General features: G+C 35.0%; 4 protein-coding genes and 2 pseudogenes across 4 annotated transcripts; 3 read left to right on the top strand and 3 right to left on the bottom strand.

Annotated features, from left to right (window-relative positions):
* Positions 1–12621: 12621 nt before the first annotated feature.
* Positions 12622–14667, bottom strand: LOC133301879 (protein TIC 214-like; annotated as a pseudogene).
* A 7273-nt stretch (positions 14668–21940) lies between these two features.
* On the top strand, positions 21941–36763 carry LOC133301869 (acetyl-coenzyme A carboxylase carboxyl transferase subunit beta, chloroplastic-like; annotated as a pseudogene).
* A 1710-nt stretch (positions 36764–38473) lies between these two features.
* Positions 38474–41456, bottom strand: LOC133301859 (photosystem II CP47 reaction center protein-like). Its single transcript, XM_061501571.1, has one exon. It carries the CDS (start codon positions 39902–39904, stop codon positions 38474–38476), a length of 1431 nt encoding a protein of 476 aa, XP_061357555.1. The 5' UTR covers positions 39905–41456.
* Positions 41457–50105: 8649 nt separating this feature from the next.
* Positions 50106–50483, top strand: LOC133301852 (serine/threonine-protein phosphatase 4 regulatory subunit 2-like). Its single transcript, XM_061501560.1, has one exon. The coding sequence runs from the start codon at positions 50106–50108 to the stop codon at positions 50481–50483; it is 378 nt and encodes a 125-aa protein (XP_061357544.1).
* Positions 50484–53469: 2986 nt separating this feature from the next.
* On the top strand, positions 53470–63424 carry LOC133301836 (ribose-phosphate pyrophosphokinase 1). Its single transcript, XM_061501541.1, has 9 exons — positions 53470–53609; positions 53786–53980; positions 55135–55383; positions 56231–56374; positions 57766–57933; positions 60876–60945; positions 62137–62218; positions 62576–62735; positions 63069–63424. The coding sequence occupies exons 1-9, from the start codon at positions 53517–53519 to the stop codon at positions 63105–63107; spliced, it is 1200 nt and encodes a 399-aa protein (XP_061357525.1). The 5' UTR covers positions 53470–53516; the 3' UTR covers positions 63108–63424.
* Positions 63425–67977: 4553 nt separating this feature from the next.
* LOC133301887 (putative ABC transporter C family member 15) lies at positions 67978–78418 on the bottom strand. The gene is made up of 12 exons (XM_061501600.1): positions 78306–78418; positions 78139–78222; positions 73150–75491; positions 72964–73050; positions 72059–72709; positions 71816–71980; positions 70946–71240; positions 70483–70697; positions 69986–70291; positions 69489–69552; positions 69162–69401; positions 67978–68578 (listed from the first exon to the last, which is right to left on the bottom strand). Exons 2-12 carry the CDS (start codon positions 78176–78178, stop codon positions 68439–68441), a joined length of 4545 nt encoding a protein of 1514 aa, XP_061357584.1. The 5' UTR covers positions 78179–78222; positions 78306–78418; the 3' UTR covers positions 67978–68438.
* Between the last annotated feature and the right edge of the window lie 46314 nt (positions 78419–124732).

Below are 124732 nucleotides of genomic sequence, written 5' to 3'. Positions count from 1 at the left end.
TGAAGAAAGTCTCTTTTGGTGCTTTTCATTCATCTCTTTCTTTGTCCATATATGTTTGGCACTTAAATATTTGGTTGCCATATTTGATTACCAATTGTAGAATTAACTCTCAAAGCTTTTCAAATCAAAGGTTAGCAACAAAAATTATATCATATTGTCAAATATATATATTGTCGAACATAAATGAAACACATATTCTCTTGAATCTTAAAATATATATTTAAGCATAGTCAAACCATGATTCAAGATTAGCAAGAAATATATGGCCATCATCAAAATATATTGGGACATTTTGAAGCAAGTAATGATCATATAAGTCATGTTATTATAGATGAGCAATTTTAAACATAATCACATGTCAATCCAAAAGATACAATTTCTTTTCAAAAATCAAGTAAGCATGTGATACATTTAAGCACATAACAAAGAAGTGAAATTATTTTTGTGCATGTACAACTTCAAGTAAAAACAAGGATATACTTTAAAGCTCAAGCTCAAAAAGATTATTATGCTATTGTAACAAATACATGTGCCTACTAGCATATATAATAACATTTATGGCATATTGCTAGAATAACACAATCAATGGAATATGTAAGCATAGAAACTAATTCTCAAAGAATTCCCTAATTATCAGTTATAGAGCATTTAGAGCACAAAGAGGGATAGAAGTCACCGTATTTGAATTCTTTCAATTTAGAATGTGACTCCTTGAGATTATCATGAATATCCTTATACTTTATCATGCTTTCATCCCTTCTTATATGTTGGATACTTTCATGCTTTCCAAGTCTCAAGTTGAATAAACTTATTTCACTTGAATACATTCTTGAGGTAGTTGTAATCCTATAATTCAAAGCACTTTTGGTATCCGCTTTTGGATCCATAGGGGTTAGTCATTGATCATCAATTCATTATGCTCTCATAAAAATCAATAATATCACACACAAACTGAGCATAATAAGTTAAATTATTAATTTAGCATTAAGCACAAAGTTAATAACATTTTCACAGTTTCCTTTTCATAAACCCGTAATCATGTAGTTAAAACTGGGAATTCATCAGTACTTCAAAAATTCTGAATTTTGGATATGTTATATTACACATCTCAAGCTTTCTAACAAGATATAGATCATGTCAATCGGAGTTCTGTAGCTCAAGATATGACCAGTTAAATTCACTGCATTAGAAATAGAGTATTTAACAAAACAGTCACAATCACGAATTTACTGGAACAATATACACATCCAAAAATTCTAAATATTTCCAGTATTAAACTTTATTGAGCTATCTTTGTAATTCCACTAGTTTCATGCTCAAAGGATTTGTATAGCTCAAGTTATGCTCATATTAAGTAAACTAGTCAAAAACAGAGTTTATGACAGAACAGCCACGTTCACGAGATTTCTGGGAGCATTACACTTGACTAAAAATTATGAAAATTTCCAGAATTAAATTTTATCAAGATAGATTTCAATTATCACTGGTTTCACTTAAAAATGATTTCTGTAACTCAAGATATGCGTAAAACAATTCAGCTATGTCAGAAATCAACATATTAGTGAACAACTATAAATATAATCATGTGCCAATAACAATTTTCAGCATTCAAACCAAGCACATATGATCATTACCTAAGGCCTAAAGGATATATACCTCATATTCATTGGATTCACATGTAAATAAGCATAAGAAGTAAAAATATTTGATACCTTGGCCTTTGTAATCAAGTGGAGACTTTTTCTTATCCATTGCTTCTATTTTTGGATTTTGATCCTTCTGGGTTCCATCTTGTGCATGTGAGAAGCTTTGCCTGGAGTTCCATTACTTCTTTGATTGATAATTCCATCATTGGACCTATGAAGCATTTTCCTTGATGATTCATTTTTCTCCTGACCTTTTTGTCCATTATTTTGAATAATTTTTTGCACACTGAAAATGCTAGGAGGACTTTTTGGTACCCATTTCATCTTGGGTCCTTGAGGGTTAGGAATAACATTTATAGAACTTTTGATAACCCAAATCAACTTATTTCTCATGTAAGAATTTCTTCTATAATAGCACAAATGAGAAATATGTCCTACTTTACCACAATAATTACATACAATGTGTTTGCAAGATAACTTGTCCTTTTCAAGCTCAACTTTCAAGTTTATGACTTTCTTGCTATTATCATTATCCAAGCTATTATTTCCACAATCATTTATAGGTTTTCCATGTACAAAACTATCATTATTATTTTCATTTTCAAACATGGAATATGAGCATGTAAGATTATCAATTATGGAGAGTTTGGATGATAATTCCTCAACTTTATTATCAACATCAATTCAATTTTTAAGAATGGTTGAGGGTTCACAATTCAAGGATATGTCCTCTTCTTGAAAATCATATATATTTTTCAAAGATTCAATTTAATTTTCAATGAAGCAAATACTTTGTATAGAAGCCAAATTTCTATTTTTCAAGTTCAACAAGCTATCATTCAAATCATCATATGCACATTGCAGATTATCATGTTTAGGGCTATAATCAAGGTTTGTATTATTTACCTCAACTTGAATGTCATCATTGTCACAAAGAGGTTTTGAGCTTCTTTGATCACTTTAAATATCTTCTTGAGTGCATTCATCATATTTTTCTTCTTTCAATGGATTTTGCTCTTCTTGCTCTCTATATGCATCTTTATGCACAAAATCATCATTGACAAGATAGATAGTAATAAGAGTATCCCATATATCTTTAGCATTCATGCAATGTTTAATCTTAGCATATGCATCATCATATACACTTTTTCTAAGCATTTGCATAGCCTCAAGATTGAAGACAAAACATCTTTTATTGAAATCATTCATGCATTCTTCTATTTTCAATGAAAAACCTTTATCTACAACATGCCACATATAAAGATGAATTGATTGCATAAAAACTTCCATTCTTTTTGCCCAATATTCAAAATCCTCACCATCAAAGAATGGTGGTTTATCACATTCAAAGCCGTGCATTTTTTGTTTGATTTAAAATTAAATTATATTGGAAGCCCCAACAAGGATCTTTAACTCTAGGTGGTTAAACCTCTAACTAAGCACTAAGCTCTGATACCACTTATGAGGAATGTGGCTTCCATACTCAAGAGGGGGGGTGAATTAAGTATTACAAGATTTTCGCAAAAGTCCCCTTCTAGTTTCTAAATAATCATTTCAAGCAAACTTTGATATGTGAAAAGCTAATTAATACATTCAAACAATCCATAATATATAATATATCATAATTATAGAACTTATTCTAGCATATACAAGATATCAAAAAAACAATTAAAGTGCTAGAAATAAAGAGTTTAGAGTTGAGAGAATTGCAAACACAATATATCCTGGTTCGGTCACCACCACTTGTGACCTACGTCTAGACTGAAGCCGCTCGATCAACTCTTTCACTAATGGTCAAGCTTCACGGGTGCTTGACAAACCTTTACAATCTTCCAAGACTTCGGGTTCTTGGATACCTTTCAATCTCCAAGTTTACGGGTACTTAGTAACCTTACAATTCACTCCAAATTTACTTAGGTATTTGGCCACCTCTCAAATAATGGGTCTCACAACCCTTTCAACTCAAGAATACAATGGGAAATTATTTCGAAATGAATGTACACTCTCAAAGTGTGGATATACAACTTGAAGCACTATGGGTATATGGATTTTCAAGATATGAACTCAAATATATTTGATCTTTGAAAGATATAAAAGAATATGCAAGTGATAGTGTAGAAGCTCTCAAATCATCCTTAAGATGTGTAGGAATGGTGATCCACGTTTTAGGGTCATAAGGAATGCATTTATAGTGTTTCCATTGAAAACTAGCCGTTTATAGCCGTTGGAAAACTTGTCGTTGGAAAACTAGTCGTTAGAAACTAGCTGTTGGAAACTAGCCGTTGGGAAACTAGCCGTTTATAGCCGTTGGGATCTCATTTGAAAAACTAGCCGTTTTATAGTTGTTTATAGCCGTTGGGATCACTTTTGAAAAACTAGCCGTTTTATAGCCGTTGAGATCTGTCGCAGTGGTAATTGATTCCCAACTTGACAGCAAAAATATTGTTTCGTATTTTGGCTATAATTTGAGTTATACTAGTCGGATTGATGTGATCTTGGTCTCATTGGAAAGATAGAAAAGAGATATACAAATTTTATGAAGAACACAAAATCCAAATCTATCATCTTGGATACGAAAAGTTGTATGGAAGGCAGCAGTGAATATAAGCAATAAATTCTAAGTTCAAATGTGTTCTAGCTTGCTTCCAACCACTTTTTGTGAAAGATCTTGACTTGATAAATATGTTTTGAATTTATAAAATATGTCAAGTATCTTTTCCATGGATTTGAAAAACATGTTTCAAAAACATCTTGATTATGCAATTTGAAAAACATGTTTAGTTTGAGAAAAAACTTTAAGCTCATGCAATGCAATCTATCATATACCCTCATAAAGGTATATTCTAAATATGATTTTAGACTTAGCTTCATGTCTTGTATCTTGGATCTTTTCTTGAACTTGATGCTTTGACTTGTTGGATATGACATTGCTTGACACTTTGTTGGTTTTGATCATTTTTCACCATGGTTATGATATTGAGCTTCTCTTAGATGTTGTCCATGGTTAGTTGTCTTCGATCTGGGTGTTGCTCTTCTAATTATTTCTTGTTGCTCTTGATCCAATGATCTTGCCACTTTGATATGACATTATTCTTCTTGTGTGGCTACATCATACATCTTCAATATCCACATATGGTTGATGCTTTTTGCTTTTGATCAAAGCTCTTCTCTTTTTTTTGTTGCCACTTTGTTATCATCAAAACATACCTTGTATCTACAGTTATTTGTCAGCACGGGTTTAGCTTACGATGTATTTGGAAGCCCCCGCCCAAACGAGTATTTTACAGAAAACCGACAAGGAATTCCATTAATAATTGGCCGTTTTGATGATAGATAGATAGGTCCTATCCCGTTTTTACAGTATGATGGTTGGTTGTTCACGGAATAGCGGTACCCACCGTTCCTTTTTTGGGATCAATATCAGAAATGCAGTTCATCCCACGATAAACCTAATAAAAATTATAGAGCTATGACACAATCAAACCCAAACGAACAAAATGTTGAATTAAATTGTACCAGTCTCTACTGGGGATTATTACTCATTTTTGTACTTGCTGTTTTATTTTCAAATTACTTCTTCAATTAATAGAAGATTAATAGAAGAAAGGGGAATAATAAATATATATTAGGAATTACCTTATCCCATTCGGAATTACCTTATTCCAAGGGGTTTTTCTTCATACTTCCTTCACCAAACATCATTGTGTGAGTGAGATAAAGCATTAAGAGTGGGTGGGAGACCTTGTTGCTGAGTTTGGGCTTCTGTTTTGAGGAGTCTCGTTGCTGAGTTTGGTGTTTGGGTTGAGAGTCACCATTGTGATGGCATTTTGAGCTTCAAAGAAGCTACCTTTGGAGAGAATGAACCATTGTGGTGTGCCATTTTCGTGCACCTTCAAAGTCAGAACCTTTGGAACTGATTGGTGAGCTCCAAGACCCATTGTACCTCTGTTTTGAGCTTGGGTAAGCTTCACCACCTTTGATCATGAGTTTTAGTTATGTAAAAGTTGAGTCTTGGCATGTCAATGATGAAAACAAGTAACCAACTTGAACATGAACCTAAAATGGTATAAAATGCATGCTTGGACGTAGTAATGGGTTAAAAACCCAATCTTGGAAGTGATATCTCGCGAAATGCAAAAACTGCATTCTGTTGCGAAATATCTGGATATGATATCCGAATATGGGGTCTTGAGATATACGAATATGGATATCCGGATATGGCCCCGACATATATCCGGATATTCTGGGTTTTCGAGAACAGTAACGGTACTGTTCATACAGAATGACATTTTGGGTTTGTGGACCCATGTTTGGTCAATGTGGACTTCTATAATAATTAATATAAGTCAGAATCTAAGGGATTAAGGGCTTAAGGCTTTGTGAGAAGCCTAAAGACATGAAACGTAAAGGAAAGGCGTTGTCTTTAAGTCTTATGCTTGTAGAGTATAAATATTGATATGATTGTTGGTCTAAAACAGATTGTGATCTTGCTGTTTGTTGACTTTGAGCTTGTGTGGACTCTTGGCTTGGATAGTTAGCTTGCAAGGTAAGCTTTCGTGTCATCGGTTTAGCCATTGTTACCATATCCCATGGGGGGATGATTTATATGCATGATGTGTTTTCATGTATTGTTTTATTGAAATGTTATTGAGCTGATAAGTGCAAATGTCTTATGATATGTATGTGGTGTTCGCCTAGACGGGATGTGATCCTGTGGGCAGGTACGGCATGGGCGCGTACTGTGTGGGTAATAGACGTATTCCTGCATTTCTCTAGCCAGTAGATTAGTTATAACACACATGACATGATTATCTGCTGCATTGCACTAGTTTTGGAACTTATACTGTTAAACTTCCTTTGGAACTTATATTGCACATGTAAGTGAGCTTGGGGTGGAAGATCATTGAGGACCCCTTGTCTTACTGAGATTTCTGTTTAAAGATCTCACCCCACGTTTGGGGCACCATTTCAGGTTCAGGTAATGCGGGGGTTGAGACCTCTAGCGGCAGGAGGCCGAAGCTTAGCTGATGTTTATGCTTTTATGATGATATGCTTGGATGTTGATCTCTCTTGCATTTATTATCGTGTTTTTGGATTTGAGACTGTTGTTGGGCCTTGTTGCCTTATTTGGTAAGTATGAGGGTTGTCCATCCCACATTGATTTCTGTTATGTTTGAGTTTATCATAATTGTATAATGTATCAGGATGTTGTCCGGACTGCGTGTTGTAGATCCGTGACTTAGATACTCACTTGTTTATATTATGAGGTTATTTAGTGTAGATAGCTGTTTACTTGCATTTACATACAGACAATGTTTTTAAAAGATTGATTGATCAACTTGGTAATATTAATGACGTCATAATTGAAAAGAAAAAGATATTCCGCAATTTTTAATTAAGCGTGGCTTAATACGATGGCATGATAACAAACCGGGTATACACGGGGTGTTACACTATGCCTTCGCCATAAGAAAATTAAGTAATAATAGCATGGCACTTCGAGTTTGATATAGAATTTTTAAACATTCGATTATCTATCGAAAGAGTAGTAGGAAAAAGGGGGTATTTACGATTTGCTCTGATCTATCAAGAGCCTATTTCGGTGTCACAAACTTTTTTGTTTCCAGTTTTCACACCGCAAAACTTTTAACAAGATTTATGTTATGAAAAAATATGAAAAAATAATAGTTTTTTTTATAACTATTTGAAAAAAAAGAAAGAAACTTTTAGATTGCTGAATAACAGACGAGACAAGATAAGAAAGCAACGGAAGATAAAAAAAACAACATATTTTTTTAAATCAACAACAATAGTATATTTAGATAATATATATATATATATATATATATATATATATATTGGATAAATATTTAGATAATATATTCCAACACATTAACCTCAATAATTACCCAAACAAAGAAGCAACCAATCTTCTTCTAATAGCATATTGCCAAAAATAACACTTTTTTTTCAATCAATAAAATTAAACCAAATTTGGTGTATATCATAACTGAAAGCAATAAACTAGAAAGTATAAATTTGCACAATGTATTGCTCACAATTGCACAACAGAGACGAGATCGATAAGAAACTTTGTTTCAAAGTTCAACTCCATCAAACCCCATCATGAAGGCGTGGTTCTTTTGCTTTCTTCTTCTTAGCATGGTTATGTTCAATCAAGGCGTATTTGGTGTTGACAATCCATATAAAGAAGTTCGTGAGAAAAATGTGCCACGTCCAACACCCCCGGTTAAACATGTCCCAGCTAACCCCTACACCCCTGGCTGCTCCAAAATAATGGGATGTCGTGGACGTTGAAGATGATGTCTAAAAAATGTATATGAATACTATTACCGGATGGTGCTATAGCATTCATCTTATATATCACAATAAAGTATTATGCTGATCGCATTACCAATTTCAATGTTAATTTATTTTCTTTCATGTGTACTATTAAGTTTATGTAATGTTTGGAGTATAGTTCTGACCTATATATCAATATTAATACAACGGAAATCATGCTCTCATGTCACATGAGAGCATGATTCTTTCCTACACAAATTCGTTTTCCGTAGCAACTAATTTCCTTTTTCTTTTATAATATAAAATGTGGGACCCACATTTAATTTGTCTCTACTTTTTTTATCTCATGCAATCCTACAACATAAGAAAATATGAACCCTTAATACAATGTTAATTTATTTACTTTCTTGTATTCTTACCGTCAGATAAACCTTTGTTCAGACCTGTGGCATGCCCTGGCATTGGAATGGGGTACCCAGCTCTTCTTGTCCTTAGCTTTTATATGCACATACACAAAAAAGTATTTTTCTGAATGAATTGAATGAAGGATTTGTCACTTTCAAAGATATGTCTGCTTGAAGGATGCTACAGAAGCTTAAACATAAAATTTGCAAAGTGGTAGAATGTTCAGGTAAATGTGGTATCGATAAAGTTATTTTAAATGAAACGGAAGCGGTTATGCTTATTACTGAAAATTTTTACAATTCTTACTATTAAATTAATTACTGTTGATTTCTTTCAATCTAAAATTTATAATTTATTAGGAATTAATATGTGTATCCAATAAATTATAAACGTTAGATTGACAAAAATCAACGGTGATTAATTTAGTAGTAAAATTTGTAACTTTTTAGTGGTAAATATAATATCTCCCTATTTTTTATATATTTGATGGCCTTTTATATTTTTTTTTTCTACTACACAAAATTAAAAGAGAAAAAATAAAACTATTTTGAAAAAAAGAGAATGTAAAAATTCAATAAATATGCATCAAAATATGATCGTTTCATTTAAAATATTGTGTTTTTAAAATAATAAATATCTTTCAAAAAATGGAAAAAAGAAGCTCAATGGTTTTTATGAGATCAGGGTTAAGATAATACCAAATACACGTTGTCCAAAATTTGGTTAGAAAAGATGATGACAAATAGTGAGAAAATTAAATTACAAAATAGCTGGTGAGAGAATTCAAGCACGATACAAATGATTAGAAAAGAGATTAATTCTGATCTACTATTCGTGCGAAACTATTTTACATTATTAGAATTTGACTCTGCTAGGAATCACGTACTCTTTAATGATACGTTAAGAAAGTGTTAAAAATTTATTTGTTAAAATATTTTTTTAATGTATTGAATATAATAAAAAAATTGTGAAATTATAATTTTGGATGGCCCGCGGGCTGGCCCTAACCGATAGGGCTTTTGTCCCGTGCAGACCTTGATTATTGAGGTTCATTTGGCCTTGTGGGCTTTTTGGCCCTACCCCACACGGGCTAGGGCCAAAAAGAGAAAAGAGGAAAGAAATTCTCGAGTACTTGACCCCCACCACTGATTTTGAAATTTTGTTGCTGTGTTAGAAGAAGGATAGCTATACTGATTCGGTATACTCGAAAGACACCCTTGGTACAAAATTGACGATCTAACAAGGATTATAATTATATTTCAGTAAATTTCTAGTTACTGATATCTCATCTTTTGTGGAATTGATCCACCCTTTGACTGTAAAAAAATGTGGAGCTCAACATGTCTGGAACCACAGGAGAACGTTCTTTTGGTTATATTATTACCAGTATTCTACAAGTTCAAAAAACTCAGAAAAGGCTACGAGATTGATATTAACTGCATTCAATATAAGTTCAAGACACATAAGGGCTCTAACCATATTTCGGCTTGTGATCAATCCACAGATACCGATAGAAAATAAATAAGCACTCAAAACAAGTACATGTTCGAGCATCATTGACCAACTCCTTATCAATTTTGATTCATTTCAATACGAATAACAATTCAATGTATTCAATTAACTAAATAATATAACAAGTCTGGAACAAAAGAATATATCAGCAATCAATCAAAAAAATGATTTTCTACACAAACGCCCTTTCACCCTCACATGGAATTTAACGGAAATAAATATGATAAATTCATATCAAATTGAATTTTTTATTTATATTGTTAGTTATAAAAATTTCTTACTGGCAAGCTACGACAATAGCACCTATCAAAGCTGATAATAGAATTATTCTAGTATTATAAGATTTGTGTATAATCGAAAGAAAGTCAATTATATTTTGATTTGTTTTATCAGTTCTTTCTGTATTTGATTCATTATTGTAAATGGATTTATTTAGAATTTCTTTTGTTGATTTAGAAAAAAGTTGTACATTGATGATTGTCTTTGTTTTAACATTCAGATCTTTTATTTTTTTTTCTGTCAATGAACAATTTGTCCAATGAATGGATTGAATTGGCATGGGTGATTCGTAAATAAGTGGATTATTCTTAGTGATTGTAGAATCTTTTTTGCTTTCAATCGATTCCTTTTTTTTTTTGAATTTAAGTATAAATAAGTAATTCAGGAGTTGTTTTCTTTTTTCATTTATAACTAGAATACTTTTGCAAATATTTTTTATCATCCATTTTGTTATTGCTTTTGAGACATTTAAAAATAATTTAGTTCTTTCATTTAAAACTAGAAAAAAATCATTTTTCAAATTTTTCGTCTTTCTTTTGAGTTCTTTTAAAATAGGATAAAAAAATGAAAGCCGATCTCGGGGATAACCAGAAAAAGGGCAATTCTACTTCCCCCCCCCAAATTGTTAAAAAACAAAAGTTTTTTTTTTTCATTGGATTTTTTTTTTCCTTTTCCGAGGATTCTAGATTGGATCGATGCCAAGGTTTAAGACGAAAAGGGAATAAGATCTTTATCTGAATACCATCTGTTAGCCATTTTTTTGGAAATTCTGTTTCGGATAATTGAACGCCATTATAGGTGCATTTAACATACATTTCTCTATTCCAATCCCGAAAATCTTCTGACCATTCGGGAAATTGAAATAAAAGTATACGAACGATATTTTTAGTTATTATTAATGAGGGTAATATAAGATATTTTCTAAGAATTGATTGGGTTATTAATAAAAAACCTCGTATTGCTTGAGCAAATAGAACGTCATCCCAGGCTTCTGCTATTTCTATACGTCTTTTTGCCTCTTTTTCTTTTTTTTGTATTTTACTCTCTCCCTTTTTATCACTTTCTTTTGTCTTTATCTCTGCCGTAGAATCTGGAATTTTTAATTCTGTCTTTTTCTGCATCCAATTTTTGAACAGAAAAAATATTTTTATTGACTCGTAAATAAAAAAATAAAAGAAGGGAGTTTTATCTATTTTGTCCAAAAAAAGGGGGGAATGCGGACTTTCTTGAAACAGTTTCCACGTGACTGTTTTACGTCTTTGAGCGCGTATAGATCCTGTTACTATGTCTCGTCGAAAATCCGGTTGTTGTGCATAACGTATTAAAGCCAATTCCCCTTTTTTATCGGTATTATGGGTATCCTTAATATCAGTATAAGTATCGTCATTTTTTGATTTTTTAGTTAAAATCACTACACGTTTGGCTTTTCTGGAACGAATTTGATAATTTTCTATTTTCCCTCCCAGTTGTTCCAACTCGTCAATTAATTTGTATGACCACCGAGGAACTTTTTTACCGATTTCATCTATTCCAAAACATTTTTTTTTTCTCTTAACGATTGTTTTATCATTCCTATCAATTCGAATTGTGTTGAATAAAAATTTTATTTTCGTTTTTCGTTTTTCGGAGTACATTTTTACTTGTTCTGAAAAAAAAAAAAGTGTTTCATAATTCAAGCTTGATACTGTTTTTTCGGAAAATTTACTGATTAACTTAAAAAAAAAAAAACAAATTTCAGTTAATAATGATTTTGTATCAAATATATCTATTTTTTCTTCAAATTCTGGATAATTACTATTAAAAAAACAATTATTATGATTAGGAATATAAAGAAATATACCCTGAATCTTATTTATCAAAATGTGATTTTTTGTATAAGTTTCATTTTTCATTGAGGTTGAAAAACTTTTTTTGATTCGTCCTCGAAAGGATCCCCTCAATAAAGGATCATATGTTTTAATTAAGTATTTTGTTTTGGTTTCATCATTACACAATCGGATTCTATTTTCAAATATATCCAGAGGAATAAATTCTGTATCCAGAACTTTTGTTGCCCTATTTAAAAATTCATTGCTGAGTTTTTTTTTTTTCTTCATTATTAGAGTTCCAATAATTAGAAAATGGATCATAAGATATTTTTTCCCCTGTAAAAAGAAAAATTCTTTTTTCCATCATTTTAAGAAAAGTAAACAAATTGGGTGGATATGTAAAAGATATTCTTTCTTTTCCATCGCTTTGATATATACTAAAAAAAATTTGTGAAATTTCACTTCTTATAACATTTTCAAATCGATCATTTTTTATATATCGCAATGGACGAATTCTTCGGTTAGAATCAAAAAGAGTTCTTACAAGATATTTTTGTAATCTGAAGATATTTTTTTCACGGTCTATTTTGTACAATTTCTTTTTTTTTTTCAAAAAAAGATAAGGAAAAAGATCATTTTCGGTGGATCCCTTTTGTTTTTTTTTTGTATCAAATTCCCCTCCCTTTTTTTGAAATTCTTTCAATTCCGTATCCGTAGTAAGAAAGGGCAGTGGTATTCTGCCGAAATAGTATAAGCAGGTAACAAAAAAAAAACAATAAAGGTTTGAGACATTAAATTTTGAAACTCTGACATAATGAATCTATTTGATTGCATGGGTAGATTTGATTTAATCGAATTGCTTTGCTGTATCCAGACTAATATAAATTCAATCCATTTCATCAAAATGATGTGACCTATTAACCATCCAACAAAACTACTTGTTAAAAATAACAATGTATTGTTACTTCGAAACATGTAAAGATTTATTAATCTTATTAATATTGAACTTGGTAAAAAAAGGGGGTTTAATAACTGAAAAAAAAAATTATTCAAGAAAATTCTTTGAATGCGAAAATTACGTATTGAGTTTGAATTCTTGTATCCATAATTCAAAAAGTTTTTGTGATTCTTTCCAAATAAATGAAATAAAAGATACGGTAGAGTTATAAAAGTTATTATATGAGGTCTACTCAATGCTAGATGCAAAGGCGTATAATAGATCGATATGAACATGATGAGCTGTCCCGTAATAAACCGCACACCTAGAGTAGGAACCATTCACATCATTAATTATATATTAATTAATCAAGTCATATTCACGACTTAATCATTTAATGATTCCACTTTTTATACTAATATGCCAATAATATGCCCATTACAAGTCTAGATCAATTATTTCTTATAATAAATTTCAAGCCACTTTAATCTTCAATTACTTACATAGCTTAGAATCACATGCAAGTCTCACTTAGGTAACTTAGATTATTTTCAACTCATCCAAGCCATATTTATGATTATTATAAGTTACTAAGGGTTCCCTTAAGCTCACTTAGCTTAAATATCACTTTTACGATTTTCCAAAACTGTACATTCTTCTATTTTCTAGTCACTGAGCGCAACTCACTTGTTATAAAATTCTCATCTTTTATTATGTTAATCTAGACTCAATTAAGTTTCCAACAAGGTATCACGTGCCTCATTTGGAGTTTCCTAGCTCCGGTTATCACCATTTGAAGTTGGACAAGCAAAGCTGTTTGCCAACTCCGAACAGGGCCCTAAATATCTTTTACCATTTCTGCAATTATGGAAAATCTACTAAACCAATTGCTCTTAATTTTTTATGCAGGCTACAAGACACCTTTAGCTTTAATTAGACATATTATGAGTCTAATTTGAATAAGCACAGAGGGAGAAACAATTCGTGAAAGTTGCAGCCAAGTACAGCCCTTGCATATGGCTTCCCTGGGCAGCCCTCACTAAAGCTTCACAATCTCTCTGACATATAGTCTGGCTAACTGCTCTGTGGATAAGGTCGTCTTGACTGGAATGAAATGGGCGGATTTAGTCAACCTATCAACCACAACCCATATAGAATCGAATCCAGCCTGGCTTCTCGGTAATCCGACAACAAAGTCCATGGATATACTCGTCCACTTCCATTCCAGAATATCTAATGGCTGTAACAAACCAGAAGGCTTCTGATGCTCAATTTTCACCTTCTGACAAATAAGGTACTTATTCACAAACTGGGCTATGTCTTTCTTCATCCTCGACCACCAAAAATTTCGTTTCAAATCTTGGTACATCTTAGTTGCACCTGGGTGGATGGTGTACTTACCCATATGGCCCTCTATTAACACTTCTTCCACCATTGGCCCCTTTGGAACAATTAATCGATCTTTGTAGTATTTCACATTAGAAGCATCGGTAAACATAAAATCTTGCCCTTTCATCATTTGAATCCCTTCATCAAGCACTTGGGCCGCTTTAACTCTCTCCTTTAATGAATTTCGGACTTCGACCGTAGTCATGAAATATGAAGTCTCAAACGGTGTCACAGAAATTCGCAAATCCCTGAACTCCTCAATCACATCATACTCTGCAATCATCATGCTAGCCACACCCGTGGTCTTTCTGCTCAAGGCATCAGCCACAAAATTCTCCTTTCTAAGGTGATACTGAAGGACAAACTCATAATCCTTCAGAAACTCCATCCATCTCCTTTGCCTCATATTAAGCTCTTTCTGATCAAACAGGTACTTCAAGCTTTTATGGTCACTAAAAACTGTGAAGGTAGAACCGTACAAGAAGTGTCTCTATATTTTCAAGGCAAAAACCACAGCCGCTTTCTCAAGATCATGAGTAGAGTAGTTCTCCTCATGTGGTCTCAACAGTCTAGAAGCATAGGCCACTGCTTTTCGCTCCTGCATCAACACGCACCATAATCCATACTTGGATGCATCACAATAGATCTCAAATCTCTTTTCCGAATCAGGAAGAATCAAAACCGGTGCGGTAGTTAACTTATCTTTCAGTTCTTGGAAACTCACATCACACCCAAGGGTCCATGCAAACGGAACCCCCTTTCGGGTCAACCTAGTCAATGACAAAGCGATTCTGGAGAATCCATTAATAAACCGCCTGTAGTATCCGGCTAAACCCAAAAAACTCTGAATTTCAGTAACACTCTTGGGGTCTCTCCCAATCCAGCCCAGCTTAAATCTTACTCGGATCCACATCCACTCCTATAAATGAGATGATGTGTCCAACAAACTGGATCTCATGTAACCAAAACTCACACTTGGATGGTTTGGCATATAACTGATGCTCCCTCAAAATCTGTAAGACTATCTTCAAATACTCCTTGTGCTCTTCTTTATTCTTAGAGTAGATCAGAATACCATCGATAAATACCACAACAAACTGATCTAAATATGGTTTTAATATTCGATTCATATAATTCTTGAACACGGCCAGGGCATTAGTATGCCCAAATGGGATGACTAATACTCATAGTGCCATATCTGGATCAGAAAGCCGTCTTCAGAATATCCTCTGCCTTTACCCGAATTTGGTGATATCCGGAACGAAGATCAATCTTCAAGAACACTGAAGCACCTCTGAGCTGATCCAACAAATCATCAATGCGTGGTAGAGGATACTTGTTCTTTACTGTTACCTTGTTTAACTGTCGATAATCAGTGCGCAATCTCATAGTCTCATCCTTCTTCTTCACAAAGATAACAGGTGCACCCCAAGGAGCTACACTCGGTCTGATAAAGTTCTTAAGGGACAATTCTTCTAATTGTTTCTTTAGCTCAGCAAGCTCTGCAGGTGACATTCGGTACGGAGCCAATGAGATAATCCCTACACCAGGTACTAAGTCAATAGAGAATTCAATCTCCCTCTCAGGTGGAAAATGGGGAATTTCTTCCGGAAATACGTCTTTAAACTCACATACAACCAGAATATTAGCAGTAGGTTCTTTGGGGTCTCCTACGAGTCCTCCTAGGATAATGTATCCTGCATATCCCTCATTTAGAACCTTATTTAATTTATGTGCCGTCAAGTACAAACTTTCCGGATTTTCTCCTTTTGCAGCAAAGAAAACCCTTCTGCTACAACAATCTAGCATCACACCATATCGGACCAGCCAATCCATACCCAATATAATGTGTAGATTCATTCCCTCAAGCACTATCAAATCCACCATAAACTATTCTTGCTCATATATGAATCTGACTTCTTTTCACTTCAAAGAAGTAGAAATAATGTCCCTGGTGGCAGTCTTCACTACCATGGGAGGCGTGAACTCATGAATAGGCAAATGTACCCCATTAGCAACAAATTCTGATATAAAGAAGTGGGTAGCTCCGGAATCAAACATGGCATCAAAAGCATATCCTCTGATAAGAATAGTACCTCTGATAAGGTTTGGAGAGCTCTCTGCCTCTTGCTGTGTCATTGCATATACCCTGGCACTAGTAGGTGCCATAGGCTCCTCTATGGCTCTCTGAGTAGGCACGGACTGAATAGGAATCGCTTGAATGGCTGCAACTTGCCCCGTCTTCTTGGGGCACTCTCTGGAATAGTGTCTTACCTGACCACAACTGAAGCAAACATTCTGCCCCAGTCGACAAACACCTGTATGTATCTTCTCACACTTGGCACAAGTAGGGATCTTCCCTGCACCAGACATGCCGCTTCCATTCCTCACGAAGGGAGTCTTCTTAAACTTGGTGTTCTGTTGTGCTTGCAAACCTTTGCCCTTACCCTTTCAGGGCGTAGTCCTCCCACTAAAGATCTTTCTCATTGCTTCCTTTCCCCTGGTAGGATAGTGCTTTTGAATATTCTGCCAATCAACTCCACAAAATCCCTGGTGCAATGACCAATCAGCTTATCCGCTATCATATCATTCAGACCTTTCTTGAATCGAAAGGCCTTGTCTTCTGGAGTGAGGGGAGCTCTACCATAACAAGAATATTTTGCCAAGTGGTTGAACTTGCTCAGATATTCATCCACAGCCATGCCTCCTTGCCGGAGGTCTTCAAACTCACTCTTCTTCCTTTACCTGGCTTCTTCAGGAAAGTACTTCTGCAAAAATGCCTCTCAAATAACGGCCAAGTAATAGCATAACCTTGGCACTCAAGTGGGTTTCTAACATTACTCCACCAGTCTGCTGCATCCCCCTGTAACATGTACACCGCATATAGAAGCTTCGTGTTGGCATCGCATTCCATAACCTAAAAATGTGCTCCATCTTTTGGAGCCACTCCAATACTGCTATGGGATCTCTTCCACCTTTGTAGTGAGGTGGGGAATGCTTCCTGAAAGAGTTCAGCATACGCTCTCTAGTCTCCCGGTCAAACCAGGGTTGCATAGCTGATCTATCAACCTCAATAACTGGCTGCCTCATTCGTCCCCCATGGACTGATGCCTCCGCCTCCTAATGGGCCTTTCCTGACCCTTCCTGTTCCAGCACAACAGGCTCAAGAATCTGTACGGGACCAGCAGCATGGGCATTCTGCTGCTGCACATGTGGTGTAACTGACGGTGCAGAAGGTGGTGAAGGTGGTGGAGGTCTTCCTCGTACCTCGGTCAACAGTAATCGGATTATCTCGGCATTGGCCAGCCTATTTTGCGCCATAAGGTCTTCACTTGCCTTTCTTAGCTGTTCTCTATCGCACTCGTTGGCCTCTTCGATCCTCCTCAGGTCAGCCTCCCTTGTCTCGTTCAAGGTCTGCTGAAGTGCCGCTATAGCAGTAGCAACGGGGTCCGGTGGTGTATTTTGAATTACTCGCCGTGGTCTTCCTCGAGGAGCCATGTTATCTACACACAACTGCACAAGGTCTGAGTTAGCTACGCTCAATCAAGTGATGAAATATGCATTATCATGATGCTCAAGAGATACTCAACACGTAATTCTAACACTTAAGCCATAAATCAGTGAACGTCCCGGTGAAACTGCTCTCATACCATAAATGTAACACCCCGTAGTACTCCGGTTGTTATTATTATGATATTTAGCGTACACAACAGAAGACTTTATTTTAAAAGAATAATAAATCATCTTACGAAAATATGAATAAACTTTTTCCAAAACATTTCATAAAAACCTTTCTAAAAATGTTCATGTGAGATACTACGAAAGCGTAAATCTAAATCATACATCTACTCATTAATCCCATTAGCCAGTATTAATGGCCATTGAGCATCCGGATATAACATCAAGTGTCATTCCTGATGGAGTCTCACTGACAGCATAACGATTGTATTTCGGATACTGGGAACATGGGTCCCACACATACAGTTGACCTGATAAATAAAATAATTTAAACAGACAGCTTGCTAGTCCACACAGATTGCAATCCCCTCAATGGGTCAATACAAACAAGAAGGCTCCATGCCAAAATTAACTGAATGCACACCTCAAGTCTATATCAATTCTAAATATAAAAACATCAGTAATTAATCCATGGCTCTAAGGATACAATCAAGAGCCTAAATAAATACATAAAATAATCTCCATATATAATTAAGAATGTTAACAAATCCACATGCCATCATAAAGTCTAAACATAGTCTAAAATAATCAGTTGCATCATCAACTACTCCAATGCGGGGGCCTTGCCCCTAGAAGCACCACCACTACTCTGGGTACCTAAAATGATGTCCCCAAATGGGGTAAGATAACAACATCTCAATAAGCTCAAGGTTCATAGAGGATCCTCTAATCCCCTGAGCTCACTTCCTGCATGACAAGACAGATATAAAGCATATAATACAGGCATACAACATAAATATAGCATCATCATATCATCCTTGTGTAACCCCAGGGTCAAAGCCATAGACGGTTACACATGTGTTACCCTAGGGTCAAAGTCATAGACGGTCAACACAAACTATGTATGCAATAGCTCCCAGAGTCAAGTCATAGGCAACCTACATACTATAGTCACTGGCCAGGATCCTCATAACATATATCATCAGTGCATCATCATAACATCAAGATTATATAACATCTATATGAATGTGAATGCATGCACATATACATCATACCATATACTTTCATACAATACAACCATAATGCCCACCATCATGGTGGGGCCACAAGAGAGAGGAGTCAACTAGAACTAGGATCTTACCTCAGGGAGCTTAGCGCAAGCTGACACTCCAATATAATACGTATGCTCCAACAAAATCTTCAAGTGCACAGTTCTCTAGGCACACCTAGAGTAGGAACCATTCACATCATTAATTACATATTAATTAATCAAGTCATATCCACGACTTAATCATTTAATGATTCCACTTTTCATACTCATATGCCAATAATATGCCCATTACAAGTCTAGACCAATTATTTCTTATAACATATTTCAAGCCACTTTTAATCTTCAATTACTTACATAGCTTAGAATCACATGCAAGGCTCACTTAGGTAACTTAGATCATTTTCAACTCATCCAAGCCATATTTATGATTATTATAAGTTACTAAGGGTTCCCTTAAGCCCACTTAGCCTAAATATCACTTTTACAGTTTTTCCAAAACTGTACATGCTTCTGTTTTCTAGTCACTGAGCGCAACTCCCTTGTTATAAAATTATCATATTTTAGTATGTTAATCTAGACTCAATTAAATTTCCAACAAGGTATCACATGCCTCATTTGAAGTTTTCTAGCTCCGGATATCACCATTTGAAGTTAGACAAGCAAAGATGTTTGCCAACTCCGAACAGGGCCCTAAACATTCTTTACCATTTCTGCGATTCTGAAACATCTACTAAACCAATTGCTTTCAAATTTTTAATCAGACAACTAGACACCTTTAGCTTTAATTTTACATATTACGAGCCTAATTTTAGTAAGCACAGAGGGAGAAACAATTTGTGGAAGTTACAGCCACGTACAGCCCCTGCACTTGGCCTCCCTGGGCAGTCCTCACTTAAATGAACATACAGAATGGAATAATTCTTCAATTGGTAACAAATTTGGACACCACATAGCTAACATCTCAACCTTCAATTTAATATAAGGCATAGACATATATGACCTCTATGGAGGGAGATATGCTCTTTCCAATTTCGCCAAAAAACTGATTATATAGCCCTAAATGTGGTTACTTAACAAACCTTAATTATTTTTCATCATAAATCCTAATTCACTTTAATTCTTGGATTTTTCTATTATTAAGTCACATTATGAAATCTCCTTAGTCCCATTATGTCATGATACTTAAATTTTACTAATTACTTAATTAGTGTACCTAAACCCTACTTTAGTCCAAATTTTAGAGTTAAATCCTTAATTACTTTTGTTAATTAATCCCCACCCTTAATTAATCCTCTAATTCATCATCTCCTTAATTTTAACACAACTAAACTCTTATATACTTTATGGGCAGATTTGGTGAGCTATTTTAATTAGGGTTTTTAGTCATTATTACTCATGATTAGTGAGTTTTACATAGAGTTAACCCACCTAGTTAATCTTTCTAATCATTTTTCCACCCTTAACAACTTAAACACATTTTTTTTGTCATCAAAACCCTATCCTTACATGATATGGCCGAAATGTTCATGGTCCATTTTAGGGTTCATAGTCTTCTTTTTACATGAACATCACTCAAAGGTCCAAAGGTGGCACCTTTAGTCATCCAATTTGTAACACCTCGTGTATACCCAGTTTGTTATCATGTCATCGTATTAAGCTTTGCTTAATTAAAAATGCGGAATAAATTTTTCTTTTCAATTATGACGTCATTATCAATTACCAAGTTGATTACCTAATCCTTTTAAAAACCTTGTTTGTATGTAATTGCAATTAAACAGCTATCTACACTGAATAACCTCATAATATAAATAAGTTAGTACCTAAATCACGAAACTACAACACGCAGTCTGGACCTAAATCACGGAACTACAACACGCAGTCTGGACCATAATCCTAATACATTAATACAACTCGAATCTAAAATAAGACATAATCAATCAATGTGGCATGGACAATCTCCATGCTCACCAAATAAAGCAACAAGGCCCAACAGAGTCTCAACAACAAATCATAATAGTAACATAAAGCATGTCAAAATCCAGCAAATCATCATAAAGGCATAATCTCAACTCAACTTCGGCCTCCTGCCGCCTGAGGTCTCAACTCCTGAGTTACCTGAACCTCGCAAGCTAAACCCTCCCTCACGACTCGGTGTCCAAGGGGTCACAAGTAATAACAGTGTCCAACAAGGTCACAGATCTGTTTTCATAACATTCATACTATCAATAAACATATCATAGCTTTTTAGATTTAAAACGAACATTATTTCTTTTTCGTTTCGCTTACTGCGGGCTCTTTCCGAAGCCACAAAAACTAAACTATCTGTACCATTTTCAAGACTTCAACTTCATCTCTTTATGAAATATTCTAAGATTTTACTATGTTAAACTAGACATCTTAAGGTTTCTAACGATATACTTTATGTTTCAATCGGAGTTGTATAACTTTGGTTATATTTTTCTCAAAGTGACTGCTGCAAACTGAATTTCCAACAATCAAGTCGCGACTTCAAACAAACACTACGGCTAATAAACTTATCCAATGGCTACGAAAATTTACATTATTGTATCCCTATGTGTTAGCTTTACATAGGTCCAAACCTCACTCAATTTGGAGATCTTTATCTTTAGATATCGCGATTTTACTAAACTAGGTCGTTGTTGTCACAGATAGGAATCGATTCCCAAACATGGGGAATCCATTCCTGCACTTGGAAATCGATTCCCAATAGAAGGGAATCGATTCCCACGCGTGCAGAACAGAATTTTGCAGCAGATTTCTGCATAATCCGAGGTGGGAAAGGTTCCTAATGATCCAAGGTCCGGTTTTTCTCAAAAACAAAAGTTCCAAAGCATTAAACATGCATAAATTAACCACTTTTAACTTGATTAATCAAAGTTCCCTCATTTAGTGACTTAAACAAGCTAAAATCATGGATTTCAAGAGGAATGATCAAGGTATACCTGTAGAGGTCTCAAAACAGCAGAAAGGTGTGCTCTTGGAGCTCTCAAATTTGTCCCAAAAGTCTGGTTCTACAAAGCCACGAAATGGTGACCAAAGCTTGATCCTTTCTCTACCAAGATGGCACCTTGAAGCTTCAAAAACTAATCACAAGACTCCCACAACACCTCACCACAAGTCAGCAACCCTCACTCACCCCAAACTGACTTCACAACTCAGAAATGCCAAGACTTTCACCCACCCAAGGCTAAAGCACACACACACAAGGAACTTTTGTGAAGAAACCAAGAGAAAATGTGGTCTCTTGGTGCTCCAATGGAGGGGAAATGATGGAGGAAGGTGGCTGCCACCCAAGGGTTCAGAAATGTCACGAAGAGGATGAAGAAAAGTGACCTAGGATCATGTGCCATTTGTATTTATAAGTGCACTTAAATTAATCGCGCAGTATTAGCATTAATAGATACGCTTATCATTTTAACCTCAAACTTCATATTCTGAACCTAGTCATTTTTCTAAGATTTGTCATATTTTTCTTTTAATTTTTTGCAACACTTTTTCGGTATGCGTTTTAACGCTGTCAGTATTAGTTCTAATATCAATTCTCATCATTTTAATTTGAAACTTGTTTTACTAGTCCTATATATTATTCTAGGAATATTCATGCACTTATTATAATTTTGCGGGATACTTCATCGGTACACACTTATACCGTGGAGCAGAACCGGTGTCTTCACTTTTCGTTAGAAAAGTGACTTTCAGTGTTATTAAGCACTTACTATAATTATTTAAGTCTTCTAATAATTATTCAAGGTCAAATATGGAATTATTTCTTTAATCTCCTATTTATTTAATTAATTTCCTAAATTAACGGTGCGGGTTCTTATATTCACCCCACATTTTAGGATTTAGTCCTCAAAATCAGAAACATACCTATCTTGAAACTATGGGTATTGCCGGAGAAGCTCGTCCTCTCGCTCTCAAGTGCACTCCTCAGAAGTTCTTCCTGTTCATTGCACTTTGACCATCGGAATGATCTTGCTCCTAAGCCTCTTCTCGCCATGATCGAGAATCTTGAGTGGTCCGACGGGAGTCTTTAGGTTCTCTCGAACCTCCACATCATCCGGTTGCACCACGTGCGAAGGATTCGCTACATACTTGCGAAGCTGAGACACGTGAAACACGTCGTGGATGTTGGCCAAGTTCGAAGGCAAGGCAAGCCGGTAGGCAACAGGCCCTACCTTACCAAGAATCTGGTATGGCCCTATAAATCTCGGGCTAAGCTTCCTCATTCCGAGAGCCTGACCAACACCGGTGACAAGTAAAAGTCTCACAAACACGTGCTCACCCTCACTGAACTCCAGTGGACGATGCTTAACATCATAGTAACTCTTCCGACAATTTTGCGCCTGCTTCAGCTTTTCCCTGATCATCTGGATCTGCTAGGTGGTATCTTGGACAAAGTCCAAGCCAAACAACTCCTTGTCTCCAACCTCAGACCAGCAGGTAGGAGTTCAACACCTTCTACCATACAACACCTCGTAGGGTGCCATGCCCAGGCTAGCATGGAAACTGTTGTTGTACGAAAACTCAACCAATAGAAGGCACATATCCCATGCTTAACCCTGCTCCAATGTGCAAGCCCTCAACATGTCCTCCAAGGTCTGGATGGTCCGCTCAGTCTGTCCATCAGTCTGAGGGTGATTGGCTGTACTCAATCTCAACTGAGTACCAAAAGCTCCCTGCAGTGCCTCCCAGAACCGAGATGTGAACTTCGGGTCCCTATCACTGATGATACTCTCGAGCACCCTGTGAAGCCTCACAATCTCGCGAACATAAAGTCTGGCCAACTGCTCAGTAGTGAAGCTCACCTTTACTGGAAGAAAATGGGTAGACTTGGTCAGTCTATCCACAATGACCGAGATAGCGTCATAACCATCCTGAGTCTTAGGCAATCCCACCACGAAATCCTTGGAAATGCTCTCCCACTTCCACTGCGGTATCTCAAGAGGTTGAAGCTTACCAGACGGTTTTTGGTGTTCTATCTTCACCTTCTGGCATATCAAACATTTGGACACGTAAACAACTATGTCTTTCTTCACGCCCAGCCACTAGAAATTTCTCTTTAAGTCCTGGTACATTTTTATAGCACCAGGATGGACAGTAAATTGGCCCTTGTGGGCCTTTGCCATTACCTTTACAGTCAAAGGACCTCGAGGAATCACAATCCTCTTCTGTAACATCAACAATCCATCCTCATTCTGAGATATCCATCTTGGTTCTTCTCAAAGTCCAGGCGCTCTCTTTGCACTTGCGCCTCTTTGGTCTTTTCCAGCAGCTCAATTTCAACTTGTACGGTTTTCATCTCGAGAAGTGCACCCTCCATAAAGAGGTCACTAACAGATCTCGAGACTTATCAATAGCAATAGGATCGTCATTCGATTCTCTAGGATTATCAGTCACTTTATCAAAAGAGGTGACCTGACCCCATATACTCAATTCCTCACAATAGCTTAAGTGAGTTTAGGTCCTATTCCATGACTCTACCTCGACTTGACTTACAATTTCTATAATTCATACTTTCAAATAACATCATATTACTTTCGCAGTACAAAATCATAATAATGTTCATTTCGGTCAATACATGTTAATTGGCATACCAATTCACATAGTAACGTACCTTAGTTCACGTACACCTACAAAATTTTCCAATTCAAATAACATAACAATTAAATACTCTATGCAACATCGTACCTCAATCTCCATGGCATCTGCAAAATCGAAAGTCAATAAGGAATGGTACAACATCGATGTATTAACACAGTTCATGGCATTTACTTCATGCTTAGTACTATTCGTGGTGTTCACATGCAATCTACATATGAAACAGATCACTAATTTCATGTTAACTTAGAGTCATAGAGATCACTCAACCCATAAAACTAACTTTACATATACTTGCCTCGCATATGTCAGATCGCGTGTGGCCTTGCCACAAAGTCCAAGTGTTACCCACTTAACTCCTTAAAGAGAATTTCACATTCTCAACAAACCTGACTAGAGAGTGTTTCTCAGTCACCAGCAATAAGATATCTTCTCTTACGTTGTTAAGATTAAGCACCATCACCACATGTAATGGCATAAGACATCTTACCTTTTCATGCCAAACTTGGCATATCACTCTTCGTATATTTTACTCATCCCACCACTTGGTGGTTGTAGAGTTTAAACTCATATTTCAAGTTTCTTAAAGCATTATTATACCATGAGGCAAACTAAAGTTGATTGATCTGTGCACCTCGTGCACCCGGATCACCCGATGAGTCAAACTCAAATCGGTGCCCTCATGGGACTTCCAAGAGTCAACACTCTTAGGATCCAATCCCCCAAAGGGAAACCCATAACATAGGTTATCGGCCAAGAAACTAGTAGACATACCAGTCTTCAGTGTACCTCGTACACAAGGACCACTCAATGAATTTCACATCAACTGAGCATTCAATCAAACTCCTCAGAGGCACCCTCTTCGGGTACATCCCCTCAAGGAATAGTCCACAAAACGCTGATGGCCAATAACCCACTCAATCAACCTAGTTCCTCAGGTTATATTATCAAACACTTCAATACAACATTCAATGTGTAAACATAATTCATACATCATATTATGCAATCACAACAATTCAACACATAATTTCTCAATAGCCCGTCCGTACCCAAATGATCCCACGATTGACCATGGGTAGACAATTAAGACCTGCTACGCAGTCTCGGCCATCCAACTAAAATACCACATCCAAATAAATAGATGAAGTATCGCATTTCTCTTCTGTAGTGGTAATAACCCTCGAAAATGGAGAAAGCTCAATTATGGGCAAGTTCAGCCCCACAACAATCGGACTCGGAATAAATAAATGTGTCATCCCTAAGTCAAATAATACATTACCAAATTATCTCCAACATGAGTTATACCTCTTGCAAGGTGTGGAGCTCGGTCTTTCTGCTTACTAGCCGACGTATAAACTCGGTCAGTCTCTGGTGGAGCACGAATCATCTGTAATGGAACTTCCTGAACTGCTGCAGCTCTCGCGGTTGACGATGGACAATCCCTGAAATAGTGGCCCACCTGGCCACACTGAAAGCGGATCAACTGGCCGGTAGCACACGACCCCACATGGACTTTTCCACATCCCGAGCATCTGAGAGTAGGAGGTCTGGCAAAACTTGCCTGCGTAGAAGTCCTCTTGAACTGACTAGGCACCTGCCTAGCAGCCAACTGTTTTCCTTTTCCCTTACCAGCAAACTTCCTGTCCTTCCAGGAAGTGGAACTACCAGTTCCCTTCACTTCCGCAACCTTGGCTCTCTTGGCCTTACTCACGATGCAGACATCCTCGATGTCCCGACACTGTTGTACCAGTGTCCCAAAGTCTCTCGATGCAGCTCCAGCAATGCGATCAGCTATCTCCTCATTAAGTCCCCTACGGAACTTAGCAGCCAAGAACGTCGGAGTAGGCATAGCGATCCTAAAATGTGCAAACTTGACCAGTTCATTGAACTTAGCCAAGTACTCGTCCATAGACAACGAGCCCTGCACCAAACGGTCAAACTCCCCCTGCTTCTTCTCCTCAGCATCATAAGGAAAATACCGGCCCAAAAAGCAATCCTCAAAGAATGACAATGTAATCATATGACCTTGCATCTCGTAGGCGTGAGAGGTGTTCATCCACCACTCGTGTGCATCGCCTTCCAGCATATACGTCACAAACATCAACTTTTGCGGATCAGTTCTTTACATAACTCGGAAAATCTTATCCAACGCGTGTAGCCATCTCACAACAGCAATAGGATCATAAGATCCATCAAAAGAGGGTGGCTTATGCTTGTGGAAAACATTAAGCCGGCGGTCAATAATGTCACGATCCTCAGCGGGCTCCAAGTAGGGTAGCATCACCCCAGTAAGCTGACTCGCACCCTTAACGTGACTCTGGCTATCGTCTTGAAGGTTGGGTGGAGACGGCGGCGGCGGTGGTGGTGGTGGAGGGAACTGACCCTCATTGCGGTCAGCCCTCATCTCCTCTAACATGACCCTCATCATGGTCATGTTCGCAAGCCGGTTTTCCTCAAGAACATCTTCTGTGGCTTTCCGGTTCGCCTCTCGAATAGCGTCCATCATCGCCAGGTTGGCCAATCTAGCAGCCTCCTGATCGGCTAATCTATCCACCTGCATCTCAACTAATGCAGTCAGGACCGGGTCGGGTTGACCCTCAGATGTCTCACGATTTCTCCTAGGCATTACCATGACTCTGCACAAGTTACACAAAGAGTGAGTTGATCAGGCCCACGCAATGTGGTCACACGTGCATCATCATAGCAAAACCCGACAGAGAAGACTCACAAGACAAGACACACAACAACACATCCTAAGTTATTGCAATACATACAGGCTTTTCCCTATAAAGTGCTCTGATACCATAAAATGTAACACCCCGTGTATACCCGGTTTGTTATCATGTCATCATATTAATCTTTGCTTAATTAAAAATGCGGAATAACTTTTTCTTTTCAATTATGACGTCATTATCAATTACCAAGTTGATTACTTAATCTTTTTAAAAACCTTGCCTGTATGTAATTGCAATTAAACAACTATCTACACTGAATAACCTCATAATATAAATATGTGAGTACCTAAATCACGAAACTACAACACGCAGTCCGGACCATAATCCTAATACATTAATACAACTCGAATCTAAAATAAGACATAATCAATCAATGTGGCATAGACAATCCTCATGCTCACCAAATAAGGCAACAAGGCCCAACAGAGTCTCAACAACAAATCATAATAATAACATAAAGCATGTCAGAATCCAGCAAATCATCATAAAGGCATAATCTCAACTCAACTCCAGCCTCCTGCCGCCCGAGGTCTCAACTCTCGAGTTACCTGAACCTCGCAAGCTAAACCCTCCCTCACGACTCGATGTCCAAAGGGTCACAAGAAATAACAGTGTCCAGCAAGGTCATGGATCTGTTTTCATAACATTCATACTATCAATAAACATATCATAGGCTTTTAGATTTAAAACGAACATTATTTCTTTTTCGTTTCGCTTACTGCGGGCTCTTTCCGAAGCCACAAGCACTAAACTATTTTTACCATTTTCAAGACTGCAATTCCATCTCTTTATGAAATATTCTAAGATTTTACTATGTTAGACTAGACATCTTAAGGTTTCCAACAATATATTTTTCGCAAAGTAACTGCTGCAAACTGAATTTCCAGCAATCAAGTCACGACTTCAAACCAACACTACAGCTAATACATTTATCCAATGGCTATGACAGTTTACATTAATGTAGCCCTATGTGTTAGCTTTACGTAGGTCCAAATCTCACTCAATTTGGAGCTCTGTATCTTGCGATATCGCGATTTTACTAAACTAGGTTGTTGCTGTCACAGATAAGAATCGATTCCCAAACATGGGGAATCCATTCCTGCACTTGGAAATCGATTCCCAATAGAAGGGAATTGATTCCCACGCGTGCAGAACAGAAATAAAAGTTTTTAAAAGTTTACACAACCTTTCTGCATAATCTGAGGTGGGAAAGGTTTTTAATGATCCAAGGTCTAGTTTTTGTCAAAAATAAAAGTTCCAAAGCATTAAATATGCATAAATTAACCACTTTTAACTTGATTAATCAAAGTTCCCTCATTTAGTGACTTAAACAAGCTAAAATCATGGATTTCAAGAGGAATGATCAAGGTATACCTATGGAGGTCTCAAAACAGCAGAAAGGTGTGCTCTTGGAGCTCTCAAATATGTCCCAAAAGTTTGGTTCTACAAAGCCACGAAATGGTGACCAAAGCTTGATCCTTTCTCTACCAAGATGGCACCTTGAAGATTCAAAAACTAATCACAAGTGTAACACCTCGTACTTCTCCGGTTGTTAACATCATGATATTATAGCGTACTCAGCGGAAGATTTTATTTAAAGATTAATAAAACGTCTCGTAAAAATACGAATAAACTTTTTTCAAAATATTTTCTAAAAAAATATCTAAAACGTTCACGAGAGATACTGCGAAAACGTAAATCTAAACATATATCTACTAATTAATCCCATGAGCCAGTATTAGTGGCCATTTACCATCAAGATATGACATCAAGTGTCATTCTTGACGGAGTCTCACGGATAGCATAACAGCTATAATTCGGATAACTGGGAACATGGTCCCACACATACAGATCACCTAATTAATACACTATTTTAAACAGATAGCTTGCAAGTCCCATACGGACTGCAATCCCCTCAATGAGTCAATACAAATAATAAGGCTTCATGCCCAAATTAACTGAATACATGCATCAAGTCTATATTAATTCAAAGTATAAAAGCATTAGTAAATAATCCATGGCTCTACGAATACAATCATGAGCCTAAATAAATACATACAATAATCTCCATAAAATAATTAAGCATGTTAACAAGTCTACATGCCAACATCAAGTCTAAACATAATATAAAATCATCAGCTGCGTCATCAACTACTCCAATGTGGGGGCCTTGCCCCTAGAAGTATCATCACTACTCTGGGTACCTGAAATGATGTCCCCAAACGGAGTGAGATAACCACATCTCAATAAGCTCAAGGTTCATAGAGGATCCTCTAACCCCTGAGCCCACTCCTTGGATGACAAGTCAGATATAAAGCATATAATACAAACATACAACATAAACATAGCATAATCATATAATCCTTGTGTAACCCAGGGGCAAAGCCATAGACGGTTACACATGTGTGACTTCCAGGGTCAAGCCATAGACAGTCAACACAACCTCAGTATGAAATAGCTCCCAGAGTCAAGTCATAGGCATCCTACATACCATGATCACTGGCCAGGATCCTCATAACATATATCATCAGTGCATCATCTTAACATCAAGATTATATAACATCTATATGAATGTGAATGAATGCACATATACATCATACCATATACTTTCATACAATACAACCATAATGCCCACATCATGGTGGGATCACAAGAGAGAGGAGTCAACTAGAACTAGGAGCTTACCTTAGGAAGCTTAGTACAAGCCCACACTCTAATAATAATACGTATGCTCCAACAATATCCTCAAATGCACGGTTCTCTAGGCACACCTAGAGTAGGAACCATTCACATCATTAATTAAATATTAATACTCAAGTCATATTCACGACTTAATTATTTAATGATTCCACTTTTCATACTCATATGCCAATAATATTCCCATTACAAGTCTAGACCAATTATTACATAATTACGTATTTTAGTGCATTATTACAAGCTACCTAAATCTTCAATTAATTACATAACTTAGAATCACATGCAAGGCTCACCTAGGTAACTTAGATTATTTTCAACTCATCCAAGCCATATTTATGATTATTATAAGTTACTAAGGGTTCCCATAAGCCCACTTAGCTTAAATATCACTCTTACGGTTTTCCCATAACTATACATGCTTCTGTTTTCTAGTTACTGAGCGCAACTCACTAGTAATAAAATTCTCATCTTTTAGTATGTTAATCTAGACTCAATTGAATTTCCAACAAGGTATCACATGCCTCATTTGGAGTTTCCTAGCTCCGGTTATCACCATTTGAAGTTGGACAAGCAAAGCTGTTTGCCAACTCCGAACAGGGCCCTAAATATCTTTTACCATTTCTGCAATTCTGGGAAATCTACTAAACCAATTTCTCTTAAATTTTTATGCAGGCTACTAGACACCTTTAGCTTTAATTAGACAAATTATGAGTCTAATTTGAATACGCACAGAGGGAGAAACAATTCGTGGAAGTTGCAGCCAAGTACAGCCCCTGCATATGGCCTCCCTGGGCAATCCTCACTAAAACGAACATACATAATGGAATACTTCTTCAATTGGTACCACATTTTGACACCACATAGATAACATCTCAAGCTTCAATTTGATATAAGGCAAAGCCCTATATGACTTCTGTGGAGGGAGATATGCGCTTCCCAATTTCGCCTAAAAGCTGGTTACTTAGCCTTAAATGTGTTTACTTAACAAACCTTAATTACTTTTGATTATAAATCCTAATTCACATTAATTCTTGGATTTTTTATTATTAAGTCAAATTATGAAATATCCTTAGTCCCATTATGTCATGATACTTAAATTTTACTAATTATTTAATTAGTGTATCTAAACCGTACTTTAGTCCAATTTTAGAGTTAAATCCTTAATTACTTTTGTTAATTAATTCCTACCCTTAATTAATCCCCTAATTCATCATCTCTTTAATTTTAACACAACTAAACCTTTATATACTTTATGGGGAAAATTTGATGAGCTATTTTAATTAGGGATTTTAGCCATTATTAAACATGATTAGTGAGTTTTACTTAGAGTTAACCCACCTAGTTAATCTTTCTAATCATTTTTCCATACTTAACAACTTAATCACATTTTTTTATCATCAAACCCCATCCTTACATGATATGGCCAAAATGTTCATGCTCCATTTAGGGTTCATAGTCATCTTTTTACATGAACCTCACTCAAAGGTCCAAAGGTGCCACCTTTAGTCATCAAATCCATCATTCCATGGTTCAAAACACACCCACCCTTAAGGATCATCATCGAACCATGGTATTAAAAATTTTTAAACAATATGTCTCCAATACATAACAAAATCGTGGCACACACACAAGAAAAAGAGAGACTTTTTGGTTCATATTTCTCAAATGGAGGCTTACATCTTCAAGCTTCCTCATTTATCTCAAGACTCCACCTTTTTCCGCCAAGAACACATCTTTAGGCAAGCACACACCTTCATGAACATGCTCATAAGTTAGGCTCAAGAACACAAGAAGAAAAGATGAGGTTTTTCATGAAAAAATCAAGAACATTTACCCAAAAATCAAAGGAAGCAAGCAAGCAAGTCTGGTTCTTCAAGAGAGCTCAAGAACACAACTCCATAGCCTTTGTTCTTCACAAAACCATGGCTGTTTGGGATGATAAGGGACACAAAACTTTTGATTCACACCATGGAAATGGTATGGTTGTGAAGAGGAGAGTGAGGGGAACAATCTTTGTGAAGGAGATTTGGTGATTTGGGGAGGTTTTGGAGGTGGAATCTTAAAGAGAAGTGAGAACAAAGTTTGAAGTTTGAATTTTAGAGAGAGAAGTGATAAGGGGGCTGCTGATTCAAAATGAGGGGGAAGGGGAAGGGTGTCCTAATTAGGGGTGCCATGTCACTAAGTGACCATTCGTCCTTTAGTGAGACCCGGTGTAATTTTTAACTGATCCGTCGTCAAATTTTTACCCGGAAACTCCCAAAAATCTGACTTTAAGTACTTAACATTAATTTTGTCTAATTATCATGTTCATAACTTAAAATTTTGATTAGTCGATCACAGATCCACTAACAGTTGTTTAATTGCACTGTAGTCTTTACCGGTGTTCTTAATTGTACCCAGATTTTATAATCTTCTCAACTTTAACATTTTTGGTCTAATTATGACTTGTTAGGCATATATTGGTCTTTATTTCCATTTTCTCATCTTTTTCCCGTTTCGGGATTCTACCGGCTGCTGCTACAGCAGTACAAAATACTCAGCAGAAGTGACTTTTCAAAAATACCCCAATATGAGTATCAATCTTCATCAAATCATATCCTAACCTCATTCAAGATGTTTATGTCATTAGATTAGCTCTCTAACTATAATTTGCTAGATTGGAGCTATTCTACAGACTGATACTACATCAGCAGTCAAAAACAACAGGTGAAAACTCAACTGTTCAGAATACCCTCAATATAGGTATCAAACTTCATCAAATCTTATGCTTACATCATTTATGATATTCATATCATTAGGATAGCTCTCTAACTTAAATTCACTGTATTGGAGCTATTCACAGTCTATTACTGCATCAGCAGATGAAAATTCACCTGCCTGGAATACCCTCAATATGGGTATCCAAATTCTTAGAATTTCATTCTCATTCCATTTATGACCATAAGGTCCTCATTATAACCCTCTAATTTAAAAATTACATAATTAGGGATATTATAACAAGACTCCCACAACACCTCACCACAAGTCAGCAACCCTCACTCACCCCAAACTGACTTCACAACTCAGAAGTGCCAAGACTTTCACCCACCCAAGGCTAGAGCACACACACACAAGGAAATTTTGTGAAGAAACCAAGAGAAAAGGTGGTCTCTTGGTGCTCCAATGGAGGGGAAATGATGGAGGAAGGTGGCTGCCACCCAAGGGTTCAGAAATGACACGAAGAGGACGAAGAAAAGTGACCTAGGATCTTGTGCCCTTTGTATTTATAAGTGCACTTAAGTTAATCGCGCAGTATTAGCATTAATAGATATGCTTATCATTTTAACCTCAAACTTCATATTCTGAACCTAGTCATTTTTCTAAGATTTTTCATATTTTAATTTTAATTTTTTGCAACACTTTTTTGATACGCGTTTTAACGCTGTGAGTATTAGTTTTGACATCAATTCTCATCATTTTGACTTGAAACTTGTTTTACTAGTCCTATATATTATTCTAGGAATATTCATGCACTTATTATAAATTTTCTGGGATACTTCATCGGTACACACTTATACTGTGGAGCAGAACCGGTGTCTGCACTTTTCGTCAAAAAAGTGACTTTCAGTGTTATTAAGCACTTACTATAATTATTTAAGTATTCTAATAATTATTCAAGGTCAATTACAGAATTATTTCTTTAATCTCCTATTTATTTAATTAATTTCCTAAATTAACGGTGCGGGTTCTTACACAATCCATCATTCCATGGTTCAAAATACACACAAACTCAAGGATCATCATCAAACCATGACATGAATTTTTTTAAACAATATTCCTTCATGACACATCAAAACCGTGGCATACAAGGGCACAAAGGAAAGGCTCTTTGTGTTATTTTACTCAAATAGAAGCTTACATCTTCAAGGTTCCTCATTTAGCTCAAGTCTTCACCTTTTTCCACCAAAAACCCTCCTTTAACCAAGAACAATCCTTTATGAACATGCTCATGAGTTAGGCTCAAGAAGACAAGAAGAAAAAATGAGGTTTTTCATGAAACAATCAAGAGAACTTGCCCACAAATCACAAGAACCAAGCAACCAAGTGTGGTTCTTCAAGAGCGTTTAAGAACACAACTCAAACCCTTGAACATCAACAAAATCGTGGTTGTTTATGAGGTGAGGGACACGAAATATTTTGATTCATGCCATGAAAATGGAGGGGGAGTAAGTTTGATGAAGGAGATTTTATGTTTTGGAGAGGTTTTGTTGGAGGAATTATAGAGAGAAGTGATAGAGTTTTTAAAATTTGAAACTTAGAGAGAGAAGGAGGTGAGGGGCGCTGCACTAGCTGACCAGAAATGGAGGGGGTTGTGCCCTAATGAGGGGTTCCATGTCACTTAAGAGGCATTTGTCCTTTAGTGAGACCCGGAATAATTTTTATCTGAACCGTTGTCAAATTTTTACCCGGAAACCTCCAAGACTCTAACTTTAAGTACTTAAAATTAATTTTCTCTAATTATTATATTCATAAATTAAAATTTTGATTAGTAGATCACAGATACACTAACAGTTGATTAATTGCACTGTAGTCTTTACCGGTGTTCTTAACTGTGCCTGGATTTCTTAATCTTCTTAACTTTAACATTTTTGGTCTAATTATGACTTGTTAGGCATATATTGGTCTTTATTTCTATTTTCTCATCTTTTTCCCATTTCGGGATTCTACCGGCTACTGCTTCAGCAGTACAAAATACCCGGCAGAAGTGACTTTTCAAAAATACCGCAATATGGGTATCAATCTTCATCAAATCATATACTAACCTCATTCATGATGTTTATATAATTAGATTAGCTCTCTAACTATAATTTGCTAACTTGGAGCTATTCTACTGACTGTTACTACGTCAGCAGTCAAAATTAACATATAAAAATTCATCTGTGCGAAATACCCTCAATATGGGTATCAAAATTCTTAGAATTTCATCATCATTCCATTTATGACCATAAGGTCCTCATTATAACCCTATAATTCAAAACACCGTATCTTTTATTTCATTTCTTTGGAAAGAATCAAAAATAAGTTTTTGAATTATGGATACCCATATTGGTCTACCCAATGCTAGATGCAAAGGCGCATAATAGATCGATATGAACATGATGAGCTGTCCCGTAATAAACCCAATTGTTATATGGAAGGATTCGAACAAGATATAAATTCCCCTTATTCTGATATTTAATTTGTATTCACATAAGATACACATCATGAATAGATATGTTCTGGGATGGAAGGATTTGAACCTCTGAATAGCTGGACCAAAACCCGTTGCCTTACCGCTTGGCCACGCCCCATTTTTGATTTGGCACTAATAAACACTATTATTGATATTGGTTGTTCGTCAATTCTAGTTCATAAATTTCAAGAGAAATTTTTTTTGATAAGATTTTGACATGTATATTTTTATATGTATATATAGAATTCAATTCAGATATTCTATTAAAGTATTATTTCTTCTATTGTAGGTCTGATATTATTCATTTTTTAGTAGTTTTACTCATTTATGAATATGAATATTAATTCATATCTATAATTCATTTAATTCATAAAAGAATTATGTATATCTTATAAATTAATAGATAGCATAAAATAGTCGAAATCGTAATATTCTTATTAATATAAGTATTCATAACATAAATGAAATATTATAAATAATCATATTCGTATTCTATTTTTATTTTAGATATTTTTGAATATTCAAAAAAAAAATAAGAAAAAAAATTCATTAAATATCTTAATGATTTTTATTATTATAAATCGTTTTATTTATTAGAATAATTAATTATTATAATCTTAGTATAATATATATACAACTTTTCTTTTTTGAATATAAAATTTCAACTAGAAGATTATTAAAAAATAGAATATTAATAAAATAGAACAAAATTGGAATAAAACTTAGAATTTTATTACACATATTAATATTGTACGTATATTATAATTATATTATATATATACATACAATCAAATACAATAATAAAAAAAGAAAATTCAAAAAAAAAAATTATAATTATATTTTATATAATGAATTTTATTAAAGAACACAATGTTTGTTATGCTTAATATCTTTAGTTTTGACTGTATTTGTATTCACCCCGCTATTTATCCAAGTAGTTTGTTACAGGTCAACTAAACGGTATTCCTGTAGCCGTGGGGATTATGGATTTTCAATTTATGGGAGGTAGTATGGGATCCGTAGTAGGTGAGAAAATAACCCGTTTAATCGAATATGCTACCAATGAGCTTTTACCTCTTATTCTAGTATGTGCGTCCGGAGGAGCACGTATGCAAGAAGGAAGTTTGAGCTTGATGCAAATGGCTAAAATATCTTCGGCTTTATATGATTATCAAACAAATGAAAACTTATTCTATATATTGATCTTGACATCTCCTACTACAGGTGGGGTGACAGCTAGTTTTGACATGTTGGGGAAATCATTATTGCCGAACCAAGCGCTTACATTGCATTTGCGGGTAAAAGAATAATTGAACACACGTTAAATAAGGAAATACCCGAAGGTTCACAAGCAGCAAAATATTTATTCCAAAAAGGCTTATTTGATTCAATCATACCACGTAATACTTTAAAGTGGGTTCTGAGTGAGTTATTTCAGCTCCATGCTTTCTTTCCTTTGACTCAAAAGGAAAAATCAAGCATAGACTAAAATTATTTTTTTTCACAAATAAATTATGAGACAAAAAGCAAATTAGAACACACAGGAGAATTGTAAGACGATAATACTTGAAGAGTACCAAGAATAAAAAAAAGGGTGTACTATCATACATATGCTTCTTGCAGAAATAGAAAGCGAAATCAATCAATTTATTTCATTCTACATTCCTTATATTATTTATTATTTGATTCTATTTATACTCTTGATTCTTTTCTTAATCTCTTTTTTATACTTAGTATAATTATTCAATTTTACTAAGTATAAGTATATATGAATTTGATTGATTATAGATTATAGACTATCTTTATAAAAAAAAAGGAATAATCAAAAATTAATAGAAAAAAATATTAAAAAAAACAGGTACAAATATTAAATTGAGGTCCCCATTCTATGATAAACCTACCCTCCATTTTGGTGCTTTTAGTGGGCCTAGTATTTCCGGCAATTGCAATGGATTCCTTATTTCTTCATGTTAAAAAAAACAAGATTTCTTAGATACGGATAGTGGAGACAAATCTCGTATTTTTTTTTAGATCTGGAAGCAGTTCGATGATTTACTCCTAAAGGTTTACATCAAAATAATGCTAGTTGATGAAAGTTACTTCGGATAAGATAAGTAAAGTAAAATTCATTTGCTTGGGTTTTTTATTCCCCTTATTCCAATAAAGTAGAACTGGATCAAGTATGAGTTGGCGATCAAAACGTATATGGATAGAACTTATAACGGGGTCTCGAAAAACAAGCAATTTTTGTTGGGCCTTTATCCTTTTTGTAGGTTCATTGGGGTTCTTATTAGTTGGAACTTCCAATTATCTTGGTAAGAATTTTTTATCTTTATTTCCATCTCAGGAATTTTTTTTTCCACAAGGGATCGTGATGTCTTTCTATGGAATTGCGGGTCTATTTATTAGTTCTTATTTGTGGTGTACAATTTCGTGGAATGTGGGTAGTGGTTATGATCGATTCGATAGAAAAGAGGGAATAATGTGTATTTTTCGTTGGGGATTTCCTGGAAAAGTCGTCGTATTTTTCTCCGTTCCTTATCAAAGATATTCAGTCCATCAGACTCGAAGTTAAGGAGGGTATTTCTACTCGCCGTGTCCTTTATATGGAAATCATAGGACAGAGAGCCATTCCCTTGGCTCGTATTGACGAGAATTTGACTCCGCGAGAAGTGGAACAAAAACCTACAATATTAGCTTATTTTTTGCGTGTACCTATTGAAGTATTTTGAAACAAATAAAAGAACACTTTTTTAGGGAAAAACATTTATTCGAAATTTTTGTATTTTAAATTTAAAAAAAGGGCATTCTTTTATTTTGAAATTCGACTTCATTATGATAAGTGTTCTTTTGTGTATTCATGAAAAGGAGTAATTCCTTCGAATCTTAGCAATTGATATCTTATGATGAAAGGTTCTTTTTTTGTTCATTCGAATTGGCAGTGGATTCTTTCGCTTTCTTATCTTATTAGGTTTCTGTTTTCTTTCTAAATGAAAGATTATTATCATATAGGGTTTGACGAAACGAATGAGGTGAAGCTGAGTTCATTAAAGATGAAAAATGGCAAAAAAGAAAGCATTCATTCCCCTTCTATATATTACATCTATAGTCTTTTTGCCCTGGTGCATCTCTTTCATATTTACGAAAAGTCTGGAATCTTGGATTGTCAACTGGTGTAATACTAGGACTGGATTAGCGGTTAAGTAAAGATTTGAGACCAAAAGCGATTAGGGATAACCATTGAATAAGTTTCTTCGGCTTGCGTTGGGTTAAAAGCACAGAATGTATTTGCGCCATCGCCGTCTTCAAATAACGTATTTTCCATGGTATCACCATGGATAGCGCATAGAAGGGAAGCGCCCAATACACCAGCAACTCCCATCATATGAAATGGGCTATAACCGACTCCATTGAGTTCGCCACCATAAAACTCAATGGTTACACCTACTTGTTCAACACTATACTTAGATTCTGCCCTTCGAAAAGGAACATCGGCTCGAACAATTCCGTCTCCGTCTACCAAAACAACCGGAAATGTTTCAAAAAAGGTAGGCATACGACGTACAAAAAGTTCACGCCCCTCTTTATCTCGAAAAATAGGATGTCCTAACCAACCCACGGCTATTCCATCTCCATTGTCCATTGAGCCCGCTCTAAACAACCCCCCCTTTGCCGGATTATTGCCGATGTAATCATAAAAAGCTAATTTTTCAGGAATTTTAGACCAAGCTTCTGATAAACTTTGATTTTCGGCTAGCCCAGCACCAACTCTTCGATATATTTCTTGCTGGAAATATCCCTGATCCCATTGATAACGAGTGGGACCAAATAATTCAATTGGGGTGGTTGCTGAACCATACCACATAGTTCCGGCAACAACAAAAGCTGCAAAAAAGACAGCAGCGATACTGCTCGAAAGGACGGTTTCAATATTTCCCATACGCAATCCTTTGTACAGACGTTGGGGCGGGCGCACACTAAGATGGAAAAGGCCCGCTAATATACCTAATGTCCCTGCTGCAATATGATGAGAGGCTATTCCCCCCGGAACAAAGGGATCAAAACCCTCCACACCCCATGCGGGATTTACGGATTGTACCCTTCCGGTTAGTCCATAAGGGTCGGACACCCATATTCCAGGACCATACAATCCTGTTACATGAAATGCGCCGAAACCAAAACAAGCCACCCCCGCAAGAAATAAATGAATTCCAAAGATTTTGGGTAAATCCAAAGAAGGTTTTCCAGTACGTTCATCACAAAATATTTCTAGATCCCAATAGACCCAATGCCAGATAGCTGCCAAAAAGCACAAACCTGAAAAGACAATATGTGCTCCGGCCACACCTTCGTAACTCCAAATACCCGGATTGGTTATAGCCCCCCCTGTGATGTTCCAACCGCCCCATGAATTAGTTATTCCTAAACGAGTCATAAAGGGTATAACGAACATACCCTGTCGCCACATTGGATCAAGAACAGGGTCAGAGGGATCAAAAACTGCTAATTCATATAGAGCCATCGAACCGGCCCAACCAGCAACCAGAGCTGTATGCATTATATGAACAGAAAGTAAACGGCCGGGATCATTTAATACAACGGTATGAACACGATACCAAGGCAAACCCATGAAAATACCTCTTATATCAACAAAAAATAGACACTATGTAACTTTATTGCACTGGAAAATACTATATTATATTATGGACTATGACCCCAGACCCCACCCTTTTTTTTTCAGTGGATTATATGAGGAAAAGGTTTCATATTTGTTCTAGTTTTTTAGTAATAACGGAACAATTATATCTGCAGAAACAAAAAGAAGCAGATCTATTATATACCCAATAAGTAACAATACGCAATGGTGGAGGGGGGGAGGGGGGTTGACCCTATTTTATATGAGTGTTTATATATAATGTTTATATGAGTGGATGCAGACATACTTTTTTATCGCATCGCTCGAAGGACCTACTCCGAATAACTTTCCTTTGCTCATTTAGTATTCCTTTTTTCTTTATGATTTCTAATCTAAATAAAATAGGAGAAAGACAACTCTTTGTTAAGACAAGAAACTCATCCTTACGTTTCCACACCAAAGTGAGATTTATGGCTTCATTCTTTTAGCCAGTTTATGCCCATTGGTGTTCCAAAAGTGCCCTTTCGAAGTCCTGGAGAGGAGGATGCATCTTGGGTTGACATATAGTGCGACTTGTCAGATATATTGGGTCATATGGGATTTCCCCGTTCTCTCCCCCGATTGAGATATCCTCCCTTTCACCCCAGATTGATTGAATCCTCAAAAATTTGGAGCGTGAAGTGTAATTAGATCGATTTTTTTATTTTTTTTTTTGGGGGGGGTATCCAGATTATTATTATATATATTATGTTTATTATATAAATTTAAAATAATTTATGGTTGGTTTGGTTAAACCAATCAAATGAAGCACCTAGGCTCTGTTTAAAAAAAAAAAAAACCAATTGGTAATATGTCTATGATTACTACTTTTATTATCTGTCATATATTTGGAAGAAAATATGAAATACAAAATTCAGAAAAAGAAAGAAGTAGGAACAAAAAAACGCGGTATTGCAGTATTTGTCCTATATGTGCAAATAAAAATCGGGCGTATCTTTACTCAGAGTAGAAAATCAACCTAAAAGAATTTAGCAAGCCCATTCAGAAACAAGAAAATGACATTGCGATTTGGGTTTGATCTCGACGAAAACAATACATCAATGAGAAGTTCGTTCAATAAGTTTAGTCCATTTTTTTTTTCTATTATAATAGAGGATAGGTTTATATAGATATAATCTAACTAATATATATAATAACTAATACTAATTAAAGGCGTCCAAAGTTGATTTTTCTTGAAATAAAAATGTAAGAAAATAGACCTTTCTTTTGAAGTTCGAAAAAGTCCATTTTTGATTATCAATATGAAAAAGGGTTGAAATCGACACATTGATTCCTTTTTGCGATTTTTGGTGAACCGTATGCATCAAAAGGTGCATGTACGGCTCTTAATGGATCCAATTTGATCTGAATCAATCGACTTTATCGAGAAAGACTACTTTTTTTAGGCCAGGAGGTTGATAGTGAAATATCGAATCAAATTATTGGCCTTATAGTCTATCTCAGTATAGAGGACGATAACAAAGATTTGTACCTGTTTATAAATTCTCCGGGCGGATGGGTAATACCCGGAATAGCTATTTTTGATACTATGCAATTTGTACAACCAGATGTACAGACAGTATGCATGGGATTAGCCGCTTCAATGGGATCTTTTATTTTGGCAGGAGGAGAAATTACCAAACGTTTAGCATTCCCTCACGCTTGGCGCCAATTAGTAACCCGCACCGTAATTATGCTTAAATAATTATATAAAGTAATTAATGATGTTGAAAGTTATTTTTCTGACGAAAAGTGCAACTGGCTATAAATACAACTTTTGCACACAACCCTAGGCTAATACTCAGCCATTTCTACGTGGGTTGCTTCTTGTGGCTGCTGCCATTGTCTTCCTCCACCATTTCTTGACCTTACAAGGGATTTTTCTTCATACTTCCTTCACCAAACATCTTTGTGTGAGTGAGATAAAGCATTAAGAGTGGGTGGGAGACCTTGTTGCTGAATTTTGGCTTCTGTTTTGAGGATTCTTGTTGCTGAGTTTGGTGTTTGGGTTGAGAGTCACCATTGTGGTGACATTTTGAGCTTCAAAAAGCTACCTTTGAAGAGAATGAACCATTGTGGTGTGCCATTTTTGTGCACCTTCAAAGTCAGAACCTTTGGAACTGATTGGTGAGCTCCAAGAGCCGTTGTACCTCTATTTTGAGCTAGGGTAAGCTTCACCACCTTTGATCATGAGTTTTAGTTATGTAAAAGTTGGGTCTTGGCATGTTAATCAGTGAAACAAGTAACCAACCAGAACATGAACCTAAAAGGGTATAAAAATGCATGCTTGGACGTAGTAATGGGTTAAAAACCCAACCTTGAAAGTGATATCTCGCGAAATGCAGAAACTGCATTCTGTCGCGAAATATCCGGATATGGGGTCTTGAGATATCCGAATATGGATATCCGGATATACATATTCGGATATGTTATCCAGATATGGATATCCGGATATGGCCCTGACATATATCTGGATATTCTGGGTTTTCGAGAACAGTAACGGTACTGTTCATACATAATGACATTTTGGATTTGTGGACCCATGTTTGGTCAATGTGGACTCCTGAAATAATTAATATAAGTCAGAATCTAAGGGATTAAGGGCTTAAGGCTTTGTGAGAAGCCTAAAGACATGACACGTAAAGGAAACGCGTTGTCTTTATGTCTTATGCTTGTAGAGTATAAATATTGATATGATTGTCGGTCTAAAACAGGTTGTGATCTTGTTGTTTGTGGACTTTGAGCTTGTGTGGCCTCTTGGCTTAGATAGTTAGCTTGCAAAGTAAGCTTTCGTGTCCTCGGTTTAGCCATTGTTGGTTCCACCATATCCCATGAGGGGATGGTTTATATGCATGATATGTTTTCATGTATTGTTTTATTGAAATGCTATTGAGCTGATAAGTACAAATGCCTTATGATATGTATGTGGTGTTTGCCTAGACGGGATGTGATCCTGTGGGCAGGTACGCCATGGGCGCGTACTGTGTGGGTAGTAGACGTATTCCTGCATTTCTCTGGCCAATAGATTAGTTATAACACACATGGCATGATTATCTGCTGCATTGCACTGGTTTTGGAACTTATACTGTTAAACTGCCTTTGGAACTTATATTGCACATGTAAGTGAGGTTGGGGTGGAAGATCCTTGAGGACCCTTTGTCTTACTGAGATTTCTGTTTAGAGATCTCACCCCACATTTGGGGCACCATTTCAGGTTCAGGTAATGCGGGGGTTGAGACCTCTAGCGGCAGGAGGCCGGAGCTTAGCTGATATTTCTGCTTTTATGATGATATGCTTGGATGTTGATCTATCTTGCATTTATTATCGTGTTTTTGGATTTGAGACTGCTGTTGGGCCTTGTTGCCTTATTTGGTGAGCATGGGGGTTGTCCATGCCACATTGATTTCTGTTATGTTTGAGTTTATCTGAATTGTATAATGTATCAGGATATTGTCCGGACTACGTGTTGTAGATTCGTGACTTAGATACTCACTTGTTTATATTATTAGGTTATTCAGCGTAGATAGTTGTTTACTTGCATTTACATACAGGCAATTTTTTTAAAAGGATTGATTAATCTACTTGGTAATATTAATGACGTCATAATTGAAAAGAAAAAGATATTCTGCAATTTTTAATTAAGCGTGGCTTAATACGATGGCATGATAACAAACCGGGTATACACGGGATGTTACATTTTATGGTATCATAGCACTTTCTAGGAAAAAGCTTGTATGTATTGCAATAACTTAGGATGTTTTGTTGCGAGTCTGTCTTGTGTATTTCCTCTGATGGGTCTTGCTATGATGATGCATGTTTGACCACATTGTGTAGACTGATCAACTCATTCTTTGTGTAACTTGTGCAGAGTCATGGTAATGCCTAGGAGAAACCGCGAGACCACTGAGGATCAGCCAGATCCTGTCCTGACTGCATTAGCTGAGATGCAGGCGGCTAGACTAGCAGTTGGCGAGAGCTGCTCGGGAATATTTTTTCAGAGAGCAAGAGTGTAGAGTAGTAATCAGGATTGCCAATAGGAGCAATCTATTCTGACTAAGAGCAACCCTCTTCAACTATACGCAAGCGTACGTGTCAAGCAATATAGGGTATTGTAGCCCCAGATTTATCGTCCTCAGGGAGCAGTTGTGAAGTAAGAAGCGCTAAAGAAAACTTAATTTGTAAAATGGAGCAATAAAAGAAATTATTATTCTCAGCTAAGCTTCACAAAGAGCAATCTCTGGGCAGCTAGTTAAACAATGTTAACCATTCTGAACTAGATGAGAGCAGTGAATGACTTAGCACGGTCATCGAATAAAAAGGCATCAGTTGAAGGAACTTTAAGAGCAGTCAACGAAATGAAAGTAAGAGCATCAGCTGGTAAAACACAGTTCAGTTATCGTGAGGAAAATGTTGTGATAGAAGTTGAGTTAAGATTAATTTCAGAAAAAAAATCAAGTAGGTGTTATGGGTTCCATGTTTTCATCCCTTTGGTTAACCCTGCTTGGTAGCATATTTTACAAGTGGATTTTGCTCCTTCCCTTGTTTTTCTATAGGTAAGCAGAGGGTAAGGCCTTACTCTCCACGTTACTCCATAGTACTTGGAGTTATATGCAAGGAAACCATGCTGCCTTCTCAAAAGAGCATGGATTCACATGGCAGTGTTCCCCATTCTAGGTGTTTCTCCCTCCTTTCTTCATGCTAAACTACCCCAGGATTTTGAGAATGCTCCACACGCCTTTGTCAGTGTTTCATCAACCGAGTGGTCCCGGGATGAGGTTGCCAGCCCAGAGGGTTTCACAAAATCAATAAATTAAACCAAAGAGCAACTCAAAATTCATTTATAAAATATGTGTTCCTTACAAAGCTATCCTAAGACAAAAGGGATTACTTCTATGGAACCCTCACCTACTTAGAGGAAGTTAGCTCCTAGTGAGCATTTTTACAAAAAGAAAACAAAGAGATAACGAGTCCTAGGATGGGTGCTGATGATTCTCTTTATGAGGATTGCTTGTTCCTTTTATAGGGTTCTTCATTTGATCTCCATTGTTCCTTTCATCAAGGGTCGTGCTTTGTCTAAATTCTCTCCAATGGTAGCTTTGCTTCTTGCCAGCTTGGCCTTAAATGGAAGTGGTCCCCCTTGCTTTTGGCTCCCTTTGTGAGTAGGAGTATCGGATTCAGGGAGGCACCTCCACTCCTTCTGCTGCAGCTGACGTGGCTGCTTTTGATTGCTCAGCTTCCTTGCTTCCGTACTGTAGCAGAGGTAGCACCTCCACCTTCTCTGTTGTGGCTGACGTGGTGGCTTCCCATTGCTTCCTTTGACTGCTGTTGTACTACAGTAGGTTTTTTTTTCCTTTCTGCGCAACCCTCCTTCTTCTCTCTTCATTTTGTGGTTCCTTCTGATGGGCCTGAGGTGTCCTGAACAAAGCAAACCAACCCGATAGTCATATGAAAAAGATAATGTTAAATTTGCTCCAAGTCTACCTTAATTCCCACTTTCGGTATTGCTCTGGTCCACTATTCAAAACAGTTGCTCTATATGGAAAGAAGAAGGTTGAGGGGAGTGATTTATAACCAAACATGGGTTTTGTAGAACAATTTACACTTAATGGGCCACAACTTTTAAGGACCATCACTAGCCGATCAGGAGGCCGCTAGATTGGCCAACTTGGCAATGATAGACGTCATTCGAGAGGCGAACCGAAAGGCCACGAAAAATGTTCTTGAGGCAAACAGGCAGGTGAAGATGACCAGGATGAGGGTTATATTGGAGGAAATGCGGGCTGGCCGCACTGAGGGTCAGTTCCCACCGCCACCACCTCCACAGCCACCGCCTCCACCTAGTCTTCAGGACGAAAGCTTGAGTCATGTTGAGGGTGTCACTCCTCTTACTGGGTGATGGAACCCTACTTGGAGCCTGTCGAGGATCGTGACGTGATAGACTGCCGGCTTAATGCTTTTCGCAAGCATAAGCCACCTTCCTTTGATGGATCGTATGATCCTATTGCTGCTGCGAGATGGCTACAGGCGTTGGAGAAGATCTTTCGGGAAATGCAGTGTACCGACCCGCAGAAGTTGATGTTCGCCACATATATGCTGAAAGGCGATGCACATGAGTGGTGGATGAACACCTCTCACGCCTATGAGATGCAGGATCATGTGATGACATGGCCATTCTTCGAGGACTACTTTTTGGGCAGATACTTCCATTATAATGCGCAGGAGAGGAAGCAAGGGGAATTTGACAGATTGGTGCAGGGCTCGTTGTCTATTAACGAGTACCTGGCGAAGTTTAATGAGCTGGTAATGTTTGCGCACCTTCGGATGGCTATGCCTACTGAGTATACACGGATGGCATGATAACAAACCGGGTATACACGGATGGTTACACTATGCCTACGCCATAAGAAAATTAAGTAATAATAGCATGACACTTTGAGTTCGATATAGAATTTTTTAAACATTCGATTATATATCGAAAGAGTAGTATGAAAAAGGGGGTATTTACGATTTTCTCTGATCTATCATGAGCCTATTTCGGTGTCACAAACTTTTTTGTTTTCAGTTTTCACACCGCAAAACTTCTAACAAGATTTATGTTATGAAAAATTATGAAAAAAAATAATAGTTTTTTTTATAACTAAATGAAAAAAAAAAAAAGAAACTTTTGGATTGCTGGATAATAGACGAGACAAGATAAGAAAGCAACGGAAGAAAAAAAAAACAACATATTTTTTTAAATCAACAACAATAGTATATTTAGATATATATATATATATATATATATATATATATATATATATATATATATATATATATATATATATATATTGGATAAATATTTAGATAATATATTGCAACACATTAACCTCAATAATTACCCAAACAAAGAAGCAACCAATCTTCTTCTAATAGCATATTGCCAAAAATAACACTTTTTTTTCAATCAATAAAATTAAACCAAATTTGGTGTATATCATAACTGAAAGCAATAAACTAGAAAGTATAAATTTGCACAATGTATTGCTCACAATTGCACAACAGAGACTAGATCGATAAGAAACTTTGTTTCAAAGTTCAACTCCATCGAACCCCATCATGAAGGCGTGGTTCTTTTGCTTTCTTCTTCTTAGCATGGTTATGTTCAACCAAGGCGTATTTGGTGGTGAAAATCCATATAAAGAAGCTCGTGAGAAAAATGTGCCACGTCCAACACCCCCGGTTGAACATGTCCCAGCTAACCCTTACACCCGTGGCTGCTCCAAAATATTTCGATGTCGTGGACGTTGAAGATGATGCCTAAAAAATGTATATGAATACTATTACCGGATGGTGTTACATTACCAATTTCAATGTTAATTTATTTTCTTTCATGTATTCTTAATTTCTTACCGTCAGATAAACCCTTGTTCAGACCTGTGGCATGCCCTGGCATTGGAATGGGGTACCCAGCTCTTCTTGTCCTTAACTTTTATATGCACACACACACACAAAAAAAGTATTTTTCTGAATGAATTGAATGAAGGATTTGTCACTTTCAAAGGTATGTCTGCTTGAAGGATGCTACAGAAGCTTAAACATAAAATTTGCAAAGTGGTAGAATGTTGAGGTAAATGTGTGGTATCCATAAAGTTATTTTAAACGAAAAAGGGGCGGTTTTACTTACTACTGAAAATTTTTACTACTAAGTTAATTACCGTTGATTTCCGTCAATCTAACAGTTATAATTTATTATGAATTAATAATTAATTAATAAATGTATTCAGTAAATTATAAACATTAGATTGACAAAAATCAACCGTGCTTAGTTTAGTAGTAAAAGTTGTAAAACTTTTTAGTGGTAAATATAACATCTCCCTATTTTGTTATATATTTGATGGCTTTTTATATTTTTTTTACTCCACAAAATTAAAAGAGAAAAAAATAAAACTATTTTGAAAAAAAGAGAATGTAAAAATTCAATAAATATGCATCAAAATATGATCGTTCCATTTAAAATATTGTCTTTTTTAAAATAATAAATATTTTTCAAAAAATGGAAAAAAGAAGAAGATGATATCTTCTCAATGGTTTTTATGAGATCAGGGTTATGATAATACCAAATACACTTTGTCCAAAATTTGGTTTGAAAAGATGATGACAAATAGTGAGAAAATTAAATTACAAAATGGGTGATGAGAGAATTCAAGCACGATACAAATGATTAGAAAAGAGATTAATCCTGATCTACTATTCGTGCGAAACTATTTTACATTATTAGAAACTCTGCTAGGAATCATGTACTCTTTTAATGATATGGCCAAAAATAATTGGATGACAGCGTATAAAAAGTCTAATTCTACATTATTTTTTTGGGTACATTTTTAGATTTGACTTATCAAAATTTGCTATTTATAAGATATAAAATTGTGTCATTTTAAATAAGATAAATAAATAAATCATGAAAGAAAGAGTGAAGGAAAAAAGTTTTAAAAATGTGAGTCTCACATTTTTTGTGAAAATGAAAGGATATTAGATATGTCATTTAAAATGACACATCTTTTGCCCTTTATATTATCATATAAGGGGGTGTAAGGATACCAAAAAAAAAAACTTTAAGGAGGTGTTTGGTTGGAGGATTTTGATGAAAAAGATAGGTAAATATGAAATGGGATTATAAGGTTACTATGTTTGGTTGAAGGATTTTCAAAATTTGGCTACATAAATCATTATGCTATGAAACTGATATGCATATCTATTTTTATGCAAATAGCCGGCGAAAATTTCTCTATGGCAGTATGGTATTGATGAAAAGCTTGCTATTTGCTCACTATGCATACTAACCAAAAGACAAGCATACCCTCAGTTTAAGCGCGCGAAAGGAAAAGAAAAAAGCAGCCGCCATTTTAAGCCTGTGGATTTGTCACAACCACCAGGGCAAGAAAATCTTGTGACTTGGGTTCGTCCACTTCTTACAAGTAAGGAGGGTTTACAGATGATCATAGACCCGGTTGTAAAGCCCCACATTTCTGTTGATACCATGGTTGTTAAACTCGCGCGTTTACTCGTGAAATCAGACGAGTTTACGCTTCAGCAACAGTGTTACGAGTCACGTTCTTCGATTACTCGCTTTTGGTCCTCAAATGGCAGAAACGTCGAGTTTCTTGACAAACTCGTATAATCGTACGAGTTAAACGTTATCATCAGGAAAAAAACCCATTACCCGAATATTTGACTCGGAAAGGAGTGAGTATAAATGGGTTTCTTTAGCTAAAAAAAAAAACTAGATCCTGAGCCACCATCGTGGGAGAGAAACTCGCGACTGACGAAGACCTTCAAGCCACCGTCTTCTCCGCGTGAGTGAAGCTTCTCTGCGTTCTTTGAGAAACCGTCTTCTGCTTCGCCATCGTGCTTCAAGCCACCGCCATCGGTCGTCCCTCACCACCGGTTAGTGCTCTCTGGTCTACGTCTGCCTCTGTCTGGATCTCTTCTTTGTTTTGTTTTTTTTATGTCTCATAGCCTCTGTCTCATCTCATCTCTTCTACCGTCTTTGTTTTACTTTTTTTTTTATAAATTATTTTATTTTATAAAACAAAATCAGTTTATTTTATTTATAAAACAAAATCATTTTTTTATTTTATAAAACAAAATCATTATATTTTATTTTATAAAACAAAATCATTATATTTTATTTTATAAAAAAAAATAAGTTTATTTTATTTTATAAAACAAAATCAGTTTATTTTATTTTATAAAACAAAATCAGTTTTTTTATTTTATTTGATAAACCGTAAACTAAACTAAACCAAATCAGATTTGTTTTTTTTTTTTTTTGAGTATCCAAACCAAATCAGATTTATTTGAAAAAACAAATTAATTTTTTTTTCACTTGAATTGCCTCGGTTTGATTTTATATTCAAAGGAAAAAATAAAATTAATTGTATTAAAATTAGTCTAAGTTAATTTCACTTGAATTGTGGTAAGTTTTTTTTGTCCTCTTAATTTTTGCTTGACGCTGGTTCAATTAAATTAAAAATTTTGTTTTTTATAGTTAAAATTTTAAATCACTACCTATTACTTGCTAATTGCTATATATTCATTGGGTTTGTATTTGTTTAGGTCCATACCAAGAAAAGAAATCGCTTGAAACAGAAGAAAATGAAATGATCTTGTACATGTGATGGCCAATTTAAAATTGGCCAAGAAGAGGGAGCGCAAAAAAAGTGTTGGGCAAGAGCATGAATTTTATAGCATAGATGATCTTTCATCTGATGATGAATGGATTGTGAAAAACGAGGGAAGTCCATCCAACATTGAAGATATAGATGATTTGGATATTCCTGAATTTAACTTAGATGCTACAGATGAAGATGCTTTGATGGTACCTGGAGATGATGGTGGTTCTGAACTTGGTGGGGAAAGTGGAGAAGACATCATGCAACATTGTTTTGGTGATGAAGATGAAGATGAAGATGATGATGAAGGAAATAATGAAGATGGTGATGAAGATGATGGGACGGAGGATGATTATGACATTCCTTCATTCCATCTCAATTGATTGATATATTGTTTTGGATTTGAATGTTGTGTGCTATGACTTTATGTGTTTGAGACATTATGTGATTATGACTATTGTATGACATTATTCTGCTGGTTGGTTGAATTAAATTTACTTATTATATTACTTTATATGCATAGAAATATATATAAATATAATTTGTATCTTGTGTTACGAGTCTACGATCCGTGTTACGATTCTACGATTTACGATTTTGGTTCACCCTTCCGAGTTTGCATAGAATCTCGAGTTTGACAACCATGGTTGATACTGTGGTAAAAGTTGCAGCAATTGCATCCATGTGTGTGCAACCAAAAGTGTCTCAACCAAAAGTGTCTCAACGTCCTTTCATGGGTGAAGTTGTTCAGGCTTTGAAGCTGGTATGCAGTGAGTTTGAGGAAACAAGGATTTTTCAAGAAGAGGGTCTTCTTGTAACTGATGTGGAAGGGAAGTTTTCTGGAGTTTCAGGTGAGGGAGTGGACTTTTTGGAGGATCAAAAAACCCTATCTGGATATCAATCTGGTGAAGAAAAGGTAGCATTATCAGCTTCAGAGCTTCTCAGTAATTCAGGCCAGGAATTTGAGTCATTCAGGAGGTATTCTACTTCAGGGCCTCTAACTACTTGGGAAGAAAAGGCAATTCTGGCAGAAGTTGAGAAATATCAGGATATTTTACAAACCGGATTATTTTCGTAATATCAAATTGTTTTTTCATCTATATTTTTCCTACAACCAAACATAGATTTCATAAAAATTACCTAATCTCTCAGGTAAATTTTTTCCCAACCAAACAACTTTTTTTTACATTTTTTTACCTATCTCGCTTTCCAACCATTTCCCTATGTAAAACATTTTCTTATTATTCATAAAATTTCTCCTCAACCAAACCTTCCCTAATTATAATCAGATGTCATTCTAATGATTACCAGTTTATCAGTGCTGATGCCTCTCCATATCCATTACAGCATATTTACTTTTTACGAGTTTATTATCATGGTACGTGATTAGTTATTATTAGTATGGCTGTCAATTCGTTGGTTTTACTCATTTTATTTTAGAATAATTATCGTTTACAATTTTACATAAAAATTAATAAAGTTCTTAAATTATATTTGTAAAAATATAATTTCTATTAAATTATTATTTGAATATATTAATATTAAATTTCATAGTATTTATAGTAAAAGATTAAAATTAAAATTTAAAAATTAATTAATAAGACAATATTTTAAAAATTAATTAATAAGACAAGTAAAACTTATAAAATTAAAATTATTTAAAAAAATTGAGTTATAACATAAAACTTAAACTTAAAAATAAATTTTACATCAATTATTTTAATTATTGATTCCACTTATATTTAATACTATTAATCTATTACTTTTATAGGTTACATTAAAATTTTATTATTTATATGAGGGAGAAATTAGACTTACAATATCTTTTACCTTACAATATTTTTACAATCATTTATTATTATTGGAATGAAATTAAATTAATGATTTTTATTTAATATTATTTTATATCTGTTGATTTGATTTTAATTTAATGATAACAAAAATAATTATAACATCTAAATATTATCTCCCTTTCATGGGAATGATCAAACGAGGAAAATCAGCCCGTAAAATTTAGTGGGAAATTTTTATTCTTACATATCGATCTTACGTTATATATATTTTTCTTTTAAATTTACTTTAAATTCAAGTTATTCATTAGTAAAAATAAATGAAAGTAAACTACCACAAATAATGCTTACCAAAAAAAAAAACTACCACAAATAAATAATTAAAAAAAATATAATGAAAGTAGGGAAAGATTATACTTACTACATATTTTTGTTATTATCTTTTACTACCAAATCTCAATTGTTGATTTTCGTCAATCTAACGGTTGTAATTTATTGCAAATTAATAATTAATTAACAAGTATGACCCCATAAATTACAACCGTTAGATTAACAAAAACCAATGGTTAAGATTTGGTAGTAACATGTATTAAGAAAAAGAGGTAGTAAGTATAACCTCTCTCATAAAGTATATAAACTTAGGAGAAAATTTGTGTCCTTGCGTGTTTTCTTAAAATAAAATTATGGTATTTTATTATGGAAAAATGTGTATTCTTTTAAGGACCATCTAATCTCATGTTGCAGGAAATACTCTCTCTTATATTATAGATCCAACATATAGTGGATCCCACCATGTATTAAAAAAAATGATATATTTATCGATGTATTTATAACATAAGATAACTCTTTCTTATTACATGAAAAAATAATTCTTTTTTTAAAGTATATAAAATTATATCCTTTGATAGCTGGGTTCCTTAAGCATGTTGACAGGGGGTTCGATTACTGGTCGTGTGTATAGAAAATGCTTTGTTAGGAGAGGTTTACCCACTTAATATGATCTCCCGTTTCGAAAGGATTAGTCTTCGGTTGCCGGCTAGAGGATAACTTGAGAAACCAAAAAAAAAAAAAATATATATCCTTTTAAAAAAAGAAAAAAATAATCTTGAGGGAGTAGAATTTTTATTTATTTATTTTTTCTCTCAAGGATACATATTTTTCTTTTTTTTGGAGTTACCCAACCCTAATTATCTCTTTTGAGACGAGTTGGCTTCTTCCGGTATCCCCACGAGCTTCGACTCTTTGAGCCAGCTATGAGACTAATCCTGAGTGCGGGGAAACAGTGATGGCTAAAGAATCAGCCCCCTCCCCAAGAATGCATTCAGCGGAAATCGAACACATATCCAACCCCATCATCTATCTTTTTCTCTCAAGGATACATATTTTTCTCATTTTATAACCATATTTATCGAGGGCTTTGTTTTTCTTTTGTTCCAGAAAGAAATTTTTTTTTTCTGCAATAGCTGCATGCAAAAAAAAATTAATAAAGAAAGCGGAGAGAGAGACTTTGGGGTAGTTCTTTTTTGTCTGTAGTGGTCGCAGGAAAATGTTTTCTTTCTCATTTATCAAACCCTTTTCCCATAAACCTAATCCAATTCAGTGTGACTGCAAAACTATTCTTTCGCCATGTCCACCTTACTTCACTCTGCTTCCTCTTCTCTCTCTCACATCACTCGTCATTTCGCTCCTTCTCCTCGGATCTCACTCCGAAACGGCGTCGTAAGTCACCATTTCTCTTTCTCCACTCTTCCACACAATTTTCGTTTTCCATAGAAATCGCGTTTCTCAATTTAACAACAATCAATTAAATAGTAACGAGCGAATTTCTTTTTTTATTATGATTTGGATGTGTTGAGTGAATGTGTTTGTTAACTGAATGGAAGTTTCGGTTTCAGAGATGCAATTTGATAGAGGCGACGGTGAGGTTGGAGAATGGAAGGCCAAGTCCAAGTGAGTTGGTAGTTAGCGGCGGTGGAAATGCGATTCCGAGTATCTTTGCGGCACCAAATGCGCGTTTCGAGGATTTGGTTAACCGAAACGACACTCGTCTTCGAATATTTTCCGGCACCGCCAATCCGGCACTTGCTCAGGTCAATCTTTGGCAACACATGTTTAGAGTTTAATTTTGATCATTGGCTATGTTTTGAGGGAAATGGAATGGAATGGAATTACCATAGCATTGGTTATGTTTTTTATGATGCAATGAAAAGTAAGAAAGTTTTGATTCCATTGTTGTTTGGTAATGGAATTGGAAGTTTCCTACAAAGTGAGGGGAAACTGTTCCGATCTGTTTCAGAGTATAAATGAATTGATTGATCTGAGTTGCACTTGTGTACGCGTACTTATAGTATGCAAAACTTGTGTAACTGGATTCTGTTATTTGTTATAATGGTTTGAGACTGTTATAACAACCTACACAGATAGCTCTTAACAGTTTCTGACACTAGCAGTTTTAACTATCAGAGACAATTCTAGTGCTCTGAGTCAGCACAGTTATATAGTATATACTCTAGTATTTGGGAAGAGAGTGGAATGGTAAGAAGAGTAGTAAACAATGAATTGATTCCATCTTATACTTCCGAATTGAGGGACAGAAAACTGGAAGTATTTGTTGGAATGGGATGTGGAATAGATTACATTAGTATCCATTTTGTTCTACTTTATTTTAAACAATTCAAGCAATGACAACTATTGCTATTCCATTTCATTCCTCTCAATTTAATCTTCTTTTTTATCAATCGAAACATAGCTGTTAAGTTTTTTAAACTATGATATCAAATCATGTACAGGCACATCATTAAAATAATATGACTTTTTGAGTAATTGTTGTGGTAGACACTGGATCAAAATTAAACTATTAGCTTTATGTGAATAATTGTACAGAAACTAATCGCTGAATTTTTTTGGCTACCATTTTTAAGGTTAGACTAACTCTTAGTTTTAGCCAATAGGTATGAACCTTTTTTATTTTATTGCTCTAATCTAAATAATACTCTTTAGTTCTGATTAGTGTGCTATTTCACAGAAATGAAAATTGTTTTTGGCTAGCTTATTTATTCCATTTCCTTTTCTTGTTTATTTTTGGTTTTTTTATGAAGTGCAATAATATTTTTGGCGAGTAAGGTTTTCATATTTTACATTTTGGATATACTTCTGTTGTTTACTAATATTTGATATCTTATATTATACACCAGATAGTCTTTAATTATTTACTGAAATGTCTGATTTGCATGTATTTAAATAGGAAATTGCATGCTACCTGGGCCTGGAGCTAGGAAAAATTAAGATAAAGCGTTTTGCTGATGGTGAGATATATGTTCAGCTGCAAGAGAGTGTCAGGGGGTGTGATGTGTTTCTTGTGCAGCCCACATGTCCTCCCGCCAATGAGAATCTTATGGAGCTTCTCATAATGATTGATGCTTGCAGGAGAGCGTCGGCCAAAAATATTACTGCAGTCATTCCATATTTTGGATATGCTAGAGCTGATAGAAAGGTCTAGTTGTTAGCTTTCATTACATTTTCATAATATGTTTGTTATTTGTGTGAAATTTTGTGTTTCTTATTCTACCGTGTTTTTTCTCAGTGTTGTATACGGATTATGTTTTTTTCCAATGTTGAATAGGTACCATAATATGTCAATGTTTTAAAACGTAGTGTTGTTACAGGTTTTATTTTAAGCAAGCAGTTTTTTAGCCAGGTCTATATATTGTAATGAAATCATGTACAGTAATAATTAAGAAATAATATTCAGCTTTTTCATTCAAGTTGTCAGATACAGGTATTATAGAATATATCAAATAATAATATTTTAAAAACAGATGTATATATGTAAAAAATATTACGTACTGCATAATCATCTCTAAAGCTACACCTTCAATATGACCCATTGTAGTAACATATCCGATACTTATAACCACCTCCTTCGTCTGCATTAGTTTCTTTGACTAAATTGGTAATAACCCACTTTTTCTGTCAATCACCGACTCTACCAAAAGCTTAAGCTGCTAGGTTTCGTTCATGAATGACTTTATATCTAACTCTTTCCTTTGAAAGTTGATGAGAAAATAAACAAAACACACACTGAAGACTTTATCTGCCTGGAAAAAATGAAAAAGTGTTCACAAAAATATATGGAGAGCCATATCAGATGAGTATATCAATATCGGGTATGTATATAATATGGATGTACTAGCCCTTTTGGCATATCAGTGCATCATAGTTTGGATGTAAAGATGATAATATCTAAGTTGTTAAAACAATTAGTGTACTTGCAAATTAATTGTCAATATCCTACATTCAAATTCTTTTTAGTTTAAAATGGTCTTGAACTTCTGTTTCAGACTCAAGGTCGTGAGTCCATTGCTGCCAAGCTTGTAGCAAATTTAATTACAGAAGCAGGTGCAAATCGTGTGCTTGCTTGTGACCTCCATTCTGGGCAGGCCATGGGCTATTTTGATATTCCAGTTGATCATGTGTATGGACAGGTAATATAATACAGTACTTTGGATATTTCATTAGCATATAATAGCATGGAAGAATAAAAAGCGTATGTGATCTCAATTGTAATAATTTAAAGTCAGTTCATAATTTGCTACTTTATTGTTTTGATGATTGAAATGACATCCTCCTTGCTACATGCCTATTCTACTGTTTATATGATCCTTTAAATTTCTGGCTTTCCTCCTAAGCCAAGAAACCTTAAATCTAGTTTTGTTTAGATCTACTGAAACCTCTATAGTCTTTTTTTCTGTTCATGGACTCTAATGTTTTGCATTATTGTGCTCTCTTAATAGACCTTTAAGCTACCCCTTTTAGCTGTTATCTGATCTTAATAATCATCAGACTTAATATCTTTCTGCATGGTTAGTTGCTGTTACTCTACATATATTTTGGTGTGAACAACCGTTCACATGATTGTATTATGTCAGATGGTATGGTGGAGGCGGATGTTAGATTGTATAAATGTTGATTCTGATAATAATTGTAATGATGGTTGTTATTAGTGTTGGTAACGAGAATTATCTGGCTTCATCAGTCATTCAGTTTGTACAAGAACATAGAAATTTTTACTGCAAGATGTTAATTGAAGTCTAAGCTTCGATGGTTACTGAGAAGATGGATCTGTTAATAATTGGGGTTAGCAAATTGATGTTCTTGAGCAATTTCAAGTACTCCTATGCATAGTTGTCAGTAGCAGTTAGCGGCCGACCCGGAAATGGTATAGGGGTGTAGCGGTATTGCCGCTACGGTGAAGTATTAATTCCACATATATTATACTAACAGTCAAGAAACGAGGCAATACCGTTTTTAGTATTAATGCTCAAACATAAGAAGTCACACAAAATCAAACACATAATTCCGCAGTCAATGTCAAATACAAGGAAAGTAAAGGAAGGATCCAAAACTAAACACAAATGAACATTAAAATTGTCAAATAGTCAAGTACAAGAAGTGAACTAATGAAGAAAATCATCATTATCTCCGGATTCTCCATCAAATTCCAACATGGGAGTGGTGTAGCGGGTAGCGGTATTGCCGCTACGCTACGCTGCTACCTTCCGCTACGGCCAATGTCGCGTAGCGTCATGGTTTGTAGTGGCCGACCACCGCTACCCGCTATGGTAGCGGTTTAGCGGCGCTACAGGCCGCTACTGACAACCTAGCTCCTATCTAAGACTATTCTAGGAAGGGATATATGAAATAGCATAAAAAATGGAACCTGTCATTTTCTGTAACAATATTTGGGATCTGCTAATGATATACGTAGCTTGTATTGAATTTTATTAGTTATGGATTAACAAGAAGTTCTTACATTGAAACTGTCAATGTAATTTGGTTTATTGATTAATCGTATGTTCTTTTGTGCCATTACCAGCCTGTTATACTTGATTACCTTGCCAGCAAGACTATTTGTTCAGATGATTTGGTAGTTGTCTCGCCAGATGTTGGTGGTGTTGCTAGAGCACGTGCTTTTGCCAAAAAATTATCTGATGCTCCTTTGGCTATTGTTGATAAAAGGCGTCATGGGCATAATGTTGCTGAGGTATGATCGTGTACTCTTCTTAAGTTTGAATCTAGATGTCTTGACACTGTTCTGATTTAATGACTCCAGGAATCTTGGTAGAAAGAATTAACATACTAAATTTAGATAATTTAGAATATATTAATCACTTTTGTTATTTTTTCCATTTGTAAAAATGGTCAACATCAATATCTTTATACCAAACTAGTTGGGATAAGCAATTTGTAAAAGTAACAGTACCTTTGTTTATTTTGCATAAGATGGATGCAAGAAAACTGTTGGTGTAGATATTGGAATCTTTCTTGTAATTGCTTTATTTGTGGGACGTACTCTTTTCAAGCATAATGTCTTGATAATTTTTGTGGTAATTTATTTCCCATCAAGAAGTTATTTGATCATGGGAAGGCTTTATTATTTTATATTTTGATTTCTTTGCTGTGGTTGTGAAAGTCATATTCTTCTTCCATTTTCTCAAGCACGTGTTATATCTCACGCCTCTTAAGACCAATGATTTGAAATCAGGCTTGGAGCCCTGGAAAATGACCTGGAGAAATTGTCAGGTCAAAATCATTCGTTTAACCAGCTAGACCAATGGTTGAACCAAATAATGTAATATACATAAAATAATTCAGTTCTAGTTCACCCACTCACACACACGCACACACACAAAACCGTATAAAACTCTGGATATTTGATAGAACTGAGTTATCTTTATAAATATAAAAATTCAAATAATGATAAGCAATTTAAATGTTATTGAATAATTCACCTGTATTTTATTAAACAAAAATTAACATGACTATTTTTTGGTATCCAAGCTGGTTTAATTCATTGTTGGATCTATATTGGGCGAGACTCTCCCAACACTATTTTCTCTAATTCAGGACTAGAACTCGAGACTTTTGGTTCAAAGGAACAAGCTCCTTACCACTTAAACCAACGATTGTTGGTATTAAAATTATTTATATTAAGTAGAAAATTTCACATTTTTTGCGTAGTTTTCAATCTCGGATAGTAGTGCGGAGCGTCTGACCCTAAAAACTCTATTGCATAAAAAATCTATTGCAGGATAGCAGGATAGCTACTATATTGAAGACCATGGGAAACAAAATATATAATTTATACTAGACACATATATATGCTGAAAAAGAAAAAATTGTCCAAAATTAAAGACATATCATTAATAATCAAAAGTCGTAGTCTACACAGTCACCATCAATCTAAAGCATAATTAACAAGGCAATAACAACAAAAAGAGACTGAGGCTGAGGTGCTGTGTTGGGCTGTTTTGACTGAGGCAATGCACTGGCTGCATGTAAAAAGGGCTGGAATTAATAATCAACAGTGAAAAGAGGCAGAACAGAGGATGTGTCACGTAGCAGAAAGAAACCAAGGATGGAATCATGGAAGAAGTTGCAGCAAAAACAAAGTGTACACCTGTGAGTATGAACTGTGAACAGAGTCTGGAAGAAAGAGAAGACTCAACAAAGGTTAAGAGGCTTCCAGAAAACATGTTGGGGCAGCTGGATAACATGTTTGGCTGCTAGAAATGAAAGGGCTTTGAAGGGAAATGTGTTGCCTACGGGAGATAGGTTGTGTGAAGGAACTGAGCAGCAACCTATTGTGTCATTCTTAGAAGAATGAAAGATTTTGATTCCTATTTTCATTCTGATGTGATCTCACTTCAATTTCGTGGTCAGCGTGGTATTAGATCTTGGTTCCATCATCTGTGATCTATCTCATCACTTACAAGTCTTTGTCCCAAATGCGCTCTGGCCTCGATCTTTGTCCTATATTTGCTTTAGCCCCCTGTTTTTGTTGCAAATGCTTTGGTCATGTTTGCTTGGCCGTACTGATGATGTTCTCTTGCATCGATGTTCATTTTGGTGACTTCTTTCTTACCAATGAGTCATACATTGATGTATTAGTTTTGAATTGGTTCTGATTTTTACCAGCCTCCTCTTATGAATAATATACCGATGTTGATTTCTTCCATCTCATTGATGAGTCATGCTAGCAATATTTTTTGGGTCTCCTATGTTTTTTTTGTGTTTTGAAGCTTCGAAATGATGCTCTTCATGAACTTGCAAGAGAAGTTTTAGTTGTTTGTGTATAAACTCTTGTTATGACATTTCCACCCATGATTATTCCAATGAAGTCTCTTTTTCCTTAGTCATGCAACATTTCAACCAACTCTTCATGTTGATGACCATTTTGGCCATTATGTTGAGTTCTCTTTCTAGTAATGCTCATCTCTCTAACGTTTCAGCATCCCTGAGTTGCCTTTCCAACCATGTTCTGTGGAGCTCAGATAATATTGCTTGGTTATTTTTGATTTTTTAAGGGGTCATTTGTAACAAGCTTAAAGCATAGTAAGCTTTAGCTTGAGGGAGAGGGTTAGAATATATTAAATAAATCTCATAATATGTTGATTGTATCTTTGAATAGTTTAGAGTATCGTAGATGATCTCTTAGGAATAGTTTTGTTATTTCATTATATTTCATAATTTATTTCTTTATTTAATTAGGATTTGGAGTCTAATATTTGTATAAATCGGGATTAGTGCTTTGTATTTTGTATTGCATCATAACTAATCCTTTACAATAATATCAATATAATTTTATTATTCTTAGTTTTTGTTTTTTCCCTCTATACCTAAATGCCTATAAATTCAACATAGTTCATGTTAATTGTGAACATTGAAACCTCAAGAAGTAATTTTTCATATGTTTGAAAGTTTAAGTTGGTTAATTGCAGTAAAATCCAACTGGTAACGAGGCTGATTCATGTTTTGTATGGCTGGTCTGGTAACTTTGCTTTGTTTTTTGAGATGCTGCGTAAGATATGTGAGGGGTGACCATTGACCACTGTTGTTCCCTTGAAGTTAATGATAAAGCATAATTTATTGTTCCAAGTTGAAGCACCTTTTAGGCTTTCTGATTGGGTGAATCTCATCTTACAGGTGATGAATTTGATAGGAGATGTAAAGGGAAAGGTAGCAGTTATGGTAGATGACATGATTGATACTGCTGGTGAGTTAATGTGTAGATGTACAAGTGCAATAATAATATGTGATCCTATAATCACTTAGATGAGTGCCTCAAAACTCATGCATTTTCTCTCTCTCTCTCTCTCTCTCTCTCTCTCTCTCTCTCTCATTTTTCTTGGTAAATAGTTCAGTACTACAGAGTAAGTTTATATAGAAACAGACAAGGTGTATCATTATATGTTAAAAGAATCTTTATTTTCGCTTCAACAAAGAATTAGTTTTAAGTTTGAGAAGTAAAGATGGTGGTCTTTTTCTCTCGCCCTTCATTTACTTTTAATCAAGAAATGGGTTTTACATAAAAATACATTTCCTATTTATGGGTTTAGCCTGCTAAATTGGAAACTATTTTTTAGAGTCCTTATCCATAAAAATGGCTTGTAATAAAAGGGCATTTGAATTTTGAGCTTTTTATTTGTAACTTTAAGGCAAATTGGTCATCATCCTCTGCTAATTACTTAGCATGCTTGATTTGGACTATTAAATTTGATTAAATTTAAACTCTAGAGTTGTCTTGTTGAAGGGTAGTTACTGGAAATATAATGTGGTAGTATTTCTTAATTTTGCATTAGGCCGTGAGGGTGTTGCTTGTGGGCAAAACTAGGACTTAAGAAGATGCCTAGGGCATAAGAGGTGGCAAAACATGTTGGCAGGTCGGGTTTGTGTTGTGTCAAGTTTGACCTGCGGATCAAATTGTTCAATCCGTACACGACTCGATTTTGTTTGCAGGTCAAAAATTGAAACTCGGACATAACCTGCTGGTCACATGGGTTGACCCGCAAAATTTAAAAAATTTATTTTTTTTATAAAATTAAAAATAAAAGGAAAAATTGAATAAAATACGCCGGTTGACTTGTGACTCTTAATGGGGGTATGTGAAAATTACCAATATTTCAATTTTCTTTTTATACATCGTGTCATGGGATGACCCGCAGGTCATGACACGTTTTGCCACCTCTAGGCATAAAGAGCTAGACTTGGTCCTGTGCTTTGTCCTAGGTTGAGCCCAAAGGGCTTTTGCTTGAGGGGATATGGTATGATGAATTCCTGATTTTGTACCCAACAGCTAAACTTTAAAGAGAATTGGTTCCTTGACAGTATATATACCAGTCTATTCCTTTGGTATAGTTAAGTCCTGTCAATAGTCATCTAAATATATTTTGAATTTGTCTTATAGGGACTATTGCCAAAGGTGCAGCTCTCTTGCATCAAGAGGGGGCAAGAGAAGTCTATGCATGCAGTACACATGCTGTTTTCAGGTATAATGGCCTTTTTATTGTGTTAGTCATTTATTTCAACTTATGGTTTGTACCGAACTCACCTTTTCTTGCCTTCAACAAAAGGAGGGTGCTTGGGGAGATTTGAAAGCTGTAAAATCCTTTTCACTTCTTGTTTCTGTTACGGCTTTGGAGCCTCACCTTCCCTTCTATAACCCTACCCCAATCCCTGAGCTTGTATGATTATAAAGAAGAAAGAAAAAGATTTCCAACATTTGTTGTCTTCTTTTCCTGTGACATTGATGGATATGAAGGATAGAATGATGGGTAGTAGTACATATATGTCTTTTGATGCAAGGCATTTTACTCATGATTAATGCATCATTCTTTCCTTTGCAGTCCTCCTGCTATAGAGAGGTTGTCTAGTGGTCTGTTTCAAGAAGTTATAATAACTAATACGATTCCAGTGGCAGAACAGAATTACTTTCCCCAACTTACTGTCCTATCAGTGGCAAACCTTCTGGGCGAGACTGTGTGGCGTGTTCATGATGATTGCTCAGTGAGTAGCATATTTCTGTAAAATTAGTTTAGCTGGTTATTTCTCATTCTACCATTGGAAAAGTTAAAAATGATTGAGAAAAGGAAATCACCCTCAATACTTATACACATTCATGCTTGCATATATATACATCTATATTTTCAAATAAATCAATTGGAAAAAGTTGAGTATGTAACAAGGATTTGGCTGTTCCCAGTTCATCACTTCCTTGTGTTGATAATTGCATGTCCAGTGGTTAATTTTGACTTCTATTTATCAAGTAGCATGATAGCGCCAAAAATAGATTTATCTTGCAATTTTTTTCTTTTTTCTTTTCTTTATTTCTTTTATCAGGGTGCAATTGAACCTTATTCCAGTTTGGGCATTGATTGAACAATTTGTATCAATGGTATGCTCCTTCCAGCTTATGACACTGCGGTAACAAGCTGCAAAATTGTATAGTCGATTTATAGCAAAAGCTTTTCCTTAAGAGTAACTTCTAGTGAGCTGTTTCGGGAGTTTTTTGTACCTACAAAATACATTATAGGTGTATTTGAAATCCACAATGGAAATCGCGTGTCTTTTCCATTAATTTATGTCAGTACAATTTTTTAAGTCAAATGGTGAATTTACCACATTAACGGTATTGAATTGTGTGGCTATATTATTCTTAGTCTGTCAATTCCTTGTCCTTATGTATTAACAGAAAACATTTTGTTTAAAATTAAGCGAGCTTACTTATATATTATGTATGATTTGTAGCTTTATTTGATTTTTTTTTTTGAATAAAGCAAAAAGCAAACAAAAGTAAATATTTAAAATTTAGGAGTTCAGTGAAATAAATCTTTATGCCAAGGAAATTATTTATTTATTTTTTCTGTTGATCTCTGATTCCTTCATATTTCTCTTTAAAATGGATGGGCATCTTGGCACATATTTATTTCTTGGAACTGAATGGTCTGGATATAGAAAAATGTAAATGTTAGCTGTTAGATATAAGTGCCTCTAAATGATGAGATAGAAAAAAAAAAATTTTAACTAAAAACTTTGATGTAATTCAGTTTTAGTTTCAAACGCAAGATGATCCAGCATTTCGCTCAGATTGTAATTAAAATTTAGTCATCACGCCTTATTTTGCATCAATGATTGATATTGCCTGATTAAATTACTAATCAAAATTTAATTAAAAGCGGGGTGCAGCAAATAGAGAATCTTGAAGAATTTCCATTGTATTTGAATAATTTTATGTATAGTAGTTATAATTTGCAATTAAGTTTAATTTTTGAACAGTAATTTTAGTATTTGTTAATAGTAGCATAAAATTGATTTATGTATAACATAATTCTCATGAAAAAATTCTATATGGTATAAGGAAAAAGAAGGCAACTAAAATGGCCACTGCTAGTTTTGATTGCTTCTCTTTGAATTTTTAATGTTATACATAACTTATTTGTCATTTACTGAGAAATGCAGCGTCAACTTACAACATAATGAATTAAGAAAATTGTATTGTGATTGTGCTCTTCTTCCATATGGAGTTTCTTTATGAAGCTTTGACCTAGATTCTTTATGAAGCTTGCTCCAAATGTAGATGTCCATGGCCACTAAATTTGATTAAATATCTGAACAGTAATTTGATTAAATATTTGAAAACTAATTTGAGTATTTATATTTCCTTTAAATTATCGGAAAATGTAGTTATTTTCTGTTTGTTTAAGATTTCTTTTTGCCTTTTTTGAAGCAAGAGTAAAATATGCCGTGTATGTTTACCAAAAAAAAAAAAAAAAAAAGCCTGTCGTGGATACTATGAAAATATTTTTGATGCTCCAGAAGTATAGAGTATTCGGTACTTCTTTTATCAAATATAGTAAAAAGTAACAACTTTACATTACTCTTGCCTTTATATTTATTTTCACCATGTTTCATATTTTTTTTATTTTTTGGGCAAGAAGTATGTATTCTTGGAGTATAGAAAATTCTTTGGAGGTGTTTTTGGTAGAGGGTTTTGATAAAAATATCCAGACAACTTTCTTTAGGTTTTGAATTTGACCACGTTTGGTACAGGGGTTAAAAAAAATTTAACTAGGGAAGTGGTTTGCCCATCCTTTGCGATTTGTACTCAAAAATCATATCTTTCCCTGTTTCAGAAAACCTAGCCAGGCAACGAAAAAATGAGATCGAACCTGTGGACGAAAATGACCTTCACCCTTATCCCCGCCAAAATCGCTGTTCTCTTCCCTTTTCTTCTTCGTATACTTCTTCTGTTCTTCCGTCAACTCCCCTTGCAACCCTTCTTTCCTCCTCGTCCAAGGGCTCTTCTTATTCTTCACTAACCACGCCTCTGAAGCAGGGTTTTCAATCTCACCACCATTCTCATTATCACCATCGTTATCATTCTCTCACTCATCCTGCTCTTTTTTCGTTCGATGTGGCAACCGTCAGTGCCAGCATCGTGTCGTCCATCTGTGGAGCGCCGGAATGCCCTGGGGGGAGGCGGGGTGAGGACGATACCGGGGAGTTAGGGTTTTGAATTGGTGAGTCTAGATCGTCGTTGTTTTGGCCATTTGAGTATTGGTGAAGTAGATCCATTTTGGCGAATTTACGTTTCCAGCAGATTGGAAACAAACGACTATTTTAGGTTATTGTTATTTTTTAATTTCATATTCAAAAGTTAAAAAGCTTACTTTTGTAATTTTTACCGTTATCCACCATCACTATTTTTTCTCTGCCAAACATGAATTCTACAAATTTGACTCAATTTTCCTAGTAATATTTTGACTTACCAAACAATTTTTTTTAAACTTTTCTATCAAATTCATTTTCTCACCATTTTCATAGTAAATAAATTTTCCTAGTAAAATTTTTTTCTCCTCTACCAAACATTCCCTTAGGATACTATCGACATCTACCCATCTAAATTTTTTAATGATAAGTTAATTGTTAGGAATAAAAACTGTTTTTTTTTCTTTTTTATTTTACGATCAAAATATTTAAAATTATAAATTTGTAATTAAGATTAATTAAATATTGCATAGCTCTAAATTCTGACCAATAATTTATCATTAAAAATTAGGGGAAAACACTTCTCCTTTCACGGAAGAAGTGAGATCTTATGCCACACAAACAAAATTCGTGGGTCCCACCGGTTTTTTAATAAAAAGAGAAGAAGAAAAGATTTGGTACAGGGTTTGATGAGTCTGCGGGAATGATTTGACATGTTCCCGTCACTGCAGAAGTTTAAATCCCTTTTTAAAATCCCTAGCACACAAAATCAAGCGGAAGAACTACGGTAAGAATTAAACATAAATTTTCATATTGATTTATTCATTTATATTTTCATTTAAATAAAATGCTACGGATATATGCAATGGTAGAGCGAACAACCGCGGGGGGGGGGGGGGGGGGGGGGGGGGGGGGGGGGGGGGCGGATCTATTCCATTCAAAATTTAGGAGTGGCAAAATGTGTCAATGGGTCAGGGTCGTGTTAAGTTTGATCCTCGGGTCAAATTATCCAACCCGAACACGACTCGTTTTCTTTTATAGGTCAAAAATTGAAAGCTGAATATGACCTGCCACGAGTCGCGGGTCACACAAGTTAACCTGCAAAAATTGAATTTTTTTTTTTCTAAAAAAAAGTTAAAGAAAAAGGAGAAAATTAAATAAAATATGCGGGTTGACGTGTGACATGCAACGAGGTATGTCAAAATTACCAAAATTTTAACTTTTTTTTTACAAAAAATATTTTGCGGGACCTGCGTGTCAACTCGTAACACGACATGATACTAATTCTTGTCATTTATCCAAATTCACACACAACCCATTCTATCTCACGAGTCGACAGGATCCTCATTTTGACATGTCGTGTCACGGGTTCATGACACATTTTGCCAACCCTATAATTCAAATTTATTTATTGTTTTAGTTGTGAGCTGTAATTTATGTTATATTTGGTCATATAAATATTAATAGTCCTCTTCAACTTCATAAAAGTCTTTAATTATGAATATCATCTATTGTTATAAAATTAAGGAAAAAGAGTCTAGGGAAATAAGAGAAAAGAAAAGAAAAAGTATGTCACATAATAAATCTTATTTTTCACCGATCATTAGAATTCTTACAAGAGCCATGTCCTTATATAGGACTTTGACCATAATGAATGAATAAATACACTTTTGAATACATTATTAATTTTGTAGTTACATAATATATCAAAGGTCATAGGTAACTAAAGAGTCATCCACATATTAAACTATATATTTTACAACACTTCTCTTGAATGACTCCAAACTATGAATATGCCTCGTCAGAACCTTTCTACGAAAACTTAGGGAGATAAAAACTTGACGAAATAAAGAGAATACAATATTCATAATTAATATACAATATTTTCTTATACACTAAGTTAGACTGCCTCATTAAAAACCTTTCTAAGAAAAATTCAGTAAAATAAAAACTTAGTGTTTAGGGGGTGTTAGGTTTGCTGTTCGATTCCATGTAATATCCAAAAAAAGAAAAACAAAGTGTAGTTCATATAACTCCTCCTCACTTGAGTCATATAGCTACTGCTGCTATAGGTTATGGAAGTAGAGCAACACTTACAATTTTTCACGATAGTTATCTCATAATTTTCTCCGATAATAAAGTGTAGTAATGTCCGTTGAATTGGATGGGTAACATTCATTTATAACAATTCTCATTAGGTGTTATTGCGCTAAGTTCATGCCTAGTTAAAATCTTAAAAAAAAAAAAAAAAAAAAAAAAACCCAAATCATTTTAAGGATTGAGTTAAGCCCAATCATTCTAACACCAATCGCAAAAATGGCATCCTAAAGACCATTTGCTTTAAATTACCAAAACCATTTATAAAAAAATAAAAATCCCACGATATACCACTCCAGCTTCGAAGGTTTGATACTACATCAATAATAGTCTACGTATTCCACCAATTAGGTTCTTTAAGGGGGCGTTTGGTACAGGAGAAATTTTTATTTGTCCGGAAATCTCAATTTTCAAAAATATGATTTTTACATTCAGTTTACCATAATATCCGGAAATTTAAAATTTAGAAAAATTCAGTTTCCCGGGAATCCGGCCAAATGCCGTGTACCAAACGCTCCCTAAGTTCTTGTTACTATAGGTTGGTTTTCTTCCTAATGCCTGTTCAAGCTGTACCAAAATAAAACAAAATGTGCATAAACAAGAAGGTCAACGCTAGGGAATTGCGTTTACAAAAAAGATAAACTAATTCAAATTCCAAACCAAGAGTGATGAACTTTTAATATGGCCAAAAAAGAGTACATTTTCAAAGCAGATTCTAGGGAGCAGCCTATAACATGTTACAAGGCCAAACTAAATTGATATGAAATAAGATTAAATATCCCTATTTGCAATCCTATGAATATAAACTTATTCTGGGTTTTGTAGATTTGTCTTTCTCTTCTTGATTTCCCAATTTACTCTTTCATGCTCAAAACTGGAGCCTATGCCTCATCATATATCAAATGAAGAGCCACTTGAGGATTTCCCTTATTGCTATGGGAAATTAACACAACACTGCTACCTCACATGGGGGGGCCAGGAACCCCTATATATATATATATTTATATATATATGTATCCCTGGTGATTTTATTGAAGGTGTGGTTGGAATAGTTTGGAGCCTTTCTGTCTCAAGAAGTGTACCGTGTTGTAACTCCAATAAATTGATATCCATAAAGTCTTAGAACTATTCCCTGCTTTGGATATGTTGAACTGCCAAGTTGTTGAAGCTATGTGATCTCCTAGAATACTCCCTTATAAGTTTAAAGAAGAATGAATCTTCTCTTTCAAGTAACTTTGATGGTTCATCATACTCTGCAACTCTCCCTGCAACATAAAAGTATATTGAGTAACTTTCTTGGTAGTCATGTCAAATTCTGGTTCCATTATCTAGTTTGCATTATGTCAATACTTGTGTTTGTGTTATGTGCATGATGTGTCTGTGACTTCATTTGGTTGTGGATTATGTTGAAAATTCAAGTGCGAGTGATAAAGTCTCATGAAAATTAAAAAATGAACTAAGTGAAGATCATAAAAATAAAATGATTTATAGACTTATTGTCTTAAGGTTTTGGGTTAAAACCTGATATGAATTATCCATTGTTAAAGTGGTATTGGGAGTTCAAAACACCAGATAATTTACCGAATTTGACATCATATCTTAACCTAAAACTCCACCTATATATGCTTGCATAACTTGTCCTAAGCCAGGGTAAAGGAAGATGGATGGCGTCGAGTGTAGCAAGGCAGCCGTAAAATATATATATAGATATAGATATATGTTGAGATATATAGTCCCATATTGGTTGTATGTGCAACTAATGTGGAGTTTATAAGGCCTTGGGCACTCCCACCCTTTGAGCTAGCTTTTGGGGTGATGTATCCCAAGGTTCTTTAACAATATACTTACCATCACTTAGAACCAAAACCAAATCACTATCAATAACTGTGTGAATCCGATGAGCTATTGTGACAACAGTTCGATCTTTGAACTCTTGACTGATGATCTCCTGTAACACTCCATCAGTTGCAGAATCCACAGAGGCTGTTGCTTCATCTAGTACTAATATGCTGCTTCTCTTCAGAAGGGCTCTTCCAAGGCAAAACAATTGCCTTTGGCCCACACTCCAGTTATCACCATTTTCAACCACTGAGAAAACAAAGCATTTCAGTTCAGTAATTATTATTTACCAAAAGCATAACCAAACTATGCAAGTTCAAAGCTGATGAATTCAACCTGGATAGTTCAACTTCTCTTCCTTGGCCCTCACTAGGTGACCTAACTGACATTTATCTAGAGCCTGAAAATGAAAAATCCATTTGATGATGACAATAATCTTCTTTATCTTGAGAGAGAGAAAAAGGGTAAAAAAATTATTACTTCATGATAAACAAACTTAAAAAGGGGCGAGGCTGGAGTAATAGTAAAGCTGCCATTTTATGACTAAAAGGTCATAAGTTCAAATATGAGAAATAGCCTCTTTGCAAATATGTAAAGGTAAGGTTGCGTACAAGAATTATCCTCGCCCTTACCCTCGCTAGTCGTGGTTTAATGAGAAGTGATTTTAATGGTTTTTTTTCATCAGTAACAAACTTACACATAACTTGGTCTTAGAAATTGTATGCAATGAGTGAATATTTTCTCTTAGTTACTCTATTTCCTCTCATAATGATAGAGATACATTAACTTCCATTTTCATTTTCTAAATTTAACTGTTTGATTAAAATATTTACCTCCCACACTTCAATGTCAGAGTATTGCTCCAGTGGGTCCAGGTTTCCTCTAACTGTGCCTTCAAACAAAGCAGGGTCTTGTGGAATAATGCTAAGCCTTGACCTTAAGTCATGAAGACCTATCTTGCATATGTCCACATTGTCAATTATAATGCTTCCCTCTCTTGGTTCAACAATCCTGAAAATAGCTTGTATAAGGGTTGATTTTCCACTCCCAGTGCGTCCTACAACACCAATTTTCTTCCTCCCAGGAAATGTGCAAGTAATGTTTTTTAACACAGAAGGGAGATGTTCAGCATAACGTATCTGTCACACATTAGTAGAAGAAATGTGAGGAAAAACTAGTACACAAAAAAATTAAAGTTGTAATTGAAAGAAATAAGATATTTATGAATGCTTATATGGTCAATGGATCTTCTCATGTTTCATTTTAACACGACCATGTCAGACAAAAAATCTCAACAATTCATGTAGGATCTATTCATGTTATTGCGAACCTGCAAATTTTTGAAACAGATTGTTCCAATTTCTGGCCAGTTGCTTGGTGGTCTGCAATCTTCAATCACAAGAGGTGCTTCACTTGTTATATTTGTATACTGAAGAATTCTTTCAACTGATATCATCTTGTTTTCTGCATTGCATATGTTCCATATAACTGATGCTTGCAAGACATTCAGATTGATCCCATATGTTACTGCCAACCCGGCGATGCCTGTAACGGATCCCATGCAGAAAAAGGTAATCAGGTGCATTATCTAACTCGCTTTTGTTGAAAATTCATGTGTTAGTGACGAGTAATTAAGTCCCGTAAACTCAATACCTTAAGGTTTTGGGTTAAAATGTGGTGTTGAACACATTGTTTTTGTGTGTTTGCGTAAAACATGGATGATTGAGGATCTTAAAAGGATTATAATTTTCTTGTCTCTGAGTAATTGTTACCAAAGAAAGACTTGTACTTACTTGGATTAATTATTCCTTCAGGGAGGCTCACCAGCAAGACCAGTGAGAAGGCAAAAACAAAATTTGAAAGTAAATTCAATCTGAAAGAAAGCCATTCCATTGCAGACACATTATGAAACCAAGGTCTTGAGTAGTTATCTATAAGGCCAACATTTGTGTACATGAAACGGCTTTCTTGATCAAAAGCTCTAATTGATGCTGCTCCTGCTAAAGATTCTGAAAAATGGTGGAGAATTGGAGTAATTTGTATCTGTGCTAAGCGAGCCAGTTCTCTTGCTGTTGGTGTATAATATCTCTGAAATAAACATCATTCAACTTCTGTTAGGATATCATAGAACAATAGTGGGTAGAGAGAGACAGTGAGTGAGAAAGAGAGACTAATTTCATAATCAAAACACCAACAACTTAAATATAACCATTTCTGTCTATTGTATTTTTCTTTTCTTTTTATAGTAGATACCAAACCGTGTCTGAAGTCCTAATGGACTCGACTAATCTGGTTTCAGGTTTGTGGCTCTTCACTCTTTCCAAGAATTGCGATTCTTGGGATTTGAAAGTACTACCCTTTGGGCAGGTTAAATCCTGAATTCTTGCTAAGTCGTCACTAGACCAACAACTCTTGGGTGTCTTTTGCTTTAATATGGTAATGTCTCTTCCATCTTGTCCGTTAAAAATGTTAGATTTGAAATTGGAATATATGCTTCACATAGCTTGCAGCATCCTATGTCTTTGTTTTAACTATGTTACATAGCTTATACCATAAACATGAGAAATCATATGATATCTTGTATAACTTTTGAAACTAGTAATGAGTATCACTTGTTTTATGTCCTGTCATACATAGATCAAGAGGGAAAAAGGATCACATACTTGATAAAATATGCAGACTGCAGTTACTGGAATGAAGATGACAAATACTTGCCATGCCACCTGGGACATCACTGCAATAGTGCCTAGAATTTGTATTATTGAGAAAGCACACCATCCTATTTTGTTTGCCATTTCCAAGTCTACCACACTTTGATCTGTAGAAGTCTGTAACAAAAACTTTCAAGTCTTAGAATCATTGTGGTAATAATAATAAACATAAATAGTATTGATATGAATACTTACCCTGTTCAAGATTCTACCAGTTGGGGTTGAATCAAAAAATGCCATGGGGGCTCGGAGCACATTATGCAACATTTTGGTGAAAAGTGTTTGTGCTGTCCGAAGTCCAGCATTTGCCACCAACATGGCTCTCACCAGAACACAAAATGCACCAGCAATTGAGAGTAGCATATATATATTTAGTATGAAATTCATCTCAAATAAAGGCTTAGCATCAGTTGTTGTAGGACAAACCCAAGCCATCCAATAGTTACTTGCAATCTGAAGTATTTGGAATGAAGACTGTGCCAAGATTATGATTGGAACCAGGATTCCCCCTTTAACAATTGTCAAATAAGACCAGTAAACTTCTTTTGATATGCTCCCTCTTTCTCTTTCTTCATCTTGCACCAATTTACCATCATTTCCTTTGCTCTCTTCAGGATTATCTTGCACTGTGTCATGCTGGATGCTCACAAGTTTAACATTTGAATCGGAATTGGTGTTGGATTCACCTTCAGCTATTGTATTTAAAGTTGATCTACTTGAATTTTCAACCATAAGAATTGACTCTAGAGCTTTGCTATGAGCACCAACTAAAAGTTCAAATCCTATATTTTGCTTTAGAAGTTCTTCAAACTTTCCAGCTTGTACAATCCTTCCATTTTGCATCACCTGGTTTTTAATTTGGGTCAGTTTGATACACTAAGCCACAATGTGACACAGCTTCAATCCTACTAAAATTTACTATGATATAATACATTATAAAAATGAAAAAAGTTAATCAAGTTAAAGGAATCTAAATTAAAAACATTTGACTCTCTTAAACAATGAGTAGTTTACTAGATTCAAATGTCTTTACCAACATAATTTGATATACTCTTCAGTGACTAAATAAATATAAAATCAAACATTCACACTGCATTTACCAGAATAAGGTCTGCTGCTGGAAGAAACTCAACTTGGTGTGTAACAAAAAGTATAGTTTTCTCTTTGAGAATCCCCATAAGACACTCCTGCAGAAAACAGTGAAACAAATGTTGAAGCAATTTTTTCTTAAACCAGTTCTCAAACCATGAAACATTTACTTATTTGAAGTGTAAAGAAATTCTGACCTTAAAGAGGTGTGTGCCAGTATGAGCATCGACAGCACTGAAAGGGTCATCAAGAAGATAGATATCAGCATCCTGGTAAACTGCTCTAGCTATCTGTATCCTTTGCTTTTGTCCACCACTCATATTAATCCCTCTTTCTCCAATATCTGTAAGGTCACCACAGGAAAATAGCTCAAAGTCCTTTTTCAGTGCACATGCTTCAATAGTTCTCTCATACTTATCATTATTGTATTCTTTTCCAAAGGTAATATTCTCCTTGATATTTCCAGTTAATATCCATGCTGATTGTGGAACATAAGCTTTTGTTCCACTAATCTTCACTGTCCCAGACTGTTTATATATTTCTCCCAAAATGCCTGAGAGAAGACTAGACTTTCCTGAACCTACAGATCCACAAATTGCCACCTTCATTCCTCTCTTAACCTTTAACTCACTTACATCAATGGTTGGATTTCTTGACTCAGGATCCCAACTAAATCTCCCCTTTTCAATAACTATATCAAATTCAGTTTTGTCTTTTGCAACATATTCAATGACATCATGTTGGATTTCTTCCTCCTTGAGGTAAGAAGCAATCCTATCAACTGAAACTTTTCCTTGAGCAATGACATTGAGTAAATCAGGAAGGCTAAATATAGGATCCTGTAACATTCTAAATGTAGCAAATGCAGATAAGACTCTTCCTGCTGTCAGTTCAATCCCCATGAACATACATGCCCAAAAGGTTATCACAGAAATGAATGTTGGTGATCCCCAAAAGATGAAAGCAGAAAATGCTCCTTGTCTTAATGACTTCATTAACCAATTATACTCAATTTTCCTCAATTCTTCTATCCTTTGAAAGAATTGACTATCCCATGCTTGGAGTTTCAAAGTCCTCATGTTTCTGAGAACTTCTGAAGTGGCTTTCATCCTGTTGTCCTTAGCCTCCATGATCTTGGATTGGTACCTTTTTTGTATTTTTGTAAGAGGTATGTTCAAAGTCATAACTGCCATTGTAGCAGCTAATGCAGCCATTGAACCTATTCCAAGATTTGTATGCAAAATGAAAACTGCTAAAGAAATTTGTATAGGCAGCATCCATATTACATTTACATACCAAATGAAATCTGTGATTCTCTGCACATCTACACTCATATAGTTCATTATCTCACCACCTGTATGACTTTGGCGCGATCTATTTGAAAGATGTAAGCCCTTCTTATATATATGTGAAATCAATGCAGCTCTAAGGCGAAGGCCTAATTGCCTGGCACCAAAAATCCATTGCCTCTGAGCTATGGTCTCAACCATTTTGGCACATAAGAAGCCTAGTGACAGAAGGTAACCGCTTTTTAGCCCGCGGGTTTCCTTTTCCCCAAGGAAATTCACAAAGTCAGTGATCAAGTATGGACCAACATATGATGCTGAAGCACTTACTACTGCAAAAAGAGCATTGATTGCTGCTTTCTTCCTAGCAAAGAAATAGATAGCCTTGTAGATAGATGGGTTTGTAGTCCCATCTTTCTCCTTAACTTGTCTAAGGCTCTCATCAAGGGAGTAGGTCAGAAATTCAGCTGAGTCCTTGATGTCAACATCAGGAATGTCATTCTGTTCAAGGGGTTTCTTGTACCCTACGGCAAACAAAGGATTGAGCCAAGAGAAGGTAATGAGTTGAAGAAAAGTAGCTTTTCCATACGGAGATTCCCCTTGTTGCTCTGAATGTTTCTCAGTTTTCTCTCCAAGAAGTGGTTCGGATTCAACATTTGTGGCAATTAAGACATTGCCTGTCTTCCCTCTTGTTGAAATAACCAAAAGGCATGTTGAAGCAAACAAACCAAGGAAATCTGCATATTCTCTTATACCAATCTGACCCTGGTTGTTGACACTGAAATTGGAATGAAGGGCTGTGCTGATAATGCACAAAAGGAAACTGCAAAGACACCAAGCCCTTAGAATCCAAGGGAAATGAGTATTTGTTTTTGATACCATGCATATTGCTATTACACTAATTGCCCATGATAACACTTGAGTTATCTCTGATGTAAAAGCCTGAAGTTTTGAGGTACATTGAGGCTCATGATTGAGCATTAGTAATAGCATTAATGCATGAACAGCAAACAATAAAATGGTGCAAACTAAGCTGAATTTGTAAGCAAAACCAAGTTTCACTACAGTTGGATGCTTCTCTGTGGCAAGATCTGAGACCTTGTTTTGCTTGCTGATCATGTTCTTCATACATGTTCGTATGAGTTGGACTAACAAGATCAGAAAGAAACCAAGTTCCACTGGTAAAACCACATCCTCCAACAAGCATGGTGAGTCCAGTGGCTGCCATGTAGTCCAAAACTTACTTCTAAGCTCTGTAGAAATCAAAAGACCAGTGATGTCATAGTCATTAGTATATAGTTCGAACAAAAGTTAATATAATTTGATAAGGGTGTAACAGAGTTCAATCACTATAGTTCAAAATTAGGCCTTTTTATCCATGCATGTAAAACTTGGTTTTGTTATTTCCTTGTTATGCAAAATTTAAACATTGGTAGAGAGAGTGAAGATTATACTAGGGCCCCTTCTACATTCAAATGGAAATTTTCATAGGTATTGATACTACCTTTTTTTTTTTTTTTTTTTTTTTTTTTATAACATTGATACTACCTTTAACTATTTAAGCATAGTTAACTAAATCTAATTTCACAATAAGTGATTAAAATGGACTATTAAAAGTTAATTGACTTCATAGATTAGTTGATGGAGGTGAAAAAGGATGTTATATGCTTTAATCATCCATTTTGTTCGTCATGTTTATCTATATCAACCATACTAATGTGGAAATAATCATGGATTTGAATTATAACTTCTAGCTGAACAAATCCAAATTAAACTTGGGGTCCTAACCAAGTGCTAAATGGGGAACATAAAGTGAACATCTATGAAGGTTTTTAGTGATTAAACTTGCTACAAAGCAATCATGCAACTAGTACCTAGAACTTTTTATATTGTAACATTTCTTATTTTATTATATATAGAAAGATAGAGAGAAGATGGGGGGGGGGGGGGGGGGGGGGGGGGGGGGTCTTAGTTTATATTAATATTGTAACATTTCTTATTTTATTATTCAATAAATAAAGGATTTTATAACTCTTTTGTCACTGTAAAAAAAACTTCTGCAACAACACTAGAATACGGTTTCGGACCCTGATATTTTTTAAAAAAAAAAAACAAGTAAAACTCATTTATTTGTATCTGCTGTATCCAATAAAATTATGCGGTCGCTATAGAAAATTTGCACCCTTAAACAAATTATAGTATTGATGCTATAAACAAAGTCATTTAGAATAGCATAAAGTTGATGTAGATCCGTGTGTTACTGTATCTCATGATTATGACTTTTACTTTAAATTCTGTGTTTTAAATTGAAATCAATCATGGAAAAGTACAAAAGTAACGATAATAAAATGTCCCATTTTAAAATCATTCTGTCCCATATTTTAATTAACTTATCTTTACCCCTTCGCCATTAATTGAGTTAATTATTGACCAAAACCAATTTTCCAAATAAACAAATAATGAGACAGCTTTTGGTATTACCGTTTAGTGTACACAGTTGTCAAAGCAGATACTTCATACAGAACAAACAAAATCAAATAAAGTAACAAAAATGTTATCATTTCAAATCGAAATTTCCTTTTGGTTTTTGTTTGTTCTGATCTTCCAATTTGCAATAGGAATTCAAATTTGATTTTTCCAACAAAATGAGCACATATAAGGAATATTATTATTGAGAAGATTTTCATATTATTGGGATTTAGATCAATCAATCCACACACAAAGACAACATTGTTGCTGACAGCTACGGCGTGTGGTTTTTATCACTTCAATATGAAACCAATTGTTTTCCAATAGGTGGAACCTACTAGGAAAGCAGAACTTAACTAAAAGCTAGAATATAATAAAATAATACATATAATATATATGTGTTATACTTTTATTTGAATACGTCTGAAAACAACAACCTAAACATAATAGTTTAAAACACTATTTTAAAAATACTGCGACCGCTACATGTAACTAGCACATATAACTCGTACACTATCTCTCTCTCTCTCTATATATATATAGAGAGAGGTAGTATTCTTTGATATTGGTGTCAAATTTGAAATTTGACACTTTATCTGATAGCTGTTAGATCAAAAAAGATCAATAGTGTCACATGCTTACAAATCAGAGTCGTTGATCTTTTTTGATCTAACGGCTTTCAGATTCGGTGTCAAATTTAAAATTTAAAATTTGACACCGGTGTCAAAGGATCCTGCCCCATATATATATATATATATATATATAATTCTGAATATCATATTAATAGTACTGTTACCTAAACTCAGTCACCTATGTTGTTCAGTGATGCTTAAATGCAAAATGGATATCCAGAATGATGCCTCTCTGTTATTGAACAGCTTGATTGCTATTTATAATCTATCTTGGAATATCAACAGGAATATGCATAATTCTATGAAACTAGCCAGTTTGTGTTATTAATTCAAGCATTTATTTTAAGGATGTTCATTTGAAAAATACATACTTGCATATTATACAACAGTAGCAACTAAAAAAGTAATTCAAAGTAATCATGTTACTAGATAATTAAAGTAACTTCATTGTTTAATCAAATCTTAAAATCTTTTGTACATAACTTCAAAACAAAAGTCCTTCAACATTTTGTAGAACATGAATTTATCAGAAGGAGTAGTCATCCAGGCAACTGAAGAACAAAAAGACAATTTGGAACAAAACATTAACTAGAAGTGAAATGCTCACACATAATGCATTCTCAAATATCAAGAACTTCAAAACTACTGCTTTTGCTTCAAATATATACATAATTACTTCTGGGTATGAACTTTTCAGTAAAATGAACTGGTCTTTCTCTTCTATCAGTTTTCAAATGTATATTATATAAGAATGTGAAAGAGAAGTGCATGAAACTTCTAAATATTGATTACAACTTACTTGTTGCACTAAGCATGTTGTAGAAGTCCTCCAAAGGCATGCTTGCTCCTCAACTTGAAGCTTAAATTATGCTTTTTTTGGGTTCTGCAGAAAGTGTTACATATGATTTGGTCTTAGTTTTCAAAGGTTGTAATAATATATATACACACATAAATATAAGTACTAACCACTCTGCTAATATATTATGGATTTAGAGCTTTAGCGACTAGGGAAAGTAAGCAGCATGGGAAGTAGAAAGAGAAGGAAAAGGGGGATATAGAGAGAGAGAGAGAGAACAACTTCAGATTTAAAGAGCACTGGTAGAGTTTGCACTAAAAGAAAAAGAAGAGCACTAGAATTTTTAAGTGATGGATGTTTCTCGTTAGAAAATAATTTTATCTCTCGTACATATATAAAAATATATGGAGTCACGTGAAGAAAAGAGAGAACAAGAAAACATGAACTTTACATATTTTTACGTGGGGATAGTATCAACTTACACCGGTGTAAGAATAATAAATCTTACACCAAATCTTAATGTTGATTTCCGTGCATCTAACGGTTGATATTTATTGAGAATTAAAAATCAATTAATGAGTGAGACTTAATAAATCTTAACCGTTAGATACAAAAAATCAATGGTTAAGATTTGGTGTAAGACTTATTAGTCTTACACCGGTATAAGATGAACCTGCCCCTTTTACGTGTGTGAAAAAATAAAATTATTTCCTACATCATTAAAAACACTAATTCCAATTTTTAAAGGGAAAAAATGTGACATAAATGTTTATTTTTCTGCTCACTTTCGCAGAGAGACAAAGAAACTTGAACTGCTAGAAGTCACGTGAGAGTGTATATGCATAATTGATTCTTGGCATGTTATATGAATCATGATTAGTGGCCTTTAGCTTTTAGTAGGACTGCAAAACTGAGTAGCGTACCACACAAGTAGATCTGTTGGGCTCAGAATTGATAAGAAACGACTAGCCTTGTACCATCGGTGAGGGTGCTCCTTTTGTCACTCGAAAGTACTTCTACGAGTCACAGGTTCTGAAAAACAGTTTTTTTATAAAGATGTAATGTAAGTTTAAAATTATGTATAATTGAGGGGAATTGATTCTGTGACGTGAAAAAGTGTTATGTGGTCATATTATTTGTTCACAATCATTTATTGATACTGAGATGAGAGAAAGAAAAGTGTATAATTTTTAATTGCGTGGTTGTGATCAAATATCAAATAACACATTTACAAAAAAAAAAATTTACAAAAAAAAAAAAAAATATCAAATAACACATGATCACTTTTACACATGAGAGAATTCATTCCCATAATTGAGAGGCTATTTTCTGAATTTGAAATCGTGACCTTTTAATTATAAATGAGCAGTTTTATTATAAAGTACAAGAGAGAAAACCTCAAACAAAAAAAAAAAAAAAACCTCTTGAAGAAGTTAAAAATTAAAGCAAGCATTTGGTAATAAATTTGAGAATCCCAGGTTTTGAGTTAACTGGGTATGACAATAAAAACTATTATGAATCATAATCATAAACAACTATGCACAAAGGTATGCATTAATTCAACCATAAATTCTTACCCATCGTTGTAGGTTAAAAATTAAAAAATTTCTTCTATCATGAAAAACTTTTATAATCGAATAAAAACAATCTCACATTTCCTATGCAAGGACAATAACATTAATACGTGACACGGATATAAAATTGACACCCCAGTATGTAAAATTTTATTTTTTTTAAGGAAATTGACAACATGGCATACCTCTATTCAGATGTCAACATCTCAAACACAAACTCATGAAATTTTGGGGTTGGCGACCATTGAAGGAGTGTTTTGAGATTGGCTTAAAGATAAGAAAGTATGTGTGAGAGGTGGTGAATCATTCCTTCAAAATAGTACAATCTAGAATTTGATTGATGGTTTGTTTTTTTTGTCACGATGAGGTTAAGATGATTGAAGAATATGATTATATGAAAGCAGTATAGAGATTACTACTGCATTACGGAGAGGACACTTTGATTTTGATGGCAATTTAACCCGGAAGGAAAAAGAATAAGAAAAAAGAAATGATTAATGGGTTTTCGGGAATAAGTGTGTGCCATTCTAGATGATGTAAAGTTGTGTTATTTTAAGTGAGAGAAAGATTTCAACTGAGAGAAAGAGATAGATTATAGAGAGAGAGTGGACAAAAAAAATTAAAAGTGTGAGTCTCACATCTAGGTAAAAGTGAAATGACACAAGTTGTGTAATTTAAAAGTACAAACATTTTTTCATTTTTTTTTTAATAAAATGATGTTTTTAAAAAGTAATAGTTGACGCAGATATTTTGAATGTAACAGTTAGCATTTGAGTATTATTTTTTTAGGGATAAGTTATTTTATTTTTATTTTTTTTTGTCTATCTTTGTTTATCACTTTAAAAGATCAATAGATCAGAATTTTAATTAACATCTATTTTTCTCTCTTCTCTTTAGATTCTGATCTAACAGTATTAAAAAGTGATAGATAAAGATAAGCAAAAAGAATGATAGATAGAATAACTTATCTCTATTTTTCTCATGCGAAACTAACCAAAATTTTGAGTTTAGATTGCCAGCTAGGTAACCGTGATTGATGCATGTATTTACAACTGGTTCGTTGTCTTATAGTAAAATAAACTAGAGTTAATCTGCATACAGATCCAAAGTAGCAAGAATATCGGATGTTAAATTTATAAAGGTGAAACTTAAATATATAAATTGAAAAAATTGCTCAAAATTATAAGAAAAATATGCATGTTTAATTCAATTAAAATATATATTAGAAGAGAAATGTAACATTTCATATGTTTTATGATGTGTGATTTAGAGCTCGTTTGGATATATGATCTGAAAATCACTGTTACATAAAAAAGTTGTTTGGATGTTAAAATAAAAAAAGCACTTTTTATATATAAAATTACAATAAAAAAGAGATAAAATAACATGGTCGTAGGATAAGGAGACATAAAATAGATATGATAGGATAAGGTTAAAATTGTATTTTAAAAAATTATATTATCTTTTTTCAAAAAAAAAAATTATATTATCTTTTAATTTCTGCTTTTTTCAAAAGCAACTAACTAGTGACTATAAAAAAAAGTAACATTTTAACTTTTATTTTAAATTTTGTTTTTTTTAAAAGTTGCTATCCAAACATCTAAAAATTCTCAAAATGACTTTTATTTAAAAAAAAAAAGCAACTTTTTTCAGAATAAAAACCCATCCAAACGGGCACTTAAGTTTGCTGTTAAAAGAGTTAATTTTCCATATACTATTATCTTATATGTTTGTTTTTTGTGATTTTCTAACTCATCCAATAAGCTGGTTGATACGCACAAGAGGATATTCATTTTGCTATTTCATAAATTTTGAATATTTTATTTACGTGTAATTTTTAGAATTAGAAAATTATATTTATAAAATTTGTTTTCTTATAACCTTTTAAAACTACTTTGTTATTATCAAATTAAAATTAAATTTAAAAAGTCATAAAATGAAATGAAGTGCTGATGATAAGAAAATGGTGCTAGAAGATTGTAAGGAAGAAAAAGTTATAAATATAATCTTTTCTTATTATTATATGTTACGTATTACTTATATAAATATAATGGATATTATAAGAAAATATTTAAAATTATAAAAAAATATATAATTAATTTAAATTTAAAATTTAAAATTAAAAAAGGAAAAACAACATGATTCATTCTTTAATATATATTTTTATGCTATATATCATCAAATTTTGCGTTAGTATATGATTGAATGAGAGAAAACTAATAATTACCTCATGACAATTATCTAAGTTGAAGACAATTATATGACTATGCGATGGGTAACATCCTTGTTTATTTTAATAGCAATTATTACCGTAATCTATTAGACTAGTGCACATGTATTTGAATAGTGGAGCATTTATCAGGATGTGGCGACATGTACATAGGTCTATGAAAGGAGTAAGTAGCTGCCAAGATAGCAGAATCAGCAAAACGACTTTTTTTTTTTTTTTTTTTGGAAATTCAAAACAAAAAATTCATATGTCAAAATCAAGCTCTAATAAAGGTTATTTTATTCTTATAAATAGGAATTCTCGGTAATCTTGTAAAAATCTTAAATACTTTATTATGAATGTTGTGAAGACTAAATCAAACCGGCCGGTGTAACCAAAAACCAGACCCCAATCTCAGGAATCGATTCTAGAATATATGGTTATATATATATTAATAGAATTATCACTAGATCATCTCTATTTACTGGTTATAATGCTTTTTAATTAATAAATTTATTGTGCAATATTAAGAGAATATGATATATTTATAAAGGGTTTATTCTGTTGTTATTTCATATGATATAAAGTTACGTCATGTTACTTCAAATTATGTCGTTTTAGGAATTAAGGAAATTAAAAAAAAATATTTTCATAAAATTTATATAATAAATAAACAAACAAAAATATTAAAACACTTTTTCTTAATATCCCTATCTTCCAAAATAATATAATTTTGAGATGAGATAACTTAACTTTATTTCATATGAAGAAACAATAAATCTATTTATAAAATATCATGATGTTCACAACACTAAAGTTATTGCACATTAATGCAATACAAATATTAATAGTGGGACCTACCTTAAAAAAAAGAGAGGGTCCTTATAGAGAGAACCCTATGTATGAAAGTTAATTGACTGCAGGTTAATGCTGTTTCACCACGTGGCTGTGTTGCAAAATGTCAACAAACTCGGTATATATGTTCGAAGCTCAGTGTCGTTACTGTATCCAAGAATAGAAAATGATATATAATATCATTTAAGATTTGTTGTGACTCAACAAGAGTTTTAGACTATGAGTCTAAAAGACTTGAGTTTGAATCATGATAAACATATTTTGTGAGTAACGAAAAATTCTTTGCCTTCTCAATCCGCGAAAAGATATTAGTCCCATCTTATGTAGGGTGGGGATATATTTGGATTTACTAAAAAAAAAAGATTTGTTGCGTTCAAAAAATTATAATTATATATTTATAATATTAAAATTATTTTTTTCTCTCTTATATCATCCTACATCATTCTACAAGCCTCCGAAAAGTTAATTAGAAGAGAAAAAATAACTTTAAAATCATAACGATGTATTATTCATAATATATAATTATATTTTTAAAAAAAAATTATTTTAATATTATAATTATGTATTACTCATAATAATAATTATAATTTTTGTACCGTACCAACACATGCAGTCGTTGTACATCTGCTTTATCTATCCAATATAATATAATTCAATTCGATTTGAGAAATAAAACCAAACCCTAATGAACTGTATACACTCCTATGCTCTCTTGGACAAAAATTAATGGTGCACCGAGGACCGTGACTCCCAAATTAATAAATAATTTGAGGCAGACAGAGTATATAGATAGTAGGTGTGCGCAAGGATTTGTGCCTATGTATTTAAAGAATAAGGAGTAAGATACTTTGGTACTTGTGTGATGTGACCAAACAAATTGACTAAAGAAAGCATAATCTATGCAACTAGAGCAAGGCTGAGGTGACAAAATGCGGATGCATTGTATATAGTGTGGTGATGCATTGCATATTGTATTTGCGTATGGATTGGATTAGATTAGTTTGCGAATTAAAAATCATTTCATCTAAATCTTTAGATTTGATTATGTATCATTCATTCGGTTTAGATTTTTTTTTCAAATTTGATCTGATGCAATTCAATTTTTTTCGATTTGGATTGGATCGATTTCTAATTTTCTGAAAATCTTAAAATTTATTTCATAATTATTGTGCAAATAACATCTTTAGTATATATTGACTTTGTAAAAAAAGATTGAAATACAAAAGCATTTAGTAAACGATAATATAATTTTTTTGTGGGACAATGAAATATGAAACTCTACACAGATAAAATTTTGTTGATGAAATGTGACTAGGCTTTTTCTTGAATTTAGTTGATGGGTTAATGGGTTTTGGGTTTAGAAATTTTTGGAGTATGATTGGGGAAAGACCTAAGTAGGTAAATGAGAATTAATATATTGGATCGATTTGGTTCGGATCGATTTTCATCAATCAATCCGAAAATTGATCTAATCCAATTAAAATTTGCGAGTTTTTTTTTTTGCTTTTTGATTTTTTCGGATATCGATTTTTTGGTTCGATCATCACAATTTGAATTGGTTTGAATCGGTTGATAAACACTTCATGATAACATGTGTCAAGGTGCAACTAGTGTAAGTGTTTAGGATGTCATGTGTAATGTGGCCATTGGCCTCAAATAGGAACGAGTTCAAGCCACGTACATGCGGGGCAGGTGTCAAGGTGTCTTGGATGATTATCAATTGAGTTTTATTGTTGGGCCCAATATGCTGATCCATAAATATATAAACAAGGTGAATATTATACATATGTATTTTTTAAGGGTGTAATATTTTATATATTTAGAAGATAAATTTATCTTCTATATATATATATATAAAAATATGTAGACTCATATATTTTTTTCTCTTTTCTCTTCACATAGATCTCACGTATTTTTATGTGTATATAAGAGATAAATTTATCTCCTACACTCTGAAAAACACTAAACCTACTTTTTAATTATTATTTTTATCTGAAAATGTAGTTATGAATATTTAACGTGCTATGACTTTAACTCGTTCCTACTATTCGGGTAAGAAAACAAAGAGAGGTCTGTTCCATCCCTCCTTTCTTTCTATTTGGTGTGACTGGCAGCTATGAATGCTAGTTGAGATCTGTTGACTGTTTGTTTGTCGAGAGTATCTATTGACTGGAAGTTTTATTTATTTTGAGGTTGCTATTTTGCGTACGTGACAAAAAGCTTCACCTTGTCCATGAAATTGACATTCACTCAATTATGTGTGTGATGTGCCATGTGTGAACTTTAAAAAAGCTTCGGATGGAATATTCGTGCAGGTTAGATGAAAAAAATTAAAAGATTTACAACAGAAAAAAGGTGACGCGTCGTTGCACTTATCCTTTTGAATGAACTTTAAAAATCTCTAAATCATTGTATTAAAAAATTAAAAAAATCTCTAAATCAATTTAAAAGTTTCAATAGTGTTCGCTCCCCAATTTTCAGGCTTGACCGATGACGTTTGGGCCAAAGTCTGAAGCTTGCTGGATTCGAATAATGGGCTGAAGTGACTAACATGGTATTCCTAGGTTAGATATTACCCAAGTTCTTAATTTGAATTAATTGATATTCTTAATATCTTATTTTATTAATAAATCCATAGGTTATAATTATGTTAAGATATGTTAAAGATATAAAAGATATTAATAGATCTCCCCTTTACGGTCTGAACAATTTTTTTTTTTAACTCATTACTCTAATCAATTTATCTAATTTGGCTAAAACTCAATCCCTTAATATTCTAAGTCTTTATTCCCTTAAGAGTAGGGGTGTAAATGGCTAGGCCGACCTACAAAGGCCTCCGGCCTAGCCTATATTAGATCAGACTTAGCCTATTACAAATAATCAAATAGAACAGGCTTGAACTTTAAAAAAAATCTATTTAGAAAGCATACCATAGACTTTTTTTGCACATGTTGAGCCTATAAGTCTACATGTCAGCCTATATCATATTATTTATTAAAATTATCATTTTAATAATTTTAAATAATAAAATAATATTATTTTAGTTATTTTTTAATTATTAAATATTTAATAGGCTTAAACAGGTTAACAGGCCTAGGCCGAGGCTTTTATTTTTAAATATAGGTCAGACCAGACTTGTAATTTGGGCCTACACAAGCTAACAGGCCAGGTCAAGCCAAATATTTTTTTATATAGGCTTGACCTATTTAAGCCAAAGCCTTGTCTAGCTTAGCGTATTTACATCCCTACTTAAGAGAATCATAATTATTTGGTATTTCTCAAAAGGATTTAAGCATTAATATCAAGAATTATAAAAATGGCAAAAGGATTAAACCATTCATATGTCTATCCCTATATTCATACAAACCAACGATAAATCTACCAACGATTCATTTATCAACATTCCTATTGTCATATATGAAAAAGAAAAATCATATTAAATATTAATTCAGAAACATAAAGATCCAATTGGGTTCTATCTAACCCTAACTGTAAAGAAAATTAGCTAATCATGATAAAAAAAAAGATAGAAAAAATCGTAAAGGCTTCTCTAAGGGTGTGTTTGGTACAAGAGAAATTTTTTGGTGACCGGGAATCATGATTAATGAGAATTCAGTAGAAATTGAGTTTACTTGGAATCTTACGAAAGAGGTGTTTGGTTCGCCAAAATATTACCGGGAATATTGGGTAAAAATTACTGATTCCATATTTGGTTTAGAACGAAATATGACTTGGAATATGAGGTTATTTTACAAAAATAACCCCAAACTATTTTTACTTTTGTAATTGATAGATTGGGTCTAGATTTTTATGTGTATTGGGGTATTTTTGTCTCAAAATTTATTGTTGTGCTTTCCCTTTACTTGGTATTCTGATTGGTATTCCGAATTACCATATTATTTTTGGTAATCTGAATAGTGACTTTTCTTTATAAATTAAATTACCGGTAATCCTTGGATATCCGGGAATCGTAATTTATTCCTCCTACCAAACGTGGTAATTACATTTACCAAAGAAGGATTACCGATAATCCTCTTCAAAAACTTGAAACAAACACCCCCTAAACTCCATTGCAATGAAGGCATGATAAATCTGTACGAATACCAGCTTGATATCCTTTGATGAAAAGCTACTTTAAAATGCATGAAGGTAGTATTTATAAAGACACCAACGCCTAAGAAAGAGGATTGAGCTTGTTTTTGGGCATTATGTGACAAATCTTCTAAATGAGATTTTGTCATGATATTTGTAGCTCCATATCTTCACAGTTATCTAAAACGCCAAAAAGCATAATAATTAACTTAATGAGACACATAAAAAGATACTAACTCCAATATTAACAATTTAAGACGTTAAACTCATATTTTGGTCATTAATTTAGGAGTTTTAAGATTCTATTTTGCATTCAAAACATTATACATTTAAGGTTTATCAATCATAATGCTGCACGATAACCACCCTGTTGCACTCAATAGTAAAATCACATTATCATCAAACTCACTTCACATCAAGCACCATCATCACCACCTCCTTAATATGCTCAACAAATGCCACCAATTACACTTTTACCCCCAGTAAAACCTACTCCCAGTTCTTTGCCACTCTTCAACGTGCTACCCAGCTAGATTTTTCATCAAGGCAATGATCCTCCCAACTTTCGATCGCAACACATTTTTGTTGCCAAGGCACCCATGTTCATCATTCTCCCATCAATAACATGCAACTTAATAAGTACTACTTTGTTGTTTATCGAAGACACAAGCCACGAACCTATAACACCCTGTTTGGAGCAGGTGTATTAACAAGGCTAATTGCGGTATTTAAAGCGCAGCTGGCAATAATTAATAGCGAAAACAATATACTGTTTTATATAAATAAACAAGGCTAATCCTAATGGTTCATTAACTTTTCCTTTTAATAACAATCCTATGTAATTGCAACACTAAAATAAATCTAAAATACCTCGTACTCATAAATAACAATTGTAATGCATCCATAACTCATGGTGCTACAATACAAATACTCAAGTCACGAATAAACATATTTTTAATAGTGGCATAAACAACTCCTATGCTCACCACAAATAACAACATAATCCATCAAGTCTAGTCACAATAGAGTCTCATCATGGCAAAAAATAATAATCATAATATGCATGACTCATAACAATAATAAAATCTCTGTGTTGGCCTCTTGCCTCTATTAGTGTCCGTCTCACGAATGTCATCTCCTGAAAATGTACCCCAAAAAGGGGAGAGATTTCTAACAGAAGTCTTAGTAAGATAAGGGGTCCTCAAGGAATCCTCCACCCCAAGCTCACTTACAGGTATAATATAAGTTCTAAAACAGTGCAGGTAGTATATAAAGAAGCAAATTGATAACAAGATAAAGGGAATGGCTATACCGGGCCATTTGTAGCAGTAAACAATGCAGTATATAAAATGAGCATGCCATGCAATATATCAAATGAGTGTACAATGCTGCATATGTTCATGTCATGTGTGTATGCATCCTACTAGCCAGAGAATAAAAGGTAGGGATTACGTACGTATACAACCCACAGTACAATGAGTCCACCATGTACCTCACACACAGAGTTACCATCTTGCATGTGGCCCGACATGCTCAGGGATTACCGTCTCGTGTGGAATACTCCACATACATATACATATGGCAAATGCACTATATCATAATCCAGCTTAACAGCATATCCAATACTCATAACATAAACAAATATAATTATATAATTCAGCTCAACAACATACCCAATGCTTATAACATAACAGATATAATTTTCAGAAAACATACCATGTACATAAATCAATCCCCCATGGGATTTGGTAGAACAATTAACGGATAAAATCGATGACCAAAAGCTTACCTGTATCGGTAAAATCCTCAAATACCAACTCAGTATCAGCGTGGTCACCAACAACCAAACAATCCAGCGAGTCACAATCTGGTTTAATGGAAAACACATTATCAATAATCATATCCTACAATTTTATGTCAAATGGAATATGTTTTTTTTTAGCGTACCGCAAGCTTCTCCCAAAGCTCCCAAGCACAAACTGTCTTTATCATTTTTAAAACTTCAGTTGTAACTCTTTACCAATTTTTTTATACTTTATTATGTTAAACTAGACAACTCAAGCTTTCCAACGACATATTTTATGTCTCAATCGGAGTTGTATAACTCCAGTTATATTTTTCGCAAGGTACCAGAATTTCCCACAGCAAGGCAGAAACTTAAAACTCAACCCGCAATCAATCTAGTTGTCCAATGGATCTGAAATTTTGTAGGATTGTATCCCTATGTGCTAGCTTCATATAGGTCGAAACCTCACTGAATTTGGAGCTCTGTAACTCGAGATATCGCGATTTTACTAAACTAGTTGTTGCTGTCATTTGTTTTCCATCGGGAATCGATTCCTCCAGGACAGAAAGCAGAAAAATTGCGTTTTTTCTGTTTTGGAGGTGCTTCAACGGCATCCCAAAGGTCCTAACTTCGATATACACACTTACAGAAGTTCAATTAACTTTATTACACTTAGATTAGCAATCCCCAACACAAATCATTAAAGTTTCTCTTTTTCATTACTCAAAACAAGCCATTTTCATGAATTTACAAAGGAAATGGTATGAGTTTACCTTAGGGCTTCTAAAATCAGAGAAAGAGAGATCCTTGGATGACTTTGGACCACTCCCAAACTACACAAAAGAAGGTGCACTAAAATCAACTCCCAAAGCTAGGTTCTTTATCCATAAAGATGACACCTTGGTACACCATTGTGTATGTAAATGGCTAAAACACACACTCACAATTATGGAAGTTCCTCACTCTCAAAAAACAACAACCTTAAGGCTGAAATATTGTATCTTTCTCTCACAAAGCACAAGCTTTCAATGATTCAAGGTTGTACCATGAAAGAGGGATGAAGAAAGCATGGTTCTTGGTCAAGTTTCATAAAAAAAGGGGATGGAGTTCTTGAGTGGGAAGCCATGAAGAGTTTTGGAAAAGTGTCAATCTGAGTGTTAGAAAGTCTAGGGTTTTGTGCCCTCTTTCCTATTTATAAGTGTACCCACTTAAACTAACAATATTAGTTCTAATAGTTATACTAATAATTTTTCTTCCAAACTTTATATGCTTAACTTATATATTTTTCTAGGAATTATCATTTTTTTACATTAATTTTTCGAGACACTTCACCGATACGCGTTTTATACATAGTCGGTATTAGTTTTGACATCACTGCTCATTATTTTTACCCCAAACTTTATATCCTTGACCTAGATATTTTTCTAGGAATATTTATATTTTTTTATAATTTTTTGAAATACTTTATCGTACGCATTTATACCATGAGATAGAACCGATATCCGCATTTTTCATCATAAAAGATACTTAATCGTTATTTGACCTTCTCGATAATTATTCTAATATTTCTATATTTATCCAAAGTCAATTATAGAATTATTTCTTAAACTCACAATTAAATTATTTAAATTCCTAATTTAGCGGTGTGGGTTCTTACACTTACTCCACAATTTTATCCGCAATTGAGTATTTTGTTTCTCGGGCTATGACTGACTATTCTCAAGCCCCTCATTCTGCCGGTGAGCATCTTTATGCATACTTCAGGAAAATATGCAAAACACACAAGGAATGACACACACAAGCAAAACATACAAGGAATGACAATATGAAAAACACACAAGGAATAGCACAAATATTTTTTTAGTTGTTTAGGAGTTCGGGTCTTTTATGTAAGCATACAAATATTATACTTCAATGCATTTTGATTAACATGATTTATTTGTGGATATTCTTGCATATTTTAGTTTATACACTATACTGTCTCGTTTTTTCTCTAATACAATTTGACAATGTAGATTCAATTATTGTGCCACGTTGTTTTGCCTGATTAAGTGTAATAGTACACTTGGAAGTATGCAAGAATTTTTGTTGATTTCTTCCTACTCTCTATCAATTTTACATATATTCATTCCATTAGGATTATACCTACAAACATTTAGTATTTTCGAATGCGAGAAAGTAAGCGCTGATAAGAAATTTTTGTCAAAGGGAGACAGAAAAGTTGATTACGAGTCCATAGCTCATGGTAACGTACAAGAGATACGACATATTTTTGCACCTAAGATTGTATTTGATACCATATACCCACTTCACCTAGATCAAGATCAGTCATTAAAGAGCAACTGGATTTCATAGGGAGACTAGTTCGAAGTTTTTATTTAAAATTACATGAGAAAAATAATACTGAAATCAGCATTCTATCAAGTAGAGGGGGCGAGTTCTTCCTCAGCACAAAGAAAAATATGAAAATTTTGTAATGTGTTATTGTTAAAGAATAGGTTTTTGTTGAAGGGGACAAGTTCTGCCTCTGTGTAAAGAATAATTCTTTCATCAATATCTAGTCAGCTTAATCTCATGGTATGCTGTTAACAGTCATTGGCTATATAAGCCTAATGTTAAATGTTATGTAAGAATATGATATATATATATATATATATATATATATATATATATATATATATATATATATATATATATATATATATATATGAAAAACGAGTTCTCCTATGTTAATGAATAACACACTGGAATTCTAAATGTTCCAGACCACAAAGATGTATGGATATTCGCTTAACCTTATAATATTAATTCAATTTTCTTTTTTTGAAAAGCACAAAATTGGTGAGATGTTATTAATTCAAAATTCCAGGTTAAGCCTAACTCGTTTTTTAATTCTAGTGTGTTATTCTGATAGATAGATTTTTATAAAAATTAATATCATATAATTTATTTAGAAAAATTATATAAATTCTTTATAAAAGGATATTTTTGTTAAAAAAAATTATTTTTATCCTATTTAATATTATATAATACATTAATAAATATTAGATAGTATTATATTATACAATACATTATCTTATATAATACAATGTCAAATGTTGGATAATATTAAAATTTAATACTATCCTTATACAATCAGACCTTATACTATCAGGTCTTATACTATCAAGCTCTATCCTATCATCTACACCAAACATGCCCTTAAACATTATTATTATTATTATTATTTATTGGCCTCACCAAACATTGGTGTACTTAGGTTGTAAAACCATGAAAATGAGTCATTTATTCAAATATCTTTTTTTGTTGTTAATTTTTATAATGCTAGAAGGGCTAGATCAGGAAAGCTATTGATCTCATTAAATTTCATTATGGCGAGTAGTTTATCATCGCTATCACACTTCTGAAATTGCTGGGAGAACTCTGCAATCATAAAAATGGTGGGTTTTTATATGCGCACTCAGATTTTCTGATCAGTGCATATCAATATTCATATGCGAGCACCGAGGACTCTCAGCAAAAAATATATGGATGTAATCTCTCAACGCAACACCATTATACCGATATAAGAAAAGAAAATAAGGAGAGAAAATATTTAAATTTTTAAAAATTGAGGAGATTTGTTTAAATTTTTTATTTCTAGGGTTTGTATTTGAAAGAAATCTTTTCTCTTCATTCAAACATGAAGCAAATTAATATCGAATTCTTGGAATTTTATTTTTCCATATGCATTCATAGGCACGTGTTATTATATCTCTCAATTTATAACATATATCAATAATTTGTTATTTATATGGATTTAATTGTAAATTAATCTAATATAATTATCTGTACATGCATAAAAGTTCTCTTGTAAGTATTGTAAATTAACTTTTTCCATGTGTAACCACTTCAACCCAAAACCTTAAGTTTTGGGTTGAGATGTGGTGTCAGACTCACTTAGTGTATTTGATGCACTTAGCTCATTGGTGGTGGCCCCCGCCATGGGCTTCCTCCTGGACTCGCCTGACAGAATTGGTTCTTTACATGGTATCAGAGCCTCGTGTCTCGGGTTTGATCCTCACCGCCCCCCACTTTTTCTTGTGGAATTTTCTTAGCACAGGTAGGGTGGGCTTGTGCATTATCCACCCTTCAAGCCCAGTAGGCTCTCGTGTGAGGGGGTGGGATAGAAAATAATATAAACCATTAAAAAGACCCACACCCAACACCTTAAGGTTTTGGGTTGAAGTTGCTAATTACATGGTATCAAAGCTTCAGTGACCATAAGGTCACGAGTTCGATCCTCACCGCCTCCACTTGTGAAATTAAATAAGCATAAGATAAATCATAATAAAAAAAAAAATTCGACCTATGCAATATTCACGTTTCAAGCCCAAAAGGCTCTTGCATAATGGTGTGTGTTAGAGAATAATATAAATCATTAAAAAGGCCCTCACCTAACACCTTAAGGTTTTGGGTTGAAATAGTTCTTTTACTATCTACTTTTCAAGCTCAGTGGACTCTCGCGTGAGGGGGCGTGTTGAGATTGAGATATATAAAACCATTAAAAGTTTCTCACCCACCATCTTAAGCTTTTGGATGAATTGGTTCTTTACACCATCGATAATAATTTATTTTTACAAATGATATTTATTGGGCGCCTCAACCATTACCAAAAAAGTATATATAATAATTTAATAAGTTTGACTAAGAACATTCAATGTTAAATCAGGCCAAACTAACAATTTAATTGGCTTTAGTCATTTAATAATTATTGTTTTACTTGTTTGTATAAGGTCAACATTGAAAACAATAGTATAGAAATAAAAGATTTATTCCATTAATGAAAAAAAATATTCCTTACCTTAAGATAATAATTTATTTTTTATACAAAATTAAGTTTCAGTCTAATAGAAATCAATAACTTATAAATAGTCTTATAAATAGGAGATATAGAAACCAATTCTTCAAAAAATAAATAGAGATTAAAAGAATTAAAAATCTAAATTCTTAAAACTATTGACGATATAGGAGCAAATGGATTCAGGATATCGATAACGAGTTAAATACATTACTGTAAAGAACCTTGAGGTCACCATCTTAAAATCTAGCTCAAGGGGTGGGAGCGCCCAAGGCCTTATAAAGGCCATATTGATTGCTCATCCAATCAATGTGGGACTATATATCTCAACACGCCCCTCACGCAAGAGCCCTTTAGGCTAGAAGCGTGGAAATTGCACAGACCCATTTTTGGTTTACCTTTTTGTGCCTTTTTTTATTTTAATTCCACTTTCTAAAGCGGGGGACGGTGAGGCTCTGATACCATGTAAAGAACCTTGAGGTCACCACCCCAAAAGCTAGCTCAAGGGGTGGGAGTGCCCAAGGCCTTATAAAGGCCATATTAATTGCTCATCCAATCAATGTGGGACTGTATATCTCAACAATTACTTGGTTTAACTACACAGAAGCACAGTACGTACTCCTATTTAACATGTTGCGTAGACCTGAGAATCTACTTAATTTAACACAACTAACTTCAATTTTTTTTTTTTTGAAGATAAAATAACTTCAACTTTAAGGAACTTCAAGACACTGCAGAGCCAGAAACATTAAAACTAGTTTTTTTTTTTTTTTTTTTTTGAATATTACTCTCATGTTGCATGAGTGTAGTTCTCTCATTCTACATAGAGAATTCAAGTGAAGCCCACTATTAAAAACATAAAAGAAAAAGAAAAAAAAGAGAGTACGATTTTTGAAGTGAAAAAAAATGAGATAATTAATTATATCATGTAAAATGACAGGATTATTTCCCTTTTTTATATATTTAAAGAAACTACTAAAGGCCATTTGAGGAAGCATCTCCAACGTCCACGTCATCCTCCTCTCTTTAATTTTCTCTTCTTGTTTTCTTCACGTGAGTTCATAGGAAAACGGTGGGGCTGTTGCACCTCTTCCTCAGAGGATTCTTGTTCCTCAGAGGTTTCTTCTTCAGCGGTTTCCATCATCATTATCCCCCAAAGTAATACTTGTAAAATTCCTTCGTCCTTTTTTCGTCCAAATCTTCAGTACTGCTAAATAGCACGTTGGAGCTTGACATTGAGTCTGATATCAGACTCAATGTCAAGCTCCAACGTGCCACTCCATGAAGGGTAGCAGTACTAAAGATTCGGACGAAAAAAGGACGAAGGAATTTTACAAGTATTATTATGGGAGATGATGATGACGACGATGATGAAACCTCTGAACAAGAAACCTCTGAGGAACAAGAATCCTATGATGAAGAGGTGCAACAGCCCCACCGTCTTTAATTGACATGCAGAGATGGATCCCTACAATAGCGGTGATGATCCAAGTGCCTTTGAAAACTTTGACTCTGATGATTATACCGGGATGTCAAGCTCCATCGTTGGTCATGTTCTTCTTAATGCCAAACCAACTATTTATACTACAAAATTAATATCAATTATAATAAAACCGTTATAAACAATTAATTGATCAAGTTAGGCATCTGACAAATTTCCATCGATAGAAAAAGTGGAAGATGGTACGTGTATGCCACAAAGAGATAATATTACCTACATGGATTAATAATGCTACACTTTTTATCAAAAATAAAGAAACTTGCCTTCTTTTTTCGTTTTCTTTTTTATTATCTAACTCACCCGTTTTGTCAACATCCAAACTCAACCACATATTGTTCTTTTTCATTCACTCGTTCGTCAAATTACTGATGTAATGCATTGCTATTACTGTTACTTCATTTATGGATTCAAACAAAGGAACCAAAATAATAATAATAATAATAATAATAATAATAAAGATGAAAAACAGCTTGTTAATAATAAAACTGTTATAAACAATTAATTTATCAAGTTAGGCATCTGACTAATTTCCACCGATAGGAAAAGTGGAAGATATGCCACAAACAGAAGTTATGAGCAGAGATAAAATTTTACCCACTTCGATTTAATTAACCTGCAACAATTATTATAAAAAATAAGGGAAACAATAAATACAATAAATTTTATCCGAAAAAGAAATACAATAAAGAAACTTGTCTTTTTCCTTTTTAATCTCACTCACCGTTTGTCAATTGTGAGCCTTTTTTAGACATCCAGTCTTAATCACTAGCTAGTGTTATGCATGGGCATGGCTATTACCCATACTTCACATGCGGATTCAAACAAAAAAATAAACCTAATAAAACAATTGAGAAGTAAAAGAAGCATGGCTGTAACATACGAACTCACACATGAAAACTAGGGTACTTATAAAGGGCAACAATAATATCTGTGGTCATTATTGTAGGGGATTAAAATACCCAACTTCTCCTTCCTTTGGCATAATTGGATATATGTTTAAATCAATGTAATTTACTTTATCCATTTATATTAGTGCATGATATTTATTGGGCTTAACCATTACCACTAAAACAATACTAATTGAATAATCGATATCTAGTTATTAATTTATTAAGTTTGGTTTAGAACATTCAATTTTAAATCAGGCCAAACTAACAATTTAATTTGGAATACAGTTTTACTGGCATTAGTCATTTCATAATCACTGTTTTACTTGTTTGTTAACTTTGGAAACTATAGCATAAAAATAAAAGATTTATTTCATTGAAAAACAATTTTCCCATGCTTAAAATAACAATTTTTTATATACAATTATGTCTGATTTAATTTTTCTCTCATTTTAGTTTTAGTATATAAGAAATCGATAACTTATAAATAGTTGAGTAAAGACACTTTTTGTTACTTAACAAAAAATACAGTACCCATTTTAATCTCTTGCATAAAAAGTTAGTCTCAAGATCTCTAAAAAAGACAAAGTAGACCCACGTTAGTCCTTCCATAAGTGAACCCTCTACGGCGTTAGTAACGTTCCTGACATGTAACGTTAACCAGGTGAGTCACATTCCACGTAGGCCTTAAAACGCCGTCATATTAGGTCTTCTATTTCCACGTTGTCGTTTTGGGAGAAAAACCCCAGATTTTTCATTCTCCTTACTGTTCTTCACTTTTCCATTTTAGTTTCTGGGTCCTTCGATGCCCGTTGTTCTTAACTTTTTCATTTCAGTTTCTGGGTCCTTAGATACCCATTTTTCTTTCTGCTTCTAGAGGGCTTCTCCACTTGCAAGGACTTGGTTTTGGCGCGCTTGGGTGTAATTCGAGACTTTATGTTCATTCGAAGGTAAGTGTTTTGACTTTTTTTATTAATTATCCCCAAAAAAATTTGTTGTCTGTGGTCCCCTCTATAGTGGTTGTGCAATGTAGATTCAGTGGTCCATGTTGTCTCCCAAATGTGGTCCTTGCTAAAGTTTAGGGTTTACAAAAATTAACTATATTTTCTATGTGGTCCCTGTTTCAGTAAAGTTCTTGCATATTTTAGTGGATTGTGGACCGAAGTGTTTTGTAAACCACATGCAAAGTGAAAAAAAAAATAGTTTTGTCTATCTGTTTGAATGTTTTAGAAATTAACTTTTTTATGCATGTGGTATTCTAAAATAATTGCGTTACACGTCCATTTGTTTTGCAAAAATTCGATTAAAGGATGTCAATTATTTTTTCTACATATGTCATAATATATAGTGAATGTGTATCATCATGGGGGTGTTTTATCGAGAAATCATGATGGAGTGCTTACCCATGTAAATGATAGAGTTGACTCATTGGCTGAGATGGATGTTGACTATGTAAACTTGTGTGACCTTAACACCTTTTTTTAAGGAACTTGGATATGAAAAATGTAGAAGGATGATGTGGCTAAAGCCCGATGAGCCTGATTTAGAGCAAGGTCTGAAACCTCTTAATAAGGATTCTAATATATGTGTCGTGTGTGAGGTTGCCTTAGCTAATGGAAATGATATACATATTTATTTTGAAGATTGCATTTGAAGTCCTGACATTATAGCACCGTCACATGACAGTGCAGAAGATAATGAGGTGTTTTCTTTTGAACATGACAGTGCAGAGGATGATGGGGTGTGTAACACCCCGTGTATACCCGATTTGTTATCATATCATCGTATTGAGCGTTGCTTAATTAAAATGCGGAACTAACTTTTTCTTTTCAATTATGACGTCATTATTATTAACCAAGTTGATTACTTAATCCCTTTTCAAAACATTGCCTGTATGTAAATTGCAAATAAACGACTAACTGAAATACCTCATATATAAATGTGTTTCTAGTCACGGAACTACAACACGTAGACCAGACAATATCCTGATAGATTATACAACCCAAGTCTAACTAAACATAACATCATCAATGTGGCATGGACAGTCCTCATGCTCACCAAATAAGGCAACAAAGTCCAACATAGTCTCAAATCAAATAACAACATAAGGAAGGTAAACATAATCAGTATCCAGACATATCAGCACACAACATACAACTCAACTCAGCTCTGGCCTCCTGCCGCCCGAGGTATCAACCCCTGAGTTACCTGAACCTGAAAATGTGCCCCAAACGTGGGGTGAGATCTCTAAAAAGAAATCTCAGTAAGACAAGGGGTCCTCAAGGATCTCTCCACCCCAAGCTCACTTACATGTGCAATATAAGTTCAAAAGCAGTATAGTAATATAAGTTCCAAAATCAGTGCAATGTAGCATATAATCACGTCATGTGTGTCAAAATCCTACTGGCCAGAGAACATGCAGGAATTACATACGTCTACAACCTACAATCAATGCAAGATGCTACTTGCACCCACCCACAGAATCACCATCTTGTATGACACTACATACTCAGGCTTACCGTCTAGGTGGAACAACGCATACATATCATAAGACATTTGCACTTAACAGCTCAATAGCATTTCAAATATCAATACATGAAAACACATCATGCATATAAACCATTCCTCCATGAGGTTTGGTGGAACCAACAATGGCCAAAACCGAGGACACGAAAGCTTACCTCGCAAGCTAACAATCTAAGCCAAAGTCCACACTAGCCCAATGTCCACAAACAGCACCCTCACAGTCTGTTTATAACATAAATAATCATTATTATTCATAGCTCAACGTTTTGCTAAGTGTTTAAGGCTTTCCAACTTGCTTTAAATGATTTTAGAATAATTCTGCAGGAGGTATTCGAATACTCCTCGATGAGTATCCGAATACTCCAAGTCTCCAGAAAGTATTCGAATACTTTCACTAAAGTATTCGAATACCACTCAGTATCTGAATACTTTTCCCACGGTGTCCGAATACTATACAGTATCTGAATACACTTCCTACAGTACTCACATACCACAAGGTATCTGAATACTTTTCTAAGGTATCCAAATACTTCTCTTCCCAGAAAAGTATCTCAATACTCCTTCAAGAGTATCCGATTACCTGTTGATGAGTATTCGAATACTCCACGAAAAGTATTCGAATACTTATCAGACAGAATGCAGAAACTCGTGCAGTTTCTGCATAATCCTATTTTTAAGGGTCCAAATGCGATTGGGAGTCCAATAACTCCACAAACAGAACTTCATTAACATCTTTTAAGCATTGATTATCAATCTTTAACTCATATAATCAAACTTTCCTCATTTAGTGACTTAAACAAGTTAAAATCATGAAAATACAAGGGAGGTGATCATAGTATACCTCAAGCTTCAAAAACTCAGAAAATGGGACACACTTGGACCTCCAACACAGCTCCAAGGTTCTGACTTTGCAAAGCCATGAATTTGGTACCCAAAAAATGGTTCTTTCTCTTCAAAGATCACTCATTGAAGCCACCACAACCAAGGAAATGGCTCACCCAAAGAAACTCAAGAACTCAGCCTCAAAGCTCTCCCCAAACAGAACCCTCCACTCAGAAAAAGACTAACTACCACTCTCCAAAGGCACTCCACATAGTGTTTACAAAGTTAAATGGAAGAATCAATGAAAAGGTAGATTCTTAGTTCACATTCATGCATGAGAGTCCAAGCTTCAAGGAGAGGGGAAGGTGGCAGCAGCCAAGACTCAGAAAACTCTACGTGGGAAATGCTACAATCTGACCTAGGGCTTTGTGCCACTAAGTATAAATAGGTCCACTTAATTAGTCACATTGTATTAGCACTAATAGCTACGCTTATTATTTTAATCCCAAACTTTGGGTTCTGAACCTAGCCATTTTTCTAGGATTTATCATATTTCTATTTTATTTTTCGCAGCACTTTGGCGGTACGCGCTTTTACGTAGCCGGTATCAGTCCTGACGTCAATTCTTATTATTTTGACTCCAAACTTGTTATACCAGTCTTATATATTTTTCTAGTGATATATACATACTTTTCATAATTTTCCAGGATACTTCATCGGTACGCACTTATATCGTGAGGCAGAACTGATATCTGCACTTTTCGTCAGAAAAGCGACTTTCAGCATTATTAATCACTCACTATAATTATTTAAGTCTTCTCAGAATTATTAGGATCAATTATAGAATTATTTCCTAAATTCACATTTAATTAATTAAATTCATAAATTAACGGTCGAGTTCTTACATGGTGTCTACTGATTCATATGAAAGTGTAGAAGATGAGGCACATAAGCCTCCTCCCCCAGGTATAGAGGATCAATCAGAAGATGAAGAGGGGCATGATTGTATCCTCCAAAAAGAAGAAGCTAGCAAAAAAGAGCAATTAGAAGAAGAAGAATAAGAAGAATGTTAGGCAAGAAGACTCAAAGGAAAAATTTGATGAAAAGGAGGACCGAATGTCATTTGAAGAAAATGGGTATGGATATCATTATGAGGAACTGAAGACTCCTCCTTCAAGTGATGATGATAAACATTTGAGGCTTATCTTTCCAAAGTTTAATGAACAAAATGATTTTGGTCATGTTCATTTAGAACTTGGAATGAAGTTTGTGAGTTTGGAGCAATTTAAACATGCTGTGAAATACTATAACATTAGTCTTATGAGATAGTTTATCTGGTTAAAGAATGACAAGGTCAAAGCAAGGGCAAAACGTAATGAAGACTGTGATTGGATTGTATATTATGCTTGGAACAAAAAATTGAGCACATTCCAAATCAAAACATTTAATGACTCACACACTTGATGTAAAGTGTTCCAAAATAAAAGGCCTAGTAGAGATTAGGTGGCCAAGAAATTAAAGAAAAGGATATTGACACAACCCAAGATGACAAGGCATGAATTCTCATTCAGCTTCATGTCCACATAGTTCAACTTGAATTCCATTTCAGCTACATTCAACTCCAGCTTATTAATTCTCCAATCTTCTACCTCCATCGTATCATTAGTAGCATCATCCATCCATCTAAAAAAATCATAGTATGGTTTCTTCTCCTACCAGTAAATGAAACCAAACTCAAAATGTCGTTCAACTTAAATAAAAAAGAATTAAAAAACTGAAAACTAGATAATGTGTATACTTGTCTATAAATTGCTCACCTTGAAATTCAGGCACCCAAAGAATGCTCAGTTTGTGTTTTCTCTGAGTTTAAAGCTTTGATATTGAGAGCACCTCTAGAGGGAAGTTAGAAGAACAAGACCTCTAGGGAAGTTTGAGAGAAAACTATCATTATACATGAGGTTTGAGTTTACCACCATTAATGGTGAAGTTTGATCTTTTGTAACCCATTATTTTCATAGTGGAAGAATGATTCTGGACTAGTGTCCCGTGGATTTTTACTTCTTCACATTGGAGAAGATTTTTTCATGTTAAAAACTGCTTATGTTTATTGTCTCTCTTTCTCTCTCTTTCATAATTTTCCATTTTTGTTATGCATAGGCCGATATGGTAATTTAGGCCGACCTCAGATTGTGATAGCTGAGCTCGACATTTGACTTTCGCAAAGGCTTCTTAGCCGAGTTGAGGGAACCAAATTCCCAACAGTGGTATCAGAGCCCAGGTTCGACGGGTTCTGAAAGAGACGAGATAGAGACTGGTGGTGTTTCACATGACAGTAATATGTTCAAGCTGATTGCGGACAACTTCACTTACTAGAGACCATGATGGAAGACCATCTGTACTATAAAGACCTATATGAGCCCATCGTCCTTGACGAAAGGCTTGAAGGCAAAACTGATAAGGATTGAGAGATCCTGAGTTGGAAGGCGGTAGCCACGATCAGGAAGTATATTGACAAAAGCCTCTTTGAGCACGTGTCTGAGTTCACAAATGCTTATGAGTTATGGACGAAGCTGAAGTCCATAATTCAGAAGAAGACTCCTAGGAACAAAGCACACTTAGTTCGCCGACTTGTGAAGCTAGAATACAAGGATGACATGAGTATGATTGAACACCTCAACACCTACAAAGGTATTGTGAATCAGTTATCTAAAGTCAAGATGAAAATGATGACAAGATGCAGGTTTTGCTGCTGTTGACAGAAAGCTGGGATACTCTGGTGGTGACATTAAATAACTCGGCTCCTAATGGAAAATTGAAGATGGATGCTGTGACAAACAACATCCTAATTGAGGAATCCAAGAGAAGAGAATGAGGTATAACTAGCACGTCTAAGGAAAACGTGACCGAGAACAGAGAAAGGTACGACACCCAAGGTCGTAGCAAGAGATGAGGTTGTGACAAGTGCAAAGGTGAGTCTAGGCCGAAATATGAGTTAAAGTGCTACTATTGTAGGAAGCTTGGTCATAAGAAGTCAGATTGCAAGACTCTGCAGAAAGATGAAAAGAACGACATTGTGAAGTCGAATCAGATTATTCCAAAGAAGAAAGAAGGCAGGAGCACCATTACTATGGCTGCCAACTCGGATGTCGACATCTTCCTCTGTGGTGAAGACAATTATTTGAATGTTGCATATAATGACTGCACTTGGATTGTTAACTCTGGCAAAGAAGCCAATTATGTCCGAGATGGACCTAGCTTAGAGCTGTGGCGCGCCTCGACCACATTAGTGAGAAAGGGTTCCAAATTCTGAACAAGAAATGATTATTGACTGGATTGAAAGGCCAAGTGCTAGAGAGTTGTACGCACTGTCTAGCTGCAAAGTAGCACTGGATTTCTTTCGTGAGATCAGATCAACCCAGAAGACGTAGGTATATTCTTGACCTCGTCCATACTAATGTCTGCTCCATATCAGAGAAATCCCTTGGAGGAGCTCAGTACTCTGTTTCATTCATTTGATGCTTACTGTAGAGCGACCGGGATCCGACTTGAGAAGATGCCCCCAAGATACCTCAGCTGAATGAACTTGCTAATAGGATGAACCTAACTATTAAAGAGAATATCCGAAGTATGTTATCCAATGTCAGATTGCCGAAATCATTATAGGGAGATGCAGTCAGAACTACTATTGACTTGATCAACCTCTCACCATCACGACCACTTGAAGGAGAAATTCGAGAAGAAGTCTGGATAGGTTGAAAATAGCCTATGATCAATTGAAAGTATTGGATGTCGAGCTTTCGTGCATATCCCAAAAGACGAAAGAGCGAAGCTTGACGCAAATTGAATTGGTCTGACATGATGATGAAGCCAGTACCAGCAAGAAAATTTGAAGACTGCTATGAAGATGTCAGGTTATTGCTGATGCTGACGCATTAAAGTCGAAAGGGGGAGATTTGTTGGGTTTCCTACTTAATGCTAAGCCCAAAGCCTATTGAGGGGTTTGAAAAACCCTAAACCCTAAACCTTCTTCCTCCCTTATAAAAGTATTAGTTGTGGGATGGAGGCTAGGTTAGCTTGAGAGATTTTTGAGGGTTTTGTGAGAAAGGCCTAAAGCTTTGATTTTGAGAGCACCTCTAGAGCAAAGTTAGAAGAGTAAGACCTCTCTAGAGAAGTTTGGGAGAAAACCACCATTATAGGTGAGATTTGAGTTTACCACCATTGTTGGTGAAGTTTGATTGTAACCCATTATTTTCATAGTGGAATATTGATTTTGGACTAGTGTCCCATAGGTTTTTACATCTTCACATTGGAGAAGATTTTCTCACGTTAAAAATTGCTTGTGTTCATTGTCGCTTTCTCTCTCCTTCATAATTTTTTGTTTCTACTGCGCATAGGCCGACCTGTTGATTTAGGCTGACCCCGGGTTGTGATAACCGAGCTCTGAGCTGGACGTTTGAATTTCACAAAGGTTTGTTAGCCGAGTCGAGGGAATCAAGTCCCCAACATTATCGTGAATGGAGCCAGCCTATTAGGCAAAATGATTGGGTGATATGGTGGCCAAATAAGACATTAAAATTGATCTATGGTTGGCTAGTGTCTTTGGGTTATTCTGTGGGCTACGAAGGTTTCAACTCTAAAGGGTTAAGGTCTTCGTCCAAGCTATCAAAGTAAAGTAATGATGCATAGTTCTTAGATTTGTGGCCATAAACATACTTTTGTCGCAGTTATAACACAATTCTTTGTCGCAATGAAGTTTCATCAGGTGATAAGCGATGAATTGGTAAAGTCAAAATGTATGTGTTGTGTTGTGGTTGTTGTGGCTAGCGACAGGGGTTAGATGGTTTTAGATTTCCATGGTCATGAAGGTCGTTCGCTTGCTTGTTGTTCTTAACATAGTTTGGCTAAATCAAATGCTTCAATGTGGTTCATTGGACGGTGGGTAAGTAAGAAACTGCTCGAAGGACATTTGGTTTGAGTACGAGGAGGATACTATGGAGAAGGCTTGGTTGAACCCTTGGGACTAGGCTAGAGAAGTGTTCAAAGGAAACTTGATATTCTAGTATCATTCCATGTTGGGAGATTTCAGTGTCTTCAAATTTGATGGGCCCGATTCATTTCTTGGACAAAGCTGTGTTAGGTTGGAAATATATCGTTCCGATCAAAGCCCTTGGAACCACATAAGTGTTGGTTTATCAAGGTGGATGGATGCTAACATGACTACATGAGTTAATCTTCATCAGGGACATCGTTAAAACGACGATAATGATCCATCATTTATAGCCAATTGGTTAAATCTCCGGGGTAGTATTATGGAAATTCTAGGCGAAGGTTGCGATTGCGGTTTAGGAAAAATTTTAATGTACTACTGTCGCAGTGTTTAGTGCGACGGTTTATATTATGTATTTCCAGAAATATATAGTGTCAATATTTAAGTTACTTTTATTTTTCTCTATCCTTAGAAATTATCGGCTAACGTAAAAAAAAATTAATATTTATATTATATATTCTGGAAAATATATAATAAACTGAACACTCAATCTGAGGTGGAATAAAAAATGCTCTCGCGGTTTGGGGAATTGGTGAGCTAATATGTGCAATTAGGTCCTAATCAAGAATTCTGAGCATACCCTGGTTGGATCTTAAAGATGTGATGGATGATGAGTCCAACAGGCTCTCCAATTTTTTTTGGTGGGTATGGGACAATTGCCAAGTGTGATGGACTTGAGATTCCTGGAGGGCTACGATTTGTTGTTTGGTGAAATCAGCTTTTGTTTATACGATTTGGAACTATTGAGAAAATTCCTAAAGATGGGCGTTTTCGGCCATAGATAGAGATTTGTTGTTTGGGCCTCTTTGCAAAATTAGAGTTTGGTTCTTTTAATGGAATGGGCTTACTACATAGACTTTCTCGTTTGTAAGCTAACCCAGTTGTTCTAGAATCTACGGCTGCAAATTACTCATAACAGAACAACAGCTTCCCACTCTTGTGTGTCTTCTCCATCTTCTTAACCTTCGCAACCGTGTTTAAGGTTACAAAGGGACTTCTAACATCTATGTTTTTTAAAAGCTACTGAGTTTCTAATCAAAGTGATCACAATGAACATAAAAGCAGTGAGGACTACAATCACAATAACTACAAGTAGTGAATGATTACACATATAGGGACCGATTTGAAAATTTTTCCTACATAGGAGAAAATTAAAAATAAGCGTTACGCATAGGGGCCAAAAGTTTAATACAACACAGCTAGTGAAACACAAGTTGGTGCCATGTCATTATTAACAACAAATTTATAACGAATAGATGTCGGTGTTATCAAATCTGTAGACGGCTGGGAAAAGTTTGAAAATGATTTCAAGTATAAGGACCAAATTAAAAACTTTTTTTTTTATCCACTAGGACTAGCCTAGTGGTGTGGGTGTGTGTGAGTGTGTGTGTGTCTGTATTCGATTCCTGTAACCTCCACACAAAAAAACTTTTTTGTGTGTGTAGAGAACAAATTAAAAATGATCATAACATGTAGGGACAATTTATTTTTTTATTCATTCTAATATTTGAAACAACATCTTCTATTTTTTATTTTTTATTTTAAAAAATCCCAAAATGGTGACATATGATCTTTAAAAAAAAATATGCTCCAAACTGATCCAATTGGTTCTCTATCAATTTTAACTGATTCTGGACATATTCGACCGATTCTTTGCTAATTTAGCTCTATGGCAAGCTAACAAATACAATAAAGAAAACTAATCACTTCCTTTACATCTTTCTCTTCTGCTATAACCCCAATATATTATTAAGTCAGATTCATAAGATTCAAGTTGAACTAAGAAATATATATGTAACCCTTCTTAAATTAAAGCAATTCATGAGAGACATTTAAATACATGTCCATTTCTTGTCTACAGTGTGTTATGTAAAAACTCACACCATTAAATTAGGCATTTAATGAGTTGAATATGATTTTTGAAAATATTCCATTATTGATAAAGGATAATTAAGAGGAAATAATAATAATTAATATTAAGTCTCTTTGCGAAAGAAAAGTGCAAACACTGGCTATTTCGTGGTATAAATGGGGACTGGCGAAGTGACCCAAAAAATTAATATAAAAATACTAATATTCCTGAAAAAATGTCTAGGTTAAGAATATAAAGTTTGGTAGAAAAATAATTAGTAGAACTATTAGAACTAATATCGTTAGTTTAAGTGGGTACACTTAAATATAGTTAAAAGGACACTAAACCCCAAGTTGTTCCTAAAACCCACATTGATCCTCTCATTTCTTCATGGCTGCCATATATCATCTCACTTCCTCCATTGCTCTCTCTTAAAAAAAATCACCAAGCTATCACTTTTCTTCTTTCCCTCTTCACTAAAACATCATTGATGCTTAGCTGTGTGGGGAAGGAAAATACTTTCTTGAAGTGTTGTAGCTATTGTGTTAGGGAGTTGTGGGACTGTCTTCTTTGGTTAAGGGTGTGGGAGCCACTTGTGCGCTTCAAGAATCAACCTTTGTGAAGAAATGACCTAGCTTGGAAGTGAAATTCGTGCACACCTGGTTACAGTAGCTTAAAGTAACCTTAAATACTACAAAGTCTCTCCATTTCTCTATTTCGAACCTTGGGTATGTGTTCCCACCTTTATTCTTTGAACTATTATAAGAAAGATTGAGTCTTGAGCATGTAAAATGAGTAAGAGTGATGACCTAAGTAACTACTAGCTTGTATGCACATAAAAACACGAGTTTGAACCACTGTTAACATGAAAAATGGAACCTTGAAGGGATATCTTTGCAAACATGTAAAACTGCAATTTGTCACGAAATATCCAGATGTGATATCCGGATATAGATACTCGGATATGGGCTCGAGGATATCCGGATATTGGCCCAGGGATATCCAAATATGTGATATCCGAATATGTCCCCGAGAAATATTTGATATTCTGGGAGTTTCTTGTTTTCTTCTATTTCATCGACACAGAACCATGCACGATGACTTAAGACCCTTAAATGGTTAATATTATTAGTTATGAGAAACCAAAAAGAAAGAAAAAAAAAAACAATTCTGTAAAGTGCATATTTCTCATTAACAATGAAGCAGAAACAACAAAGGCTATATATCAGCTAAGGAAAGAGACAATATAACAGAAAACAGAGAAGGAACCTTGCTAACAGAATGCAGACGTGCATACACCAAAAAGAAGATACCTCACTAATCAATTACAACAAATAACAACCAAATAAAAATAAAGGAAAAATACACATATCTTCTAATAGCCCCCCTTAACATGGAGAGTGTATATTTAAAACTCCAATCTTGGATAATAAAACTGAAAACTTCGAAGGCAACAAGGGTTTTGTAAACAGATCAGCAAGTTGCTTTGAAGATGGAACTGCAAATGTATTCAAGCGACCTTTAAGGATATGCTCACGAACAAGGTGGCAATCAATATCAATATGCTTCATACGCTCGTGAAACACGGGGGTTAGCTACTATATACAGAGTAGACTAGTTATCACAAAAAAGATGAGCAGTTGCTGGTTGCAAAACCTGAAAATCATGAAACAAAGAAAATAGCCAGAACAATTCACACGCAGTATTGGTCGTTGAACAGTATTCAGCCTCGGTGGAAGAACGAGACACAGTAATCTATTTCTTTGATTTCCAGGAGATGAGAAAGTCACCAATGAAGATACAAAAACAAGATATTGAGCGACGACTATCTGTACATACAGCCCAATCAGAATCATAGAAGGCATTCAACTGAATGGCAGATGAGGAGGAGAATAAAAGACCTTGTCCAATAGTGTGCTTGATATAAAGGAAAAGAAAAAAAAAGGTGAATGTAAAGAAAAGGTGGTTGATAGGAATTAATTCTTGAAATTCTGTGGGAATCTGAGTGTAGCAAAACCATTGGGTTGAATGTGTTAAAGTGAAATAATACCAGTTTTTCAATTTCATTGTTGTTTGAGATACTGTCCATATATTCCTACCCATTAACCCGGCCAAGTTACAACCTGTGAAGTCCTTTTGATCAATTGATGCATGTGTTTGATTCTTCTTTTTTAAGAATTTTTTAGAATATGATCAAGCTTATGGTAATGTTATTGCTGTGATGGATTGAGTGGTTGTTACTCCCCCCAAACACTTGAGTGCTGAGCGTTATATGTTTTTTCTGTGTTAAAATTGATAAGAATTGAGTCATAAAAGAGCAACTTAAATACATATTTGCTAATGATATTGATTCTTTCTTTTCAAATAATATTTCTCACCTATCTGAAGATCAAGTTTCTTTCTTCTCCTTCTCTTTAAATTTATGTTTTCATTGAATATTGGATTTTTAGCCATGATTATGTTTGGCTAATTTACTTTTTATTGTAGTTAGGGTCACAAACCCTATGTGAACCCTTGTTACGACGGATTGGTTTATTTTACTCATTTATATAATTATCTTTATATTTACCTTGTGCGTATTTTATATCTTCTTTGTTAGACTTGATCAATCTAATAGTTGAGGATAGTTTGAGGGTTAGAACCCTAGATAGGAATATTGGGATTTTCATCTTGAAAAGGGGTAAGATAAAAATTACTATGCATGCTAGGAATAGATGTATATTTAATTGCAGATGCTTAAATTATTGAGTTCATTGCTTAATTCTCATGAGGGGTTACTAAGGGATTAGGATTCCAATTGAGGTTAAAGGGTTAAATTGCCAAGGGATTGAGATTTAACTAATTAATTCTAGATAATAATTTATCTGAGTAATTATATAATTGAATATTGTAAATCAATTCAGAGTAAGAAGTGGGAATCATATGGTGAGTGTGTCCTAGATACAATGCTTTTCTCATTTTTACAAATCAAATCATTCTTGTTCTTATTTTTATTCTTCATTACAGAAACATTAAAAAAACAAGTCTTTATTTTCAGTTCTCAATTTCACACAATTCGACAATATTTGTCCCAACCTTTGAACTCTTCCATTCTTAAAAGGAACAATTAATTGATATACGATCACAATCCCTGCGGAGACGATACTCTACTTACTTTCTATATTACTTGTGCAATCGGTATACTTGCCGGTGAGCATCACATAACTCCTATGTCTATCCCTAGAATCATAAGAATTATGATGAGTTTATCATTCTGGTTCATGTACCAATATTCCTATTGCCATACAATCACTCTAGATTAGTCTATAAGATCAAACTCATAAAAATCATTAAGAGAAAATGAACATATACGATGTAAAAAGGAAACTTAACATTAAAATTTATTCAAAACGTAAAAATCATTAAGAGAAAATGAACATATACGATGTAAAGGTTAAATTGGGTTCCATCTAGCTCTAACTAAAAAAAAAAAATCTTGCCTAACATGCTAAAGTCAAGAATACAAAAAAGCTTCCCCAAACTCCTTTGGTATAACGCACGGTGAATCTTCAAGGTTTCCAGCATAATTCTGACTCCCATCTCTGGCTCTCAAAAGTATGAAAGACCCGCTTCTCCAATGAAAACTACTACTTAGTCGTCAAGTGTTATGAGTTTTCTCTTAAAATTAGGTTAAATAAGTGTAGAAACCCTAACTTTGGGTGAAAATCCCGTAATGGGCCTTAGTTGGGTCGCAACCGGGCGTTAAAACGCTCATTGGAAGAATTGAAAATATGTCGGAGAGCATTAAAACATTCTCGTCCAGAAGTTGAGTCTTTTTTCACGTTGTAGAGCATTAAAACGCTCTCTTCCAGTAGCTCAATGTCCATTTTTCACGTTATGAGCATTAAAATACTCAAGTAGAGCATTAAAACGCTCTCTTCTAAAATGTTTCCTTCTTCCAAAATGCTCAATGTCCATTTTCTTCCTTTTGATCCATTCTTACTCGGTTTTCACCTACAAAACAACCAAGGATTATGCACATTAGTCAATATTTCAAAGTTCATGCTTTTTAGCCAAATAACTCTAAGTTTCCATGCTTTTGGCTAGACACTAATGTGTGAATTTAGTCCTTAAAAATATGATAAACTATGGGTTTATCACTTACATTTCAATAGTATGCATGTTTTGAGGGGGAGCCAAGCCCTTTTTTTGTCATTTATATCTCTTGGCTTATAATAGAACTATGTCAATGAATGAATCATTATATGTTGTTTTTGAAGAGACTAACTCTATTGTGCCTAGAAAGGATATTTGTAATGAAAATTGGACAACATCTTTTGGTTAATAAGAAAAGTGAAGATGAGAAAGAACTCACCTTAACAAGGGCAAGAATTTCCAAATTGATGAAGAATGACAATCATTGGATATGTTTTAAAAAGGTTTAGCTTGCCAAAATGCTCCATGAGTTAGCTAAGTCTCTTAATCTCTCTATTTGCTTGGATATGGTATGCAATGGTACACTAGCTTTAATGGAGAAAAAATATTTACTGTGATATCTCTTGTTTTATCATTTATGACTTTAAGGTAGGATTTGATTATTTGCTTTGTGTTATCACTTGCATATCCTAGATCTTGATGATATTTTGACTTTGTACTTGGATCTCATGCTCATATTTGGATGTTTTGACTTATTGTGGATCAATCAAGTTGAATCTTAATGTTGAATTCATGATTATAGTATGGATACTATGGTTGATTTATGCTTCTAATGAATATTTTCCCCTAATGAATCATATATGATGATTTTTTATTAGTTGCTTAATGCCTTTTGATGTTGCCAAAGGGGGAGAATAAATGCAAATTGAGAAAATGTAGCACCTCTAACATGTTGATAAAAGGTAAAAAAATAAAGATGAAAGAGGGAGAAGGTGTTACAAGGTAAAAATGAGGTATATTGAACCTAGAAGTTCCATATTTTTTTTCTATGAAACTATTCATGAATTAAGGGGGAGCTTTGATGTTCTAGCTTTGTTACTAAATACCAAGTGGTGACCATGCTTAGTGGATATTTGTTATGTTGCTCACAAATTCACATGTTTAACTTGGTTTTTGCTTTTTGATGTTGGCAAAAGGGTTTGTAATGCTTTACTTATAAAAATAATATTTTCAAACCATACTTGAATTAAGGGGAAGTATTGGTATACATTGTTAGAGAATATTTTTTATACTAATCATTTCTTAATTTTAAGTTTGTCATCATCAAAAAGAGGGAGATTATACATACAAGGTATGTTTTGATAATAACAAAAGAGCAACGACAAAAAGAGAATAGCATTGATTATAACACCTCGTATTTTTAAAGCGTATAACTATATATGAAATGAGGATTAAAGGGTAGGATTAGGGAAGATCCTGAATTTAGAACCAAAATAAGTAAAAAGGGTAAAATGGTAATTTGCCAAACACGTAACCCTAGGAAAGAAAAATTGAGTAGAAGGTCTCAAATGGAAAAACTATACTCGAAATGGATTCATAACGAAAAATTGAGCGGTTAGGCAAGTTTCTGAAAATTTGATGAATAGTGATTTTATCGGTGTAAAATACTGCGCTAAAATTGTACCGATAATGCGAAATTATGATCAATGTTTCTAGGAATAAAAATATGATGTGAATGAGAAAAATATGTAGATTATGAAAATATGGGTTAAAATGGATGATTAAGAAAGTTAAGTGACATGTGGGACCCACTTAAGTGGCTTAGGTGATTGAATAGGAAAAGTGTCACACAAAAATCTGAAGTTTCTTTCTCCTCTTCTCTTCCCCACTGTCGTGCTCCATGGCCATTGAAGAGGCTTTGGGCTTTTTGATTTTCATCTCCTTTTCTAGATACTTTTGAGAGAAACTTCCAACTACAAAGTTGTTCCCCTTGATCTTGTGAGTGACTTTCATGTAGAGTGCATCTTGTGGGGAGCATTGTGTGAGGATATAATCCCTGTTTACAGCCACAAGAATTTGGGTATTTTGTTGTTCTTTTGGATTGATCCATTGGTTGAAAATCATCCCCTTAGACCATAGGAAGTTATTGGTGGTAAGTTTTCCAACTCTTAATTGGTTTTTTGAAGAGATCACATTTTGGTTAAACCTAAGTGTATGTGTTGGTTGGTTGATGTGGTTGTGGGCTTTTAATGATGTTGCTCCTTTGGAATTTAATACTTAGAATGATAAATAATGATGATTGAAGCATTAAAAATCTAAGGTGATGTGTTTAGTAACTTAGGCAATTTATGATGGGAATTGTCTTGAAAATCATAAATGTGATGGTTGGGAATTAATGGTTGGTTGTTGGGATATTAATGATGATCATTAATGATGGTTAAATCATATGAAAATAGTTGAAAATTCCCTTATGTACTTGAGGAGGAACCCATCGACCTATAGGGATCTTTGGAGAAAATGTTGTGAAAAATATTGTGTAATCAATGGTTGATGCCTTAGTGCATAAATGGTGGAATGATGAGTTGGTTTAATGACTAAAATGAGTGGAATAGTTGAAATAAATGTAAGATAGCCTTAGGCCTAAGTGGATAGGTTTGGGTATTATTGTTGTGAAATTGAATTGATTGCTATGCAAGTTATTGATTGATCATATTGTATATGGTCTCGTAGATTTCCTCTCACGGATTCCATATTGGAGGATTGAGCTTAGAGCTTACTTGGAGAGCTTTCTTGAGGAGCAAGGAAGTGGAACTTGTGAAGGAGTTACTTAAGGTAATCCCTTGGTACTGAGGTTAGTCCCGGTGTATGCTCCACTATGCCCCTTGGGGTTAGTGGTTGGAGGTGGATGTTAATAATGTATTATAACATGTTCATGTATATATATGTATGTATAGTGGGTACATAGGATGTATCGTGTCTCTGGCCAATAGACTGCTGCCTTCGGGCATTACGAACTTCTACTAGATATGTCTCCGTGAGGAAGTTCCAGTTTACCTGGGGTCATGGGGTGTCATCCGTTGAGGAGCACTCTATGAAAGTTTCGGGTGTATATGGATGGAGGGTGCCTTGATTGATGTTCTGAGAACACTTCCTTGGATGAGAACCCATAAGCTATATGCCGAGGCCAATAGGCTGGATGTTGCGTGACTTTGGCATCGACCTTTCCAGCTTCATCGTATTTTTACTCCCTACTTCACTAAATCCCTTGTTTTATCCCTTTTTGGTTGTTGTAATATGTTATTGATTTACATCTGAGTGAGCCATTGGGCGGAGTAATCTCCAGAACCTCTGGGTTACTGAGATATATTCGTATATCTTACCCCGCGTTTGGGGGCATCATTTCAAGTTCTAGTGAGCATGGAGGATCTTCGAGCAAGAAGCCTGCATAGAGGAGGAGTTGATCAAGGTGTGCATTTGATGCACATAGCATTGTATCTAGTATTTGGACTTAGGTTATGAACATGTTGCATGTTGATATTGCCATGCTTTTGGTGTTCATTTCTAAATTCTAAGTCTTTTGTAATTGATGTATATTTCATGCCTCTTGTGTATATTGGTATTTTGGTGAGCATGGGACTTGTCTATGGCCACATATTATGTTTTGAGGCATTTAGGACTTATTGATGTAAATTGGCCATATTATGTTTAAATGGAAATGAAATGGTGAATCTTGTAATGGATACATTGTACAAGGTTTATGCATGATGGAAGGGCCTATGGCCTACATTAGTAATTGTACAGGTTTTATATTGAGTATTAAAGTGTTAGGAGTGAGATACTTGGTCTCTTTTGAAGTAAAAAAGCTGTCAAAATATGATTACCCAGTAGGGTAATCGATTACCTTCAGTGTGGTAATCGATTACCTGAAGCAGGGGACGCAGATTTCAGCCACTGTGAGGGCTGATAATCGATTACCTTGAGGATGTTAATCTGTTACCTAGTTCAGCAATCGATTACCTTGAGGATGGTAATTGATTACCCAAAACAGGGGAGCCAAAATTGAGCTTCTGCCTCTACAGTAACCTGATGGTAATCGATTACCTTGAGGATGGTAATCGATTACCTCCCTGCAGATTTGAAAAAGATGTTGTTTTATAACCTGGAGTTGATGGTATTGCTCGGAGGGGTTATAAAGAATAAGTATTATGCTTCCGCGAGTTTTGCAATTATAATTACGGTGTTGGTTTTAATTGATTGCGGAAATGGTTAATGGTTAACAAGGAAGTAACAAAGGAAAAGTTTATCCGTAATTTAATTAACTCAATTACTGTGATTGTAAATGCGCTTAATACAATATGCAATGTTAACATTACCGGTACATAACGGGCTGTTACATTGATCAAGATTAAAAAACATCAAACATGTATGGAGATTGAAGATACATGATGGCAAGAATATAGATGAGCTATAAAGAAAACTAGCAATGGATCAAGAGCAATAAAGAAGAATAAGATTAGTAAAACCAAGATTAAAGGCTACAAACCATGGATAATGTTGAAGAAAAGGTTAATCCCATAAGCCATGGTAAGAGATGATCAAATCCAACAAAGCATCCAAGAATTACAAAACCAACAAGTCAAAGATACTTTTAGATTACACTTTTAGGACTTAGATTCAATTGTAATGGTATGTGTTCAATTGTATTGCATGAGCTAAACATTGCATAATCTCTTAAAATATCATGACTCTTATACAAATAATCCTAGCATGTTTTTCTAACGAAGGAAAATAACCTACATTATAGGAACATATCATTAATTCTTGAAAAGATATATCATCGGTTACCCGACTAATCTAGTTTGAGCTAGGTAAAATCACAAAGGTGACAATGATTGAGCCCAATAACATCATGCATTAATAAAAAGAGTAAATACCCTTTTTCGGTCCTCAGCAAATTTTACGATGATCGCTTTAGTCCCGAGCAAATAAAAAGGCTATTCGTGGTCCCTAAAAAATTCAAAGTGGACCCATTTTAGTCCTTTTGAGGGACTAATATGGGTCCTTTTTGAATTTGTGAGGGACCACGATTTCAACTAAATGGGTCCATTTTGAATTTCTTAGGGACCACGAATAGCCTTTTTATTTGTTAGGGACTAAAGCGGGCATCGTAAAAAGTTTGTCGATGACCAAAAAGGGTATTTACTCTAATAAAAATTATTATAAATATATAAAGTTAATTCACAATATTTACGAGAGAACTTTTCTGTTCAACTTATATATGGTTAATTTACAAATAAGTTCATATAATTAAAAAAATATTGATATATTCTCCTTCTATATATAAATTGAAATATAACTGAACACGTGTCTATGTACGGATATGGTGAAAGAAAGTTTAAAGAAATTAAAATTTGTTTCTTGCTTATATGATCAAGAGAAAAGTAATAAATAAAAAACTCTATATATAAATTAAAAAATTAGAGTTACATTTTTTCAAAATATTTTCTCCTTCTTATTTTATTTTCTCATATCCTAATAAAAGTCTATTGCGTTGTGTTGAGAGATTGAGTTACGTAGCACCAAAATCACATGCACTTCCGTATGTACTTACATTGTTTTGAATTGACATACACTGAATAAAACGGAGTGCACCTATGAAAACCTCCCATTTTTATGATTGCTGTCTCACATCAATTTCAAAACGTAATGGTCTCAGAATTAATAAGTGTACGTGATAGTGATGAATAAACTACTTGCCAGAAAGAAATTAATAGAGATATATCATTTCTGATCTAATCCTTATGACATTACAAAAATTAACACCAAATAGAAATTGAAATCAATAACTCATTACAAAAATTAACATTAAAATAAAAAGCTCTTTATCGTTGTCTGCCTACCTATACCAATGTTTGGTGAGGCCAATAAATGATAATAACAAATATAGTTTGTTTCCCATTAATAGTAGGATGCACTTTCGGTTACAATAACATATATGGATTCGAAGGAAGCATGGCATCTCAATTTGGTTATGACAAAACTGTAATGTCGGAAAGTCAAAAGGTTTATTATTAAAAAAAGTATAACGTGGCTGCTGGTCCAAGTGATGGTGAGGGTGGGTTTGGTTAATGGTGATACTTAAAATGATTCCATTGTTCCAATGTGAATGTGTGAGTGAGATCTATAAACAAAGTCACCTACTACGCTTCAAAGCAGGAAAAAAGCCTATGATCGTAACATATATCCAAAAATGTTGATCATGTTGCAAGGCTATGGAAGCCTCTTGGAAGTAAAAGGTTGCATCCCCTTAGTTACCTCTAATCTCTCTCTCTTTCTCGCTCCCCCCGAATAGTTGATTTCATTGTTGCTATACTTCTCCAAGGAAAAAAATGGAATAAAAAAAAATAGAACATTAAAGAGAATTTTGAATTTTTTTTTTCTCTATTTTTTTCATATTCAACCACCTAATTATACCCACATTAATTGGGTGTTTCATGTGCTAACTGCAATACTGTAACAAAAACAATAAAAAAGTCTGTTATTGCCAAAAGACATAAAAGTTCATATTTAAAATCCTAATTTCTTACTAATTGTGAAAAATCTCATATATATATATATATATATATATATATATATATATATATATATATATATATATATATTTATTTGTTTACTTGGAGAAGGGGATTTGAACCCAGTTTCCACCATCGCGGGGGATCCATAACACCTCCTCAATTTGTAGTGAATAGTCGTATATTCTTACAATATGACACTAATTTAAAGACAAGATTTTTTTAAACAATAACAGTTTTTTTATTTGGATTAAATCTTAGATATTATTGCATGAAATAGTAGGTCCTCAACCGAGTCTGCCAAAAAGAAATACCAAATATCTCATATATTTTTATCTTGTAATCCATGATTCCATGTTATATTCTCATTCGCCCATGTAGTAAGTAGCTGAGACAGCGACACTTGTATTCGTTATTCTTTACCTTGGATCACTGGCTGACCTACTCACACGCAACTGTTCGCAACTTCGTACAGAAACTTTATTAGTCTCAATCCCGAAAAGATCGCTGTCTCCGTACCTTATCTCTATCCTTATCTCTGCCACTATCCAATGAAAATGGAATTGTTCCCCTCCCCTTAATATTTATTCTCACGCTCCCCTCTCTTTCCTTTCCAACCATGCTCTAATCCCAATGTTGCTAAACTTAAAATTGTATGGGTGGATTTTTTTTACGTGAAAAAGTAGTCGTGTGGTCATATTATTTCGTTACAATCACTCATTGATAATGAGATAAGAGAGATAAAAGAGTATAATTTTTCAAATGAGTGATTGTGATCAAATAATATGATCATTTTTTCATATGAGAGAATCCACTCCCAAACTCTATACCTGCACCTTTGGTATTCCAATATATTAATGGATATAATTTTTTTCGAGATAGAATATTTTTATTATCAAATATTTCTATTACCAACCTATTACTATTTTTCAGCCATTAAATTTCACTTTTTAGTAGATAATCTCTTAAGAGTTTCTGAAGAAAGAAAAAAAATAATTTTTTGATGTATTACGGGTAGTACATAATTATATTAGATTGATAACATGAACATTTGGTAATAAGGATATCCTACCTTATTTTTCTCATCTTATTATAAGGTAAAATACACACATATAAAAGTATATTGAACTTAATTTTTTTTGTCTTTCATCTTTTCACATAACTTATACGAGCCTTATATATTTTTATGCGTATAGGAGATAATCATTCTATTATAATAATTTAGTTGACTCTTGATTACTATTTTTTATGTTAAGTTAAAAAAAATTGTTTACATTCTTTAATTTTTTAATATAATTTTTTCAGGGCACCGCCTCCAAATCCCTACAACTAAATGTTCGAACATTAATATAATTGTTTACATCTCCCTTTGCCCGGTTCTGTATAAACTGGTGTCCAAGCTCGTGGTTCAGAGATTAAAGTCGAATTTGGATAAGGTTGTCTCCCCCAACCAGGTCAGCTTTGTTCCTAGCAGACATATCCATGACAATATAGTGATTGTTCAGGAGCTTATCGATACTATGCACAAAATGAGAAGCAGGAAGGCTTATATGGCCATCAAGATTGATCTTGAAAAAGCCTATGACAGGATGAATTGGGGTTTCATTCACAAGACACTAGAAGAAGTGAAGATTCCTTCTAAGCTGATAGATATAATTATGGCCTCTGTCCAGTCTCCATCTATAAATATTTTGTGGAATGGTGACATGACCAAGGAGTTTCAGCCTTCTAGGGGTATCCGTCAGGGTGACCCTATGTCTCCTTACTTATTTGTTCTGGGTATGGAAAAATTATCCCATATTATTGAGACTGTTGTTAGAGGAAATATGTGGAAGCCAATGACAGTGGGAAAGGGGGGGTCCTCCAATATCACACCTGATGTTTGTTGATGATCTCATGTTGTTTGCTGAAGCTAGTGAAGATCAAGTTCAAATTATGGTGAGATGTTTGAAGTTATTTGAAGAGGCTTCTGGTCAGAAAATCAGTGTGCAGAAGAGCTGTATTTATTTCTCAAAAAATATTGATGAAGAGTTGGCTTCTAAAATTACAGATATAAGTGGTTTTAAAAGAGTTAGCAATATGGGTAGATATCTTGGAGCTTGGATGAAACATGGAAGGGTAACAAAGCGACATTATGAAGAAATTATTGGTAGAGTCAATAACAGGCTTTCAGGGTGGCAGGCCAAATGTTTATCCCAAGCTGGCCGAATTACTTTAACAAAGTCAGTTTTGGCAGCCATTCCTTCTTTCCAGATGCAGTGTGGGAGATTGCCTGAGGGTGTTTGTGTTGAGTTGGAGAAAATCCAACGAAATTTTATTTGGGGTGATAAGGATGGGAGAAGGAAGATGCATCTTATTAGTTGGGATGTGCTGACTAAACCAAAGTATGAAGGGGGTCTGGGTCTCAGGAAAATGGCTGTTGTAAATGATGCTTTTATGGCAAAAATTGCTTGGAACATTTTTTCTGATCCCCAAACTCTTTGGGTTAAAGTATTGCTGGCAAAATACTCATCCAATAGATCAGGGATGGGGATTTTTTCGTGCAAGACTGGTGATTCAGTTTTTTGGAAGTATATATGCCACATGTGGAGGAAGATGGAAGCCCATTCCTATTGGGAATTAGCTGATGGCACTAAAGTGAATTTTTGGAAAGATAGGTGGGCTAATAGGCCTGAAAGGCCTCTAGATGTGTCTCTTATTCCAGTCCCTTGGGATGAGGTTTCTAAATCAGTGTCTGATTACTTGGATGATTCGGGTAAGTGGAATATCCAGGTTCTATCATCTTGGATTCCTGTTAAAGATATCCAAGTTATTCGTAGCATCCTCCCTCCCCATCCTCAGGATGGCTGTGATCAGTTTAGATGGAATATGTCTGGTCATGGTCAGGTTTCGGTTAAGGCCATATATAATCTGTTAGTTGGTCAGGCAAGTGGGGTGTCAATGGAATCTGATATTTGGAAGCACATTTGGGATTGGAAGGGTCCTCATAAAATTCAAGTCTTCATGTGGAAGGTTGCTGATGGCAGATTGCTAACAAGTTTGAGATTGAATCATTTGCATATGGGGGAGGCCGCTTGCTATATTTTCCGAGTGGAGGATGAGTCAGCCATTCATGCTTTAAGAGACTGCTTCTGTGTTAGAGATCTTTGGATCAAGTTGGATGCTAACAGGTATTGTTCGCATTTCTTTAGTTTGGATGTAAATTGTTGGTTGTTATCCAATCTTCAAGTTACTATGGTAGATGCTAGGGGAGTTTCTTGGAATATCATTTTTGTTGTAACCATTTGGCTAGCTTGGAGATGGAGAAATGATAAGTACCATAGTAATCAGTGCTTTTCTAATGCTTATAATAAAAGTTTGGTTGATGCCCAAACGTTGGAAATATGGGACGTTTTTAGGAAGAAGAATTCTATTGTGTCTTGCTCTAGAAAGGAAGAGATCCCCATTGTGTGGCAATTTTCGGATGAAGGGTGGGAGAAGTTAAATACTGATGGTGCTGCTAAAGGTAACCCAGGACCAGCTGCGTGTGGTGGTATCTTGAGAGATAGTACTGGGCGTTGGCTTTCTGGATTTTCATATAGAAGCGGCCATTGTACAACTATTATGGCAGAATTATGGGGGATCTTAAAAGGTGTCCAAATGGCTTGGAATAATGGTTGGAGGAAATTAATCATTGAAAGTGACTCTTTAACAGCGGTCACGTGGCTTACTGCTAGGAGTAAGCTAGCCTGTGAGTCTCATATTGTTACTCGTATACGGGCATGGATGAATAAAGAGTGGTCTGTGGTTATCAAGCATACGTATAGAGAAGGAAACTACTATGCGGATTAGCTATCTAATTATCCTTTAATAAATCTGGATGTAGAGGATTTCAGTCTATTTCCCTCTCCCCCTTCTGGGATTTTCTTTTTGTATTTGGCTGATTTAGGTGATTTTGGTGAAACTCGTTGTATTTGGCCTGTTTAATCCTGTTCTTGTGGGGGCTTTAGTCCCCTCTAGGTTACCAAAAAAAAAGTTCACATATATATATATATATATATATATATGGGCTTATCGTTTCTCGAGCTGCTTGAGATAATTTTATCTCTGGCTACTCAATCATAACCGTACAAAGATAGATCAATGGTGATAAAAGAAGAGAGAGAAAAACGGAATCATAACCATTCAAAGGTGAATCAATTAATATAAGGAAATAAATAAACAAAACGACGTAGTTTTGGGATAGCCGGAGATAAACTTATCTCAAGCAGCTTGAGAAATGTTTTTCCCTATATATATATATATATATATATATATATATATATATATATATATATATATATAGGTAGGATCCTTTGACACTAGTGTCAAATTTGAAGTTTAACAACTCATCTGAGAGCCCGTTAGATCAAAAAAGATCAATGACGTCACATGCTTACAAATCAGAGTTGTTGATCTTTTTTAATCTAACGGCTCTCAGATGAGTTGTCAAATTTCAAATTTGACACTGGTGTCAACAGATCTTACCTCACACACACATATATATATATGGGGCAGGATATTTTTACACCGGTGTAAGAGTTAGAAGTCTTACACTCAATCTTGACCATTGATCCACTTGTAACCAATGGCTCACATTACTAAAAAATTTGAGCCCTTAGATATACGTGGGATTAGTGGACAAGATTGAGAGTGTAACTTACACTGGTGTAAAATGATCCTGACCCTATATATATATATATATATATATATATATATATATATATATATATATATATATTGTTCCGGATGGCCCAAGTACTAAAGTGGCCCAACTATCCAGGCCCAATACCGGGCGTGACCCCGCGTCAGCCCTAAGGGCTGACATGGACCTCCTCAACCCCCAACGTAGCAGCAGGTCCAAGGTATACACCAAAATGTCCCATCTTGGAACGCTAACCATCGAAGGCGACTACGACAGACACCGCAAAGGGAAACTCCCCCTTTGCCCGGTGCTGACACCGCCAGAATACAGAGGGCGCAACACTGCCACAATGACAGTGCCAGCACGCCTAACACTGCATCATGGGAGTAAATCCCAAGGAGAGTTGACCTCCCCCTCACCAACCCACACAATTTCCCCTATAAATAGCCCCCATGGGCACACATTACAGGTATCTTATGTATCGTTATACTGCCCATTTACTTGAGTCATATCATCCATTTGCTTATTATCTATTCACTGCTTATAGTTGGTCTGGGACTGTTCTCACCCCCAGCCAGCGCCCAACTACGGGACGGTTGTCACCCCCGCCATAGTTGGACTGGGATGGTTCTCATCCACGGTCAACGGCCACCAGACTAAATAAACATCCATATGCAAGTTTAGAATATAAAGCAAGGAACGAAAGGAAATTCATTAGATGCGTTATCGACACAAAAGAAGGAAAGGGTTACAAAGCCGTGGTTGACATGCCAACCACAGGCTTAAAGTGAAGAAAAGCTAAGAACTCAAGTTTGTATTAACAGCAACCGTCTCGGCAACTAATGCGTGATCACTCCCGCTATCCACAGCGGCGTGAGCATCCTCCACTTGTTCTGACACAACCGCGTTGATGACTCCACCTCCACTAGCCACCCTAGAGTCAACCAAGGTCCCAGTAACAGTTTTCGTTTGCACGCCACGCCCAGCATCATCGCTATCGTGATCATCATCACTGTCAGCATCTGTGGGTGGAAGAACCCCCCTGGCACCTTCGTCATCATCAGTTTCAGGCGCCGCTTCAACCACTCTAATGGTGCCACCGTCAAGGCGTTGTATAATCTTGTCATCCTCCACCTCATAGTCGGGAGTGAGCCCAGTCAAGTCAGCCCCAGGATATCTGACAGCGACCTGCCGCAGGGCGTTGTTAAAAGAATGATACATCAGGTTAGCCAGAGCCTCCTCCAACTTCTCCACCTCCCCCTTAACTTTGTTGAAATCCTCATCTTTGGCATGAAGACTCCCTTGCACAGCAAACAAATCGGCAGATAGTTGATCCTTCTCAGTCTGAAAGGCTTCCTTCTCCCTCTTGATGTTGTCCAATGCCTTACGTAGATCATCTCTCTCATCAGAAAATTGCTTGGTGTCTCCTTTCGCCTTCTTCAGCCGCTCTGACAACGACTGGATAGAAGTTTTCTTGTCAGCGGCATCCTTACCAAGACGCCCCACCTCAGCAGTAAGGCCCTCCACTTGTCGCCCAAATTCGTCAAGACGACCCTCTTGCAAGGAGCATTGTTCTTCTTCTTAACCTTGTTTTCCTGAGCCTTTCCCTTCCCTTTATCCTTTGGAATAGGGACAGGCGGAGAGTGAGGAACCGCGCCCTGTCTGGCTTTCACCTTAGCAGCCGCCTCGCGTGCAAGCTTCAACATATCCGTCGCCATACTCCCAACTGTAAACAGTAAGTAAAAGGTAGAAGACATCAAGTAGTAAAGACAACATCAATAGAAATAAGAAAGGTCATCACAAACGCAAGAAAATCAGAACGTCATCACACCTCTATGGAACAACACCTGCTTCGACGGCCACCGGTCAAGGCTTTCCTTTACTTCAACAAACCAACTAACCACCATCACTTCCTCAGGAGTCAAATTTCCAAACGCAGTAGAATACTGACTGGCGGGCGTCTCATAATGGTTTCTAGCCCAATACAATGGAAACAGGCACTCCCTACTCTCCCGATCTACAAAAAAAGGAAGTTCCCCTTCGCCCAACATTGGTTCAATCCAGAAAAAAGTTCGTGTCCAATTTTTATACGAGTTGGCGTACTGGGCAAATATCGATCCTACTGTGTTGCCCGCCTTTAGTGAAACCCAACCAAGCTTTTTCTTTAAAGGGGATACCTAGAAGCAGTAAAAGAATAATCGTACGGAGTACGTCATGTCAAAGTATTGGCATATGCTCTCAAAGACCCGAACAAACGCCCAAGCATTCGGGTGTAGTTGAGATGGCACAACCTGCAAGTGGGAGAGTACTCCCATCTCAAATTCAGTCAGCGGAAACCTCACTTTCTGATCCGTAAAATGAGTCTTATATACCATGAACCGCCACCGAGATCTCGCCGCAGTTTGAGGTTTGTCACAAGCCCGACGATCGCTACTGACCGCGAAGGGTTGCCACTTCCCCTCATCTGCACCATTTGCAGTGATGACAAAGCTAGATTCAGATTGGTAGTGGCGACGCAAAGTATCATGGTCAGCATAACTCGATGACGCGTTAGCTACCGCCGGGTCAACCCAACTCCTCGCCTCAAGATAGTCGACCGACCGATTAGTCGCCATAAGTCAAGAAAGTACCTTTAAATCCTACCTGGGAGCGACAAACACACAATCAATCCTCAATACCTCTCCAACGTCAAGAAGACCACTGCAAAGAAAAGAGAGTTCCCATCTCACCCTATCCCTCACTCCATGAACGCCAACACCCTCCTTACCAACTACTAAAAGAAAAAATAGCTCAAACACTAACAACTTACCATCAGATTCGGATGTTTCCGAAGAGCTTGAAGAATAAAAATCCGAGTAGCTTAAAGAAGAAGGCCACCAAGCAGGTGGTATCTTATAAAGCCCCAAGTCTTCATGTATGGCATCCCACACACCATACCTCACAAGTCGCCTGTCTTCTGGGTGAAATCTACCCAGTCGGTTGTCTGTAGATTCGTCATATTTATGGCGATGAAAGGACTGAGATATGTTTGGAATCTGGCCCCGTGAATTGCTCAAAGCAACAGGGGAATCAATAGTCGGACAGGAAGGCTTATAGTAATACTCTATGAGGCGATTTTGCGGGAGGCGGTTAATAGAAGACAAAGGTCGAACAAGTCGCCCTATATTGAGAGTGGAACGCCGCGAAACGCGGCGGTATGAACCTCCCCTTTGTCCGTGGATACGAACAGAGGACCTTGAACCACGACGATGGGATGGGCGAGTCCTCACCCCTCGACTGAAACTCCCGGACCGTCGCCTCTCAGATCTGGCAGAATGACGTCTACCAGACCCAGAAACGAACTCACCACCTGGCACCTGACCATCACCACTCGGTCGAGATCCATATGCTTCACCCAGGTAGGGAAGCACAGGTCCTGTAGCCCGTTCAGGCAAGAGACTCTGAATCTCTTCTTCA

This window comes from Gastrolobium bilobum, unplaced genomic scaffold, assembly GCF_033153095.1.
Source record: "Gastrolobium bilobum isolate Gb01-03AN ecotype WA unplaced genomic scaffold, APGP_CSIRO_Gbil_v1 utg59117, whole genome shotgun sequence".
NCBI lineage: Eukaryota > Viridiplantae > Streptophyta > Magnoliopsida > Fabales > Fabaceae > Gastrolobium > Gastrolobium bilobum.
Note: the sequence above shows the minus strand (reverse complement) of the source record. Positions and strands in the feature narration are given on the sequence as shown.

What these genes read in the sequence shown, in the direction of transcription:
- LOC133301859 (XM_061501571.1), bottom strand. Translation starts at nt 39,904, where the DNA reads ATGGGTTTGCCTTGGTATCGTGTTCATACCGTTGTATTAAATGATCCC.
- LOC133301852 (XM_061501560.1), top strand. Translation starts at nt 50,106, where the DNA reads ATGGCCAATTTAAAATTGGCCAAGAAGAGGGAGCGCAAAAAAAGTGTT.
- LOC133301836 (XM_061501541.1), top strand. Translation starts at nt 53,517, where the DNA reads ATGTCCACCTTACTTCACTCTGCTTCCTCTTCTCTCTCTCACATCACT. An exon ending in AGTACACATGCTGTTTTCAG is followed by an intron (nt 62,219 to 62,575) that starts GTATAATGGCCT and finishes TTTCCTTTGCAG; the next exon opens with TCCTCCTGCTATAGAGAGGT. An exon ending in GTGTTCATGATGATTGCTCA is followed by an intron (nt 62,736 to 63,068) that starts GTGAGTAGCATA and finishes TTCTTTTATCAG; the next exon opens with GGTGCAATTGAACCTTATTC.
- LOC133301887 (XM_061501600.1), bottom strand. Translation starts at nt 78,178, where the DNA reads ATGCCTTTGGAGGACTTCTACAACATGCTTAGTGCAACAA. An exon ending in CAACATGCTTAGTGCAACAA is followed by an intron (nt 75,492 to 78,138) that starts GTAAGTTGTAAT and finishes TGATTTCTACAG; the next exon opens with AGCTTAGAAGTAAGTTTTGG. An exon ending in TGAAGGAATAATTAATCCAA is followed by an intron (nt 70,698 to 70,945) that starts GTAAGTACAAGT and finishes GATCCGTTACAG; the next exon opens with GCATCGCCGGGTTGGCAGTA.